Here is a 144,179-nt window from a genome sequence, read left to right on the forward strand (position 1 = left end):
CGAATGTTGGCAATTTGATCTCTGGTTCCTTCTCCTTTTCCAAACCCAGCTTGGACATCTGGAAGTTATAGGTTTGCCTAATGCTGCAGCCTAGCATGCAAGATTTTAGGCATGACCTTACTAGCAGGGGAGATGAGTGCAATTGCCCAATGGTTGGCACATTCTTTAGTACTACCCTTCCTGGGAATTGGGATAAAGATTGACCTTTTCCAGTACCGTGGCCGCTACTGGGTCTTTCAGATTTGCTGACATATGGAATGCAATACCTTGATGGCATCGTTCTTTAGAGTTTTGAATAGTTCTACTGAAATTCCATCACATCCACTAGCTTTATTAACAGCAATGCTTCCTAAGGTCCACTTGCCCTCACACTCCAGAATGTCTGGGTCTGGGTGACTGACAACACCATCATAGTAATCCAGTTCATTAAGATCTTTTTGCACAGTTCTGTGTATTCTTTCCGTCTCTTCTTGATCTCTTCAGCATCTCCTAGGCTTTCACAGTTTCTGTACTTTACTGTGCCAATCTTTTGGTGAAATATTCCCTTGACATCTCCAATTTTCCTGAAGAGATCTCTAGTTTTTCCCCTTCAGGTTTTTCTTCTAGTTTTATGCACTGTTCATTGAAGAAGCCCTGCTTGTCTCTCTATGCTGTTGTTTGGAACTCTGCATTTAGCTGTATATGCCTTTTCCTTTCTCCCTTGCTTTTCACTTCTTTCTTTAGTTATTTGTAAAGGCTCCTCAGCTAGCCCCTTTGCCTTCTTGCTTTACATTTACTTTTACTTTGTTTGCTGTCTCCTGCACAGTAATACAGACCTCTGTCCATAGTTCAGGAACTCTGTTTACTAGATTTAATCCCTTGAATCTATGCATTGCCTCCAGTGCATATTCATAGGGGATTTGATTTAAGTCATATCCAGCTGGCCCAGTGGTTTTCCCTGCTTTCTTTGGTTTAAGACTGCATTTTGCTTCAAGAAGCTGATGATCTGAGCCACAGTCATCTCTGGGTCTTGTTTTTGCTGACTGTATACAGCTTCTCCATCTTCAACTACAAAGAATGCAATTAATTTGATTTCAGTGTTGACCATTGGGTGATGTTCATGTGTAAAGTTGTCTCTTGTGTTGTTGAAAAAGGGTATTTTCTATGACCAGAGTATTGTCTATGCATTCTCTTGGAAGAATTTAGTTAGGCTTTGCCCTGCTTCATTTTGTTCTCCAAGGCCAAACTTGCCTGTTACTCCAGGTATCTCTTGACTTCCTACTTTTACATTCCAACCTCCAGTGATAAATAGAACATCTTTTTGGTGTTAGTTCTAGCTCTTTGAGGTCTTCTAGGTCTTCACAGAACTCATCAACTTCAGCTTCTTTGGCATTGGTGATAGGGACATAGACTTGAATAACTATGATATTGAACGGTTTGCCTTGGAAATGATCATTCTGTCATTTTGAGGTTGCACTCATGCCGGGAGCCAGCACACGAGATCCCACCCATGACAAGGTCATGAGGAGAAGGCCTGACAAGCAAGGCAGATCAGGACTTCAGGAATTTCGAAAAGCTGCCCCTGCGCTCACCTTAAAGATGATCTCTGTCTTTCTGATGCTTGCTATATTAGACTACTCCCTAATTTCTGTGACACAGGTAGAAGGCCTTCCCCGATTTCTCTCCAAACAGAATCAACTTAGAACTTTAATCAACATGTCCCCCGGACGGCGGTGTCCTATAAGATTATCCAGGATGAAAGGAGTGTTTCAATTTAGACCCCTTTGCTAGCCTGCTTGGCAAATGTGTATTAATGTAACACAAAAATATTATTTTTAAAGTGGTTAGAATTTTTCATTTTAACCAGGAATGTTAAACAGGGGCTGCCTCACCGGAGCTGCAGAGTCTTTGTGTTGTAAACTTTTTAGATAAATTCAACTAATAACTTCTGCAAAAGGACTAACCTTTGTGTTCATTAAAGAATAGATTACAGGAAAACAGCTTTGCATTCAGCTAGATCATAAAATGTCAATAGGCCCAGAGGCCAGAAGACAATGTATAAGACACTCACAAAGAAGTTACTGTAAACACCCTGGTTTCCTGAGGGACAAGATGATGTAATGTTAAACTTTCTTCCCCTAAAAATGTACTAACTTAGAATATAAAAGCTACAGTAAAAAATAAAGATTGGCCAGACTCTGCCAGACCCTGCAAGCACCCCCGTGTCATTCTCTCTCTCTCTCTCTCTCTCTCTCTCTCTCTCTCTCTCTCTCTCTCTCTCTCTCCCCCTCGCAGACTTGGCCCTATCAAGGCTGGTCTTATGTGTCTTCTCTCTCTCTCTCACCGACGCCGTTCATCCTGAGGGTACCCCTGGATCCTGCTGAGGCTGGACCCCGACACACTCAAGTACTGTATTTTGGACTCTTTTGTTGATTATAAGGGCTACTCCAATTCTAAGGGATTCTTGCTCACAGTAGTAGATATAAGGGTCATCTGAATTAAATTCACCAATTCCTGTCCATTTTAGTTCACTGATTCCTAAGATGTCAATGTTTACTCTTATCATTTCCTGCTTGACCATGTCCAATTTCCTTTGATTCATGGGTCTAACATTCAAGGTTCCTATGCAATGCTGTTTTTTTGCAGCATCAGATTTTACTTTCATTACCAGACATATCCACAATAATAATTGATAATAATCCATAATAATGACTGACTCATGATCATGTGTTCAATGATTTCTAAAACTGACTTTGTGAATTTAATTATGTGCCTAGCAATAATGTCCCCATATGCTCTAATCCACTAAAAGTTGCTAATACTATCACATAGAATATTTGAATTCTTGAGTTGGTGCCGGACTAGCCAGAAGATTTCAGTGAGCAACATGACGCGTTCCTTTAGGCTAAGAAATAAAGACACAGAACAGATGGGGTCGAGAGGATCGCTGCAGTCAGCGATGATTCTTTATTTCTCCGGGTTACATTTATACTAAACCAAGAAGAGAATCTTAAGAAGAGAAAATATTTTTCCTTAAACATCACTTTGAGATAACAATCACCAGAACTCTCTGATAACACCAAAGGCATCCCGTTTATCTTAAGGGTGGTCGTGAAAGGCTTATCCATCTGCGTCATGTGTGCATTCAAGGCTTACAAATGTTCTTTAAGATTAACTTAGATAATAAATTCCAGAGAGGGGTGGCGGGACAGAGAGCTATGTCCGAGAACAGACCCTTGAGGATCAAGGCAGCTCCCAGAGCCAGCCTTTTGGTTCAGGCCGCTCCCCGCAAGTTGGAGAATACAAGAGTTTTAATATACTTTGTAACATAGATAATTCAGTGGCTTCCTGATCCCATTCTCCTGCTCATGGCTGTCTTCTGTGTATGTAAATTTGCCTTCCTCCTTTTCTTTTATTTTGGGATCTTTTCTTTTTCTTCTTTCTTTTTCTACCATTCTTGCTTTTTTGCATCTTCTTTTCTCTTCATTTTCACAGTACTTGCTAACCTTACTACTTAGACTAATACTCAATTAATAGGCAACAGTTATTGGCCATCAGCTATGTTCCAGGTATTTTGTATATATTATTCCACATAATTATTGCAAACTTCCTATAAAATAATGGTGTGACTAGAATTCCTCAGATGAAGAAAACCATTTCAGGGACACTAAATGGTTTCCTTAAAATTCTCTTGTCTAGTAGAAGAATCAGGAATCACATTCATGGTTCCATTATTCAAAATTTTCTTTTCTCCATCCTTTGATACACAGATCTCTAAAGTACCTTAAAGTCAATGTCAACTGTTAGTTCTAATATTCTAGCTATGAAGGGGAAAACAAACAAAAAAATTCTCACACAAGATGGTATGGAAGACTAGAGATAGGGTAATAGATTGCCAAAAGTTATTCAGCGCAGACCCATAAAACTTTCTTCCCTGTTCCATGTCCCCAAACACCCCACAAACCAGGGAAAGAGCCTGTTAAACACTTGGAAAATACAGCAAGAGATGTAACATTTGAGTAAAAACCCTGTAGTAGATTGTTAGTGTCTGCAGGCAAGAGAGTTATCTATCAGCGGAAGCTAACAGTGAGAAACAGTTTTGAAAATAAAGTTGATCTAAATTTAGAAAAGAAAAAGATGGCATTTTCTTTTCATTGCAGCCTAAAACCTCTATTAACGTAGCTGAACTTCAGCATGTCTTACAGGACAACACCTGAAGTCTGAGCTCTTCATTAAATTGGACCCAATTCCAAAACTAGAGAGATGATCAAAGGACACATTGAAATGGAAGAAAACTATCTAAGCAGAATATTTCATTTTTAAAGATCTTAGAGAGTCAGCTGGCACCTTGGCTATTAAATCTAAAAAGTGGCTTATCTCAGAACTGCTGCATGTTTTGAGTAGGCTGCCATTGAAGCTACACTCATTTATTTATCCAAGTGTAATTATGAGAGCAGCTTCTACTCATCAGGGACTATTCTAGGTGTTGTGGATATGCAGTAGAGCTTATACTCTACAGGGAAAAAATAGTCAGAAATAAATTAGTACATAATATAAGACATTGATTGGCTTCCCAGGTGGCACTAGTGGTAAAGAACCTGCCTACCAATTTGAGAGATGTAAGAGATGTTGGTTCGATCCCTGGGTGGACAAGACCCCTTGGAGAAGGAAAAGGCAGCCCACTCCAGTATTCTTGCCTGGAGATTCCCATGAACAGAGGAGTCACAAATCAGACTCCTTAGCAGGCATGCATGTGACATTGATAGGATAACAAAATCAAACCAAGAGATATAAAGTGAGAGACATAAAGTGCCCCTTGACATATGGTTGTAGGTGAAACCTTTAATAACAAGGTGATATTTGATGATCAACTGGGATTACACAGTGGAGTAAGTTATGAACATAAGTGGCTGAATACTGTTCTCACCAGACAACAAAGATGAAAACACTATAAGGTGAAAGTGTGATATCCAAGAGCACCAAGAAAGCCAGGCTGACTGGAGAGAGAGAAGGTGGGAGAGGAAGTTGGAGGGATGGATGGAGCCAGAATAAGTAGGGGGGTGACCCCTATAGTCAGGAGACAATGATGCTATTGGAGAAAATCCCACCAAAGAGTTGAGACATCCATATTTCTCTTGTTACCCAGTCTCAATCTTCCACCTTCTAGACCCTAAAATGACCCATCAAAATGGATGTATTTCCCTCCTTTCCTGTTATCAGTAGTTCCAACATACAAAATTTGTAATGTGTTTCATATATATTCGTAGGTATGTTACTATTTTTAATTTCAAACATGAGATTTTAAAAAAAAAAGTTTGGTGCACTTTATCATGAAACAGCTGTTATTAATAATGGAATTCCTAGAGATAAAAATTTTTAAGTACAAAAGATTAGCAAATTTAGTTCCCTTCCACTATAGAAACAAAAAACTTAAGTCTGAATCATCTAAAATTAATATCAAATCATATTTCAATAGCAGTTGATAGCCCCTGTAATGATGGGAGAATGCAGCATATAGTAGTTTCCTTTTATGTTTATTTCACTAAATTTCAATATAAGGCAGCATTATTTCACTATGTGAGTTTTGTCATAATCAATGCCTAATTTGAGAGAGCTCAACAATCAGAAAACAAAGATCATGGCATCCGATCCCATCATTTCATGGCAAATAGGTGGAAAAACAGTGAAAACAGTGGCAGGCTTTATTTTCTTGGGCTCCAAAATCACTGCAGGTGGTGACTGCAGCCATGAAATTAAAAGACGCTTACTCCTTGGAAGGAAAGTTATGACCAACCTAGCCAGCATATTAAAAAGCAGAGATGTTACTTTGCCAACAGAAGTCCCTATAGTCAAGGCTATGGTTTTTCCAGTAATCATGTACAGATGTGAGAGTTGGACTATAAAGAAAGCTGAGCACCAAAGAATTGATGCTTTAGAACTGTGGTGTTGGAGAAGACTTTTGAGAGTCCCTTGAACTGCAAAGAGATCCAATCCAACCAGTCCATCCTAAAGGAAATCAGTCCTGAATATTCATTGGAAAGACTGATGTTGAAGCTGAAACTCCAATACTTTGGTCACATGATGTGAAGAGCTGACTCATTTGAAAAGACCCTGATGCTGGGCAAGATTGAAGGCAGGAGGAGAAGGGGACAAGAGAGGATGAGATTGATGGATAGCATCACTGACTCGATGGACATGAGTTTGGGTAGACTCCAGGAGTTAGTGATGGACAGGGAGGCCGGGCATGCTGCAGTCCATGGGGTCACAAAGAGTTGGACACGACTGAGTGACTGAACTGAACTGAATTTGAGAGAAAGCCTTGCAATCTGTATCTTACTTCTCTGCCCTTTTTGCTCACTGTAGTGGCAAAACTGTATTGCATCTCAGCAATATACCTTCATTATGTTTACTTCCTTCCTGATGAATTATCAGCAGCCAGCAGCCTGACAGCAATGCTGCCCCTCCTTTGACAGACACTGGGAAGCCTGATCCAGGTCTTCCTCATACGCTCCTATTCACGCTCATGTGTCTGTGCTGAATCCTTGATGTGTGAAAATGATAGTGTGACTCTCTCGGTCATACTTGACTCTTAGCAACCCCATGGACTGTAGCCCACCAGGCTCCTCTGTCCATGGGATTCTCCATTCAAGAATACTGGGGTGGGTTGCCATGCCCACCTCCAGGAGATCTTCCCAATCCAGGGATCAAACTCATGTCTCTTATGTCTCCTGAATTGGCAGTCAGGCTCTTTACTACTAGGGCCACTTGTCTGTGAAAACTTAGCAAAAGAAGAAAGTACAATTCATGCATTTAATATTTATGCATCTTAAAATTTGTTATGACACTGAATTCATGCCAAGTCATGGTAACTTGAGCAAAAATCAGAAAACATATTTGATGTATTCTTAAAACGTGTATTTTATGTTTCATAGGAAGATAGACTTTCTACTTAGCAATATAAATGGGTTGTTAGTTTTTAAATTTTGAAATTATCTACTCTAAATACAGCCAGTTTTCTTCTAAAGAGGCAATGCTAAGAACTAAGCCATTTTATTAAGTTCAATTAAAACACTATTTATTGAGGGTCTACTCTGTGCCAGTGTCCTAGGGGTTTAAGGAGAGAGAAAAAGAGATGGATCCACTTGCCCTTTGAAGTACACTTTTCAGCAAGGAAATTGCCCCCTCATAAGGTAATGGCATGAATGTTCTAGAATGGTATACAGATAGAAAGGCAACTTCTAGAGTGATTCAGAGCCTTTGCTTTATAAAATGTTTCTAATTATATTTTCTCAGTTCTGCTTCAATTTGGCAAATACTGCCCCATCAATCTTCCGCTCTCACCAACAAAGACATTTCTCCAGGTCAGTCTGACCATGTACTAGAAATAAATGTAGCAAATAGAGTCTAATCTGCCGGGAATAGTTTAGAAAATCATCAATAAAAGACAGCAGGTGTCATTAGAGAGTGTTACAATAGCTTTCTAATTTGGCGAATAAAGCGTATTAAATATCTGACCCACAGCCTTCACACTGTGTTTTGTGGGGCAAAGGGGTAGCCTTAATCATCTAATCTAAAGTTGGCAGTGCATGTGTGCTAAGTCACTTCAGTCCTGTCTGACTCTGTTTGACCATATGGACTGTAGCCTGCCAAGCTCCTCTGTTCATAGGATTCTCCAGGAAAGAATACTGGAGTGGGTTGCCTGGAAAATTCCATGTTGGATTACAGTCCCTGGGGTCACAAAGAGTTAAACTGAGTGACTGAGCACACAAGTGATTACACTTTGTAACAGACATCACTTTCCCGACAAAGGTCCATATAGTCAAAGCCATGGATTCTCCAGTGCTCGGGTTCTTAGTCTCTCAGTTGTGTCCAACTCTTTCTGACCCCACGGACTGCAGCCCACCAGTCTCTTCTGTCCTTGGGGATTCTCCAAGCAAGAATACTAGAGTGGGTTGCCATGTCTTCCTCCAAGGGATCTTTCCAACTCAGAGATTGAACTCAGGTCTCCTGCATTGCAGGCAGATTCTTTATTCATATACAGATATGAGAGTTGGACAATAAAGAAGGCTGAGTGCCAAAGAACTGATGCTTTTGAACTGTGGGATTGGAGAAGACTGTTGAGAATCCTTTGGACGGCAAGGGGATCCAATCTGTCAATCATAAAGGAAATCAACCTTGAATATTCACTGGAAGGACTGATGCTGAAGGTGAAGCTCCAAAACTTTGGCCTCTTGATGTAGAGAGCCACAGAGAGCTGACTCATTAGAAAAGATCCTGGTGCTAGGAAACATTGAAGGCAAAAGGAGAAGAGGATGGCAGAGGATGAGATGGTTAGATAGCATCACTGATTCAGTGGACATGAATTTGAGCAAACTCCAGGAGACAGTGGAGGACAGAGGAGCCTGCTGTACTGTTGTCCATGGAGTTGAAAAGAGTCAGACACAACTTAGGCAACTAAGCAGCAATAGAGAACCCAAATAACAACACCTTGATCAGGTGAGGGCCTGTTATTTTCACGTAACCAGGGAGTTCAGAAATAGGAAATCTAGTGGCAATCTCATCAGTGTTTTAGATTCAATCTATATTTCTTCCCAACCTTTCCTAGCATGTGGTTTAGTCCTCATAATTATCACCTAATGATTACAATTTGGTTGTTCCATTGCCAGCAGTGAACACTCATTTCAGGCAAAATAAAGTAGAAAATAAAGGGCAAAACTGATCCTACCCTGTCTAAAAGAGACTTCTTAGGAGTTCTGTCTTGACTTTATGTTCTGTTCTTGACTTTATCACTTGAGCATCTTCATCCACAAAAGTCGTTGGAAATAACTTTTTCACAGGCTGTTTTGTTTAGGAGTATGTAAATATCTCTAGTGATGTGCTGTTGCTAAAGAGAATGATTTATATTTTCATACCTTATGGAATATTTTCAATGGGCTACACTTTTAGTGACAGGTTAATAAATAAATGAAACATACATCACTGTCATGTATGACAATTGGAACAAATTTAAAACATAGGAAAAATAAAGAGGATAATTGAGAAATAAAGTTGCAATTTAAAATAGACTCATAGTAATTGTGAGGGAACACCTCATTGGAAAGTATGTGAAGGAGTGACCCCAGAAAACCTTTGGGGAGGACAATTCTGTGTAAATTCAGCAAGTGCTACAGTGCACCATAGTTGAGGATTTCAGATGACCAAGGGAAGAACAGAAAATTAAATTTTCTGTTTTATTAAAGCAAAACATAATTTGCTGTACCATAATATGATATATTTATTTCTTAAAAAGTCATCTAATTAAATTATAATTATATATTATAAAATACACATTTTAAAATGTATCTTTAGTGGAGAAAAGGAATGATGGATAAAATTTTATACATGTAAAAACATTTTATTTCCTTCACAAGGAATTTCAATAATAATTTGTGGCACAAACAATTTGGAGAGTGAAATTGGATTATAGAACACTGCTAAGGTAAGTATAATAGGTACAAACTAAAACAATTAGTACTATTAAAGCCATTTGCTGTATTTTGATTAAAATGGAAAATAATATTTGTGAGGTCATTTAAGAGAGAAGTTTTAATCTAGATCAATGTACTCATGCAAATCTGATCAGTCTGGTACTCTGAAGACTACAGGGAAGTAAACACTTGTGAAAAATGTCAGGCATTTGCTTGAAGGGCAAGTCGACTGGCACAGGAAATATAATTGTGATTCATGAACAGCTGATAGAAGTGACTGAAATGTTTTAGTTAATCCTAGAGTTTAGAATCCTTTATATTTCTGGAATGCAAAAGTAGGAGGTCAAGAAACACCTGGAGTAACAGGCAAATTTGGCCTTGGAGTATGGAATGAAGCAGAGCAAAGGCTAATAGAGTTTTGCCAAGAGAACGCACTGGTCATAGCAAACACCCTCTTCCAACAACACAAGACAAGACTCTACATATGGACATCACCAGATGGTCAACACCAAAATGACATTGATTATATTCTTTGCAGCCAAAGATGGAGACCTCTATACAGTCAGCAAAAACAAGACCGGGAGCTGACTGTGGCTCAGATCATGAACTCCTCATTGCCAAATTCAGACTTAAACTGAAGAGAGTAGGGATAACCACTAGACCATTCAGGTATGACCTAAATCAAATCCCTTATGAATATACAGTGGAATTGAAAAATAGATTTAAGGGGCTAGATCTGATAGAGAGCCTGATGAACTATGGACAGAAGTTCATGACATTGTACAGGAGACAGGGATCAAGACCATCCCCATGGAGAAGAAATGCAAAAAGGCAAAATGGTTATCTGAGGAGGCCTTACAAATAGCTGTGAAAAGAAGAGAAGCGAAAAGCAAAGGAGAAAAGGAAAGATATTCCCATTTGAATGCAGAGTTCCAAAGAATAGCAAGGAGAGATAAGAAAGCCTTCCTCAGTGATCAATGCAAAGAAATAGAGGAAAACAACAGAATGGGAAAGACTAGAGATTTCTTCAAGAAAATTAGAGATACCAAGGGAACATTTCATGCAAAGATGGGCTCAATAAAGGACAGAAATTGTATGGACTTAACAGAAGCAGAAGATATTAGGAAGAGGTGGCAAAAATACACAGAAGAACTATACAAAAAAGATCTTCACGACCCAGACAATCACAATGGTGTGATCACTCACATAGAGCCAGACATCCTGGAATGTGAAGTCAAGTGGGCCTTAGAAAGCATCACTACGAACAAAGCTAGTGGATGTGATGGAATTCCAGTTGAGCTATTTCAAATCCTAAAAGATGATGCTGTTAAAGTGCAGCATTCAATATGCCAGCAAATTTGGAAAACTCAGCAGTGGCCACAGGACTGGAAAAGGTCCATTTTCATTCCAATCCCTAAGAAAGACAATCCCAAAGAATGCTCAAACTACCGCACAATTGCACTCATCTCACATACTAGTAAAGTGATGCTTAAAATTCTCCAAGCCAGGCTTCAGCAATACGTGAACCGAGAACTTCCAGATGTTCAAGCTGGTTTTAGAAAAGGCAGAGGAACCAGGGATCAAATTGCCAATATCCGTTGGGTCATCGAAAAAGCAAGAGATTTCCAGAAAAACATCTATTTCTGCTTTATTGACTACGCCAAAGCCTTCGACAGTGTGGATCAAAATAAACTGTGGAAAATTCTGAAAGAGATGGGAATACCAGACCACCTGACCTGCCTCTTGAGAAACCTGTATGCAGGTCAGGAAGCAACAGTTAGAACTGGACATGGAAGAACAGACTGGTTCCAAATAGGAAAAGGAGTATGTCAAGGCTGTATATTGTCACCCTGCTTATTTAACTTATATGCAGAGTACATCATGAGCAACGGTGGATTGGAGGAAGCACAAGCTGAAATCAAGATTGGCAGGGAAAATATCAATAACCTCAGATATGCAGATGACACCACCTTTATGGCAGAAAGTGAAGATGAACTAAAGAGCCTCTTAATGAAAGTGAAAGAGGAGAGTGAAAAACTTGGCTTCAAGCTTAACATTCAGAAAACTAAGATCATGGCTTCTGGTCCCATCACCTCATGGGAAATAGATGGGGAGACAGTGGAAACAGTGTCAGACTTTATTTTGGGGGGCTCCAAAATCACTGAAGATAGTGACTGCAGCCATGAAATTAAAAGACGCTTACTCCTTGGAAGGAAAGTTATGACCAACCTAGATAGCATATTAAGAAGCAGAGACTTTACTTTGCCCACAAAGGTCCATCTGGTCAAGGTTATGGTTTTTCAAGGGGTCATGTATGGATGTGAGAGTTGGATGGTGAAGAAAGCTGAGCACCAAAAAATTGATGCTTTTGAACTGTGGTGTTGGAGAAGACTCTTGAGAGTCTCTTGGACTACAAGGAGATCCAACCAGTCCATCCTGAAGGAGATCAGTCCTGGGTGTTCATTGGAAGGACTGATGCTGAAACTGAAACTCCAATACTTTGACCACCTGATGCGAAGAGCTGACTCATTGGAAAATACCCTGATGCTGGGAAGGATCGGGGGCAGGAAGAGAAGGAGATGACAGAGGATGAGATGGCTGGATGGCATCACCGACTCGATGGACATGAGTTTAAATAAACTCCGGGAATTTGTGATGGACAGGGAGGCCTGGCATGCTGCGATTCATGGGGTCACAAAGAGTCAGACATGACTGATCGACTGAACTGAACTGAGGGCTTAGAATAGACTTCCCTGGTGGCTCAGACGGTAAAGTGTCTGCCTACAGTGCAGGCAACATGGGTTCGATCCCTGGGTGGGGAAGATCCTCTGGAGAAGGAAATGGCAAACCACTTCAGTATTCATTCTTGCCTGGAAAATCCCATTGGATGCAGGTCTGAATTAACTAGTGGAAGAAGGAAATGCTCTTGGGTTAATGCGTAGACTTGTACATTTCACATAGACAAAAACATTCTGTCAGGATCCCAGGAAAGATCAGTTCACAATTTGACTGTACAGAGGGCAAAAATCATAAGGCTAGAATTAAAAAAAAAAGCAGTTGGATATCACTTAGGAGACACTTAATTTACAGATTAAGGCAGACAGAGACCTACTTCTGAAGCATATTTGTACAAAGCACATTTAAAATGAGGGCTTCCCAGGTGGCACAGTGGTAAAGATTTGGCCTGCCAATGCAGAAGATGCAAGAGACACAGGTTCAATTTCTGGGTAAGGAAGATCCCCTGACATAGGAAATGGAAACTGAGTCCTGTATTCTTGCCTAGAAAATCCCATGGACAGAGGAGCCTGGCTGGCTACACAAAATTATTGGACACAAATGAGCACACACACACACATTTAAAACCAAATCAGACCTTTCTGAGCTATGCTTGGCACAAGCTTGCATCTCTCTGGTGTAGAATCTCTTGTAGAAGCAGGAAGAGGCCAGCTTGGACCCAGAATCACAGTCACAGCTGCATGAGGATGCACAGTATCCTGAGTTAGTTAATAACAACATCACTAGAGTCTTCTGGAAGACTCAATAGGGAGGAACAACCCTCCAAAAATATGGGGCAGGGAGACGTGCTTCACTCCCCTGAGATGAGTTTTCCTTTTGTTAAAAAAAAAAAAAAAAAAAGGTAATCAGTTTATGTAAGAAAGAAATAGAAAATGTTATTCAAGTCAAATTTGAGGTCTATGACCTGGGAACAGCATCTCAGAAAGCTCCAAGAATGGTTTTTGCCTCTTAGGATTCAAGTCACAGTTACATATGTTTTTTGAGACAGAGGGTTGTATATTTGTGTAACTGACAATTTACAAAAACTGGATCTATTAAGATGTAATGTTATCTTTAAAGAATTGTCTTGTTGGTGCTAGAATTTTGCTCTTTATGGTTGAGCAGGTATTTCTACTGATGTGGAAGTTTTGGTCAATGTATAATGCAGAAACATAATGCACAGTAAAGGGAGAGAAGAGGCTAAATGTCAGAGAAAATTTTATGGGTTTTTTTTTTTTTGTCTTACCATAGAATATGAATTTTACTTCACACTTTATTGACAAGCAAACTCATATTCAGGAACGTTGTTCTGGAGTTGTTGCTGTAGTTAACCAAGGGATTCACACTCACTAAAGAACTCTCATCCAAGAGAGAGTGTTTCTGGGGCCGCAGGGGATCCTGACACTTTAGGGACAGCGTCTCTCCCCTTCCCCAGCCCCAAGAGATAAAGGAGAGTTAGTTACAACTTTCAGTACAGGCATTTGGTAACAGAATGCCAAAAATATATATTTCAGTTTACTTGAATAAAGGGACAAACCAAGTATAAAAGTGATGAACAAGTTAAAATTGACACAAACCCAGAAGAATTCTGAGTTCTTAGAATCTAAAAGATGCTTCTTTTGGCACCGACTGGTTTCTGCCATTTCCAGCTCTCTGTGATCCTGTTTGGTGTACCAGCGGGGTGATATCTGGAGACAAGATCTGCGGGGCCTTTCGGTTTCCATCAGTGATTCTCAATGCACCCACATAGTCACACATGTCACAGGCCTGAAACCAGGCGATTTTGTGAACACCTTGGAAGATGTCACATACCTAACTACTGGAATTTCAGCTTTAGTGAAAAAATTAAATGATTTTTTTCCAGTTTAAAATCCTTCAAAAAGTTGAGATGATTGAAAGACTTTTCAGATGGTAATTTAGGGAGTAAAGACTATAATCTCTATCTTGTCTATTAAAATGGGAATGACTATCTTTCTTTAAAGGATTTCTATCTCAAAGAAATTATATGTAATTTTGGTAGGACTGATGCCCAGCCAAAAAAAAAATTTTCGTGCCAAAAAAGAAAATGTAAACAGACCCGAGATATTATCTCATACTATTCATACTTAGGAATAGGTTCCATCCAGTGGTTTGCAGCAGGATGCATAGCAAATAATACCAATTCTTCTGGCAATTAAAAGCCTGAACATGATTAACTCATTGAGGATGTACAAAAATGCTGAAATTATGAATAAGGATGAGACACAAAGGTTATATACTTTTACTAAAACTGTGTATGTACATGTATTTTAAACCTGTCTCTTTTTGAAGAAATTCCTTGGATTCTAATAGTTATGTAAATCATTCTGCCGAACAAGAGCAGAGCTCAATAATACAATTAATCTGTAGATATATGCACACACATACATATAAAAGTGTGGGTATGGAAAATTAAAATTAGTCTATGCATTTAGAGTGCAGTTATTCATTTGAATCTGCATTGTGTATTGCAAATAAACAGCAGCAGAAACTAGAATTTAAATGTTATTTATGAGACTATCGTTTTTCAACATTATAGGATTACAATGTAATTACACATTATCCCTAAGTGATCAATGAAATGGAGGAAATGGAGGAAAATGAAAGAATGTGAACGACTAGAGATCTCTTCCAGAAAATTAGAGATACCAAGGGAATGTTTCATGCAAAGATGGTCACAATAAAGGAAATGTCAATAACCTCAGATATGCAGATAATACCACCCTTATGGCTGAAAGCAAAGAAGAACTAAAGAGCCTCTTGATGAAAGTGAAAGAGGAGAGTGAAATGGTATGGACCTAGTAGAATCAGAAGATATTAAGAAGAGGTGGCAAGAATACACAGAAGAGCTATACAAAAAGGATCTTCATGACCCAGATAATCACAATGGTGTGATCACTCACCTAGAGCCAGATATCCTGGAATGTGAAGTCACATGGGCCTTAGGAAGCATCACTATGAACTAGGCTAGAGGAGGGGATGGAATTCCAGCTGAGCTATTTCAAATCCTAAAAGATGATGCTGTGAAAGTGCTTCACTCAATATGCCAGCAAATTTGGAAAATTCAGCAGTGGCCATGGGACTGGAAAAGGTGAGTTTTCATTCCAGTCCCAAAGAATGTTCAAACTACCATACAATGCACTCATCTCACATGCACTCATCTCACATGCTAGCAAAGTAATGCTAAAAATTCTCCAAGCTAGGCTTCAACAGTACGTGAACCGTGAACTTCCAGATGTTCAAGTTGGATTTAGAAAAGGCAGAGGAACCAGAGATCAAATTGCCAACATCCATTGATCATTGTAAAAACAAGAGAATTCCAGAGAAACATCTACTTCTGTTTCATTGACTATGCCAAAGCCTTTGACTGTGTGGATCATAATAAACTGTGGAAAGTTCAAGAGATGGGAACACCAGACCACCTGACCTGCCTACTGAAAAAAACTGTATGCAGGTCAAGAAGCATCAGTTAGAACTGGACACGGAACAACAGACTGGTTCCAAATTGGAAAAGGAGTACATCAAGACTGTATGTTGTCACCCTGCTTATTTAACTTATATGCAGAGTACATCATGTGAAATGCCGGGGTGGATGAAGCAGCAGCTGGAATCAAGATTGCTGGGAGAAATATCAATAACCTCGGATATGCAGATGACACCACCCTTATGGCAGAAAGTGAAGAACTAAAGAGCCACTTGATGTAAGTGAAAGAGGAGAGTAGAAAAGCTGGCTTAAAACTCAACATTCAAAAAAATGAAGATCATGGCATCACGTCATGACAAATGGATGGGGAAACAATGGAAACAGTGACAGACTTTATTTTCTTGGGCTCCAAAATCACTGCAGATGGTGACTTCAGCCATGAAATTAAAGACACTTGCTCCTTGGAAGAAAAGTTATGATCAACCGAGACAGCTTATTAAAACACATTAAAACACATAGACATTACTTTGCTGACAAATTTGCAAATAGTCAAAGCTATGGTTTTTCCAGTGGTCATGTATGGATGTAAGAGTTGAACCATAAAGAAAGCTGAGCACTGAAGAATTGATGCTTTTGAACTGTGGTGTTGGAGAAGACTCTTGAAAGCCCCTTGGACTGAAAGGAGATCCAATCAGTCAATCCTAAAGGAAATCAGTCCTGAATATTCATTGGAAGAACTGATGCTGAAGCCGAGACTCCAGTACTTTGGCCACCTGATATGAAAACCTGACTCATTGGAAAGGACCCTGATGCTGGGAAAGACTGAAGCCAGGAGGAGAAGGGGACGACAGAGGATGAGATGGTCGAATGGCTTTACTGACTCGATGGACATGAGTTTGAGCAAGCTTCAGGGGTTGGTGATGGACAGGGAAGCCTGGCATGCTGTAGTCCATAGGGTGGCAAAGAGTCGGACACTATTGAATGAACTGACCAAATGCAATTATTATAATTTGAATTTATACAAGTTATACAAATTCTAATTTGTAAAAATTATAATTATTATAAGTTTGGCAGAATGATCTATATAACTCTTACTATTCAAGGACCTTCAAAAAGAGGCAGATTTAAAATACTTGTACATACACAGTTTTAGTAAAAGTATATCGTTTTTGTGTCTCTTATCCTTATTCACAATTTCAGCATTTTTGTACATCCTCAATAACTTAATTATGTTCAAGGTTTTTAATTGCCAGAAGAATTGCTGCTATTTGCTATGTATCCTGCTGCAATGTAATCCTAGAAAGACTATGGGCTTCCCTGTTGACCCAGTTGGTAAAAAATCTGCCTGCAACGCAGGAGACCCCGGTTCCATCCCTGGTTCAGGAAGGTCCCCTGAAGAAGGTAATGACTACCCACTCCAGTATTCTTGCCTGAAAAATTCCATGGACAGAGAAGCCTGGCGGGCTACAGTCCATGGGGTCACAAAGAGTCGGACACGACTGAGCAACTAACACTTTCACTTTCAGAATGATTATAAAAGTAATAATAAATTAAAAAGTAGCTTATTTTTATTTTGGTCCTAGAGCTGTATCAGTGGAACTTGCACTGTCGCTTTTAGTTCAAAGCCCTGGAGACTTGGACATGTTCCTTTTTCCACTATCTTCCCACACCACACAGCTTTCTGGGCTTCCGGTAAAGGTGGTGATGGTACCTTCTCTTCATAGATCCAGGATGGGTCAACCAGTCCTGCCAAGGATCCACTCGCTGGGGTTGCTGCCAGGTCTGTTCACCACCGGGGGCACTGTTGCCCTTTGCCCTCAGGTGTCCCTGGCTGAGATCGTTGATGGAAACTGAGTGACTTCCTGATTGACTCTGTCCACTATGCTTCACATACAAATTACAGTTTTGACTTCATTTTTGTTTTATTTGTTGCTAATTTCTCTCAATAAGATTTCAGCACCTTCCTGAAGTGAGCAAATTCAGAAGCTTTTTTGGGTTCTTCTCAACCAGTTCAGTTCAGTCGCTCAGCCGTGTCTGACTCTGCGACCCCATGAACCACAGCATGCCAGGCCTCCCTGTCCATCACCAACTCCCGGAGTTCACCCAAACCCATGTCCATTGAGTCGGTGATGCCATCCAACCATGTCATCCTCTGTCGTCCCCTTCTCCTCCTGCCCTCAATCTTTCCCAGCATCAGGGTCTTTTCTAATGAGTCAGCTCTTTGCATCAGGTGGCCCAGAGTACTGGAGTTAGTCCTCAATATTTGCATTTCCATCCCATATCCCCTTACCTGGTACATTTCTTTCCCCACACAACTGTGCACCCTATGCTTTCTTTAAGAGCAAGTATCTATTTCAATTGCTTTATTACAATCATGGCAGTATAAAATTAATACATTACTTCTAATTGCCCATGATCACGCTTCTATATAAGGTCTATATACATATATCTACAGACTAATGGTATTATTCAGTTCTTATCAAGAAGGTTAAAATTTCTGCCTTTCATGAAAAGGTGCTGGAGATATAAAATATGCCATAATAACCATGGTTAACACTGCTCTATGGTACATTTGAAAGTTGCTAAGAGAGTTAAGTCCTAGAAGTTCTCATCACATGGAAAAAACACATTTCTCCTTTTTTTTTCCTGCTTATTATCTCTATAAGACTATGGGTGTTGACTAACATTACTATGGTTATCATTTTGCAATATATATAAGTCAAATCATTTTCTGTACACTTTAAATTTATATAGTGTGTGTGTGTGTGTGTGCTCTGCCTTGTCCAACTTTTTGCATCCAACCCCATGGACTGAAGCCCACCAGACTCCTGTCCAAGGAATTTTCCAGGCTAGAATATGGGGGTAGTGGCCATTTCCTTCTCCAAAATGTATGCAATGTTTTTTGTCAATTGTATCTCAGTGAAATTGAAAGAAAAGAATATCCCCATTTCCCCCAATAACTGAAGGGTTTATTCTATGTGTTGGCCTTTACAAAATCCCAAATTGCCTAAAATGACCCAAAGGGGCCAAGTGAGAGCCCTTATACTTAAGTATAAAGACTCTGTGTCAGATATTACAGATACTTTCACAGCTGGTCTCTATCTCTTACCATATACTCTATCTTAGAGCAGATGATAATGGTATGAAAAAAATTATGGAGTGGTAATTATTTCATCAGCACAAAAATGACTGCCTAAACTGAAATTTAACTTTTTTCTAATAGCTTTACTTACTGGTCAATTTGAATCTCAGGTGAATTTTCCTCATCTAGATTGCATATTCTTGAATTGAAGTCATATTAGATGAGCTGAAGGGCAGTTGGATGATTATCATCAAATGGTCCCTTTCTTGGAATAACATGAATATCTAAGTAAAAACTTTACTAATGCTCTTATTTAAAGTTTGTAGTTACAATAGTGTGTGAAAGTGAAAGTGACAATAGCTTAACTAAAAAAACAACTGTGTCATCTTGTAAAAAAAGAAGTTTTAAGAAATGATAATACATTTAGATCTCAGTGCAAAATAGAAATATGTAAGATATATAAATCACATATTATAGAAGGCAATAAAAGTGATTCTACAGGCTTATAACATAATTGTTTAATGGGTCCTTGAACATAATACTATGCTAGTAGCATAAGCCACTTTTTGTAAAAAGCACATATTTAATTTTTTTGATGTTTTATCTATAGAGTATTGCTATAAAAGTTTGCATTGTTTTGAAATTTTGAGAAACCTTGAAAGAAATGACAGTTTCAATAGCTACTCTCAACTGCTCTTAAATTGTGGGATTGGTTAAATCAAGCGAAGTGAACACCATTGAAATGAAGTGAAATGAAATGAATCATCTTTCCTCAAATAGAGTAGCTGTTCTATGCAAGGTCACTTTTACAAATCTCTGAAAATAGTTGTGTCTCTGACAACAGAGTTTAGGTTTCTTTCTTTTATTGCTATCAGGAAGTTTGGGCCAATATGCATGAAATAAGGAAGGAGATATTTCAGAATTTCTTTTTCCTTCTGTTTGGACTAGCCATTTAGTATAGGTCTGAGAGAGACTGAAGAATTTAACTGGATCCAGCAGCGAATAGTCTGTCCATCCATCCCTTCATGCTTTTAACACTCACACTGTTCTTTGGAATGATTCGTTACCATGTTTTGCAAATATACTTTTGTATATATCTTGTGTTTGATGGAAAGATGATACTAATACACATAAGGAATTAAAAATAAAGCATAATTTTAAGTATTAGTTCACAGGGTGCAGTCATCCATATTTGTAGTGAAATATTATAACTATCAAGAGAAACTCAAGGCTGTTCCTTTCCACTTATGTTTTCCAAAATAGAGAATGCTGATACAATATACAGAAGCGTACTAGATACAGACTCATCAGTGATAGTGTGGAGTCAGCACAGTGTTTTCAGCTCTGAAAGAAAGCACTAAAAATAAATGTGCCTAGGAAAACTGCCTCACCTCTTTGTGTTCTTCCTATTTTATTAATGTGATAAGATTCGGCCTAAGAATCTGACTCTGGTTTGTAAGAACAAATAAGAACAAGAAAGGAGATCAAAAGTGTCTGACTCAAATAGAATCTCTTTATTTTAAATAGTCAAAATGAGCTTGTGCCCAATAGATGAGAGAAACTATGTGAATTTTGAGCCAAAATATGTAATATATACAAAGATGAAGGATCTAAAAAAAGAGTGGATATATGTATACATATAACTGATTCTCTTGTCTGTACAGCAGAAACTAACAAAACTTTTAAATCAACTATACTCCAATAAAAAGTTTTATAAGATGATGTTTCAATATTGATTTGTTCATTGTAACAGATAATAGAGAAAACTGGGTGAAGGATATATAGGAACTCTGAACCATATTCACATCTCTGTAAAACTAAAATTCTTCTGTATTTTAAAAATTTCTTAAAAAGAAATTTGGATCACCATGCTAAAAGAAAGACTGAACTGTCCATTCCCTAAAAAATGTCATAAATTACATTTAATAATCATATTCTTACATAGTTCAAAATGAAATGGCAATTATAATGTGAAGACTGTCAGGCAAATAAGTAAGTTATTATGAATATTTCTAGGTTTTGTGATGTTTATGGTACTTATCAGCTTTTTAAATGTTTAATTTCTTGTGATTTTTTTTTCTCTCACTTTGAATATTTTGTACCTATATAAGGCCCAGTGGTAAAGAATCCACCTTCAATGCAGGAGATGAGGGTTCAATCCCTGGGTTAGGAAAATCTCCTGGAGAAGGAAACAACAGCCCACTCCAGTATTCTCGCCTCGGTAATCCCATGAGCAGAGGACCCTGGAAGGTTACAGTCCATGGGTCGCAGTCAGATACCACTTAATGAGTAAACCACTACTTCTCTTTCTCTATATGTATGTGTATATATATGTATATATATACACACACATATATTTGTGAAAATGTCTTCTGTGTAAATGCATAACTCCATGGTGCTTTTATTTGTGAACACATGGAATTAAGGAGTGGTGTCACCAGTAACCAGCTATTTGGATTAAACATAATTCTCAATTCAAAATTGTTTTGAATTTGAATACTGCTTTCATTTTTAATATACTAAAATTTTATGTCTTATAGACATTGTATACATTCTAGTGAGTAGAGAAATGATAGATAGCTTTTTTTGGGGGGGGGGGGGCAGGGCAGGGGGTTAGGGCCAGACAGAAGGCCAGCCTGGGAGCAGGGCCAGGGAGGGAGGGGGTCCAGACGAGAAGAGAGAGCTCAGCCCACCACTGTGAAGGCCTGGGGAGTCCCGGCAGGGACCCAGGAGGAGAGGAAAAAGTGAAGCTGCTCAGTCATGTCTGACTCTATTGCAACCCCATGGACTGTAGCCTACCAGGCTCCTCAGTCCATGGAATTTTCCAGGCAAGAATACTGGAGTGGGTTGCCATTTCCTCCTGATAGATAGCTTTTGATCCTTACCTAGGAATCATCATGAATAAATATATGTAACAGTGAATTAATTGTTGCCAAGGTTAAACACAAAACCACAATATATATTATCATAATTTAGATAAAGCCTTTCCACTACTGTATAAAGCTTTCATTTAAATTAGATTTATGTAGACAATGATGAATCTATTTCTTTTCTGTAATCAATTTGGAACTTTTTTTCAGAATCTACTGTTTAAATTAAGACTGTAAGGAAATGTTGCCATAGTTACCCTGCATCATGTTAGCATAAAATGAAAGAATTTTTGAAAATTTCCTTTCCTACTGCTATTATCACTGCATTATGTGGAAGTCAATTATATCCTTTGGGGTTAATATGCATTTTACTATATCTGTATGGTGCTCATTTATAACCCACTTGTGATGGAACTCAGTATACATTTTATCCTGATGGGAGATGGGATAGGAAAAGAGTGCTACAGAAACTCAGAGGAGAATTTGAACTTGGCCTTCTCTTGTAAAATGGGTATGCACTGCTCATGATTCCCTCTCTGTTGTCTTTAGTTATTTCTGTCCTACCTAGGATTTTCTGTTACTCTAAAGACATGCATCCAAGAACATTAAATGTACATGCTTCCTGACCAACCCAAAGAGTTCTGTCCTCTCAATTATGTGTAAGTCTTTAATCAATGTTTCAACCCCAGGGATAGATAATATCTGAAAGATCACTTATACAGCAAATCGCCACGGGTGTTTTATGGCTAATACCCACAAATAAAGATGATGACTGGTAGATTCTGTTTTGCTGAGCTTCAGGATAAATAAATTCTGGTCATTTGTGTATTTTGAATACTTACTCTGAAATCACTGAATTTTCATACTTTTTTAACCATATTTATCCATATACTAAAATGGAGAGTTGTAATGAAACCATTGTGCTTTATCTAAACTAAAAACATGATACTTCCCACAAGAGACTAATGTTATAGATTCGCTTGTGCTTGCTTTTGCAAACTCATGACCAGTCTCCCACTTTTTACGTGTCGCCCTAACTAGACGGAGTGGTTCTCAGAGGTGTGACCCAGAGGTGGAGGTTGGCTTCTGGGAGGAACAGTCCCCTGCAGCCAGAATTGCCATCAAGGGCAGTTCTGACCAGGGCCCTGCTGGTGACATGTACCCTGTGTTTCTCTATTTTCTCCTCCATGAGAACACTGTTCCTACATCTCTGTGGCATCAGCTTTTGTGGAGACATGAAGGAACTCACTCAGTCCTCTGTGTATGTGTTGTTGCGTCCAACTCTTTGCAACCTCATACACTGTAGCTCGCCAGGCTCCTCTGTCCATGGAATTTCCCAGGCAAGAATACTGGAGTGGGTTGCCATTTCCTTCTCCAGGGGATCTTCCTGACCCAAGGATCGAACCCATGTCTCCTGCATTGCACGCAGATGCTTTACTGTTTGAACTAGGAGGGAAGCCACATGCAATCCCAGAGCAATGATAATATAATGTTAACTTGCATGGCAATTTGTAAATAATTTCCACGTGCCTGAACACACTGTCCCACTTTACCCTGGAAGCATAGGGAACACATGTTTTCATTATTTCCACTTTTCATGTAGGGGAAACAAAGAATTAGAGGTAGAAGTGAATGACCTGAGGGTATAGAGTTGGTAAGTATCTGACCCCAAGGTGATGAAAGGTAAAGTCCAAGCTTCCTCTGTAATACATTATGATTCTTGTCCTCAGTCTTCACAGTCAAGTCTAGAAAAATAAATGCTTGTACTATAGGATTCAAAGTAGAATCAAAAAAGTCAGGTCTGTTTTCCTTCTTTCCCCCTCCCTCTCTGACTTTAACTGTTTTTCCCCCATTTAAAAAGGACTATACTTTTATCAGTTATTTTTCTGGGTGAATATTAAGATGCAATATGTATATTCATTCTAGTTTTCTATTTTTGTTTGTTTCAATTCTTAATCTAACCCTTTGTTATTTAACGGAAAAAACCTGTTTGATATTTTAGTTAAAACATCATTTTTTCTTTAAGACAAAAATCTGCTTGCTGACTTCACCTAATATAGGAAAAAGCCAGATTGCCCCCAGAACAGTAGATGTTCAGAAGTCTGACAGGCAATTTCCTGGAATGGCCATCTCTGAGCGGGTGAGCACATGGGATCTGCCAGAGGAAAGCAGCTGAACGGTGACAGGGAGCAACTAAATACTGCATTAGAGCAAGCGGCTGAGTTAGTCACCGCCAACGGAAGTTCCCAGAAAATAGGTCTAGGCTTTTAGTGAGTGTTTGTGGTCCATTAATAATTCTACTCAACGCAAACAATTCATTTTCCAGAAACTAATTTGAAGTTTCTCCACCCAAAACTCACCCACAAAATTATTTACTCTAAGCATTTTGGTGAATTTTTAAATCAGTCTAACTATGATCTGAGTTGCCTTAATATAGCATAATAGTGCAGTTTTTCAGTGTGTGTGTTACCACTAAAACACACCACTGAATTAGTGGTTCTTATCTACCTGTTTATCCATCTTTTTTTTCCCAGTAACATATAACAGAATTTCACTTTCATTAGTATTATTACAAAATTTGCTTCATGGTGTTCCTGTGTCTTATGTGCTTTTTTTACTCAATGGTGTATCAAACCTGAATTGAGGATTATATATGCTCTCATCAACTGTGCAAGAACTCATATTTTTCCATATCCTCCCTAAAATGGGATGATTTGACATTTTAGATTTTTTGAAATACGGTGCATGATCTTCATTATTTAATGTGCATTTCTGAATTCAAGAGGCAGGGAGATTGGGATTGTGATAGTTTGGAAAATTAGGGAAGATGTTCCAAGAAAGACTAACTGAGCTGACCTCTGAAGGAAGAAAGGGGCTGATTTTTAAAGAGTGAGAATCCTAAGAGTGCATTACAGAGTACACAGTAAAGCCAAGAAGAGTCACTTTGTTAAGATGAGGCTGACAAGGTAGGTAGAGACTGGGCAATATTTCTATTTAGACTTGTACTCTTTATCCAAGAGCAATGAGAAACAAGGACGAGTTGTAAGCTGAGGGTGTATGTAAGCTGAGCAGTTTGTTGAATGCCTCATTCTCCTTGTGACGACTAATTAGAACTAGTTTTAGAGGGAGAGGGTAACGGGTATAAAGCACATCTTAAAGTCATTTTTTAAAACTTTTAATTTTATATTGGAGCATAGCCAATTATTAATGTTGTGATAGCTTTGGGTGGACAGCAAAGGGACTCGGCTACATGTATACATGTATCAATTCTCCCCCAGACCCCCCCTTTCCTCCAGGCTGCCACATAATACTCAGCAGAGGTCCCTGCGCTGTGCAGCAGGTCCACGTTGGCTATCCATTCTAAATACAGCGGTGTGTCCTGTTCATCCCAAAGTCCCTAACTATCCCTTCCCCTCATCCTTCTCCCCTGGCAACCACAAGTTCTTTCTCTAAGTCTGAGTCTGTTTCTGTTCTATAAATAAGTTCATGTCATTTTTTTTAGATTCCACATATAAGGAATATCATATGATATTTCTCCTTCTCCATCTGACTTATTGAAACCATTCCTGTGATGAATCAGCACGGCCCTCTCCAGGTTCCACTCACTGTCACCAAAGCTGCTACAGCTGTGTACTGACACATTCATATCCCAGACACTGACACGATCTTACACCTTGATCCATGATCACAATTCCATGAATTCCAATCATATTGCTTCCTATTCTACTTACACTTTTGACCCCAATCCAAAGCTCTTTGATCTCATTAAGACTCTCAATTCAATGAATACACTGTTTTTCCCTATATTTCAAAACTTTTTATCTCCCGAAGGACTTCATATCCCCCACCCAGTGAAGATTCCATGGCCCAGCTCTTTAACAGTTCATTGCAAATAGCCTTACTTCCCTCATTGCTCTTTCCCTCTCTCATTCAAATCTGGCAACACTAAACTTTGTTAAACCCAACCATCTACATTGTAATTCAGTTAAAGCAGTCCAGCATTGACAGAAACATACCACAAAACTCATTAGACTCACTTAAAATGTATAAGCAAAAATTAAAAGTGGATGTTCAGTAAGCAGAATAATTTACTTTCCTTGTAAATTCATTTTCCTTTCCCTAAAATGATTATTTCACACCATGTCTTAGTTCTTTGCAGTCACTATAGCAAAGCATTGCATACTGTATGACTTATAAACAACAGGAATGTATTTCTCACAATCCTGGGGGCTGGGAGTTCAAGATGAGCATGGTCAAGTGACAGCCTTCTTGTAGATTTCTGGCTGTAGACTCCTTGCTGAAACTCATATGTGGAAGGGGCCAGATTCCCCCTCCCACCTCAGTCTAACTGAAGCCTCAGTACTCATGAGGACACCAGCTTGCTGTCATCTCAATTGTGTGTTCTCTCCCTTGACAGGAAACCTTAGTAAATACATATAATCCTTGTCACTTCAAGACTAGCAAAAACGTGGTTGCTTAGGACCTGAGTTGGGAGGCAAATAGAAAGAGTTGAAGATTGTTACCGATTACAAAGAGTTCTAAAGGATCAAGAGAAAGAGAAGTGAAGAGGAATGCTCAAAAAAATTCAGATGCTCCTGGGATGTTGGTATGATGGAAGATCAGCAGAAAGGAGAGCTTTATGGGAGAAGAGACTTGTGAAGGTACTTTAGAAATCTCTTTAAGAAATGTGGGCACATTGCCTAATATCCTAATTGGCTGAAGGGGTGGCTGACTCAGAAGCTGCAGGATCTACAGCCTACAGGTGCCTCCTACTCTGACCACGTGGAAATGTCAAGATCTATTATCTTACACTAATTTTAGCCACACCACCTTTAAAGTAAAATTAAGTAAACAGTATGATACGAAAAAGGCTGCATTTTATTTGGTACTATAGTATTCTAAGAATATTATTTTAGGTAAAGCAATGTATAAACACATCTCAAAGTATTTTTCTAATAGTTTATATCTGTGACATCGGCAAATTGTTTCAACATAATTGATCTGTTGATCTTTTTTTTTTTTTTTGAAATAAAATGATTTGGATGGCATGTGATTTGCTGGGTAGGGAAGGGAAAGTAATATACAGATTCTCAGCCCAAAAAAAGAGAAAAAATTGACACAGCTCTTTGAAATCTGACAGATATTCTAAACTATACTTGAAATGACCAAGTAAGCCAGTTTTCATGGTCTCTATTATATAGTTGAAGGAATTAGGCTTACAATAGTTAAGGATGAATCAAACTCATAATTACTAAGTGATGAAGACCAATTTTAAGCTCATTTTTTATGAGTTTTTTCTCAATGTTCTTTTCTTCAATAATACATTGCTTCTTCATTGAGGCTTATATTATGAACTTGATTATAACCTTTGCTAAGGACCAAATTGCAGCCATCTGAACATCTGATACTTCTTTTCTCTGGCACTATGGTCTCCCTAAAAAGTTGGTAGCTGGAATACTAATTTCAACTCTGACAATAATTAACCACCAGCAGTGATTTTCATAGTCACATTTTATGAGAGGTTGCTACCAAAATAAAGATATTTGGATTTAAGATTAGTCAGAGCAGCCATTTCACTGTGATATACAAAAAAAGTAAAATAATTTTATAAGAATAAAAATTTTATTTTCAATTTACTTTTCTTTTTGTGTCTAAAATCATGTTGACATGTATTTGACCTTTTTTTTTTTTTGAGGTACTTTAGATCAGGATAAGAAATAGATTGTATACTCTATAAGTATTTTAGAAACATTAGATAATATAAAAATGTAAAAGAAAACTTTTTTTTCAAAAATTATCTATCACCTATTTTTCCACTACCCAAAGTCAACATGAATGTGTACAGCATTTTAGTATATTTCTTTGAGTCTCAATGTGTTAATCTTTGCATGCATAAATTCTTTTGACAAATAGATATCAATGTGTCCTCTGTGCCAGACTTTGACCCAGGCCCAAGCATTGAGCCTACAAAATACACCAGATAAAGGAGGTTTCTGTTTTCATCAGGACAGTCTCCTGCTACCTCTCTTTGTCTCTGCCTCTCTCTCTTCAGTACACACTGACATGAATATGAGCATAGTAATATACCAAAGTATCTTTTTATTTCCTAGAATTATACTTTGGGTATTTCCCTATTTGAGGGCTTGTCTGGTGACTCAGTGATAAAGAATTTGCCTGCCAGTGCAGACGTGAGTTCAATCCCTGGGTCAGGAATATCCTTTGGAGAAGGAAATGGTGAACTACTCTAGTATTCTTGTCTGGGAAATCTCATGGACAGAAGAGACCTATGGGCTTTGTTCTATGGGTTGCAAAGAGTTGGACAGAGCTTAGTGACTAAATGACATTTTCCTATTTTTAAATAATTCTTATGATGTAATACTAACAGTGGACTGTTCAAACCATAATGGACCACTCCCCTATCATCACAACTCATAATATTATATTATCAATGTAATGACTAAATTTTTATATCTTTTATTAATTACTTTCTGATCATTAAAAATGCTAACTTTATAAAATCTGAAAAATTCAAAAACTGAAACAAGTCACCCATTCTACCATCTTTAAATAATCATTGCTTATAATTCAATAAGATTCTATATCTACTGTTAACAGATTTGTCATAGAGCTTTGTGCTATGTTTTTAACCTATGTACATTGTGCTATGTTTTTAGTTTTAATTGAAATTGTACCAACACTTTTCAAATTTATTCCCTATATTAAAATTCTTTTTAAAAATTCCAGTGGTTTTGAATGCACTTCTTAATAATGCCTGAAACTGTGAGTTAAATTTTGCCTATTGACTCATTTTTGCATTTTGTTTATTTACAATCTTTTAGCTATTATGACATGAATTTTTTTTCATGATTTTATTAACCAAGGCCAGTTTCTTTTCTCTTCATGTGTATATGCAAATAATATATGTATAATATCTTTTAGAGCTAAATATTTCAAAAGTTGTATAGACTTCTTAAATGTTGAGCTATGATGCAATACTGAATATTTTCATTGATGCTTTATTTTCTAATTAACTTTTATTGCAATATAGTCATTTTCCAGTGCTGCACTAGTTTACACTGTACAGCTTCATGCACACACACCTCCTCGTTTTTGGGTTTCCTTCACATTCAGGTCACCACAGAGCCCTGAGGGGGGAATCCTTGAGTGCTGACAGCTTACAAATTGCAGCTGTAAACTCACACATGCAAGCAGAGGTATTGTATAACTTCATTGTCAGCATAAAATATAATTTAGATTTATTTTTAGGTATCTTTATGAAATGAAATTAGTACTATGTGTATAAAATCCTTCATTTAATGTGTTCACATAGACCATAAGCAACATCAACAACTTACTGTACCAACTTCTGTTCTGCCTTAATGGCTGTTATGTGAATTTGTGTTGGTGCTCCCCTGTTGCCAACCACAAATAATAATGCACTTGATCCAACTGCTTCTCAATTTTCAAAGGTCTTCCTCCATAAATACCCCATTTTTCTCTTGCATGATCATAGTACTATATTATTTCCATCAACAAATATAAACTAAATTATTTTTCTTTAAAAATAATCAACCTACCTCACATGTCTACTTCTCTTTATAACAAAACTTTGTTGAAGAGTTGCTAATGCAAACTGTACTCATTTTGTATATTTTTGTTTTTTCTTGGGCCCTGTTCAAACAGGCAATTTATTTTCCCTATTGTCCTATTAGTACAACTGATGATATCCAAGTTGCCAAATCAACTGTAGTTTCTCCAAGTCTCTATAACTGAGTTATCAGCTGCGTTAGATGTAGTTGGTTACCTTATTTTTTATTGAAACAATATCTTCACTACTTCTAAGGGCCATACTCTCTTTTGGTGTTTCACTTTACATATTTGGAAACTCTTTCAGCTGGTTTCTTCTCATTTTCTAGACCTTTGGCCTGTTTCAGATCTCAGGCCAAGAAATAATCTTTTTTATAACTGCCTTTATTACCTAAGTTTTTTCATTTAAATCTTTAGTCTAAGATTATGTACACGTGATAATTAACACCAGATGTGTATCTCCCAAGTCAAATTTCTTTCATGAACCACAAATCTGTGTATTCAACTGGCCACCCATCTTCTCCACTTGATGAATAATGGGTAACTCAATACTGAATTTCTAAAATCAAACTCCCTTAGCTTCTCATCTGGCTCTCTTTTGGTTATGCTAATCATCAAATGCATTTGCCTAGATAAAAAGCTTTGACTCTTTCTCTTACAACAACCAATTCAGTGGCAGATTATGTAATCTCTACCTTGAACACCTGTACTGTGAACTAGTAAGCAAATATATCAAAATCACAAGACAAAGGTCCATAATATTGTACAGGAGGCAGCTAATAAATCCATCCCAAAGAAAAAGAGGAGCAAGAAGGTTAAGTGATTAGCTGAGGAGGCTTTACAAATAGCTGAAGAAAGAAGAGAAGCGAAAAGCAAGGAAGAAAGAGAAAGTACACCTAACTAAATTCAGAGTTCCAAAGAACAGTAAGGAGAGACAAGAAGGCCTCCTTCAATGAAATATGCAAAGAAACAGAGGAAAATAATAGAAGCAGAAAGAATACAGATCTCATCAAAAAAAACTGGAAATATTGATGGAATATTCATCCAAACATGGGCACAATAAAGGACAGAAACCTTAAAGACCTAATAGAAGCAGAAGAGATCAAGAAGAAATGGAAAAAATACACAGATGAACTGTACAAAAGAGATCTTAATGACCCAGGTAATCACGATGGTGTGATCATTCACCCAGAGCCAGACATTCTGGAGTGTGAAGTCAAGTGGGCCTTAGGAAGTACTGCTATCAATAAAGCTCATGGAGCTTATGGAATTCCAGTAGAGCTATTTAAGATCCTAAAAGATGATGCTGTCAAAGTACTGTACTCAATATGCCAGATGATCTGGAAAACTCAGCAGTGACCAGAGGACAGGAAAACGTCAATTCTCAAGGTCAGTTCCCAAGAAGCGCAGTGCAAAGAAGGTTCAAACCCCCGGAAAACTGTACTCATCTCTCATGCTTATAAGGTTATGCTCAAAATCCTGCATGCTGGCTTCAACATTGTAAATATCTTTGTTACAATTAAAATTTTTTTTAAAAAAACAGAATCTTGGACATGGAGTTGTTAAACCTTCACTGAGAAGCGTAGACTAGGACTTGTTCACTAGGTTGGCAGCAGAGGGAAGAAAGAAGTATAAAGCGAGAGCTGTATGTGGATGTGTTCACCTTCATACTTTGATGATAATCGTGGATGTGTGTGCATCTCTTGGCTGTGCTATAGGGGTGCATTGTTAAGTAATTCAGTGGAAACATACCTCTTTGCTAATACTTTAATAGTTTAGATCAAATAATGAATCCTCTTAGAAGCACTATTTTTTGTACTCTGATGCTTTATGTCTCATTTTTAATTGAACATTAAGGGAATATAATATTTTAATCATAACTCTGCCAGTATCTTTATCTAGAGGACTATGGCCATTTTTGTGCTTTTCTGAAATTTTTGTTGCCAAGAAAGACAGTATTACATATTTTCCCTTCCAGATTTAATTGGTGTAGTGTATTCTTGGTTATCAAAATATTCGTAATTTTGGGACTTTGAAATGGTAAATAGTCATGATGTGTGAAACAGCATGATACATAACTGTGTGATCTGACTTACATAAAAATGGATGCTTAGTTGTCAAAATACACAAATGAGACATAGAAAGATACATCAATGGTAAACTGCTTGTGATTATGAATGGCTGTTTTTTGCCTCTTGTGCTTTTTGGTTTCCTCTTATACACGTTAACTTTTAAGAAATAAATGTTATTTAAAAACTCTTAAAAAAGAAGATGTGGTATATATATAATATTTCATTCGTTTCATGAAGTATTTCCCTTTGCAGTGACATGAATAGACCTAGACAATAAACTTAGTGTAGTAAGTCAGATAGAGAAAGACAAATGCTACATGATATAACTTCTCTGTAGAACTTGCTTCCCTGGCAGTTCAGCTTGTAAAGAATCTGCCTGCAATGCAAGAGATCCTGGTTCTATTCCGAGGTTGGGAAGATCTGCTGGAGAATGGACACCCACTCCAGTATTCTTGGGCTTCCCTGGTGCCTCAACTGGTAAAGAATCCGCTTGCAATGCGGGAGACCTGGGTTCAATTCCTGGGTTGGGAAGTTCCCCTGGAGAAGGGAAAGGCTACCCATTCCAGTATTCTGACCTGGAGAATTCCATGGACTGTACAGTCCAGGGGGTTGCAAAGAGTCAGACACAACTGAGCAACTTTCACTTTCACTTTTCATACATAGAACTTAAAACATAAAACAAACACACACACACAAACATATAAACATAAAACAAACTCACAGACAGAAAACAAGCTGATGATTACCAAAGAGGAAAAGTAGGAGGATAAATTAGTGGTATATGATTAACAGATTCAAACTACTATACATACAATAGATAAGTAACAAGGATTTATTGTATAGAAAAGTAAATTATATTTGATGTGTTGTATTGACCTATAATGAAATCCAATCAAGAAAAAAAAATAACTGAATCACTATGCTATGCACCTGAAACTAATACTGTAAATCAGCTATTCTTCAATTAAAAAAAACTCAGATACATGGATTTCAATAGTTAATGTCTTGTAAAACACCTATAATCTACATCATTTTATGCTATAGGACTATTTTTAATTAGAAGCTTGTTTTACAGAACTTTTTAGTGGTTTCAAGTTTTCCTTTACATAGAGTGCAGTGGCTCTATGCAAGTGCTCTTATCCTTTGCTGCCACCTGGTGGTTACAGAAAAAATGAAGTGAAGTGAAGTCGCTCAGTCGTGTCCACTCTTTGCGACCCCATGAACTGTAGCCTACCAAGATCCTCCGTCCATGGGATTTTCCAGGAAGAGTACTGGAGTGGGTTGCCATTTCCTTCTCCAGGGGATCTTCCCGACCCAGGGATCGAACCCCGGGATTCCTGAATTGTAGGCAGACGCTTTACTGTCTGAGCCACCAGGGAAGTCCATAGAAAAAACAACGTAGACAATTTCACTTCCCTAATGTTTTTTAGGTTAACCATCTAGGGGAATTTAGAAAATCAGACTTCTTTTTAAAATTAAATATTAGATCACAATCTTAAGAAATAATTTTTAGAGCAAATAAAATAGTGAAACATACTTTCTTGTGCTAAAATATACATACACACAGATATGTATACATATATATGGTGGACACATTCACAAATAATATAGCTCTGTCTATATATAATATAAATGGAATCCATATATATGTTATATGATATAACTTATATGTAGAACTTACTACATACAATACACAAACTATCCAAAGCTATACATATCTATGAGGTACATATAAAATCTATATATTTATTTGTAATAGAAAATAGATGTGATATATGGATATATAATATCTTTTTATACATAGCTGTATATATAGGGGCTTCCCGGATGACTCAGCAGGTAAAGAATCCACCTGCAATGCAGGAGATGCAGGAGACACAGGAATATTCCCTGGAGGAGGGCGTGGCAACCTGCTCCAGTATTCTTGCAGGAAAAATCCCATGGACAGAGGATCCTGGTGGGCTAGGGTGTATGGCGTCACAAAGAGTTGGACACGACTATAGCAACTGAGCACACCTATATAGAGAGAGACAAAAATATTTGCTATTCACAATTTACCGAAATTTTCAGTCTCTCTCAGTTTATGAGAAAAAAATTTAGGAGCAGGAAAATGAAGAGAGCATTACAGTCTTTACAGTGGGATCATTGATGCTCCTGTTCCCATCCTCCAGAGTGAGCTATGGCTGTAACCCAGGAGTTCTTCTGACGCTCTGCTCCCTCTCTTCCTTCTCAGCTGTATTCCTATATATAAGACTCATTGAGAGAGCAAAAAGTTCTTACCATTCTGTATTGTTATTGATTACTGGCTATGTCGTGTCTGACTCTTTTGAGGCCCCATGGGCTGCAGCCCGCCATGCTCTTCTGTCCATGGGATTTTCCCTGTAAGAATACTGGAGTGTGTTACCATTTCCTTCTCAGGGGATCCTCCCAACCCAGGGATCAAACCTGTGTCTCCTGCATTGGCAGGCAAATTCTTTTCCACTGAGCCACCTGGGAAGTCCATTATTCTGTATAAGAATATACAGGATACTGATGAACCATTAATATCAATATTGGTTATTTTAAAAATTATAAACCAATTTTTCAAGAGAGTGTTGGCTTTAGCCAACTTATAATCAGAGTGACTACAGAATTTAGAATCTAAATTGGACAGCTTTGAGTCCAATTGAAGTGTAAATTGGAAAAGTTGAAGTGTAAATAATCACACAAAAACAACCAGTTTACTTTGGGGTGTCCAGCTAACCTAAATATACCAACATGCTACCTAACAATATGCTAACTTAAATTGTTACATGCAAAGTAGGCTTCCTGGGCATGTAATCTGTAGTCTCACAGGTCACCATACTCAGGAGGAGCATATGTTTTTTTAATTATTTTCTGTTGCTGTTTTGAAATTCTTAATAACTTTTGAACATAGGGCCCAAACTTTCATTTTGTACTGCATCTTGCCAATTATGAAGACAATCTTGGATACAGAATTTTAAAATTATCTCACTTTATTTAATAAGAAAATTTGGCTATCTATATCATATTTCCTCCCTCATCAAAAAAGTCACACCATTCCAAAATAAAACTTCAACAGACACTTTGTCTAATTCATAAACACACATTAAAAACAAGTTGTGATTTCCTCCACAAGTAAATTACATAGAATAAATATTCCCTTCTTTTGTTCTATGTAGTTTTGTTCTATGTACTATGTTTTTTACTCTATATTTCCCCATTATTAACTTAAAACAAATTTTAAAAATATTCTTTAAGTTTAAAAACTTTTAATATACTAGCACTTCTCATGCTGTATCATTCTGATAAGCACAGATTTTAGTTACTGTGGTTTAGTTAAATAATGCCAGTTCCCCAATAATGCTGTTCAAATTTAACTTACCATGCTCTGTTCACTGTGAAAAGTAACACAGATTCCTATGCAAAGATCAGATATGCCTAGGCAGGATCAAGATGGTGGAGGAGGAAAACCCTTAGCTCATTACCTTTCATGAACACACCAAAACTACACATAGAATAGTTCCCTTTAAGAATGACCTGAAAACTAGCAGAGGACTCTTCCACAACCAAAGATATAAAGCAAAAGACACATTGACCGTAGCAAAAGGGGAAGAGACTGATCTAATCAGGACCCACACATGCCCCATCCCCCTCAGGAAGCCACTCAGAGGAAGGAGTACTGCAAGCTCAGGGATTTTCCCTAAGGAGCAAAGATTCAAGCCCCACATTGGGTACCCCAGCCCTGGAGCCTGGCACCAGGAAGGTGACCCCATTACCTGGCTTGTAAGTGAGCAGAGCTTACAGAAGGGCTGCGGGAAACCGAGACCCTTCTCTTAAAGCATGCATGCTCAGACTTGCTCCCCAGTCCCAGTGCGAAGGCAGCAGACTATAACGCACCAGCTGTTCTGGCCAGCCTGCAGAGAGACCAGCTGAGTGCACTCCCCGGGCTACACCAGGCTATGGCTCCTGCCTTCTGCTACTGCCGTAACTGGCAGCACCCGGGAGACACTGCAGCTGGAGTCATGCTCTCTCTACCCTTCCTGGGCCCAGTCCACTTCTACCAAGGCAGTGGCCCCACAAACACCCTGGAAGAAATCCTGGCCCGTGCAGGGCTCCAGTTCCTATTCCCACCCCCAACCCTGCCAGCTCTTTCCAAAACAAAAAAGCCCCAGCCTGCACTTACTTCAGAGCCAACCCTCTCACCGTGGCCCTACACGCAGGTAAACAGCTCTCACATAAGGCTATGCCTTCAGGACCAAGATAGATCATTGTTTTGCTTCATTTCATAGAGACAGGTAAATATTCAAACATAATAAGACAAGAAATAAGTTCTAAATGAAATAACAAGATTAAATTTCAGAAAATAAAAACCTTAATAAAGCAAACATAAACCGTTGACCTGAAAAAAGGTTCAAAGAAATGGCCATAAAAACATTAAGTGAATTTGGGAAAAGCATAAAGGAACACAGAGCTGTAATAAAGAATTTTAAAATATATAGATATAGATAGAAAAGCAATCAGAGCTGAAAATAGAATAAACAAAGTGAAAATGCACTAGAAGGAATCAACAGAAGTTTAGTGATACAGAAGAAAAATAAACAACCTTGAAGACAGAAGGGGAAAAGTCACCCTATAAAAACAACAAAAACAAACAAAAAAGCTAACAGTATAGTTAAAGGGACCTGTGGAACATCAGACATACTAACACTCACATTATAGTGGGCCTAAATGCAGGAGAGAGAGAGAAAGGGCCAGAAAACATATTTGGTGGAAATAATGGCAGAAAACTCCCCTAACTTAAAGAAGGAAACAGGTATCCTGGTCAGGAAGCACAGAGTCCCAAACAAGAAGAACCCAACGATACCTGCACCAATATATATCATAATTTAAATGGTGAAAGTTAAAGATATGGAATTTTAAAGATAGCAAGATGAAAAATGAAAACAGAGAGTCACATACAACAGAATCCTCATAAGACAGGATTCTTAAGCTGATATTTCAGCAGAAGCTTTTCAGACCCAAAGGGAGTGGCATGATATATTAGCAGTACTGAAAGTTAAAGGAAAAAAAAAAACACACAACTCAGCAGGGAATTATTCACAATTGAAGGAGAGATGAAGACTTTTTCAGACAAACAGAAACTAAGATTTCATCACCACTGAACTAGCCTACAAGATATATTAAAATGTCTTTAAAGAAATTTTTTAAAAGGCCATAAAAATAAGAAAATATGTTAAAGAAAAAATTTCACAGGTAAAGGCAGATACATAGTATAGGTAGTGGACAAACTACTGCAAAAAGCTAGTATAAAGGATGAAACACAAAAATTATAAAAGTAAACTATTACTACAATAAATAGTTAAGAGTTACAGATAAAGATTTAATACATTATATCAAAAACATAAAAGTGGGATGGTTTATATTATGACAAACATGTAGAGCTCTTAGAATGTGTTTGAACTGAATTTCAATCACTGTAAAACAGATATAGTTAAAGATTAGATGTATCTGTATGGAGCTTCCCAGGTGGCTCAAATGGTAAAGAGTCTGCCTGCAAGGCAGAAGACACAGGTTCCATCCCTGGGTCAGGAAGATTCCCTGGAGAAGGAAATGGAGCCCACTCCAGTGTTCTTCCCTGGAGAATCCCAGGGACAGAGGAGCCTGGCAGGCTACAGTCCATGCGGGTCACAAAGAGTCAGACAGGACTAAGTGACTAATACACACACACACACACACACACACACACACACACACATGCAAACACAATGATAACTTTAAAAAAAAATGATGTACTATAGAACCAAATAAAAAAAAAAAAATAGGAGCACAAATATAACACCAAAAAGTCATCAAGCCACAGTGGAAGAGACTCAAAGGATAAGAAAAATAATAGAAAACAAACTATAGTAAAAAGCAGAAAGCAAGTAGCAAAATAGCAATAAGTGCATAACTATCAATAATCACTTTAAATGTAGATGAACTAAATACTCAAGTCAAAAGACCTATAGCGGCTGATTGGATAAAGATCAAGACCCAGCCATATGCTGCCTATGAGAGACCCACCTAACTAAAGAAACACACAAGCTGAAAATGAGGGGGTACAGAAAGATATTCTGTGCAAATGGAAAGAAAGTTGGGGTAGCAATGTTCATATCAGATAAGGTGGACTTTAAGGCAAAGTCCACACCAAAAGACAAGAAGGGCATTATATAATGAAAATAGGTTCAATCCCAGAGGAATGGGTTCAATTCAATTGGAATGGAAGCGGAGCACGAGGATGGAGAGATAGGGAAGCAAGAAAAAGTAGGCGGACCCTCACACAGCCCTGGGACACGGCTACCTCCTATGGGTGAGGCGTAAATGAAGTGGTATGGGGACCCAGGTAAACGCCGAGGAGGTGAAAGCTGATCAAGTAGAAGAAACAGCAAACCTGCTCTCTGTTTCTCCAAAGAACAAAACTTGGACCAGTAGCCAAGAAAGTACAGTGAAGCAGACTTTGGGCTCAATACAAAGGGAGTTTTTAACAGCTATGGTTGTCCCAAAATAGTAGCAGGTTCTGAATCACAGACCCTGTGATTTATTCAGAGGCTGCACAATGGAGATCTGCCAGAATAAGTCACAATAAGTGGCATGAAAAATGAAAAATACATGATCTCCAAGGTCTCTTCCCTCCCCCAAATTCTTCTCTCCACTTCTAAGTTCTTTGTGCTTGTCCAACTCTGTCTTGTTACTTCATATTCATACTTTATAGATGGCTAAAATTCTGATGTCGATACAGGTTGGCTTCTCTGTAGAAGTAAATGAGAAGATGAATGTGAAAATGTCTGATAGAGCACTCAGCAATTGCTGGTTGAGTTTTGCAGTGCTCATTTATTTACTTGGCTGCATCAGGTCAGTCTCAGCATGCAGGCTCTTTCGCTGCAGCGCACGGACTCTCTTGCTGCTTTGCCCAGGCTCAGGAGCCATGGCTCGTGGACTTAGTTGCTCTGAGGCTGGGGCCTGTGGGATCTTAGTAGTTCCCCAACCAGGGATCAGACCCATGTCCCGGTACTGCAAGGTGAATTCTTAAAACACTGGACCAACAGGGAAGCCCCACCAATTGTTCACTGAACTCGAATCAGTAAAAAACAAGCAAGTTTTAAAAAAAAGCTCCGATGCCTTTTGGAAAGGCAGGGCATAGCAAATATCCAACCATCCAAATCTCATTCCTGTTTCCAGTCTTAATGGAGGGCTGAGAAATGAACTTAAATTTGTTTGCAAGAGATGATGTTTGAGGTAACTACCACCAAGCTTTTCCATACCCGGAACAGAGAAAATCCATAATCCATTCAATAAAGTTACAATGTCTCCCTTAAATTTAAGAGTGATCACAAATGTGGGTAATTCAAGGAGGCCTGTGGAATGTGGAAGTTAATTTATAGTCTTCCCTTGAATTAGTTTGACCCAGAGGGAAAGAAGATGATTTTGTTATTGACCAATTTAGTTTTTCATACTGGCTTTGATTAAAGAATTCACTGGAAATCTAGGTAGAGATATTATTTTAAATGATACTTTTACTTATTACTTAGAAGTTTCATGATCCTTGCCTGCAGTCCCAGCATTATTTATTGGTTAATAAAGACTTTGCTTTATAAAAGAAGCATAAGTGCTAATAAGAATAAAACTAAGGAATAATAGTTATATTAATTAAGCATCTTCTATGTAATTTACTAATATTGTCTTTTACAAGATAGATTCTAACATTTCCACTACACAGATTATCACTAAGTTTCCATAACTTGTAAATAACTCAAAGCACATTTAAATCCAGGCAAGTTGGTAGGTTCAGAACTGGTCTAGAGATTCCCAGAGAGCTCTGATGGGAGGTGGCTGGCTCCGACTACAGGCGGCAACATGGTCTTAGACCATGGGGGTAGTTTTCATCCTTTGTCATCAGTTTTGGGTTTATCAACAATTCTAGGACAAAAGGAAAAATCTTGTTTGACATAAGATTACATGTTGTCTGGCATCCTTCCTTATATGAAAGTTTTAAACTGTCTTAATATGGTTAGCGTCATCAACCTTTTCCTTATGGCTTATCCTTTCAGCTTCCGTGTAAGGATGATCCATTGTCCCAGAGCTATTTGTTGAGTAGTCTTTTCTTTCCCACTGATTTGTATTACTGCCTTTCAAGCTGCTTTTAACTGATAAACATTTGCTTTTTCTTTTTATAAGAATATGCCTACATTGTCCCCTAAACTTAATTACATACCTGATACATGGACGTGTCATAGTGAATTGTTCTGGTGAAGTTTCACCGGAGCAGTGATTGTCTTCAGTGTTGCATCCGCAGTGTCTAGTATGGTACCTGGCACAGAGCTAAATATTCGGTGAATGAATGAATGAGTCCTGTTAAGATCTACCCAGCTGTGAGTCTGTCCTAAGGTTCCGATTCCACACAACTCAACACATTTTTTATATATTTTATTATGACTGATAATATGGCCTTTTCTTTCTTGATAGCTTGGGCTCCCTCTCAACTTATCTGAGACAGACATTTCGAATTCTCCCGAATCTCTCCTTTTTACTTGACCTTGACATCTAGTGGGTCACTTCAGTTCATAAATTTTATTTTCTTAAAACTGAGGTATATTTTCCACCCTCACTATATCTGCATTTCAGTTCAGATTTTTTTACTTCATTATCGTTTTAATGTGATGTATGGTATATGCACAAGAATATGTACAACACATGATCAATTATGACATGATCAATGACACACACACCTAGGAATCCCCCACCTCCCCATGAGAGAAAATCGAGTCTGTCTTTTGCCTCTGCTTGGCTGCGGCTCCCAAGGCCACACCCTTGCCGCCACCTAAGGGGTAATCACTGTCCTGAAATTTGGGCTTCTCACCCTCTTGCTTTGGTTTTCTTTTCAAATATAGGCTTATTACATATATGTTGTTTAGTTACTAAGTTGTGTCTGACTCTTTGCGGCCCCATGGACTGTAGCCTTCCAGGCTCCTCTGTCCTTGGGATTCTCCAGGCAAGAACACTGGCGTGGGTCGCTGGTGATTGCAGCCTTGAAATTAAAAGGCACTTACTCCTTGGAAGGAAAGTTATAACCAACCTGGACAGCATGTTAAAAAGCAGAGACATTACTTTGTCAACAAATATCAGTCTAGTCAAGGCTATGGTTTTTCCAGTAGTCATGTATGGATGTGAGAGTTGGATGGTGAAGAAAGCTGAGTGCCAAAGAATTAATGCTTTTGAAGTGTGGTGTTGGAGAAGACTCTTGAGAGTCCCTTGGACTGCAAGGAGATCCAACCAGTCCATCCTAAAGGAGATCAGTCCTGGGTGTTCATTGGAAGGACTGATGCTGAAGCTGAAACTTCAATACTTTGGCCACCTCATGCAAAGAGCTGACTTATTTGAAAAGACCCTGATGCTGGGAAAGATTGAGAGCAGGAGCAGAAGGGAACGACAGAGGATGAGGTGGCTGAATGGCATCTTGGGCTCAATGGACATGAGTTGGGGTAAACTCCAGGAGTTGGTGATGGACAGGAAGGCCTGGTGCGCTGCAGTCCATGGGGTCGCAAAGAGTCAGACACGACTGAGCACTGAACTGAACTGAACTGAAAAATGACAACTGCAAGGGAATCCCTGTCAGTTCAGTGGTTGGGACTTCTTGCTTCCACTGCAGGGGGCAAGGGTTCCAATCCTAGTTGAGAAACTAAAATTCTGCATGACTTGCAGCACAACCAAAAATTTTTTTAAATTGTTTTCAATGAAAACTACAGCTTTCAACACTGATGAGTTGCTATTAGATCTATCTACACAGATAAGAAAGGGCTAAACTGAACTGCTGATGAGCTCTGAACCATTACTTGATTAATGCATGGAATCCCAAGTCTGAGTCACAACAAAGGTATGTGTTTGTAGCACTGAAATCTAACAATGTGTGTTTGGGAACCAGCAAAAACATCCAGTCATAGTGATTTAGAAACAGTCTCAGAGACAGGACTGTAATTAAGTTTTAGTTTAGAAAGTAGAAACCTTATCAGTTGTGCCATAACCTCCCTGAAAACAAAAAAATTAAGTGAAGTGGGGAACTAGGCCACCATGACAGCTTCAGAAAAAAAGGGGTTGTCTTCTAAGTCCTTTTACACAAAAGAGGAAAATGAATTAATGAGAATTAATGAATTAAAGAGAATTTACAGTTTTGGACAAAGTTCTAACTAAAAGAGTGTATCATATAATGTAACCCCCTCATTTAATAAATATGTTTCCCATATTGATAAATACAACACTTGGTGTGGAGGCTTTCCATAACTCAGAAACAAGGAAGAAGGATATGGTAGTAGGGACGCAAGAGGAAGCTCACTGGCTTATAGAAGGTCCAAATATGATACTAAATGGTGTGAGAATCCATTTCTTCCACGGACGCCTTGTGATTTATAATTTGATCAGTTTATTTCCTATTGCCATATGTGAAAGGAAAATCACCTTCACTTTTTTGCATGAAAAGATGAAAAGAATCAATAAGTGTTTTGTATGTATTCTTGAAGAAGAGTTAGGATTCCTTAAAATAAAAGGTTCTGTCTTTTATATAATAAAAGAGCATGGATTATATTTTAAAACATCATAAAGATACCAGGAAGTATCATAAAAGATATGTTTTACATGTGATTTTATTACAAAATGCTGTTAAAGTGCCAGTGATTTGAAGAATCATTTCTTGGATTCAAGATAAGTTCATACCCCAAAAGTTACCTTTCAAGGTCAGTGACATCTACATTTCAGTTCTTTGCAAGAGAATCCAGTTTTGAATTGAAATCTACACATTCTCAAAATTAAATTCTCAAGCTAAATTATGGGAATAGCTGCATTTTAATAGCCAGAAGTTTCCTATAGCCTTCTGTGTGTGTAAATCTTGCATGGTATCACATCTAAGCTTCTTAATTTCACCATTGCTTGTTGTCCCCTTCTATTAAATGCATCATTGCCTGTGCCCCACAAACTGATTTGTTTGTTCCCTGACTCCATTGTCATCACCATTGGCTTCCCTAAGAAAAACCTTTACTCTTTTTCCTTCCTTTTCCTTCCTTCAACCTTAACCTCAAATATACTGCTTCCATGTGAGCATTTGCCTATTAAATAGATTGATTCCTTTTTAGTAATATTTCCCTTGACTAGGATTCCCTTCTAGCCTAGCAATGGGAGATGATCTATATAGGTGTCTAACCCTTATGGCTTAAGGAGCCAGAAGAACTCCCTGAAAACAGAAAGGAGATACCCTGATTATAGATTACATCCTGATTATAGATTACTAGTTAAATCTGCCACCGGGGAAGCCCCAAGAGATAAATCACCCAGTGTTAAAAATTGGCTGAGCCAGGACAATAGTTGACGTTTACTTTTAAAACACAGCTGGCCTACTGTTATAGCTGTTTCCAAAGTCAGTGCATTTTTAAAACCTAAGCATTTCTTAAGCATTTTAAATGAAAAAATCCAAAATTACTATGTTGGAGACATTATGCTGCTGCTGCTAAGTCATGTCAGTCGTGTCCGACTCTGTGCGATCCCTTAGATGGCAGCCCACCAGGCTCCCCATCCCTGGGATTCTCCAGGCAAGAATACTGGAGTGGGTTGCCATTTCCTTCTCCAATGCATGAAAGTGAAAATTGAAAGTGAAGTCATTCAGTCATGTCCGACTCTTTGCGGCCCCCATGGACTGCAGCCTACCAGGCTCCTCCATCCATGGGATTTTCCAGGCAAGGGTACTGGAGTGGGTCGCCAGTGCCTTTTCCGGAGACATTATGAGATGAATGTATTCATGTTGTATGAATTTTATTCTTTGTTTCTTTTTTTTTTTTTTAATCCAAAGAGCAAATTACCAACTATATGTTTTTAATACAAACACTACAGGTGAATTAAAAAAAATCAGGCAAGATATCTCCAGCCTTCGTTATGAACTTTTGGAGGACAAGAGACAGGCAACTGAGGAATTAGCCATTCTAATTCATATGCTCAGTGGGAAACTGAACCCCAGCATGCTGAGATGTGAATGACTCAGTAACCTGGAATTACGGCTTTGACTATAGCACAACTGTGGGCAATAATATTTCTAAGTATAAAGTACTTGAAAAACTATGGTGTAAATTTTTAGTATTAACTACCTTTATCATATGAATCTTTAAAAGTTGGGTTTTAATTATCTTACTATTTTATCACACGCAATGGTCTTCATTTTAATGGCTTGCTTTGACACTACAAATAATGACATACCATTGCATTTAAAGGCCCAATATTAGCTACATTACTGACAATTTTTGTCCATTTTAGAATAAACACTATGTCTTTGCACTACCTGTTTGCCTACAAGTGACTGTAAGCTCCCTAGGGACAGGAACCATGTCATATTCATCTTTATGTCTCCAGGATGTAGTACAGTGCCTGGCACACAATAGGTGCTCAATAAATGTTGTCAAAACCAACCAAACTGCCAACAAAATACAAATAAAAATTCAAAGGCCATCGCTATGTAGCATACCTTCCCTTGTGCAAATGCTGAATAGGTGCCTTTGTTTTTTTTTTTTTAATAGAAACTGAAAAAATTTATAAACAGCAATGACTTGGTCAGATTTTCTTAGATTTTTGGCATCACCGATACTCTTAGAACCTTTGAAACCTGAATGAAGAATTTCACAATGAAATGGGTTAACAGAAAATATAATTACATTACATATTTGTTTCATAGAATTGTTCAAAGCAACACATTAAAGGTTTTTCTAAAGTATATGCTGTTTGCTTACTGTTTTAGATTTTCATTTCTTGTTTTTTAGTAATGTGAATTTAGTCAGCAGGGTGGTGAATTTTCTTTTAAGTTGGGGGGTATGCAGGGTTGTTAGTTATAACCTCCTAATTTCTGCATCTGATGATTTAATGCTAATAAGTCATCAACAACTGATTTCTTATCTTGGCTGTGAGCGCCACTCCGAGTTTTGGAGCAAAGGCCGAGTACCTGGAGAGGCTCGGCCAAGCATCACCAGGGGTGCTTCACTTCCTTTTGAGGCATCTCTTGTCATCATTGCTTATGCTGAGTAACATCTTCTTTTTTTTTTTTAATCAAGGCATTTCAGTTACACTTGTTACACAGAATAGATTGTGATATGTCTGTATCTGACTTACTATGTAAGTGGGCTGAGCACTGATAATATTGAGGCTTCTTGACTACTAGGAAAGGGGATACAGGCTGGTAAGCTCCCTCATCTCTTCATAGACAATAAAATATGCAAAGCATTTTTTTTAACCAGCTAGGTTTAAATCTTTCATTACCATCCTGATTCTCTTCCATCTGTTCCTATCAAATCTATGCCAGAATACAAATTATGGTTGTAGCTCAAAGATCATTTTATAGGTTCTAAAAGTCAATTAAATATATAATATTTTAACAGTCACTACATCACATAGAAAGGCTTTCTAGACATGAAGACAAAAATGAACATTAAAGGAACTACATAAAAATCTTTAAAGATTATTTCTTAATTTCTACTTTTGGAGACTTAATTAAATTAAGAAAAGAACTTTATACATTTTTGCTACCATTGTAGGATATTTCATTAACTTTTGTGCTATGCTAATAGTATTTTGTCTTAAACATTTTTAAAACTTTATGTATTTTATGTTATGCCTCAGAACTGAATAAAATACTGAATTTATTCATTGCTATATGTTACCATATCTTATATGAAAACAGTAAAGATACGAAGTTTCCATGATAGACAACACTTTGTCTTACATATGGTATTGTTTAGGATTCCAAGTGTGAATATTTTTATTACAGTTATGGAGCAGAATATTAAGTAATAGTTTGGAGTGTAAAGATGTTGAATGTAAAAGTGCCAAATTCAGCTAGTTTAGGATTCTTAGAGTCTTGAGTGAAGATAAAATTCATGTGAGTCCATACATCTTATATTTTAGTCCTTTTGCAATTCTAGAACTCTCAACATAGGTTGTTTTTCCATTATGTTTGTGTAAAATTAGCATTTTTTCAGTGTTTATGAATTATTCAATCAATATTTATTGCATGTTAATAGGTGTTTAATAATGATCAAGGGAAAAAATCAGTGTAAATAGCAGACAAAAATCCCCAGTCTCCTGGAGCTTATATTGTAGATTAATCACAGTCTAACATGAAAATAATATATAACAAACATTTACGTCACACAGAAGCAAAAGTTTCCTGCTAGTGGACTGTTACCTTTGAGTCTCTTCTTGGGTCATCTCCTCAGGGGCTCCAATCTCAGCATCGTGTGTAAAATTAGTATGTTACTGATACTTCACATTTTTCCTCTCTTTATACTTTCTGGGTGAGCTTCAAGAGAAGGATGTGATGCCAAGTCGTGGTAGACGCTATTGCTACTACGGATACCCCCCTGCCCAAATTGCTTTTAACGGACCAGTGCACGTGTCTCTGAGATCCCGAGTCTTTGCTCCTTAATAGTTCCCAACTATCCTGTTTCCCAGGGAATTGCCATCAGCTGAAAGAAAGCAGCCTCATCCTGGTCTGGTAGTAAACAACCAATTTCCGTGAAAGCATGAAGCGCTGTTTTCTTGTGTCAAGGTAGGGCCAACTCTTTTGGTCCGAGTCATGCTTCAGAACTCTGCAAAGGAGTTGCAGATTCGGCTAGATTCCAGCTGGGCTTCCCTGGTGGCTCAGGTGGTCAAGAATCCACCTGCAATGCGGGAGACCTGGGTTTGATCCCTGGATTGGGGAGATCCTCTGAAGGAGAGGCATGGCACCCCACTCCAGTTTTCTTGCCTGGAGAATCACATGGACGGAGGAGCCTGGCGGGCTACAGTCCATGGGGTCGCAAAGAACGCAGCACCCAGCACAGCAGAGACTGCAGCTGAGACCAGGTCTGTTTAGCTTCTTCCCTGTCACCACTTTCAAGGGCTGCATAACGGCCCACAGAGTGGATGCACTATTTCCATACTTAGTAGATAGTTAGGTCTCTGTTCTAAATAATGTCTTGAGTATGGCTTCTAACCTTTTTTTTGTGGTTTTCATAGACTAAATATCCAAAATTGGGATTATGAGTTAAAACTATAGCCACATAATTTGTAGATTTGGATGCATATTACAAAGTTGCTTTTGAAAATGGTTTTATTAGTAGTTTAAAGCATCATGGTTGAGCTCATGTTCTCTCTACAGCATATATAGTGGTATCATTTAAACGCTTTTCTCATTCGGAAGGCAAAAAAAGTGTATCTCACTTTAGTATTATTGATTACAAGTGAAGGTAACATGCACGGTTGTATAGCAGCCATCTTTTTTGTGAATTGTCTGTTCATGTTTTTCTTATTGGAATAATTGTATTTCTTTATAAAATATTTGTAAGAATTGTTTATACAGGATGGCTGCTATCCAAAAGTCTACAAGCAATAAATGCTGGAGAGGGTGTGGAGAAAAGGGAACCCTCTTACACTGTTGGTGGGAATGCAAACTAGTACAGCCACTATGGAAAACAGTGTGGAGATTTCTTAAAAAACTGGAAATAGAACTACCATATGACCCAGCAATCCCACTTCTGGGCATACACACTGAGGAATCCAGATCTGAAAGAGACACGTGCACCCCAATGTTCATCGCAGCACTGTTTATAATAGCCAGGACATGGAAGCAACCTAGATGCCCATCAGCAGATGAATGGATAAGGACACTGTGGTACATATACACCATGGAATATTACTCAGCCGTTAAAAAGAATCCATTTGAATCAGTTCTAATGAGATGGATGAAACTGGATCCCATTATACAGAGTGAAGTAAGCCAGAAAGATAAAGAACATTACAGTATACTAACACATACATATGGAATTTAGAAAGATGGAAAGATGGCCCTATATGCAGGGCAGAAGAAGAGACGCAGAAATACAGAACAGACTTTTGAACTCTGTGGGAGAAGGTGAGGGTGGGATGTTTTGAAAGAACAGCATGTATATTATCTGTGGTGAAACAGACCACCAGCCCAGGTGGGATGCATGAGTCAAGTGCTCGGGCCTGGTGCACTGGGAAGACCCAGAGGAATCGGGTGGAGAGGGAGGTGGGATGGGGGATCGGGATGGGAAATACGTGTAACTCTATGGCTGATTCATATCAATGTATGACAAAACCCACTGAAAAATGAAAAAATTAAAAAATTTTAAAAATTAAAAAAAATTAAAAAAAGAATTGTTTATAAGGATACTAATTACACACATTTATCCCATTTATTTTTATATTTTCAAATTTTGTGATATATGAAATGTCTAATCTTTATTTTTCATATCTGTTTTCTCCTTTGTGGCTTCTTCTATTCCTTTTGTTGTTGTTGTTATAAACTTTTTTCTTTGACATCCAGTGGTCGCCCTCCAGCTGCCAGAGTCCCTGCTTCCCTCCCAACCCCTTCTGACACATGTCCTCTGAGAAACAGCCATCGAACTCCCACAGACCAACCCCCCGCCCCACTCCTCTCCTCATCTCCAAATTCATCTGTTGAAGTCCTAACCCCTAGTTCTTCAGAATGTGACTGTTTTTGGAGAAAGGACCTTTAAAGAGATAATTAAGTTAAAATTAGGTCACTAGGGTAATCCTTTATCCTTCACGACTGGTGTCCTTACTAGAGGAGATTAGAACACAGAGGGAAGACCGCGTGATGACACAGAGAAGGTGCAGTGTATGCACCAAGAAGAAAAGTGCCTTCAAGGACTGGTTTGGCTCCCTGCTGACACCTTGAGTTTGTACTCCTAGCCTGTGAGGTTGTACAGGAAAATAAGTTTCTGTTCTGTAAGCCACTCAGTTTGTGGTACTTTATTATGGTGGCCCTATTTAAGTAATGTACCTTCCAACCCCCTACATTCCATAAAATTCTATAAATTTTCTATTTCATTTTCTTCATGGCTTTATTTTTCTATTTACTTCTACAATGTATATGTATTTTTATTGAGTCTAAATTGATATTTTCTCCAAATTGCCACACAGCTAAACCATCTTCAAGCATTGTCATATATTTCCAAACAGAGTTATTTTAGCCTCAGAAAAAAATTGTCCACAATACCCTGGGACCAAGGTAGAACCATCTCTGATCTCTCTGTAGGAAATCATTTTTTTTTTTTTTTTAAGAAACTCTTCTCAAGGGATTAATTCTTGTTTCACAAACATTTCTGAACTCTCCCTTAGTAGACCACAGAAATCATTTGTGAACCCTCTCCTCATAGACCATAGAGACCACTTATTCATTTGCAGTATTTCTGCAGGCAGAGTATGATAGGCACAAAGGATGGACTGATGAAAGTCAGTCAAGGAATGTCAGTACTCAGACCTGGGTCACCACTACAGGCCAGCAGTAGTGTGAGGATCCCTTAGGCCTTTTTGGAGATCTGTGATTTTGAAGGTATTCATCTTGTCCTTCTTTCCTTTGTTACCAACAGGAAACAAATGCTTCATGTATTAATAAAAATGTCCTTTATGAAGCAGTGGAAATAGTTAATTTTAAGTCTCTATGCTGGATTATCTTTTTTAGTATTCTGTGGGGTGGCATGTGAAGTATGCACAAAGAATTTCTAGTGAATACAGAAGTACATTAGTTGTTTCAAGGAAAAGCACTTGGAAGATTATTTGAGTTGCTGGCTGAATTCACTGATTTTTTTCATGGTACATTTTTTTTAAAGCATGACTGACAGGCAAATTATGATTATTTAGACTTGGCTACTTGGCATACACTTCCTTGTTAATTCAAGAAGGGAAACTATCATTTAAAGGAAAATAATTGACATTTGTTGCCAATGCTTAAAATTCAAACTTTTAAGCACAAATTAGAATTTGTGTCCATCATCTGAGGCTGAAAACTTTCCAACACTTCAAAATTTTTCTGATGGAATCTTTGATGACATATACAACATCCTCAAAAGTCTGTTTGTTAAATGAAGCCACATTCCACACTGCAACTAACTTTTCAAAAACTACCAGTTGTTGAGTTTGAACCTCATTTTCTTCATATACTTACAGTAACAACAACAAAAACTACATATACCAACAAATGGTATGCAGAAGTAGATCTGGGACTCCCTTGCTTACTCTTCAGGTGGGCAGTCAATAGATTTGCAAACAAAGCCAGTCTTTTTACTTTTATTTTAGAAAAGAATGATTTTTCATTAAAATATATACATAATGAGTTCATTATTTTTTCAATATTATTTTTAGAAATTTAGTTCTACTTGGTATCAACAGATAATTCATATAAACAAACGTCTTTGGAGTCCTCAACAGTTTATAAGAGCTTTGTAAAGGGGTCCTAGAGCCAAAAGTTCGAGAACTGTTGCTTGTAAACTAACTCCTACGGCGGTGAAACATATTTCTGTGAGGGATCCTTTCCAGGGGCGGTGAAAGAGTTCAGAATTTACCCTTGCTTCAAGTCAGGGCTCCACATACAAAGACTAAAACGGGTCTCAGGGCAGCAGCGGCGGTGTAGCTCGTCAGCGTCTCGGTCTCCCTGGAAACCACTCTTCTGAGGCCTCCTGAACCCCGCCCTCCTTTCCTCTCCGCCTCTCATTGGAGCGGGTTCAGTCAGTGGGCGGTCTGTCGGGAGGTGGGCGGGGCTTAATCCCTCCAGAGCCCACTCGCAGGAACGTCCTGACGTCACGCAGGACGCCGCTGCCCCGACGCTCCGCCTTTGCATCCCACAGAATCCGCTGTAGCTGGCGTTACCCCTCAACGGAGTCGCGAGCATTTTCCCCTGAGGCCTGGGATACCGCGCTCTTTGACCCACCTTGCCTGGCCCGGCGCTGTCCGCCGCGTCCGTGCCGCCGTCATGGATCTGAATCTAAATCGAGCGGATTATTTGCAGGTAATCCTGAGAGGTTGGGGCCGACTCTGCGCGAGGTGAGCCCCGCTCTAAGAGAGGATTCCATCCTTCCACTGCCGTTTGTTGCGGTCTGTGGGAGCCGAGCGGTGAAGGAGCGGGTGTGAGTGGAGCCCTCCAGACGCCGTCCACACAGACTTGTCCGCAGGGCCGGTCCACCGGCACTTGGGAAGAAGGAGAACCGCCGCCCCGCCCCGTGTGCCGGTGTCCTGCAGATGCTCCGAGTGTCCTGACGCGATCCCGGATTCCTCCCCAAGGCCCTTCTCCGCCCTTCTGTCTGTGGGGTTCAAACTCCTGACTCTCCTTCTTTACCCAGTCTCTTGTCCCCAGGGCCAGACACGTATTTCTTACTGTGAGCTGGACCTGGCGACCCGGATCGTAATAAAAGCAATGGTAGCCGTTTTCGAGGGTCTAGTTTATTCTCAGAGCTTACCTTTTGTACATATATTTTATTGTTGTTCGTCGCTCAGTCGTGTCAGACGTTTTGGGACCCCGTGCACTGCATGCAACACGCCAGGCTTCCCTGTCCTTCACTGTCTCCTGGAGCTTGCTCAAACCCATGTCTGTTGAGTAGGTGATGCCATCCAACCATCTCATCCTCAGTCATCCCCTTCTCCTGCCCTCAGTTTTTCCCAGCATCAGGGTCTTTTCCAGTGAGTAAGCTCTTAGCATCAGGTGGCCAAAGTATTGGAACTTCAGATATATTTTCCTTCACAAAAATTCTCAAAGTCGGTACGTGACGATCGAAGGGATTCAGAGAAGGTAATTTGCATAATAGCCCAACGGATGCGGTTCCTCTGTGAAACAAAGTCTCTGATACACCACCCTGCCTCTCAGTATTTCAGCCCTAGACTTTCCCTCTTCTCCATCCACTTTCCCAGTAATCCTCTTTTGGCTAATGGTACAAATGTTTGTCCTGCCACTTGAGACTTATGCCGGATACTTCCCACCTTAATATCTTCCATATACATCTGGTCAGCACATTTTGCTGTTTCTATCTCGAAAGTGTCTGCTGAATCTGTCACGTTTTCTCCCTCCATCTCTGTTATCCCCAGTTCAGTCCTCATCTCTTGGATAATGGAAATAGCCTCCATCGTCACCTCCCTCCAACCCATCCTTCACAACACTGGCTAGACTGATGTTTCAAAAATACAAATCTAAGTAGACGAGTTTAAACTTTAACACTATTCCATAGAATACAGAATAACAGGATAGATCTGTATGTACAATATGTAAATTCTTTCATGGTCTATTGTCTCAATTTCTCTCCCTTTGGTCCCATTCTCCTCCCCTAACCATGTCCAACTAGTGACATTTCTCTGCTGAGCAAGCCATGCTGTTTTCATCTTCTGTACCTTTTGTAAAATGATCTTCATCATCAGTTAGATTGGATGTCATTGTCATCAGCATGTTGGTGTCTTAGCAAAAATCTTCTCTGTTCCATTTTCAATAATCTATTTCTAAAGATTTTTCATTACAAACTCTTCTTTAACAGCTGTATGAAGTTGTAAAAAAAGGCTTCTAGATGTAATTTTTGTGTGTGAAGTACCTTACCAGTAATGTCACATAATTATGTTTGACTTGACAACTTTATAGCATGAATTTTACTGCTTTTGATTGTTTCCTATATTCTGACTTTTGTGGCATATTTCATTAGAAAATAAGTTCACTGCTGATAATAGTTATTTCATATCACTAATTGCAATTAAAAAACTAAGGCTTACTATGATTAGAATCTGCTGGTCCTTTTACTCTTTGAGGTATAACTTTAAATTAGTGTATCAGAAAGCATTCACTAGGCAACTGATGTGTTTCCTTAGGTGGGGGTGACCTCTCAGAAGACTATGAAGCTACTTCCTGCCTCAAAACATGCAGCCACACAAAAGGTAATGTAGAGACACTGATTCCGCCATATCTCTCTAGCTGTTACAGAGGAGAGGTTTATATGCCGTTCTTTATTGGTAAGTTTTTTTTTAATTTCAAAGCTAAAGTGGAAATGGATTTCTGTTAATTTGAACAGAGGTTGGAATACCAAGGGACACTTATATACAGTAATTTTCTTGTACATTATAAGTATCATGTACAATCAGCAAGTAGTATTAGCAAACTAGTTGAAAACTATGTTCCATTTTTCTGGGAATAATTTTCCCTGAGTGTACTTGTGCATACCAGATTGTATATGTGAAAAAAGAAATATAAAATACAATATGCTATAGAGAAAATACTTTTAAAAAACTTTGTCATATTTTTAAGAGTAATTTTTTTAACTTTATATTTAACTAACAATATTGATTATTTTTATAGAAATATTAATCCTGTAATTTCTGTAAGACAATATAATTTCTTAGTAGACTAATGGGATTCTTTAATAACTTCAAAATAAATGCAGTATTACCATATAATACATTTTATCAAGATAAATCAACAGATTTTTGATTATCATTTCTTGTATTCAACCTACTACAGAAACACTTTTCAAACTTTTTGGTCTTAGGACTCATTTATAGTATTTTTAAGATCACTTTATTAAGATCACTTTATTTATCAGTTTATTTTTTATTGAAATATAGTTGGTGTACAATATTACGTAAGTCACAGGTGTGCAATAAAGTGATTCATAATTTTTAAACATTATATTCCATCTATAGTTATTATAAAATATTGGCTCTGTTTTCTGTGTTACACTGTATATCCTTGTACCTAATTTTATACATACTGGTTTGTGTCTCTCAATCCCGACTCCTGTGTTGCCCTTCCTCCTTTCCTGTCCCCACTGGTAACCCCTGGTAGTTTGTTTTCTATATTTGTGACTCTGCTACTTTTTGTTATATTCACTAATTTGCTGAGTTTTCCAAATTCCACACACAAATGATATATGGTTTGTTTTTCTCTGTCTGACTTATTTCACTTAGCATAATGCCCTTTAAGTCCATCCATGTTGTTGCAAATGGGAAAATTTCATTCTTTTTTATGACTGAGTAGTATTCTTTATCCATTCATCTGTTAATGGACACTTATGTTGTTTCTATATCTTGGCAATGATAAACAGTGCCATGAACATTAGGGTGCATATATCTTTTTGAATTCATGTTTTTGGTTTTTTTTCAGATATATGCCTAGGAGTGGCATTTCTGGGTCATATAGTAGTTCTGTTTTTAGTTTTTTGAGAAAATTCAATATTGTTTTCTACAGTGACTGCACCAATTTATATTCCCACCAACAGAGTACAAGAGTTCCTTTTCTCCACATTTTTGTCAGCATTTGTTATTTATGTTATTTTTCATGATAGCCATTCTGACAGGTGTGAGGTGATATCTCGTTGTGGTTTTGATTTGTATTTCTCTGATAATTAGTGATGTTAAGCATCTTTTCATGTCCCTGTTGACTATTTGCATTTCCTCTTTGGAAAAATGTTTATTCAGGTCTTCTGCCCATTTTTTAATCAGGTTGTGTTTCTAATATTAAGTTGTATGAGCTGTTTATATATTTTGGATATTAACCCCTTATTACTCATATTATTTGCAAATACTTTCTCCCTTTCAATAGATGATTTTCTTTTCTTTTTTTCTATGGTTCCCTTTGCTGTGCAAAGCTTTTATTTAGGTAAATCAACTATATTCAATAAAAATTAAAAAAACTAAAAAAGCTTTTAAAAATATCAAATAGGTCTGTCACAAACTTATTTTGATAATGTTTTAAAAATTAATCTTACAACATTCTTATGCCCTGGTGATGGGGGAAAAGTCACCTCCTTGCCAAATCCATCTGTATTCTCTCGTTCTCTTTACCTTGTAGGAAACCAGCTACTTCTGTAACAACTCCCACGGGCTTCTCTTTGGCCCTTTCTTATAATTCTTTAGTGAATATTTTTTTGTAGGGCTGTCGTTACTAGGTTTTCTTATCTCTATTTTTTAAAATTATAATTTATATATTGTGGATCTTGTTTTCCCCATATAAGTTAATAAGGCATAATAACAGTAATTTTAGATTCTCTTCAATCTGTTACAGGTGGTTGTTGGGGATCATGATGGAGTAGTTATGTGCTTTGGCATGAAGAAGGGAGAAGCAGTGGTATGTGTATGTTTTGAATACTCCCAGGTTGAGCTTTTTCTAAAGCACAATGAAAAATGGGTTAAAGGAAGTAGTGATATGAAGTATGAGACTTCAGGCAGCATAAGAGTCATTTGCTAGCTGTTTGTAAAACATCTTTGACATTCTAAGGTGATATATTAGTTTTTTTCTGCTGTGTAACAAATTACCTCAAATTTAGGGGCTAACAATGAAACACATTTATCATCTCTCAGAGACAGGAATCCAGTCTCGAGGCCTCATGTGGCTGCAACATAGATGTTAGCCAGGCTCAATTTCTTTCTGCAGCTCAGGGTCCTATTCCATGCCCACATGGTTGTTTAAAGAATTCAGTTGTTTATTTTTATTGAACTGAGATCCCCACTTTATTGCTGTCTATAGGCCCAGGCCTGCTTTCATCATGTGAGGCCACCACACTTCCTGGCCGTGTGATCTTCTCACAGGCTCTGTCACAACATGATAACCTGCTTCTTCAGGCCAATGGGAAAGTCTGTCCAGTCTGCTAAGATAGAGTCTTACATAACACAGCGCAACCTGGATGTGACCATCGCATCATCTTTACCACTTAATACAGCCTCGTCAAGGAGTGATTATTACATTATCATGTATACAGACTGTAGTTTTAAAGTGATAGGTCTGAGATGTGAACACATATCTTCATTATACCTTATATGGAATTTGCAAAAAGATGAAGCTGGTAAAAACTATCAGAAACTCAGTGTTTCCATTATCCATATATTCTTCCAGATACTTTATTCTCTGTGTATAAAGGCATTGAGGGTGAAGGAAGAAACCAATGCCAATAATAAAATAGAAATTAATAATGCAAGTACTTCCAATTAGATATGAAGTTATACACTTGGGTTTTCAGTAAATTCTGTTTTCCTTTGTTTATACTACTAAAATTTGTAAAATTTGTAAAATTGTAAGGGAACCATGAGAAATTAGTTTTAAAAAGATGATTAAAATACTGGAGGAGGGAGCCGTTTCCTTCTCCAAGGGATCTTCCCAACCCAGGAATCAAACCCAGGTCTCCTGCGTTGCAGACAGATTCTTAGCCAGCTGAATCACCAGGGAAGCCCATAAAAAGATGATTAAAGTGTAAAAACATGTCTATTGGAACCAGATGGGGAGTCTCAGTAAAATGCAGATTCTCATTCAGCAGATCTGCAGTTGAGCCTGAGAGTCTGAATTTCTAATAAGGAAAGTGATGCTGTGCTGCTCTTAGTGAGCCCTACTTTGAGTTGTAAGAATTTAGATTTTAATGATGTTATTGAAATATGTGTGGGAATAAACATTATAATGTGTGAAGATATTTAGCAAAAAAATCCACAAGTTGATTGAAGTAAGCACATTTGTATCTACAAGTTTTCCTATATAGTAAAACTATAAACTTTTGTAAGTTTAAAATCACCACATTTTTTATGGTAAAGGAAAATATTTGCAATAAGTTTGTTTACTTAATTTTTTCCTTAACAATTTTTGCAGACAGTGTTCAAGACTTTACCTGGGCAGAAGATTGCAAGATTGGAACTAGGAGGGGTTCTTAACACACCCCAGGAGAAAATTTTTATTGCTGCAGGATCTGAAATTAGAGGCTTCACAAAGAGAGGAAAACAGTTCCTCTCTTTTGAAACAAACCTCACTGAAAGCATTAAAGCTATGTATGTTTATTCTCTCTTTATTTTTACATGTCCATTTACAATATTTTGGATAGGTGACAAACATCTGATTAAGTATCATATCTTAATAGGTTATCTAGGAAATAACTAAAAATACTTTTATGAGTCAGAAACTGAATTTGACCTGGAATCAATATATAATCAATTGGTTATTGAAATCTTTTCAGGACATATATAGTATTTATATTCAGTTATGATTCATAATCAAAGTATAAAAGAAGTGAAAAAACTCTCCAGATATTTACATTCAAATAAATATCCTTTTTATGATCACAGGTGATGATAGCTATCTAATGAAAATAATATACTAGTATATAATTTTTGTCAAATATTTTACCTCCCCCAATGAAAACTTGATTCATTCTGAGAATTAGAATACAGTTATGATTATATAAATTTTATTAAATATAATTTTAAATGAACTTATTTCTTTTTTCAAGTTAAAATTCTAATGAAATCATTTTTTTCCACTGTTTATTATTTAGTTTCACGTAGATTCAGTTTAGATAGCCTTATTCTATTTAGTGTGGTAGTAAGAAAGATATGGAGTAGGAAATGGCAACTCACTCACTCATTCCAGTATTTTTGCATGGAAAGTTCCATGGACAGAATAGCCTAGTGGGATTGCACAGAGTCAGACACAACTGAATGACTGATCATGCAAGAAAGGTAACTGTAGAGTTAAAGCTACCTGAGTTGCAGTCCAATCTACTATCTACTGTGCGTTTAGGCAAGTTACTTCACATTTTATTAATATTATTCCTCTTAAAAAGGGATAATTGTATAAACTAGGAATCTTTGTTCCTAGTTTATAGAGTTATGAGGATTGAGCTAATATATTTAAGTCACTTAGGACAGTGCTTGGCACATGGCACACATTAAAAAGAAACCTACTTTTTGATATATTGATTGTCTTCAGGTATAGACAGGTAAATTACCGTTATCACGTCTTTGTTTACAGTTTTTCTGAACTCAATTTTTGAGAAGCTCGAGGCCTTAAGAGCCTCATTTTCAGCTTTCAAAATCATGGCTATACCAAAAGGCTAGAAATTAAGTATGGGAAATGAAAACAAACTGTGTTCTCTGAGTCTATGATAAAATGATAGTAAACTGTAAATAAATAAACTTTTGTTTTCATCTCTGAGAATAATTCAGGAGTTTCTTATGCTTATTTTTTAAAATGTGGATGTCTTAAATTACTTTTCATACTCTCAGGCACATATCTGGCTCAGACCTTTTTCTCAGTGCAAGTTACATCTATAACCATTATTGTGACTGCAAAGACCAACATTATTACCTTTCTGGGGACAAAATCAATGATGTCATCTGCCTTCCAGTGGAAAGACTCCTTCGTGAAGTGCCGGTGTTGGCCTGCCAGGACAGAGTACTCCGGGTTTTACAGGTTACTATTGTTTGCTTTTTTATAGTTTTTCATAATTTAGGCTTGTAAATATTGATGAACAATGTATAATTGAGATAAATTACTTTAGTGACCACTACCACTTTAAATATCTTAAAATTATATCTGAAAATTTTTTTAATGTTTTACTTGACTGTTTTTTTTTTACTTGAGGCAAGTGTGTTGAAATCTTTAGCAAGTTTTTAGAGAGGCATATATGGAAAAAAGGACACTTTGGTCCCCTTCACCCCATACATGATATCTGAGTTAGTTCAATTAGAATGTAGTACCTTTGCTACATTTACTTCCCCGCTTTTTTTTTTTTTTTTTTTTTTTCCGTCTATCACCCTCAGTTCAGGTCAGTCTCTCAGTCGTGTATGATTCTTTGTGATCCCATGGACTGCAGCACACCAGGCTTCCCTGTCCATCACCAACTCCCGGAGCTTGCTCAAACTCATGTCCATCAAATCTGATGCCATCCAACCATCTCATCTTCTGTCGTCCCCTTCTTCTCCTGCCTTCAATCTTGCCCAGTGTCAGGGTTTTGTCTAATGAATCAGTTCTTTACATCAGGTGGTCAAAGTATTGGAGTTTCAGTTTCAGCAGCAGTCCTTCCAATGAATATTCAGTACTGATTTCCTTTAGGATGGACTGGTTGGATCTCCTTGCAGTCCAAGGGACTCTCAAGCGTCTTCTCCAACACCACAGTTCGAAAGCATCAGTTCTTTAGCACTCAGCTTTCTTTATAGTCCGACTCTCACATCCATACATGACCCCTGGAAAACCATAGCTTTGACTAGATGGACCTTTGTCGACAAAGTAATGTCTTTGCTTTTTATATGCTGTCTAGGTTGGTCATAGCTGCAGTCACCATCTGCAGTGATTTTGGAGCCCAAAAAATTAAAGTCAGCCACTGTTTCCACTGTTTCCCCATCTGTTTGCCGTGAAGTGATGGGACCGGATGCCACGATCTTAGTTTTCTGAATGTTTCTATCACCCTCTCCTCTCCCCGAAAATCAAACTAAAAAAGGAAGTTGGGTTGGGGAGAAGGTGTTAGGCTTTAACAAGGGAGAGTTGAGATCAAGATTGTATCATCTGAGTTTATCCAGCATTTATGACAGTATGTTGAACAGAATAAGCCCTCAGTAAATATTTGAAAAGTCATTTATTATCTTTATATTCCTATTAAAAACTGTGATTGGCTAAAGCAACTGTTTAAGGCCATTGTTATTAATAACACTAGTTACAACTGTCTTCTTGAAAGTGACTTTTTTTTTTGACCCTGCTGTGCAGCTTGTGGGGTGTTAGTTCCCTAATCAAGGATTGAACTCAGACCCTTGGCAGTGAAATGTGCAATGTGCTAACCACTGGACCACCAAAGAATTCTGAAAGTGACTTTCAATAAAATAGACACACTCTCTCTCACACACATACATACACACACCCAGGACCCATAAAACAAAGTTTAAATGTAAATGACAAAAATGTAATGAAAGTTTAAACATAAATATAATGGATGAATTAATTGGATCAAAATTTAGGATGATGATAGTGCAATTGAACAAAAAGTCTAGCTATTTATTCTGTACTACCAGATGGCCATTTCTCAGCATCAGCCCCTCTTTTTTAAAATTAACTTTTATTGATGTTTATTTGCTTTACGACGTTGTACTAGTTTCTGCTGTACAGAAATGAATCAGCTCTATGTTTAGACATCAGTTCTTTTTTTTTTTTCCCTATGGGTAATTAAAGTAATGTTCAAGGTTCTCTCTAGGAGCATGAATGATTGGTCTTTCCCCTAGCCTATGCTCCCAAATATGAGTTGTTTGAGTAAGGCTTTTAATAGGAGCTGACTCACATCCATTTAGAAATTGATGACTGAATTCTAGGATTCTGCTTTGTTTAACCAGTGATCCATGTGCTTACTGTGGAAAGTAAAAAGCTGAAGTCTTTCCTTCAACCTGCACACTTTTTCCCTACTCCCCCTCTGCCTCTGTATGCAATCCATTACCCCAAAGGTAGCCTTTTTAAAACAGTTTGTGTTTATATAGTTAGATACAGATATCTGTGAATAGTTAATGTTATTTTAAATAAAGTATAAAGCATATGACTCATATATTCTATATGTATTTAAAATATTTAAACAAAATGGTGTGTCAGATTTACTGTAATTTTGCAAATGTTTCTTCATTGAGAGATTTGTCGTATTTTTTCTATGTGGATTTAATACTTCTACCTCATTCTTTAACAGCTTCACAAATACTATGCACCAAATTAAAGCATTAATAAGTGACAAAATTGAAAAAAAGACAGAATTTAACTTGTTTTCTTATCTAAATAGCAGGGCATTCTGCCTTTTCCTAGAGTGGGTTTTGGAGATACACAAAGGCAAGGCCAGAATTTTCCTTAGGAAGTAACTTTGAGTCTGTTTGAATGTGCCCCAAGTTAGAGCAGAAGAGAAAGCTTGTTCCTAGAAAGTTTTGATAGGGAAATTTACCAGTGTCAAGTTTTCATGCAAAGTACATAAAGTGAAAATTATTCAAAGTGGAGAATACTTGAAATACTTATTTCCTTGCTCTCTTTATATATTTATATAAAACGAGTCAACATGTAAAGTCGCTAACAAGTAAAAGTTAATATTCACAATCTAGTTTTTTTCAATAGTTTTATTCTAGAGTTCTTTATGTGAATATTGATGTTATCTATGAATCCTTTTATTATCAATATTTTCAATTTGTATTCTGTTTTAGTTTTAAAATACTTGTTCTCCTTCAGGGATCTGATGTGATGTATGAAATTGAAGTTCCTGGCCCACCTACTGTTTTAGCCCTACACAATGGAAATGGCGGTAATCAGGGTTTGATTTTTGACAATCAAATGAGGGAGTGAGTTATGTTATTTAAGTTTAGATGTTTCAGGGTTTTAATCATTTAACTATATATTAAGTGAAAACGGGAAACTGTAAAAAGAACTTGAACTGAAATAGAGAAAGTTGTCTTCTAACTTACCAGTAGCTAACCGTAATGAGTCACTGAACTTTACTTTTCAGTTTCCTCATCTTAAAATTAGTTAATGAGGAAACCATCTCTTATGGTTATAAAATTCTGTGAATGTATAACCATCTTTCTAAAATAAATAAATTAATTAAAATCTGTCTTTTCATAATATTTTAAATGAGATTTTTATATGGAATCCAATATATATGAAAGTATTTTAATTTTAAAGGAATAGTGTGAGCTGTGAGATAACCGTAATATGTTGACTTTAATTGTAACTAGGTGACTCTGGAGAAGACCTTTTGTTTGGAACGTCAGATGGAAAACTTGGGCTTATTCAGATTACTACAACCAAACCAATCCACAAGTGGGAAATTCGAAATGAGAAAAAGCGGGGAGGTATGTTTTTTATGTAACTCAGATTCTGAATTTTAGTGATTATTGAATAGAATATCCTGGGAATTCCCTGGCAGTCCAGTGGTTAGGACTTCACACTTTCACTTCCAAGAGCACGAGTTTGATCCCGGTCGGAGAACTAAGACCTTGCCTGTTGCGTGGTGCTTGGCCCCAAACAGATAGATAAATAGATCAACCTGCATTGCATAGTTCATCCTGCTTTCTTTATTCGTAAGGTAGAGCAGACCTAGCAATTTACAGAGCCACCACATGTTTATTTACTTTTGTATATTTAGCAGGTCTATCAGTTCTGCTGTAATTTTTTAAAGTAAGATGTACTAATGGGGCTTCCCAGGTGGCTCAGTGGTAAAGGATCCACCTGCCAGTGCAGGAAACATAAGAGATACCGATTCACTCTGTGGATCAGGATGATCCCCTGGAGTAGGATGTGGCAACCCACTCGAGTATTCTTGCCTGGACAGTCCCATGGACAGAGGAGCCCGGTGGGCTACAGTCCAAGGGGTTGGAAAGAGTCAGGCATAAGTCAACTACTGAGCACACACAGGATATACTAACAGTAATTTGGGATGGGTAGGCTTTTATGGGCTGTTTATCTATAACATTAATCTCTGCTCAAATCCAGTTTTCATTGTTTGCTGTAGGGAATTAATTGGAATTTGGGAGTACTTGGTATGAGTCAAAGAAGTACAATGAGATCAGAGAATATTCCTTTTTTTCTAAGGAATTTATACCTTTCTAAGGGAATTTTTATCTGACTTGGTAAATTTGGATGGCTATTTATAAATACAGCATGAAATCTGATTGATGAGAAAATGTTAACAATGTTAACAATGCAAAACATTTAAGGGAAAAGAATGTCTGGGAAGAGGAAAAAATAAAGGCAGAGAACTTGAGGCAGAGGTAAATTCAATTCATTTGAGGAGCAGAAGGAAGACCAGTGTGGCTAAATATGGCATGAAATGAAGTCAGAGGTAGGCTAAGGCCAAGTCATATAGGTCCTTGGGAGCCTTGTTAAAGAGTTTGAATTTTAGTCTAGGTGCAGTGGGGAAAACTGTAAGTGGGAATATGATGTGATCTAATTTACCAAAACTCAAACAAAAACACTCCATAGAGAGTGGATTTGCCTGGAAGCAGGTCAAAATTAGACATAGGGAATTGAATTAGGAAGTTATTGCTATAGTTGTAATTTACTGGGTTTTTTTTCCCCCTACTCTGATAGATAGATTTTTTTCATTCATAGTTAGTATATTTGACAGCAATATCAGTATTACTGCTAATTTATCACTTACCTTTTTTTAAAGGTATTTTGTGTGTTGACAGCTTTGACATTGTGGGTGATGGGGTTAAAGATTTACTTGTTGGAAGAGATGATGGAATGGTGGAAGTATATAGTTTTGATAATGCCAATGAGCCTGTTCTACGATTTGATCATGTAAGTTCATTTTTAAGAAGACTATCTATGTTTATCATTCATCAAACAATTATAGAAATGGCTAACAGTTTGTGTTTTATTAAATGATTATGTTAAAGTCTTGTGTTTGGCTTAAAATATTGCTGCTTTGATATTATCAAAATCTTGTCTAGACTGCTCTTATGTTTGAATAATAGATATTGCCCTCAAGCTGAACAATGAATTACTTTTTCATTTGATTTCTAAATATTCTATATCTAAAGTATTAAATATTTTACCTTAGTTTCTTTCATGCATAATGTATTATAGGAGTAACATTTATATGTTTGGGTAACATAAATGAGATTGTGTTGTTTTAAAGTAATAAGGTTTGGAGAAAAAACTTTATATTGTTCAGATGATATAAAAAATATCCTTAAACAGAGAGGGCAATTTCACTTTTAGTCACCCAAGACCCACTGTATAAGAAGAAATACTAGATAAGAGTAATTTTTAGCTTACAAATTTTAAGCATAATTAGGCTTCTTTATCCCAAGGTATGGAGTCACATGGAGATGCATTCTTGCATAAACTGAATCTTTCATTGTTCATAAAGTGGTATTCTTCTGTCTGTTCTCCTGTCCAGGATTTCCCTCTTCTGCCTCACGTGTGATGTGTTGTTTAAGAACAACAAAAAGCCACAACTCAGTATCAACTTTTCTTTCTTTGTCTAGTTTCTCTAATTGTGATAGAAGTTCTCCCAGTACCTCCTTTCATTGCTTGTCAGTAAATATAGATGTTTTGGTGCACAGATAAAGTATAGTATTATATAGATAACATGGGGATAAAAACATTATACAACATATTTTCTAGATATATTTCATATTCATCTTACTTTGGTATAAAAAGTCACCTTGATAATGATGCAAATAATAGTTTAGGCTTAAAAGTACATAATAATCCTGTGTTGGGGATCTCTTGGTTTTCTCATTAACCCCTGGGAAACTTTCCTATTTAGACCCCAAGTCTCCTCTTTGACTTCTTTTCCAAATGCCAGTAATGACATAGCATGTGTCCCCTCTGCCAGGTGTGGCACTAAAAGACAAGAATGTCTTTCAAGTCTTTCTTCTGTTTGATGATAGAGGTACTGCTTTCACATTATGTTAAGGCTGCAAATTTGTTGTCTCATCTTCATTCATGATGTCACTCACTTTGTTGTCTTTCTAATCAGAAGTCCTCTTTTCTGACACAGTCTGGATTGACAGTTGGTTAATCAAAAAAGTTAAGGAGCAGATCATAAAAAGATAATATACGCATACCTTAAACACTGCATTTAAAAATATATTTTTTAATTAATTTATTTTTGGCTGCACTGGGTCTTCGTCGCCATATGCAGGCTTTCTCCAGTTGCAGTGAGTAGGGCTGCTCTCTAGTTGGGGCGCGTGGGCTTCTCCCTGTGGTGGCTTCCCTGGTTGCAAAGCATGGGCTCTAAGTGTGTAGGCTTCAGTAGTTGTGGCGTGTGGGCTCGGGGATTGTGGCTCAAGGGCTTAGTTGCGCCACACCATGTGGAGTCCTCCTGGGGCAGGGATCGAACCTGTGTCCCCTGCATTGGCAGGTAGACTCACAGCCACCGGACCACCTGGGGAATCCTAAACATCACATTTTAACTTAAACTTATAAATATATATTTACTCACCAATATTTTGCACCGTGACCATGGTCTTTTTTTGTGAATTCCCCTAATTAGCATTCTGTGTTGTTACTTAGATAAGCCATGTCTATACTATGTTGCCTAGGATCTCTTGTTTTATGATGTGTGACTGGTTTTACAAAATATAAGTTGAATTAACTAATTCTGCAACTCTAGTACTTTTATAAAAAGATGCTTGAAGTACATAAAGTAAATGAATTTCATTAAAATGTTGTATTGGCAAAAAAATGTAGAAATTACAGTTTTTTTTTTAATTTTTTAACTTTTACTGAGTACATTAGGTTAAATAAGGTACTTCTAAGTGAGGAGAGAGTAAGTTATAATTACTAGTCACTTGAGGGGGTTTCCCTGTTGATCCAATGGTTAAGAACCCGCCTGCTAATGCAGGGGACATGTGTTCAATCCCTGCTCCCGGAAGATGTCACATGCCTTGGAGCAGCTAAGCCCATGAGCCGCAGCAGCTGAAGCCCATGTACCTCCAGCCTGTGCTCCACAACAAGGGGAGCCACCGCAGGGAGAAGCCCCCGCACGCCTGCAAAGGGTGGCCCCCACTCTCCGCAATTAGAGACAGCCCACAAACAGCAATAAAGACCCAGCGCAACCAAAAATAAATAGATAAAAGAAGAGAAGAAAGGGAGGGAGGGAGGGTGGGAGGCAGAGAAGAAAGGAAGATGGCTAAAAACAGTAACATAATGAAATAATAAGAACATAGTTCTTATAATATTGGTGATAAGAGAATTTCCTGAACAAGATTAAAAAAAACTTCAGAAGTCAGAAAGCAAAGACTAAAAGTTAAGTAATTTAAATATAGTAGTGATTAAAATCTGAAAGTTAAAAAATGTACACAGGAATGGATGCAGTTTTGTTTTTTTCAGAATTAACTTCAGCAGGAACATGAACAAACAAGTTCAAAGAATTCTAGTGTATATTAGGTACACTGGGACGCTCATTAAAAATCCACTTATACCAAAGACTTCCCTGGCAGTCCAGTAGTTAGGACTCTATGCTTCTGTTGTAGGGGGCATGGGTTCAATCTCTGGTAGGGGAACTAAGGTCCTGCAAGCCATGCAGCATGGCCAAAGGAAAAAAATGCACTTATGAACCTAACTTTATGCAAATATTTAATCAAACCTCTGTTACTTGAATCCCTCAGGTAGTTAGCTCAGGAACAGCTAAGATAGTCTGATTTGCGGAATAGCTCAGTGGTTTGCCTTCTACATTTTTGTTGCTAGTGTCCATTCCCTCTACCTTCTCCTTTAGAACAATGGTTTTGGGCTTTGCCTAGTAAGAGTTACCTAGCAGAGCTGCTGGTCAAACCCATTAGAGGGTTGCCAGCCCATTTTTTTTCTTAATGAAAGAGACTAGATTAGAATATATCAGAGTACAATACAGAGTACAATACTTAAGCCTTGTAAGTTATTTCTGTTGTTGTGCAGTATAAAACTTATTGATTACTTTTCAAATAACTTGGAAGCCACTGACCTAGAGTGTTTGTTAAAAACATAGATTCCTGGTTGACTCATCCAAGTAATTATTGTCAGACAAGTTTGGGAAGTATTGCTTTAAAGAGATATAAACTCCTGAAAAACATGGTTTCTCTCCATAATAGCAAATTCCCTAAAGGTCCCATGTTAGCTATCATTTTCTTTATTCTAAAAAGCTACTTGGAGAAAACACATGAGAGGTGGTCTGTAGAATTCAGATAATAAACTAAATGTGTTAAGAGTTTTGCTTCTGTAATGTGTTTTAAAAAAGAACTTCCTCTTATAAATATATGATCTTTGCTTATTGATGACACACACAGGAGTGGGGTGGCACACACAGGAGTCATTCTTAGTCTCCTTTCCTCATATTAGAAACACTGGAGTTTCTGGCCACCTTTCCAATCTCAGTGTCTTAATAAGTATTCAGTAAAATTATATTGAATGTTGGGAGATAGGAAAATAAGTTTTGTAGCTTATTTAACTTTGTGAAATTTTATTGATGACGTGCTTGATCTTAAATTCATTGTAGACGTTGTCTGAGAGTGTCACATCAATCCAGGGTGGTTGTGTAGGGAAAGATGGCTATGACGAAATCGTGGTATCCACATACTCAGGTAAAGCAAATGGAAATGGTAATAGCTCATTGAAAGAATCAATAAAAAAAAATATAAATTTGATAAATTGCTTTTGAAAAAAACATAAATTTGATAAATTTCTTTTGATTATTTTTTTAAAAGTTTTTTAGTAAGTAACTCTTACCTCTAGCATTAAAAGTTTTATTGGTTAAAAATAAGAAAGAAAGGAGTATTATTGATTTATAAAATAATTTCTTTATTAATGCTTTTTAAAAGTGTTGAGTATATCTCTAGTATCTTTGAAAATTGAATGATATCCTTTGACTTAAAAATTATTATTTACTGAAATTTAGTTTGTTTTGTTACTATGTACATTTCTTATAAAACTTACTGTCTTCTGAGTTGGTCATTTTTGTATTTTCACAATAGTTATATGAGATTTTAACTTTCCATGAAAGTAATTTTTGAAAGGCAACTCATACTCATCAGCTCCTTTTTGCATCTGCTAGACTATGTTGACTTATATCATCCTTGAAAACTAAAGTTATAAATTAAGAAGTAAAGGATTTCTTTAATCGCAGTATTGCAGCATTTCAAGCAAAGCAAAAATGGTATCTGAAATAATTTCTTTATACTTTGAATATCTTCCAGCTTGATTTCTTTTGTATTTTGTTTTGTTTTGTGTATGCTTTTTCGAAAAAGAATAAGTCCAAAACTAAATGAGGTTGATGTTGGTGGACAAAGGGGCATGTATTTTGGGTTTAACACCGGCAGCACTTAATGGTACATGATTTAATTCATCTCTGCAGGCTGGGTTACAGGTCTGACAACACAGCCCGTTCATAAGGAAAGTGGACCAGGAGAAGAATTAAAAATTAATCAGGAGATGCAGAATAAAATTTCTTCTTTACGGTAATTTTGGATTTTGGTTTGCCTTTTTTTTTTCATTTCATGAAGTATGTGATTATTGTTTTTTTCTTACTTATTGGTACCATATATTTTACTGGAAGAAATTATATAATTAATTAGTTTATCACCTTTTTAAGTGAAAGTTTATCAGTTTGAGAACATTAGCAGTAAGTGCTGACTAATATTTGGAGTTAGAAATACACTTTTTATGTGTTTTTTTCTATGTTGATTTTTTCTTAGATTCTTGATCTTAGAGAAAACAAAACAAAATACAATCTAGATTCTTAGATCAAGAATCTAAGAAAAATCTAAGAATATGTTTTTGCATTTGTCTACTATAGAGTGTTTTTTTTATAGACATTAGAAAGTAGCCAATATAGATGGATCTATTCCTCATTAATTCTAATATTCACTGCTATTGTGGACCTTTCTAAATCTATAGCTTTGGCTTATAAGTTTTCTTGCTGGAAATGAGTAATGTTGACTCCTTTAGACATAAGGATTGCTTTCACGGCCTGTTCAGTTTGACAAGTCCTATGAAAAGGGGCTCAAAGAAAATTGCTTCATTCAGTGAAGAAGTAGGAGTTGCTGAAACTTTTAATGATTATTCTCCTTACTTCAACCCTTGCCAACTTCTTGAGGGAGTGAACGCCAATCTTTTTTTGGTGGTAGTTGCTACAGAAGTTTTTGAGGCAACAAAATGCCACAAGTACTAGTTCACTAAAGCTACACCACCAGTTCACCACAAACCTGTTCACCAGAGTCACTAGGAGAGAAAGCTCTAATGTTCTGCAGTAAGGATACCAAGTAGAGTTAATGAATTGCTATCTTATGCCCTCAGTACTATACCTTATATTTATAACAGAGTCAACCCCTTCCTGATTTCACTGGAATGTATGCTTATGAGAAGGTTATGTCTGTTTTGTTCATAGAGTCACTCAGTAAATATCTCTTCCAAGATCCTTCCCAGACTTTCCCCCTAAACTTGGGGTAGCTAAACCTCATGTTGTTCTCTCCCAGTTACTATTTGCTTCGTTTGCATTTGGCCTTTCCGTTTAACTGGAGCAACTCAAAGCAGTCACAGTTCAGTCTCCAACACTTGTAGAACTTCAGCTGGCTCATGATTATCATTGATACTCTGCAGTCTATGTTGTCTGTCTACTCTAATGTTTTTCTGAAAGGTACATGTTTATTGATTTCACACATTTTGTTTCTTCTCATTAAATCTAAGATATTCTACCCCTGAACAATCAGTTTGTCTTCTGATTAGTACTACATGTAACTGAAACCAGACTCATGTGTATTTACAGCTTGCCTTGATTCTTACAACTCTTTATTAATATTGCTGGTATGGGGCTGAGAAGATATTTTAGTTTTTAGATTATAGATAAATAATATGGAACCAGTTGGTCAGTGATAGGCAAAAATTTTGTTTCTATTTGTGTTATAGTTCAAATGCAACCAATTAAAAAATCCATTCTGCAGAAGTAAATGTCTGTCAAATTTTTGTGAACATTCTGAAGACCTCAAATAGTATATAGGTGACAAAGTTCTATATTTTCCTCTAGGACTGAATTGGAACAACTGCAGTATAAAGTGCTACAGGAGAGAGAGAAATATCAACAGTCTTCTCAGTCAAGCGAAGCAAAATCAGCAGTACCTTCATTTAGTGTAAATGACAAGTTTACATTAAATAAAGATGATGCCAGCTACAGCCTTATCTTAGAGGTGCAGACAGCGATAGATAATGTCTTAATACAGGTAAGTAAAATGCATAATTACTTTGTTTTATGACTGGATCTATTTTAGTGTCCACTAATTATTTTGGACACTTTTAGTTTTAGACAGTGATTTTAAACATTTATCTTAATCTTCCATTAGATAATCAGTTTTCTTATAGATTATTTAAATTATATCTTTACTTTCACCCTATACATATTAAACAAAAGGCCAGTGAACTTAAGTTTCAGAAAGATTCAGGAAGGACATTTAGGATTTTTTTCTTTGGATAGCCTTTAGGAAAATTTTAACAAAGATGTGATTTGTAAAACTTCAGTATTTAATATCCTGAATAGGATCTTTAAGTTCCAAATACTAAAATAAGAGTTTACAGTACAGACTGCTCATTAACTTTCAGTTTCCAGATGGATCAATAGGCAAAGCAGATGATTTCGAAGGGTGAAACCTAGAGATAATAATCTATAGCACCATTTTTCAATATATTTAATTATTCTTTTCTTAAACTAGAAGATAGAGAGTGGAAAGGGATGATAGTAGGATGAAGGGAAAATAAGAGTAAAGAGGAAGAAGAAGACAAAGTTTGAAAAGATATGGGGTAGAGGGAGGATTATTAATTAAAACTTATAGGCAGAAATTTCTCTTAAGTAATGTTAGCTCAGGGACTGCTACACTGAGCAACTCTAGGTGCCTCATTTATACAGAGCACAGTGCAGACTCATTGTCCTGGAAGCTACCTCTCCAGAGTAGATTAAAAATCACCTTCTTTCTGTGTTACAGGTGAAATAAAAAATTATAAAAATGGACTGGTATAAATAAGCATTGGCTTCCCAGGTGGCACTAGTGGTAAAGAACCCGCCTGCCGGTGCAAGAGATATAAGAGACTCGGGTTCAATCCCTGGGTCGGGAAGATCCTCTGTAGAAGGGCATGGCAACCCACTCCAGGATTCTTGCCTGGAGAATCCCAGGGACAGAGGAGCCTGGCGGGATACAGTCCATGGGGTCGCAAAGAGTCAGACATGACTGAAGCGACTTATCATGCAAGCATGCATAATAAACATGACCATATGTAGCCCATGGTAGCATTTTTAGCACTGACAGAAAGGTCTAAGAAGACTATACTTGAAAAAGAGCAGTGAGAGATTAAATTCTGTAATCTCTGATTAGTCCAAATTAAAAAAATAAGTCATAATATGACCTTTATTCATATTATATTTATTTTCTAGAAGTACATATTATCAAATATAAGTTAAGAGAGTTCATACTTTCATATTTAGAGATTAACATAAACTAGAACCAAAGAGAACTGTAAGAGAAAATATGCATTGGAAAATTTCTAGTTTTCTGCCTGAACCTTTCTTTTTCTTTTAATATTGATTGTAGAGTGACGTTCCAATAGATTTACTTGATGTGGATAAAAATTCTGCTGTTGTCAGCTTTAGCAGCTGTGATTCTGAGGTGAGTAAAAAATATAAAGAATTCTTTAGATGCTTTCATTTTCATTATGCCATTTTGCATAAAACCTGTAAATGCTATTAGGGTCAATGTTCCTTCAATATTTCCTTCCATAACCTTTCCCTCAAAATCTGTTTGTATTCTCTTTCTCTGTATTCAGATAATCCAGAAACTGGAGTGTTCTTTTAAATTCTTTCCTTTTTCTGATCTGTTTAATCCAAGTATAGTGGATCCCTCCCTCTTTTCTGCTGGAGATAGTGTGCATTCTAAAAGCCCCAGTGGATGCCTGAAATTACAAATATATGGAACCCTTGAATGCTGCCACTGCTGCTGCTGCTGCTAAGTCGCTTCAGTCGTGTCCGACTCTGTGCGACCCCACAGATGGCAGCCTACCAGGCTCCTCTGTCCCTGGGATTCTCCAGGCAAGAATACTGGAGTGGGGTGCCATTGCCTTCTCCGACCCTTGAATAATACTGTGTTTCTTTCAGTATCACTACTTTTGTACTTTGGAGCTATTAAGTAAAACATGGGTTACATGAACACAACATGTCATCTGATAACAGAGATGGTTACTAAGTGACTAAGGGGCAGGTAGCATATACAACATGAATATGCTGGATAAAGGACTGATTCATGTCCCAGATGAGATGGAGTGGGATATTACAAGTTCTCATCACACTACTCAGAATGGTGTGTGATTCTGTAAGCAAAACTTATGAGTTGCTTATTTCTGGCATTTTCTGTTTAATATCTTCAGACTGCAGTTGACCATGGGTAGCTGAAGCCCCAAAAAGCAAAACCACAGATAAGGGGGAGACTACTGTAGTCACTGATTTCCGTCAGTTCCCCCTCCTGCTCTTCGCTGTCTGCTTTGCTCCATTTCCCCTTCTGTTAACCTTCCAGCTCTCACCACGCTTGCTTGAACTACTCATCTCCAGTTTCTCTGCCTTTAGTACTGCCTCTCAATCACAGGAGGTGCTGTGCACTGCCATCTGAAAGGCCTTCCTAAAGCACAAACATCACTGTGTCATTTCTTTTCTCAAAACCTTTTAAAACCTTTCCTGAGCTGCATGTAAGTCTAGATCTCTCACTGCAGCATAAAAAACTTTCCATAATTCAGCTCTTGATTACAACTCCAACTTAATCTCTCACCAGCTGCTACCTTCCCTCCCATGCACATGATTTCTGCCAAACTGAAGTTCCTAAAATTTCTTCAAAATGCTATATAGTTTCACACATTCCTATAGTTAAACACGATCTGTTCCATCTGCCTGCCTTTCTGCACTTTTTCTTGCTGACTCTTGCTTACCCTTCATTCTGCAGACATTTATTGAACACTGACTCTGTGCAGAGTGCCTGGGATGAGCCCATATCCAAGCTTTTGGATGCATTTGCTGCATCATTCCCTCTGTGTGGTACTAGCCAACTAGCCATCTCTGTGCTAGGTGTAGCTCCTGAGGAGTTAGGGTACAGAGAAGGTCTGGAGAAGGCAAGCCAGAGAAGAAAGTGAGACTGGAACTGGCATTAAAAAGAGAAGGGTAAAAAGAATAAAGAACAAAGTTGATAGTTATATTAGGGAATAATTTTCAAAATAATGTCAGAGTAAAACTTTTTTTTGACAAGAGATTTAATAGCAGTTGTCTTGTTATCATATATGCTTTGCCATCCCTGTTTGAGAATAAAATACAAAAGATTAAGACCTACGTTTTTATGATCATTTAAAAAATCAAGTTAGTATGAGCTTCAGATCTTTAATTCCTAAGTTACAGTGAAAGATTAGCCTGTTTATATCAATGCAGGATTCTTTGAGTATTTTATATTAATTTAAAACCTGTTTTCTAGAATGGTGACTTAAAAAACAAATCTTATAGAGATTTCCAACATGTATAAAAGGAGAAAGAATAGCACAACCTCCATGAACTCATTGCTAACTTTAACTTATGGCCAGTCTTGTTTTGTGCTCTTTACCCTCTCTCTCCCCTTCCCAAACCTAACTCTAGACATTTTATCTCTTTTAATTAGTCATTTTATCTGTAAACACTGAAATATGTAACATTTGTTTTTAATTACACAAGAGTATATTTATTTTTAAGTTGACTTATCCTCTGTGCTTGCTGAGTTTAAAACATTTGAGTTTTCTTTTAATATTAGCATTCTTTTTATTTCTTCAGGTATTTATTAAAAATAGGGAAATAGTACATGAAAATTGCATACCAAATAGTTCATGTTGTTTTGTCTGATTTTGCAATTCATGCACCCAGATATACTTTTTTTTGTTTGTTTTTAGTAGTTTATTATTCTATTTCAAGAAGTTATATTACATGGGGTAACCTCTCCAATTTTATTCAACAAACATATATTGAATGCCTATGGTCTACTTGACACTGTGCTATTTGCTGGAAATACATAGATGAGATATTTCTAAGTTGTCTGTAAGTATGTGTGAAAATCAAATATGTTCAACACTGAACATTTATGTTTTTTGCCTTTATAGCATAAACATTAGGAATTTGCATTATCAGTTAAGTTTTTGGAAGGACAATTAATATTTTAAAATGCTGTGGGAGAGACTCAAGATGGAGAGAGCACTGAGCTATAGATTTGAGTTTGAAGTCCAGTTATTACTCGCTGGCTTCAGGAAAGTTACCTAACCCTTCATGCCCGGTTTTCTTCATCTGTTAAAACTTTGCACACAGGGTTGTTGATAGGAATAAGCGTAAAACTCACAGCACAGTGCCACCCAAATGATAGGTGCTCAGTAACATGGTAACAGTCATTGTTGTTGATGCTGTTGTTATTCTCAGAGGCATGGATTCATTCTTCTCCTCACCTTTTGAATTATTCCTAGTCAAATGACAATTTTCTCCTCGCCACTTACCGGTGCCAGGCAAACACCACAAGGCTAGAGCTCAAGGTAAAAATGTTTGAAATTCTCTTTACTTGAAAGTTCGAACTCTCTTTTCCCTTGGTAAATCTTGCAGCATGTGACATGTCTTTGCTTGAATTCCCCCTGAAACAAGCACTCTGAATAACGTCTTTGAATGACCTGTTCTGGAGAAACTGCAGCTGCTGTGCTCTGCTCTGCTGTGCTTATTTGCTCAGATGTACCCAGCTCCTTGCAACCCCATGATCGCCCGCCACGCTCCTCTGAGCATGGAACTCTCCAGGCAAGAATCTCGGAGTGGGTTGCCATTCCCTTCTCCAGGGGAATCTTTCCAACCCAGGGACTGAATCCAGGTCTCCTGCATTGCAGGTGGATTCTTTACCTATTTGATTTTAATTCAGCCCAAACCACTGTCTCGTCTATTAACACTCAACTAATCACATTCAATAAAATTTTTACCAATCCTAAATTTCCTCTAGTTGGAAATATTTTTTCTGATTTTCTATTATGGAAAGTTTCACACATACATAAGAGTAATGATTCCTGCTTAAGCAATGATCAGTTCATAACAATCTTATTTATGCTGTCACTATCTGTTCCAAATTATTTTGAAGCAGATACAGGATGTAATTTTTTGGTAAGTATTTCAGTATATAGGTATGAAAGATAAGAACTCTTTTTAAACATAATCACAACAGTGTTATCACACCAAAGAAAAATTAATAATTCCTTAGTATCATCAAATGTTAAGTGTAGTGGTTTTTGCTTTTAATTTAACGTTTGATTCAGTCATAGTCCAAATAAGGTAAGTTGGTTACTGAAATATCTGAGCATTTGCCCTGTATTTTCCTATTTGGATTTTTCTGGTTGCATTCTAGTGATGGCATTACTATCTATCTATTCCAGGTAAAATCTTTGAAGTTTCCTTTTGCAATGTACTAGGATAATCACTTTTATAATTAAATACTGTTTGTAGCACACAAATATATTTTATTTATTTAATTTTTAGTGTGAGATTAAAAAAAAATTTTTGGTACATTTGTGATCCAAAAATTAAGGACTATATAACTTTTTCCTGGTATTGCTGATGTTCTGAGACTCAAAATAAGATTTTCTTCAAGAGAGATGCTAGTACACAATAACTCTTTCACATCTGGTTAAGGAACTTCCAGTTTCTGCTTGTCTAACAGATTGACACAAATTTAGAGAAAGCAGTATCATTAGTGACAGGATGAGGAAAAGGATACTGTCAGTCATAGCTGAGAGAAATAATTGTTATAGCCACTTTGGTAAAACAGGCTATAGTCCTACTTGTTGGAATCTATTTCATAGCAATAAAGTCATAGTATTGTATCCACAGATATGTGTATAATTAACTGAAGCATTGCTTGTAGAAGCAGAAAGGTGGAACCAAAGTGAACACTCAGTATTTAATGTTTGAATAAGTAGCTGTTTATCCATTCCATAGAATATTGCACAGCTGCAATAAAGAATGAGTTGATCTATTCCTTTTGTGAGTGATAGTTGCTCAGTCATGCCTGACTTTGCAACCCCATGGACTGTAGCCTGCCAGGCTCCTCTGTTCATGGAATTCTCCAGACAAGATTACTGGAGTGGGTTGCCATTTCCTTCTCCAATTCCTTTTAACATAGAGCAAATTCCATGAAAAACACAAAATACAGATAGAAGTTCTCTCTATATATATATACATATTATCTAAATATGAAGAAATATATAAAAAGAAACATAGCTGTCTGATATGGTAGGTCATACAACAGGGGGAAGGTTTGGGTGGGATGGGAGAGGTAGGGAGTATTAGGAGAGGCAGAGACAATGGAAGATGTAGTTATTAGAAATAAAAAAGATGTCTATGATATAAATAGAATTTATTCATGTGAAATTATGCATTTATTTTTGTACATCTTCATAGATATATGAAAAGTTGACTATCAAAATAGCAATAATGATCATCTCTAGGTGGTAGGATTTCAGATGACTCATATGTTAATCCTAATTTTTCTTCATTGTTTGGATTTTTAAAATAATGAATATGAAGTATATAATCAGAGAAAACATGACTTTTTAAAAATATTATGAACAATTGTGTTCTTTTTTAAAAATTATACTCTGTTTATAGTTATTATAAAATATTGGCTATATTCCCTGTGTTATACTAATTACAACATTCAGAAAACTAAGATCATGGCATGCGGTTCTGTCACTTCATGGCAAATAGATGGGGAAACAGTGGAAACAGTGGCTGACTTTATTTTTGGGGGCTCCAAAATCACTGTAGATGGTGAGTGCGGCCATGAAATTAAAAGGCACTTACTCCTTGGAAGGAAAGTTATGACCAACCTAGACAGCATATTAAAAAGCAGAGACGTTACTTTGCCAACAAAGGTCCGTCTAGTCAAGACTGTGGTTTCTCTATTAGTCATGTGTGGATGTGAGAGTTGGACTATAAAGAAAGCTGAGCACAGAAGAATTGATGCTTTTGAACTGTGGTGTTGAAGGAGACTCTTGAGAGTCCCTTGGACTGCAAGGAGATCCAACCAGTCCATCCTAAAGGAGATCAGTCCTGGGTGTTCACTGGAAGGATTGATGTTGAAGTTGAAATTCCAATACTTTGGCCACCTGATGCAAAGAGCTGACTCATTGGAAAAGACCCTGATGCTGGGAAAGATTGAGGGCAGGAGGAGAAGGGGACGACAAAGGATGAGTTGGTTGGATGGCATCACCAACTCAGTGGACATGAGTTTGGGTAAACTCCGGGAGTTGGTGATGGACAGGGAAGCCTGGCGTGCTGCGGTTCACGGGGTTGCAAAGAGTCAGACACGACTGAGCCACTGAACTGAACTGAATTGAACTGATACTAATTATGAATTTATTGTGGAAAAATTTATGTGCCAGTGTAAGCTTACCCCTTAAAAAGAAGCTCTAAAGATATAGCTTTATCGGATGGGTTTTTTATTTTCCTCCTGTATTTTTCTTATTTAGCCTTTCCTTATGTTTTCTCTCTTTGCATTCAGAGAAATATTTTCAGTGTAACATTTGCAAAAAATTCTTGTTTTAAACTTTTGTTTATGTTTTCCATTTAGGTAAAACATTGATTATTTTTTCCCCCTCACACGCCAGGGAAAGCATGAGTTGATATGTCAATTTGATTAGAGAAGCTGCCTTTGTAATATAACAGGTTCTGCAGTCCGTTTCATGACTGGAGCAGGGAGGAGCTGAAAGGGGGGGCAGGAGAGAGAAGCTGGACTGCTTTCTAATTCCTCTAAAATTAGGTCTTCACAGTTATATGAATTAGAGTTTTCTATAAGTGTTTTAAATTTTCAGGATATCCAACTAAAAAGGTACAAAGAATTTCCTAATCCAAATATGTCATAATTAGGTTATGAGTATGCTTCTTTGTTTTCATAGAAAGTCAAGAATTAAGTTATTGGAAACTTTTTTTTTTTTTCTGGCAGTAGATTTTTTTAAAAAAATTTTGGCTGCACAGGCTCCTTATTGCAGCTTGGTTTCTCTAGTTGCAGAGTGAGGATTTCTCTTGTTGTGGCACACAGGCTCTAGAGAGCTTGGACTCAGTAGCTGCAGCTCACAGGCTTAGGTCCTCTGTGGCAGGTGGTAGCTTAGTTCCCTGACTAGGGATTGAACCCGTATCTCCTTCATTGGAAGGCAGCTTCTTAACCACTGGACCACCAGGGAAGGTCCCTTTCAATAGATTTTTACAAGAATAGCCATACGCTGTAATACCCCCATTTCTAAGAGAATGAAGTGTTAGTCATTGACTCACCCTTTCAACAAAAATGTCTAAATTTTTACCATTTTTTAATGTGAATCTTAGACAGTGTACTATACACCTATGTTTTTAGATGTGATAAGGTGGTGTATGAGAATGTTTATCTTTCAGAATGACAAATCTATAAATACTGTGGTAGGGATGACTTCAGCTCCATTCAGTTCAGTGGCTCAGTCATGTCTGACTCTGTGACCCCATGGACTGCAGCACACCAGGCCTCCCTGTCCATCACCAACTCCCAGAGCTTACTCAAACACATCCATCTAGTCGGTGATGCCATCCAACCATCTCATCCTCTGTTGTCCCCCTCTCCTCCCGCCTTTGGTCTTTCCCAGCATCAGGGTCTTTTCTAAGGAGTCAGCTCTTTGCATCAGGTGGCCAAAGTATTGGAGTTTCAGCTTCAGCGTCAGTCCTTCCAATAAACACCCAGGACTGGTCTCCTTTAGGATGGACTGGTTGGATCTCCTTGCAGTCCAAGGGACTCTCAAGAGTCTTCTCCAACACCACCATTCAAAAGCATCAATTCTTCGGCACTCAGCTTTCTTTATAGACCAACTCTCACATCTCCATACATGACTACTGGAAAAACAACAGCTTTGGCTATATGAACCTTTGTTGGCAAAGTAATGTCTCTGCTTTTTAATACTCTGTCTAGGTTGGCCATAGCTTTTCTTCCAAGGAGCAAGCATACCTCCTTTGAGTGTTTGAGTGTCTCCTGTGGAGGTCCGGGTCAGAGGGATGACTTACAGATGGATTAATTTTGCTTTGGATTGCTAAAATTAAAATTTTCTTTTACTATAGTGGTAAAAAGTTCCTGTTGAATAGAATGTCATTATTTCCATCAGCGTGTTACAGAAGAGATTAAGACCTAAGTACTTGATTACTTGTGTTGAACATTTTAAAGATAGCCATTATGTTTCTAGATTGTTCTTATTTTCTTTCCTCTTTTTGTTGAATCAGATTCGCTCAATTGAAGGCCAGTATGGCACACTTCAAGCATATGTGACTCCAAGAATTCAACCCAAAACATGTCAGGTCCGCCAGTACCATATCAAACCCCTTTCACTCCATCAAAGAACTCACTTTATTGATCATGACAGGTAGGACAAAGGGAGAGTTTATTTTCAGGATATTACATGATGCATATAAACTTTCTTGTTATTTTAGTAGTATAAATTCTGGTAGCAAATTTGTACTTAAAAAAAAAAATTAAATGCTATGTACAGGTTTCCCCCGCTATCTGAAAGTAGGGCATTTTAATGAAACCCTTCATAAGCCAAAATAGCATAAAGCAGAGAAGCCGTTACCTTAGGACAAATCTTGCTAATGGATGCTCCAAATCAATTGCGATAAAGCACAGATGCTCACAGAGTTCAGAGCTGTGCCGCCTGGTGCTCAGAGGCTGAGTGTAGCTCCTGGAGGAGGGGCTTGGTGGGGCCTTTCTTGGTGCTGCTGGGGTGCAGGCTACTTCTTTAACAGCTTGCTGCAGAGCAGACACTGAGGCTATTTTTGCTTTGTACCTTTTTTTGTAAAAGCAAAAATCCTCTTTGGATTTTTTTTTGGTTACTGAAAATAGGTACTCATGTAGGCCTTTCATAAAATCAAAGTGGCAGAATGTGAGCTTTCAAAAAGTGGGGGATACCTATATTAATATTTCTAATAGAGATGAGTCTTTGTCTTTTAGTGGCTGATTTGAGCTGGGCTCTCCTTGGATTATAGTCTTATATATGTTCCTACATGACATTATGGAAATAATTTAACTGTCTGGGTTTTGGTTTTTTTATATCTGAAAATAAAGTTGGTGTGGAGATCTCAAGAGTTTCTTCTATTCTGTATTCTCTTAAAATTCTTTCTGTACCTTTAATTCGATAAACTTGTGTTTTCTTAACTATCCATTTGATTCATTTTACATTTATTTAATTTACTTTACAACCTTTTATGTGTATGTGTGATTTGCAAGATTAATTCCATATCCTTTCAAAATAGAAGGTGTCATTCCTTAACTTTTCTAGTGGCATGCAGGTAGTGTTTCAAACCCACGTCTATCTGTCTTGAAAAAGCCCAGTCCTTTGCTTTCACATTATGCTGATTTTTTTTCCTTAAATGTGTATGTTTGTAGTTTGTATAATAAAAATACTAGATGAACTTATGAAAAATGGAATTGACCTAAGTAAACTGAATTTTTATTTGGAAAGGCATGTTATAATGAAAACAAGCTATTTATGTCATTTAATTGTTAAAGTACAGGTATAGCAATATGTTTATCTGATAGGTAAGATTAACCTGAGAAAAATTAAATGGCTGCTTTTATGTTTGTAACTACTATTGCAAAATTCTGTTTTTTAATGTATTAAGTATATATAATACCTCCATGTATTCCCACACAAATATGTTTACTTCTGTTTAATTGCAGACCCATGAATACGCTGACTTTGACAGGCCAGTTCAGTTTTTCTGAACTTCACTCCTGGGTGGTTTTTTGCATGCCTGAAGTTCCTGAAAAACCTCCAGCAGGAGAATGTGTGACATTTTATTTTCAGAACACCTTCCTGGATACACAACTTGAAAGTACCTACAGGTGAATAAAACTTATTTGTGGTTCACATGTGTTTTTACATAAATGGAACTTCTAAATTTTCATATGTTTTAAGACAGTAATTTGCAAATAATGTAATTTGAAAACTATACTGTTCAAGAGAATCTATTGAAAAGCAAGTGGGATTAATGATTGACTAGCAATAAATATGAAAGATCAATATGTTTCCCATTCTCAACCATAACCAGTTAGAAAATAAATTATTTTTAAAAAATGTTTCAGAGCAACAATAACAAAATATTCATAAAAATCTGTGGGAATGCTCTTTTTTAGAAATATGTAGAACTTCATGAAGAAAATGTTAACATTTTATTGACATAAAAGACCTGATTAAATGGAGTAATATATTCCATGGTTATTAATGTGAAGACATTGTAAACATTCAAGTCCTTCCCAAATTGAACATTTATCCTAATTCCATTTTGAATTACAAGAAGAATGACCATTGAGTTTCTTTATGCAAAAATAAGAAATGGCTCAGAATTTGAAATCTTAGAACATGCAGATTTTTGAAGCTACCACATTATGAGATGAAGGCCATTATCCTCTCATACTCTTCCTCAAACTCACAGTTGCCCTCCTGCCCTCTTCACTGTCCCTCCCTCACATAGGCTTCCCTACTTTCTGTGTCTGGATATAATGGAGGCCAAAGTTTTCTTCAGTGTTCTTTTTCTGAATGTGTTGGGTAAGGCTGGTTTCTCTGTAATCTGATTTGACCTTGTACCCTTAGACTTTTTCTTATTCTCTCCCAGCTGTAGGTTGGTATTGTCTGTTTGATCTTTTGTTTTATTTTAATTTTGTTGTTTGGAACGAAGAGGGCTTCTTATCTTCCCTCTGTCTCTGTCTCTTAAGATTGTTTCCCTGAGCAGTTTACTGAGGTATTATACTTCCTGCTTTCTAGCTGAGATTTTACCATGCTAAGTTTAGCAAACAGCAGTGAACATGTAATTTTACCTTTGAATATAGCCTTTGGGACCAAGAACTCTCCAGAAATCTAATTGGTTTCTTTTTTTTATATATTTATTTCCCCAAATCTTGCTTATATAATTGGTTTTAGCATCAGTTCTGAGGGGCTATTTCACATACCCTCCAGGGGATCTTATCTGTGTCTAAGCCTGAAATCATGGCTTGTGTTTTGGAGTATGACAGCAAACCTCACACTTTAATCATAGTAGACAATTTGACAGCCCCTGGCATGTTATATATTTTTATAGTAGCACATCTTTGCTTTTTATCATTCATCATTCTGTAGCCTTAAATATTCTTAACAGTCAAAACTCTGCTTTTCTTTGAAGGTCCAACTCAGTAGCTACATTTTTGAAGTTTTTCTGGATGCTCTTCTCTGTTCCCATAGCATTTTATTCTTACCTGTCTTAGATTTTTATTGTTACTTGTTTGAAGTATGTAATAATTTTTATGCAAGCTAGTCTCTAAACCAGATTGTAAGCTTCTGGGCAGAGTTTATTTCTTTATTATTTTTGTTCGTATCCTTACGCGTCTAACACGTGGCTTTGAACATAGTGTTGTTTAGTCGCTAAGTCATGTTCAATTCCTTTGCAACCCCATGGACTGCACCTGGTCAGTCTCCTCTGTCCATGGGGATTCTCCAGGCAAGAATACTGGAGTGGGTAGCCGTATCCTCCAGGGAATCTTCCCACCCCAAGGATCTAACCCAGGTCCTCTGCATCACGGGTGAATTCTTTACCACTGAGCTAGCTGGGAAGCCCCTTGGACATAGTGGTACACTCAGTAAGTGTTTTTTGGCTACCTGATTAAGAAATATATATTGAAGAAGTATAGGAGTATACACTTTGGAGACAGACATGCTTAGGTTTGCATCTAGTCTGTGACTCACCAGCTATTTGACCTCAGCTAGGTTACTTTCTGAGTTTCAGTTTCTTTTCTGAGGAATGGAAATAATAGCACTTACTTCACTGAATTGTAACGCTTAAAGGAAGATAAACTGTGTAAGTCGTTCTACAGTACCAGGTACTGTATATGTATTTAATGTGAAATTTCATTAAAGTTGAAGACTAGTGGGAAAAATCTCATGATATCTAAAATGTAATTGGGATCAAAATAAGTGTGTATTATTAATCTTTCTAGAAAAAAAGAACTAGCATTTGTCTACAGCTAGCCAGGGGCGACGGAGCCTGGTGGGCTGCCACCTATGGGGTTGCACAGTCAGAGACGACTAAAGTGACTTAGCAGCAGCAGCAGTCAGTATAAAAAGGCCACATTGAATATGTAAAGATAGTATATATTAATTAGGTCATCATAAAAAGGAACCAAATGTAAGCAGGCTTACCCAAACAAAAGGAATTTATCAGCTTGTATAACTAAGTAGTCTGCTTCAGACACAACTGGATCAGAAGCTTAACTGATCCCTTTACCCCTCTCCATCCTAAGACTTCATCACTTGTCATTGCTCAACTCTGATTCTGTCTGCTCTTGGTTTTCCTGTGTGGTGCCACGGGGGCCACCAACAACTCCATCCAGCTTTATGTCTTTTCAGCTACCATAACCTTGCTTTTCCACTAGTTCCAATAAAAGCCCCATGATTATCATCATTGTTAAACCATGAACCACTGTGGTCATGAAGCACACGTAAAAGCTTCTTCCTGAAGTCCCAGAAATAGGGTTGAAACTATAAGGACTGAGAAGGAGGGGAGAGGACAAAGGAGTTCCCTAAAGAAAAAGAAGGGTCCTGTGATTATAGATGTTACTCTTGGGTTTGATATTTAAGGATGAAGCATGGGATCATGCTGGTAATCTATGTGTTACATAAGAACTGATATGAAAGTAAGCAATTCTAAATGTATCTTATATATATAAAGTATTAGCTATTGGAAATTTTATTAGTGAAAATGAATTAAAAGGTTTTAAATGAAGACTTAAATTGTCGTATCTTTAGGAGGCATATGTCTAACATCTTTTACTCAGTTTTACAACTATTTTTAGAACTTGAATTACTACAACAGTAATAGGTTACCTGTTTAAATATGCTTTACATTAATAGTGAGATGTGTATATAAAGAAATTTAAAATTAAATGAAGTCTAAACACAAGGTTCTAGTCACAAAATATGTGTTTACGGGACATATTTATTGGATGTACTTCTTTCTAAAACTATTTCTTTAAAAATATTAATTTTATAGAAAAGGCGAAGGAGTTTTTAAATCTGACAACATTTCTACTATATCCATCCTAAAAGATGTGCTCTCTAAAGAAGCTACAAAAAGGAAAATTAACCTCAACATATCTTATGGTAAAAGAAAAGCATAAAAAGAATCATTCTTTCTGTTTTGGGGGGGTTGTTGTTACAATAAGAATGTTCCTGATCAAAGTGACTTATCTAATTGTGCCTGCCTCAACTTCTTCTAGAGATAAATGAAGTATCAGTCAAACACACATTAAAGCTAATCCACCCAAAGCTGGAGTACCAGTTGCTTTTGGCTAAGAAAGTGCAGTTAATTGATGCTTTAAAAGTAAGTATGCCTGCCATGGATTCATGATTATTATTTTATTATGATTGGATTTCTAAAATGGTAAAGAACTGAAATTTTTATACTTTAAGTCCACTTTACACTGGACTGAATTTTGAAATTAAGGTGCTTTTATTTTTAATTTTAAATAAGGAATTGCAGGTTCATGAGGGAAACACAAACTTTCTGATACCAGAATATCGCTGCATTCTAGAAGAGGCAGATCACCTCCAGGAAGAATACAAAAAGCAACCTGCACATCTTGAAAGACTCTATGGTTAGTTGAGTATTCCATCATATCTTGTCATATTCTTTTCTATTGGCTGTTTGCAAAGGATCATATGAGGGAAGCTGGCCGAAGGAGACAGGGGAAGAGCACAGCAGTCATGACTGAGACAGGAACAGCAGTGTACTGCAAAGTGTATTTTGTCAAGCTGGTTTTAATGTTTAATATTTTTACTTGAGAATATACAAGTAAACATTAACAAATGAAGTAAATGTAATGCAATTATTTATATATATAAAGAAACCTGGTATGATACTTTATGAAACATAATTTAGGCTATATTTCATACAAATAACATTCAGTTTTCATTGCTATTTTGAAATATCAAAATACAGCATTTAATATTTTTATGCAAAACTGAATAAGGGCTATATATGTGTTGTGTCAGTTTATAGTTTAGAACTCATTTTGCTTTGGTGGAAAGAAGTTGAGTGTTTCACAGTATATTGAAAAAGCAAGAGCAAGAGGGAGATGTGAGGAGGCAGAGAGAGAGGAAGGAAAGTACAGCTTAAGGAAATTTTTTTTTTCAATCTTTACATAAGACCTGATATGCACAGTATACCTATTTATTTATGCATCTTTATAATCAGGTGGGATATTTAATCCTTATAACAGCGCTGCAAGATAGATGGTATTGTCTCTGTTTTTTCATGTTTTTTAAAACTGAAATCTGAACTTAAGAATTTGCCATATAAGTAGTTAGTGGCAAAGCCTTCATTAGGACCGCCTTGCCCCAAGATGCATGCTTTTTGCACTGTGCCAAGTCATCTATGGAGTCACTTGGTATCATCTGTCCATACTGATCCTTAAGATCTTCCTAATAATTTATTTTATGCCCAAAGACTTGCTCACAAGCTATAACAATAATATCTGATATATTAATATTTGCCACATGGCAAGCACATGATCTTTTATCCTCAAAATAACCTAGAAGATGGGTGGTACAGAGCTGCCATCTCTTATCACCAATTTTGCAGTTCAGAAAGCTTTAAAATCAAAAGCATGTAACGAGTTGTTAGGAGAGTTATTAGCCAAATGATTTATATTTTGAAATTTGCCATAAAATCCCCCCCCAAATAAATATTTTTTAATGCACCAATCCTTTTAGGTGTGTATGTTAATACAAATTACAGGTGTTAAGAAATTCTCAAGCAATCACTTTCATTAAATAATGTGTGGTTAATCAATTCAATCAATGACAGAAAATTATTCTTTTTTCTTTGTAGGCATGATCACTGATCTTTTCATAGATAAGTTCAAGTTTAAAGGCACTAATGTAAAAACCAAAGTGCCTCTTTTACTGGAAATTCTGGACAGTTATGACCAAAATGTACTGATTGCTTTCTTTGATGCTGCATGAAATATAAACAAGGTAAAGTTCCAAAGAATTTGTCTGTTTAAATGAAAATTGTTAAAATAGAATTACCGGCTAACTGTACGTACTTTTATTTCAAGTGCTTTTTAATACCATCTAAATATAAATGAAGTATAACTTGTTTTTTGTAGTGCTTTTTTTTTGACAAATGTAATTTTTTTAAAGAGAATTTTTATTTTTTTTTTAAATGGAATGATTATAACAGATTTTAATGAATTTTTTTTCAAGTGGCTCTTTTAACTTTCAAATCAAAAAATATTGTTTGGAAAATAGACACATTTAAATTTTTAACAAGCTAACACATATGTATAAACTGCTTTACAGTTTTCAAAATGTATATACATATGTGACCTCAATTGATCTTCACAGTATGTTGGTTATTTTGTCAAATCATATAAGAAAACTGATTCTCAGTGAGACTGTGTTTAAGAGGACATGCTGTTATTTCATAAATGTGGGACCCAAGTTCTGGTGCCTCAATTATGTTTTGGTTACTATGTCTGTTGTCAACTAGGTGATATAACCTATAAATTTTTTTTCTAGGAATTGAGATTGATTTACAACTGATTTTGCTGTTGCTTAGTAATGTTTTGTGACTCGTATTCAGTTTGTTAAATACTTGGGTTGGCTCATTGCTTTAAATTGTGGCCAGGGAAATCAGACCTTGCACAGACTGGGGGGATTTTAATTTGATGTGCTGTAACCAGTAGGGCTATACAAATGTACTACATATGAATAGTACAGAAATAGTGATGGCTTCTTAGATTTTCCTGCACTAATAAATACTAATTTCCTTTTTTATCATATATAGAGGGAAATATAACTTGAGGACTATGGAAGTCATCAATCTTAATTCCTATTGATTCATATTCAGGTGAATATTATAGTTAAGATTGTGCTATTTTAAAGTGGCATAAGGATTATAATAGAAAATAAACTATTCTGTGTTTTCAAGAAGGGCACACTTATGAATTTGTTGGAAAACAACAATGCTCCTCAATTATATACCATTATATTTATTAGTTATGTGTAAGCCTTGTATATTAAATGTGAAAATTTGTTAAAGGCACATATTTCTATCAGTTTTATTTTAATAAGGCCATATTGTTTTTCTATATTTAAACAACCTTCATTTCTAAATGGAACACAATTATATCTAGGTCACTGGACTTTCACTCTGTGCTTTTTTTGTTGACTGCCATACCTTGGGGGGAAAAAAAAGAAATAAAAATTAATGGCTGTCTAGTTGAATTTCTTGTTTATTAGTTTGTCACGTATATCAACAGTAATTCAAGGTGGCAGTTTAATTGAATCTTCATGAAGAAAAATAAAAAGGATAAGACTGTGAAGAAGCACGAAAATGGTAAGATAACACTATAGTCATCCACTTGAGTGTGAATTACATAAGCAGCGTGTGAAATGATTTATGCATGTTATTTAATACTAATGATAAGTTTTAACATGTAGATATTATCACCCCAGTTAACAGATAGGAAAACTGAGAATCAGAACATTGAGTAACTTGAACAAGACCACCAGGCCAGTATGGCCGGATCCGATTTTATACCTTGAGAAATTAGTCAAGCTAACTGGAGGTCCTAAGGCTAAAGGCCGGGTGGTGGTGGTGTGGTCTTTAAAGTCATGTTTGACTCTGCGACCCCATGGACTAACCCGTCAGGCTCCATGCAAGGCCCACTAATAATCGCTAAACGTACCCCACTTTGTACTAGCGGCAGCCCCCACCCTAAGACAGGAACCACTTAGCTCCGGTATTTAAAGCCACCATAAGCATAGGCCCCGCCTCTCCGCCCTGCGCAGGCGTCCTTCCTTCTGCCGCCGTTCGCTGTTTCTTCGCCCCGCTCCGCCCCTGCTCGGCTGCCTTCGCAGCCGCCTTCATTCGCCTGCGACCGCGGCGCCCCGAGTGACGTCATAGGGACCGGCACCTTTCATTGGTCCATTTCAATAGTCGCGGGATACTTGAACTGCAGGAACAGCCGCAGCTCCGGCGGGCTGCTCGATTCATTTCGGGGGCGTCCTCGTCCCTCCACGCCCGGCAGTTCCTGCGTCCGCCTTTCTGTCTCCTCGGTCCTACAAGGTCCCGAGCGGACGGGCAGGCTGGCTTGGGCTGCGGCGGGCGGGTACGGCTGGAGTGTTCTTCGGCTGGCCGGCGGGACGCAGTGCACGCTGCTTGGCGCCGGGCTGATCCCGCCTCGCCCCCGGGAGCAGTGATGTTGGGTAACTCCGCGCACGGGCCTGGGGCCCGCGAGGCGGGTTCGGCGCTAACATTGCAGCAGACGGCGTTCCAGGAGGACCAGGAGAACGTCAACCCCGAGAAGGCGGCGCCCGCCCAGCCCCCCCGGACCCGGGCTGGGCTGGCGGTACTGAAGGCGGGGAACTCGCGGGGTCCAGCGCCCCAAAGGCCTAAGACGCGACGGGTAAAGCAATGAGCGATATCCTCAGGAGGGAGGGCCGAGCGGGGTTTTGCACGGGTCTAGTCGGCAGAGGAGTGTGGCGAGAAAGCATTCCCTGGGATTTTCGCGGGAGGCCAGGATCTGGAGTCCTTTGATCCCTGGGTTTCTGTAGTGTAGGACGCCACATTACTCCCATTAGTTACTCTCCCATACTGTCCCTGACAGCGCTATGCGTTCATGCTGCCTCTCACCTCTCCATTGGGAGTATTTTTCCATCGATAATGGGATCAAACCAAGCCCCACAACGTTGCGTGTGGTCTTTGCCCGCCTCCGCGCCTTTCTCCTTTAAACCCCAGGCACTTTTCCGACCTTCTTCATCCTCCCCATATGGGTAAAGAAACTACCTCTACTTTGGGCAAAGATATAAAAAATACTTTGCTTTTGGTCAATTCCGCCATCTTACTGAATTTGCTCTGTTGCTCCACCCTGGGGTGAAAGAGGAAAACCACTTTTGTTTTTTGCCATCTCTGTTAAATTTGGCGTCTTTCGGCCTGCCACTCCAGCCATCTCGTGGCCTAGTTTTCCGTAATTCCATTTGGTGTGACTCTGAAATCTTTGGTGTCACAGGAATGCCTATGACAAATTGAAGCATCTCTTTGTCCAGCTACTCAAATTTCCTTGCCTGAACTTTGCCCCCAAAAGTTTTAATTTTCCTGATAGAGGATTTGGAACTAAACTCAGCAGTATAAGGGGGTGAAAGTAAAATTCCACTTAAGAGGCTCAAAGCAGTTAATTATTTCGTTTTAGGTTGCACCTCTTAAGGATCTTCCTATAAATGATGAGCATGTCACTGTTCCTCCCTGGAAAGCAAACAGTAAACAGCCTGCATTTACCATTCATGTGGATGAAGCAGAAGAGACTCAAAAGAGGCCAACTGAATCTAAAAAATCAGAAAGTGAAGATGTCTTGGCTTTTAATTCAGCTGTTACTTTACCAGGACCAAGAAAGCCACTGGCACCTCTTGATTACCCAATGGATGGTAGTTTTGGTAAGTTTTAAAGAAAACTTGAATAAATGTAATTATTAAATAGGTTGGATTAATATTTTCCTTTTAAGATGTTTTACCTGAGCCTTACTACATTATGAGTTAGGCGTAATGTAACGAGTTTGGAAAGGGTGTGACTTACCCCAGGCATCACAGCTAATCCGTGACCTGGTGACCTCCAAGAAGATTCCAATCCTGCGCTCCTTCTGATACACTGCTAGTCACATCAATTTCGTTAGATCCCAAAGACTTAACTGACCCTCGAAACATTTGCTTGGTTGGGAGAATATATTTCAGTTAACTTTTTTCGTACCATTTCAGAGAATGCCATCTGAGGATGCAGCTTTAAATACTGAGATAGCCAACATCCCTTCCAGCTCTAAAACTTTTGTTTCTGTAAAACCCGTCTGAGTGATTGTCTGATATCAGAGAAGGATAATTGTCTTCCTGTGAGTCAGAGTAACTGCTATGGACAGCTCTGTCTACAGTTTGTGCTGCTTTACCATCAGGCTATGGGTTCACTGGACAGCTCACTGAATTATCAGTTTTAGTTGTATAAATGAGAGGTATAGCAGAGAACTTTGGAAATACAGTAATTTGTGTATTCTTATTTAAAATTTGCAGCAAATTTTAACCTCAAAGTAAACTTTGAGCTGAAATAATAATGGACGACATTCGTTGCCTCCAAAGATGAATTTACCAATCACCCATAAATTGTACCGTTAATATGTTTGAACTGCCCATGACAAATCTGATTTCCTCTTTAGCACACTTGTTAGCCCTGCTTCCAGTTGTTGCCTGGATTATGCTTTGCAATGTTAGACTTTGGGGTCTGCAAACTCTCTTATGACAAATCCTAGATATTATCTCAAAGTTTGGATTTTAACCTGGTTCTAACAGAACCACTGCCCTATCATGTGAGATGAATGATGGATGGTTTAACTTAACCTGCTCCCCGAATTCATTTTCCTGTTAATGGTCTATCGATATTTTAATTAAAATCATTCCAAAACTAAGTGGACAGAGGTACTAAAATGAGAGTTAAATCTTATATGTATTTTGTCATAAAAAGCTCTTTTAGTTGGATGAAATAAGCTTATTGGTAGTATGGGACTCCTTACAAGGACAATCATTTTTAGCTCTTAAGTCAAAAAACTAAGTGAACTTAACTGTATTTTTGAACTGTCCCAGAGTCTCCACATACTATGGAAATGTCAGTTGTATTGGAAGATGAAAAGCCAGTGAGTGTTAATGAAGTACCAGACTACCATGAGGACATTCACACATACCTTAGGGAAATGGAGGTAACTGCTCCCTGAATCTACTCTTGATACTGCTGTTTATTTACTGTGGGGAAATGAAATTAAGATGATGTTTTTAAATTTTTTAACTGCCAGTTAATTACTCTAATACTATATTTAAGTTTCTGGCATGTAGCTAGTATCTGTTAATGACAGAATATCTAACTGCAATTTTAACACTCAACAGGTTAAATGTAAGCCTAAAGTGGGTTACATGAAGAAACAGCCAGACATTACTAACAGTATGAGGGCTATCCTCGTGGATTGGTTAGTTGAAGTAGGAGAAGAATATAAACTGCAGAACGAGACCCTGCACTTGGCTGTGAACTACATTGATAGGTTTCTTTCATCCATGTCTGTGTTGAGAGGAAAACTTCAACTTGTGGGCACTGCTGCTATGCTTTTAGCCTCGTAAGTCCAACTTGGTTCATTGGGTTAAAAGTGGTAAGTAATATTTGTCTGTGTAGGGAAGAAATGGTGATTTAAAATACATGTATTTGGCAAGTGTGATCTTTTAACATAAAACACAAAGCAGGACTCAAAACCACTTGAGGGGTGGTAGTGTAGATGAAACCACAAATTTAGGACATTAATTTTCCTAGATCTGTCTTTCAGGGCACTTGAACCTACAGACTGGCAAGATTTTAATACACTAGGACCAGGTTACAAAGTGTGGTTCCTTCCACAGAAAAGTACCTTCTGTTAAATAAGCAAAATCTTACCTTTTCCCCATTAAGACATGAAAACTAAAATATAAAGCATTTCTTTTTCTAAGGAAATTTCCTACATTTTCAGTTACTTGATGACCTTGCTCCAATCTTGGGAAGTCAGTCTCTCATTTCCTTGGACTTCAGTAGAAGATTATATATCTGGGGCTTTTAATTAGCATTTACCCAATTTCAGCTAAAAATGGTCAAGTATCAGTGGAAACAGCCAATTGGTTTCAGATTCATTCCATTTATTCTGCTTAAGAGATTTCAAGTTGGGATAAACAAGCTTGCTTTTCTTTTAGAAGGACTAATTACTTCTTTCATTGTAGAAAGTTTGAAGAAATATACCCGCCAGAAGTAGCAGAGTTTGTATACATTACAGATGACACTTATACCAAGAAACAAGTTCTGAGGATGGAGCACCTAGTCTTGAAAGTTCTTGCTTTTGACTTAGCTGCACCAACAATAAATCAGTTTCTTACCCAGTACTTTCTGCATCAGCAGCCTGCAAACTGCAAAGTTGAAAGTTTAGCAATGGTAAGTTCTTTTCATTCTGTTGAATGAAGATTCTAAGGTCACAATTGGGCAAGCTCTAGTTTCATTATACAGCCTTGGTCAAGGAATGGAGTGTTATAGGACAGATTAGTGCTGCCGCACAGGAAAGAAAGCCTATCACTCGCAAAAGATAATATAAATTGAGAAAGCACTGGGAATATGAGAATGGAAAATGAATGGTAGCCAGAAGGGTTGTTCTTAAGGCCAGAGGGAAAACACAGGATGAGAATGAAGCAAAACAATGCAGTAGTGGATATATTTACAGATGTGACTGTGAAAATGTTTTATATAGTTGCTATATAGCCAGTCTTAAAAGACAGGAGAAAATTAGGTCAGAAAGGGAGGATTTGAGGTTTGAATTCCAGAGCTCTTATTATCATAAAGTTATTTACTTTTTCATTCCAGTTTTTGGGAGAGTTAAGTTTGATAGATGCTGACCCATATCTAAAGTATTTGCCATCAGTTATTGCTGCAGCGGCCTTTCATTTAGCACTCTACACAGTCACAGGACAAAGCTGGGTATGTATTACAACATCTTCACACATCTACCTTGTGATTTTAAATGCCTGTGCCAGATAAGTAACTGTACTAGACAATTGATAGTTGTCTAAATGTACTGAACGGGAAGAGTTGTTCAATCATCTACCCTGTTTAAAGCGTCCTATCTTACCTTTGTTAGGTAGAAAGCTTAGTTACTACTTGGATTTGAAAGATTACTTAAAGAATTTGGGTGACAAGGCCTGCCACTGGCAGGGAAAATCGTTAAAATTGAAGTCAGCAAAAAGGAGCCTAAGAAAACTGGAAAATGTTCAGTTCAGTTGCTCAGTCATGTCCAACTCCTTGTGACCCCATGGACTGCAGCATGCCAGGCTTCCCTGTCCACCATTGGAGGTGTTAAATACTAAAGTTTAACAAAACTCAAGCTTAATGCCAACTACTAACTTGTGTTTTATGTCTGTTACAAAAACAAAGTAAAATGGTTTTCTCCTCCCTCCTGCAGCCTGAATCATTAGTACAAAAGACTGGATATACTCTGGAAACTCTAAAGCCTTGTCTCCTGGACCTTCACCAGACCTACCTCAGAGCACCACAGCACGCACAACAGTCAATAAGAGAGAAGTACAAAAATTCAAAGTAAGAATTAACAGCAGTAGATATTACACAAGTTTGCTTTTCCAGGCTATCCTATAGTTCAGAGCTCCTTAATATTTTAACTTTATTATTTAAACAACTGCTCTCTTAGCAGCCATGTGTTCTGAGCTTTCTGTCCTATATTTGAGGGAGAAGAGGGGAGAGGAAGAGGGCATGCATGCACGTTTGGGGGACCAGACTGGCTTTGTAAATATTAAATCAAGTAGGCGGAAATTTGTGAGTTCCTGGTATGTGTATAATCCCATGATCTGCTTCACCCAATGAATGATTACTAAAAATGGATTTTTTTTTCCCTACTTACAGGTATCATGGTGTTTCTCTCCTCAATCCACCAGAGACACTAAATGTGTATCAGTGAAAAGACTGCCTTTGTTTTCTAAGATGTAAATCACTCAAAGTATATGGTGTACAGATTTTATCTTAGGTTTTAATTTTACAATCATTTCTGAATACAGAAGTTATGGTCCAGTACAAATTATGGTATCTATTACTTTTTAAATGGTTTTAATTTGTATATCTTTTGTACATGTAACTATCTTAGATATTTGGCTAATTTTAAGTGGTTTCTGTTAAAGTATTAATGATGTCAGCTGTCAGGATAATAATTAATAAATTGATTTGGAAAATTTGGTTTGTAAGTCAAATTTAATTTGAAGTAAAAATCTGATTTCAGGATTTCACTCATAAAAATTCGTATCGGGACTGGGAAGGCTTCTCCTTCCGACACACAGGTGCTGACATTCACTTCCTTAAGGAACTGGGCCAGCTGTGACTTGGGAATAATCTGAGACTCTTTTAGGCCTGTGTACACACTATGAAAATACTTTTTCATTCGTACACTTGACCTACCAAAATGTTATTTAAAACCTGTAGAGTTCTCCAAACATTTATTTTAAAGCGTAATGTAAAAAACTGTATAAAGTAGATTTTATGATGGATTTGTGAATAAAATACTCAAGGTTGTTAGCACTGAATAAATACCTTTTTAATAGTTATATACACAAATATACAACTATGTGAGCTTTAATTGGCCGCTCTCTTCTTCTTTCTCTTCTTCACTGGCCTTTTACTTGCTGCTTTTACTTGTGTTGCACTGATGGTCTGTGTTCTGTGAACAAAGTAAAGTAACGTCTCAACAGCATTAGTACTATGAGCTGACTGCACAAATGGTTTGCCAACTTTACTTCCTTTACACTGCCCCCTACTTTGGTGATCCAAACTTTACTTTTTCCAGTAGGTTGGATGTTTGCCAACTATGGCAGAATACTGTAACCTTGAAAGGCACCCATGCAGTTGTACAGAGAAACCATAGAAAGAACATCTGAATTGCTAATGAAAAAGGTGTCTGTTTAGAGGAGGGTAAGATGACAATAAAGCCTCTAAAGAGTCTTGAGTACATATTTGAAATAAATCAGAAAATTGTTACCTTATTTTCTTTGGATTCTTATCTGGTTCTAAAATGATCATTTCTTCTTCTTCACTGTCCGAGAGCACTATAGGGGCATCTTTAAGAAAATGTTAGAAGAATCAGATTTCAGATAGAAGAGGCCCAGGTGGCATCTGGCTGAAGGCTCACAGATCTGTTTGGTTCTTCCCTTCCCTGAGTCCCTTCCTTGGAGCTCTGAAAAACCATGTGTGCTGCTTTCACAGAAAAGTTAGGGGGGTAAATCTATATATTTTATAGATATAGTCCATCTTTTATAGAACTAATCTGGAAGCAAGTTAATATGCCAACTGAAGTCCTTGTGCTTTCTAAAAGATTTTTGCCAAACTCCTCCAGAAACTGTCAATTTAAAAATTCCAAAAAACAGCCAGGACATGGAAGCAACCCTAGATGCCCATCAGCAGACGAATGGATAAGGAAGCTGTGGTACATATACACAATATACACCATGGAATATTAGTCAGCCATTAAAAAGAATTCATTTGAATCAGTTCTAATGAGATGGATGAAACTGGAGCCCATTATACAGAGTGAAGTAAGCCAGAAAGATAAACACCAATACAGTATACTAACGCATATATACAGAATTTAGAAAGATGGTAATGATAACCCTATATGCAAAACAGAAAAAGAGACACAGATGTACAGAACAGACTCTTGGACTCTGGGAGAAGGCAAGGGTGGGATGATCTGAGAGAACAGCATCAAAACATGTATATTATCAAGTGTGAAACAGATCTCCAGCCCAGGTTGGATGCATCAGACAAGTGCTTGGGGCTGGTGCACTGGGAAGACCCATAGGGATGGGGTGGGGAAGGAGGCGGGAGGAGGGGTCAGGATGCAGGACACATGTGGATCCATGGCTGATTCATGTAAATGTATGGCAAAAACCACTATAATACTGTAAAGTAATTAGCCTCCAACTAATAAAAATAAATGGGAAAAAAAAAATTAAAAAACAAATAAATTCCAAAAAACAGTATATGAAGAATCCATTTCCTATAAATCCATTTCCGATCCACATAAGCGTTTTCCATTCCTTCCTTTGTTTGTATGTGTGTGCAAAGTTGTGTTAGTCGTGTCGGACTCGGACTCTTTGCGACCCTACAGACTTGTAGGCTCCTCTGCCCGTGGGATTCTCCAAGCAAGAAAACGAGTGGGTTGCCACTTCCTCCAGTGGATCTTCCCCACCCAGGGATCAAACCCACGTCTCTTAGGTCTCCTGCTTTGGCAGGCAGGCCACCTATATATATAGAGAGGCATATATAGTTTACAAAAAAAAAAGGTATCAAGCTGAGTAAGGGTCCCAATCAATGGGGAATTTTTTTTTTTTTTGCCTTACAAAAAAAAACCCAGTAGGTTCTCAGTAATATTTATAGGCAATAATCTTCCTTAAAGGCAGGCAGGTATGTGCAACTGTTTTCTTAGTCAGTAACTGAGATTTAGTAACTATCCTTTAGTTTTCTATCAACCTACTTTATGTCTACATAAATAATTCATGATAGAACTTAACTGTCCTTAAAATATCCACAAGTGAGAACCATTTCTATAGTTGTGTTGCTTTCAGGATGTCAGGAACATCTAGGACTACTACTATTCATGCACATTTAGGATGCTGTGGGTTCTCATACAGCTTGACTGAGCTGTATGCGGCTACTTAACTACATCAACTAAAATCCAGCGTTCAGTTACACAAGCCGCATTTCACTGCTCAACACTGGCCTGGGGGCGGCTGTGCTGGACAGTGTAGACAGAACATTTCTAACACTGCAGAAGGCTGTATGGACAGCACTATTCTCATACATGTTATGATACTTCCTTTTTATATTTGAGGCTTCCCAAGTGGCTCAGTGGTGTAAAGACTCTGCCTGCCAATGCAGGAGACGGGTTTGATCCCTGGGATGGGAAGACTGCCTGAAAGAGGAAATGGCAACCCGCTGCAGTATCCTTTCCTGGGAAATCCCACAGACAGAGCCCGGCGGGCTATCGTCCAGGGGGTCATTAAGAGTCAGAGACAACTTGGCGACTGAGCACGCACTAAAAACTACACAAAGGAAAAACAGCATGCACGAATGAGGTTTAAGAAATTTATCCTTTTAAAACTGGCCTGGATATATAATAATAATAAAAAAAACTTCTGCCACTCTCCTCACATATCAAAGAATACCACCATTCTACAAAGATAAGTATATTCTTAGAAAAGAACTGGGAGTTAACATTGCAGTTAGCCTCAACAGTTTAGTTTAACATTTAATCCCTCTAAATAAGTAACTGCTGATGTAAGATTCCTAAGAGAGAGAGAAATAAATATATATACACACACATTACATATAGCCATAAAGTGTCACATACCTTGGCTTCCAATATTAGAGACTTCTACACCTGGGTCCATTTTTACACCATCAAGAATGACAGCTTCATCACTGCCACCTTCATCCTCGTCTTCCTTCTCAGAGTCTTCAAGATGACCCCAGGAGTTTTCTATTCCCTCTCCAATTTGGGCGGTTCCAGGAGTCCACAGCACAGGCTGAGAAACACTTAGCAAGTTAAGAAAACTGAATAACAAATATACTGCTATTTGATGCAGTTTTGAAAACAATTAGAATGAAAGTTCTCTTCTGTTAAGTCTGAGGTTCACCTCAAATTCTTAGAAAAAAAAATTATTAACAACTACACTATGGATGGCTGAACAATGAAGAAAAAGATGTGTGACTCAGGTGAAGATTTTATGGATAGAATGGGTGACAAATATCAAGACACACTGGCTTGGAACATTTCAGTTGTAGTAATAAATTTGGTGAATGAGTCAATTTTAAGAACAATGTAAAATGTCTGACTATGTCACTGAGATTCAAGAATTTTTCTGAAGGAAAATGAAACACTGTAAGTTGTTAAAATATAAAATTTTCTGATTTCTGAGGATAGTTGAAGAGAAGGCAGATGTTACACCATCAATTTACCTCATTACTATCTTGTTTTGTGAATGGTTTTTTCTGTTTTCAGAAAACAAATTTCAGTATGCATGCACTTCACACAGCCCTAATCATGCCACAAGTATTATAAATCGTTTTTACTGGAAAAAAAAAAAAAAATCACCCAGTAAAGATACACTTCTGATGGAGGTTCAGCTTCAGAAATGATTTCTTCTGCTTTCTCTTCTACATCAGAGGTATCAATAGGGGCTTTTTCCATTTTAAATGCTGTAATCCTTTGATTTGCCATAGACTCTGCAAAGCCAAACTTTCCACCTTCTTTCCTATGTGGATTTTTTTAGGGAGTGGGGAGGGAAAGGGAGAAGGAGATGGAGAGAAGACAGGAAGGAAAAAAAAGTTAACTATTTTATCCTTTTGATAGATGAGACATTGGATGAGAAATTATTTGACTAACTTAATCTCACCAATTTATTTGGCCTATCAAGTGAGATAACAGAAAGCTACTATAATTAACCATTTATTAAACCACGTGCCAAGCATGTGCTATGTGCTTGAGGTATACTATTCTCCAATCCTCAAACCAGTCCCACCAGGTAGGCAGTAACCTCCCAGGCCACAGCAGACACTGAAGTGCCAAGACACAGCTATCACTTAATGTCACAGAGTAAGAAGAGATGGGGATCAACCCCAGCTTGTGTTCTGTTAATATAAGTTACCAGATTCTCTTTTTTCTAAGAAAATGTTAATTTTTTTTAAAAGAAAATCATTGTGTGGCTTTTCAGTACAGATTACGCTTAAATGGAATGCAATACAATAAACAGTTTGATCAACTTTCAAAAACATTAAGTAGTATATTCAACTGCGACTATTACATAAGGAAAGATTTGAGTGTAAAAATTGCATGGTTATGCTTGTGCGAGAAAAGTCATTAATAGAAAAATTTATAACAAGACCATTCAATTCTAAAAAAATTAAACTTACCTAACTTTCTGGTCGTTCTCCAAAGCTTTTTGTATTAGCTCTGTAATTTCCACTACTTTCACACCAGCTATTTTACTACATCTCAAAACCTCAAAAAAAAAGACAACAAATCAAAGAGTTTTCTTTAGCAAAACTAAAAACATAAGATTAGTGTTTCTACCTTTGCAATTTAAGCCTTACTTTTTTTAAATTAGAAAATAATGCAATATAAAAACACAAATTAAGACAAGATGTAAGAGACTTTTAATTAAGGGAACTGACCCGAAAATTTTTTATGACAAGGTAGGATACCGCTGAAAAGGCCACAGATACACTCACTTCCTTTCTGTGAGTGATCACTATCTCTGCTCAAGACAGAGCTGCAAAGTGTCCCCTCAGAAGTTTTTATAAAGCAGATTCCCAGGCCTCAGAAACCAGTGGATCAGGATCTCTGGAAATAACACTTACTGTATACTTAATTTATGCCATATAGTCCAAAGTATCCATATTGATCCTTACATTCTTCTAACAAGAAGGTGCTGACATTAAGATTACTTCCTATTTTACAGATAGAGACTGAAGCACAAAAAAATGAAACAATCTGCTGAAAGTCAGTTAGTATAAGGCAGAGCTGGAATTCCAACCAAGTAGCCTTTGTTCTCCTAACCAGCTGCACCATGCTCTATATGGCAATCTATTTTCTAAAAGCCCTGACATGAACCTTATATGCAGCTGGATTTGAGAATTTCTGCCCACTGTACCCAAATCTCAAAAGTAAAGTTTTTACCTAAATCTACTTTACAGCACTTTATAAAAATATAAACCCCTTTCCTCACTGGGAAGAATATTCCTCTAGGTAGAGGGATTAGACTGTGGAGTGCCACCCAGGGGAGGGAGGGAGGAAGAACCCCTTGTAGCCACACGTCAACAGAGCATCAGGACAGTCATGAAACCAGAGTCTAACAGAGTCTAGAATCAATCACAGAAAATACCTGTTGGATTTTAGGCAAAAATCAAGAAAAAGCTTCTAAAAATAATAGACCTATTCTTAATGGAACATTAATCAAAATACTGACTTGATCTTTTAGCAGCATTATCCCACCACTGGACTGGATGGTACAAATCTCTCGATGCTTATTCATGGCAATCACCAGCAAGCCATCCATTACACGTTCTTCTCGTTCACTGGGATCCACCAATAAATATGTTCTGAAATGAATGTTAAGTGTACCTGAACAAATGTGATACTGAGTGCTTGTCAATTTTTTTAAATTGGATAACTGCTTTATAATACTGTGTTGGTTTCTACCATATATCACCATGTATCAGTCATCAGTTCAGTTCAGTTCAGTTGCTCAGTTGTGTCTGACTCTTTGTGACCCCATGAATTGCAGCACGCCAGGCCTCCCTGTCCATCACCAACTCCCAGAGTCTACCCAAACCCACGCCCACAGAGTCAGTGATGCCATCCAGCCATCTCATCCTCTGTCGTCCCCTTCTCCTCCTGCCCCCAATCCCTCATAGCATCAGGGTCTTTCCCAATGAGTCAACTCTTCAAATGAGGTAGCCAAAGTACTGGAGTTTTAGCTTCAGCATCAGTCCTTCCAATGAACACCCAGGACTGATCTCCTTTAGGATGGACTGCTTGGGTCTCCTTGCAGTCCAAGGGACTCTCAAGAGTCTTCTCCAACACCACAGTTCAAAAGCATCAATTCTTCGGCCACAGGTATACCTCTGTCCCCTCCCTCCCACCTCCCACCCCACCCCGCCCCTCAAGACTGTCACAGAGCACCAGGTCTGAGCTCCCAGGTCCTACAGCAAGTGCCCACTGGCATTCTAGTTTTACATGTGGTTACGTGTGTGTTTCAAAGCCACTTTCAACTTGTTCCCTCCCTCCTTCCCTGTGTCCACAAGCCTGCTCTCTGCGTCTGCATCTCCACTGCTGCCCTGCAGACAGGTTCATCAGTGCCACCTTTCTAGATTCCATATGTATGTGTTAGTATATGACATTTGTCTTTCTCTTTCTGACTTAGGCTCTAGGTTCACCCATCTCTTTAGAACTGAGTTAGATGCTTTTCCTTCTTATGACTAATATTCCATTGTGTGTATGTACTACAGCCTCTCTATCCGTTCACCTGTCAATAACCACCCACGCTGCTTCCCTGTCCCGGCGACTGCAAACAGTGCTCTGGTGACCCAGGAGTATATACCGTCTTTTTCAGTTAGAGTTTTCTTAGGGTATACATATATATACACGCCCAGTAGTGGGACTGCTGGGTTATGTGGTGGTTTTAGTCCTCATTTTTTAAGGAAATTCCATACTGCAGTAGTTGTATCAATTTGCATTCCCACCAACAGTGCAGAAGGGTTCCCTTTTCTCCATACCTTTTCCAGTATTTATTATCTTTAGATTTTTTGATGATGGGCATTCTGACTGGTGTGAGGTGATACCTCATTGTAGTTCTGACTTGCATTTCTCTAGTAATGAGCGATGCTGAGCATCCTTCCGTGGGTTTATACACTGTGTGTACAATAATGAGCAATGCTGAGCATCTTTTTATGTGTTTATATGCCATGTGTATGTCTTCTTTGGAGAAACGTCTGGTTAGATTTTCTGCTGATTTTTTGATTGGGCTGTTTGTTTTTCTGGTATTGAGCTGAATGCTGCTGCTGCTGCTGCTGCTAAGTCACTTCAGTCGTGTCTGACTCTGTGTGACCCCATAGACGGCAGCCCACCAGGCTCCCCCGTCCCCGGGATTCTCCAGGCAAGAACACTGGAGTGGGTTGCCATTTCCTTCTCCAATGCATGAAAGTGAAAAGTGAAAGTGAAGTCGCTCAGTCGTGTCTGACTCTTCGCGACCCCATGGACTGCAGCCCACCAGGCTCCTCCGTCCATGGGATTTTCCAGGCAAGAGTACTGGAGTAGGGAGACACTCACTGCCTTCTCCATTGAGCTGAATGAGCCACTTGTATATTCTGGAAATTAATCATTTGTCAGGTTTGCTACTATTTCTCCCATTCTGTGTCGATTTTAAGATAATGGACATTTTAAAAAGAATTTTTATTGTTCACCCAAGTCATGTCTGACATGAGCTGTAGCCCACCCACCTCCTCTGTTCATGGGATTTCCCAGGCAAGAGTACTGGAGTGGGTTGCCGTTTCCTATTTCAGGGGAATCTTCTCAACCCAGGGACTGAACCCTCATCTCCTGCACTGCAGGCACATTCTTTACCACTAATCCACTCCGCCTGCCAATGCAGGGGGCACGGGTTCAACCCCTGGGTCAGGAAGATCACCTGGAGAAGGAAATGGCAACTCACTTCAGTATTGATGCCTGGAAAATCCGATGGACAGAGAAGTACCAATCTAATCACACCATTTTTAAAAGACAGCATTATAATAAAGTCAAGAGAGTGTATGCAGGTCTGAGCCTATGAATTTGGGTCACTTTAACGTGAAGAGACAACAGAATTATTAAAACATTGATTTGGTTAATTTTAAAGCTTCCTTAATATTCTGTACTTTGAAATTCTTCCAGGTTCTGCTTATGGCTCATTAAAAAAATGCAAAATATCTCAGGAATAATTTTTAAGATACTGATTATATATTAAAATAATATTTTAGATATACTATGTAAAATAAACTATATCAAAATTAATTTTACCTGTTTCTTTTTACCCTTTTAATGTGGCTACTAAAATTACACATATGGTTTAGGTAGTAATTCTACTGGACAGTGCTATTTCCCTCTAATAAAATTCAATGACTGAAAGATGAAAGCTTTTCTCCAATTCTCAGTTATAAAATTGCTAAAATATTTATACTTTTGTTTCTAAAGTAAGTTTTCATTTAAAGGCACCTAAGCACCATTTAAAGGACCTAAGATTTCAGGTTTTCTGTTGTAGGAGGAATTAGCAGTGAGTTGTGAAGAAACTGCTGGAGAGCTGAAGGAACCTAGATTTTTATCCATCTGTGAACCATTCCCCCTTGTGACCTGTTCTTATCCTATAACTATTCCATCTAATATGCTCCTCAAATATACTCCAAAGCCTTCTTCCATTAATCCACAATAAGTCTCACTCACGCTCCAAAATTAGAGCCTAATATCTGTATCTAGGGAAGATACACTAATATAGTGTAGTAAACTCATAAATTTCTAATTATGCCATGAAAAGAAAAATGTGAAGTCTCTTCGTTAGAGGAGAGTTTATCACTTCTATTGAGGAAACTCTCAGTAATGAGCATTCGTCAACTAATGCTCTTACAAAGAAAGAAAAGAACTATAAAGTACTTTAGTATTAAAGGAAGGATTTGTTCATTTGTCTATGGTACATCTGAGTGGAACAAAAAATTTCTAGCTTCATTAATAATTTTGGCCATGATGAGGATGAGACTTACCCTTGCTGGAAGAAGGCAAAACTGACACAAATGGGCATGTGATGGATGCTCAATGGTACAGGATCACGTTCTTCAAGTGTATACTGTTTGAAAATAAGTTTCAATAATTACAGTCACTAAGTTATATACATACCAAAAAATCATCTTGTACATCAAATATTAAGGTAAAAGATGAAATCCCTTTAATCCTGAGTATCTAAATAACTTCTTTTGCAATTACCTGTTTGACTTTGCCATTCACCTTCCTTATAACTTTATGTATTTGTCCAAAAGGTTTATTGAGGTATAATTTACACACCATAAAGTCCACTAATTGTTTCTAAATAATCCACTTTCTAGTAAATATATCAGTTCAGTTGCTCAGTTGTGTCCGACTCTTTGTGACCCCAGAGACTGCAGCATGCCAGGCCTCCCTGTCCATCACCAACTCACAGAGTTTACCCAAACTCATGTCCATTGAGTCGGCGATGCCATTCAACCATCTCATCCTCTGTCAGTCCCTTCCCCTCTCGCCTTCAATCTTTCCCAGCATCAGGGTCTTTTCCAATGAGTCAGTTCTAGCATCAGGTGGCCAAAGTATTGGAACTTCAGCTTCGACATCATGGTTGTGTAATTATCACCACAATCCAGTGTTTTTTTTTAAACATTCTCATTACTCACCTCAAATCCCTTTAACATGTCTGAGGTTGATCACTCTCATTCCCAGCTCAAAGCAACCACTGATTTACTTGTCTCTAGAAATCTGCCTTTTCTGTGCATTTCATGTAAGTGGAATCAATTTTCCATCTCCAGCATCTACCTCCTTTCAACTGAACCTGTTTCATCTACCTTGAAGTATACATGACATCAGCAGCTTGGTCCTTTTTGCTGTGAGATAATATTCCACTGTGTAGATATACCACACTTTGCTTTTCCATTCACTAGTTGATGAACATTTGGATAGTTTCCAGTTTTTGGCACAGCAAACAATGCTGCTATGAACATTCACATAGAAGTCTTGAGTGAATGTATACTTTCATTCTCTTTGAGTACACGCTTAGGGATAGAACTGGTGGACTGTATTAAGTTTACACTTAACTTTTTAAGAAACTGCCAAAGTCTTCCAACATGGCTGTACCACATCAATATCTGCTGAGTATCTTTTTTTAATGAATAATTAATTCACTTAGTTGTGGCTGTGCTGGGTCTTTGGTGCTGCGTGGGCTTTTCAGGGGTTACTCTCTAGTTGCACAGGCTTCTCGCCATGGCAGCTTCTCTTGCTGCACAGCACAGGTTCTAGGCAAAGCAAGCTTCAGCAGCTGGAGCACGTGGGCGCAATAGCTGCAGCTTATCAGCTCCAGAGTGCTAGCTCAGTATTTGTGGCATGGTGGCTCAGGTGCTCCATGGCCTGTTGAGCTCTTCCTGGATCAGGGATCAAACCCTGTGTCTCCTGCATTACCACCCAGCCACCAGGGAAGTCCTGTACAGTATTTTTTAATCAGTGTCTTTTTTGCCTACTAATCATACTATACTTTCTTTTTTTACTTCCTTATACCAACTCCCTTCCCTAAAGGAACATCTCCATTGTTAACAAAACTTTGTCTACATCTCTGTCCTTCAAGAGTATGTTCCAACTTGATTCCTAAAAATAGCATCATGAATGACAGCTTAGAGAATCTGGGCATCTGATGTTTCGTTTTGTAACTTCAAAAATCAAACTATCACCACAGTGCACTTTCAGTAACCTAGCACATAATTTATATAAACTGAAATTGAGATACTCTGTACACACAAAAAAGGACAATGTAAATAGTCAAAGTCCATGGTTTTCGAAATGTGATCCTTATACCACCACTATCAGTATCACCTGGGAACGCTGTTAGAAATATAAAGTCATACATCCTATCCCCATCCTACTCTGAGGATGGAGATTAGCAATATGTTTCAACAATCTTTCCAGGCTTTTCTAATGGTTTTTGCCACAGAATAAGAAAAAACATCTCCCTGTGAAAATACTGAGAACTGTCTATTTTTCACACATCCCCTAAGAATAAGCCAGCCACTCTATCAAATGCTCAATACAATCTAGTTCTATTCTAGAACATCAAGATAGCGTGTACTTCCATTGACAAAACTTCTGCATAAGAGATTTAAGAGATTTCAAGGGCGATTATGAGCACATGTAGTTTTTGCCTTGTGAGCAAATAGAACATACCTAATTGCCATTTACAACAAAACTTCATTAAAAACAAGTTGTCCTGCATGTCATTCATTCTTAAGAAGGAAACTGGCTCATACCATGGGAGCTTACCAATGTGACTTCATCTCCTTGGACAGAGACATCAGGCCTTCGGAAGTGACATAAGGCTACAATTGCAGCAATGCTGGCAGCATCGATAATATTTCCATCATGATTTAATAAATGCAGGTCCACACGTATTTGCCAAACCTGAATGTGAATTTAAAACAAAAATAAATCCTAAATGGTCACAAGCACAGATTTACAAAGAAAGATAACATTGTGTGCAGATTTTTCTCTTGCTGTTAAAACATGCCTTTATTCGTTCCAGTATAACAGTAAAAATATATTTAGAAAAATATTAATCCAGACCAACACCTGAAATACCAATACTTCACCTTTCTATGAGTCATTTGACAACAGTAAAATATATACTCCAACTGAACAGAACCACTCTTATGTTTAGTACTAAGATTTCCCTAACTCCCAAGACTAACGTATTATTCTCTCCTAACAAAAAACTCCAACACTTAGGTTCCTGGACAATATTTATGATAACCTTACAAGTAAAGGAAATATAATATTCAAGTGTGAAATGTGGAAAGATTAAGTGACTTCTCTGAAGCCAAAAAAAAGGTTAAAATACCCTAATCAAGAATAAAAATACTATTAAGCAGCACAGTATGTTGACAGTAATATTTCCAATGTCAGACTACCAGTGACTCACTATGAAGCCCGTGTAGGTCAATGAACTTATCCAAATGAAGGACTTAATCAATTCTTTAGTTCTTCATCCATACAGACGGATAGCCTTAACTGCTTCCATCAACTCATAAGAAAGAGATATAAGAATATGTAAAAACCACAAGTTCTTTGAATAAGGAATCTGTATACAAATCTGTTATTTTCACCAATGTTTTTTGTCCCTCCAAAGAGAGATTCTATAGAAAGTTCTATAGACAGCACTCCGTTAACATCTGAAGTGAACCAGAATAAAACTGAATTAACTGAAGCGCTGAGAATGATACAGAGATTCACGAATCAACAGTACTTATCCCAAGATTAAGAATCTGGGGTATATGCCCCACCTTTTCACCAGCAACAACACAGAGAGATTCAGTGTCTATACACTTCGAGTTTCTTAGACATCTTTCCAAGAGGCGATTCAACTTCACCAAGAGATCTGACTGCCTGTGAAAACAGGAGAATGGGCTAATGTCATGAAATGTAACACCAGGCATTAAATCAATAGCTCATCCCTGTTAGGCTTTCCTCTGGTTAAAGCAGTTTTTAAAAAAAAGATTTAAATACCTGCCAGGTTCAAAAGCTGGGGCAGCCATCTGAGAGAGTTCAAGGTTAAAAAAAAGAATACCTTCTGTTGCCCTATTGAGTTTTGGAGAAACAAGTTCACAGGAAACCTGTCCAAGAACTCTGCAAAAATAAAGTACAAATCTGTTAATTAAAATGTTCAGTATGATATATCCCTATGGTTGAAGTTACATACAAAGTACAGTAGTAGAATATATACAGAAATAAAACATATATTGGCATACCCCAAAACATCTCTTATTACAATATTTACTATTCCACAGATTTTTAAGCATCAAGGACCATTACTCCTCTTTTCACAAATATTTAGTGATACAATCGGACATGCAACCTTGGGACACCTTAAGTTTTCATATGACATAGTTCACCAACATTATCTGACCAACATCTCCACAACTTCCAAATGAACATTAAAAATCAAATTCTCATGTCACTCAGTAAAAGGAGGAAAGTAGGTCCTTCTCAATGACAACAAATGTAAGGAACAAATTCAGTGCAATCACTGCTGGCTGTATATATGATTCACAGAGCTCAGAAACAACTGTGTGTGGCTCGTGTTGACAGAAAATATATTCATGATTAAAAATGTAAACTGTAGTTATAAAACTAAAGTCCTACATTAAAGAAAATATACTTGTTTGGGGCAGCTAAACAAAGTACTGTTCAGACTTCTTATCTGCTTTGTAAACTGAGTCAATAAAGTTCTTTTAAATTTCTCCCTATTGAGCTTATGCCTAATTTGAATTCAGTTACCTTGTTTTCCCAAGCTCCACAATGCAGCACCCATAATCTGTTCCAAATGAAATCTTGATGTTCCTATAATCATAGGTTTGTCTGCCATCCAGCCGCTGTAAGCAGAACATTCATTCGTTTACTCCTAATACAAATATCTATTACTCATTGCTAGGCAGGCCCCGCGGAGAAGGCAATGGCAACCCACTCCAGTAGTCTTGCCTGGGAAATTCCATGGACGGAGAAGCCTGGTAGGCTGCAGTCATGGGGTCGCACAGAGTCAGACACGACTGAAGCGACTTAGCAGCAGCAGCAGCAGCGGGCAGGCCCCGGGCTAAGGACTTAAAGGTAAGTGTGATACTAACTACTCCACATGGGAGAGTGGAAACTAGGTGCCCGGGCACTGACAGTCGCTGGCATGACCCGAGCCTTGAAAAGACCCCACCTGAGCCAAATAAATACTGGGGGTTTGGGGGGAGCACCAGCGGCTCCTCCTGGGGTTCCCCGGGCCTACGAGAGCTAAGTCCAAGCATCCAGGCCGGAAGGCTGCGAGCTGCCTGCACCCCAACCGCTGACGCAGCGCTAAATTCCCAGTTTACCTTTTTCTCTTCAATGGCTCGGAGTAGAAAGCGGCGCTCGCAGTTTGATAGCGGCGTCTCCTTCATGCTGTCGAATCAGGAGACCAACAAGTACTGGAATCCGCGGGGAAAACGGAACTCAAACCTCTTCACGCGCGCCCAGCTCGCACCGCGGCGCAGAGGATTGACGTCATCAAAGCGCGGTGCCTGAAGCTGGGAAAGCCGAGGCTTGCGGGGCGTCGCTAGTGCGCAGGCTCAAAGCAAAGTTATGCCATCCTGACTGAACTCTTCCTGCTAACTGGAGAAGCAAAAGGAGGCGAAATTCAGAGAAAAACGGAAAGATCTGGTTCTTTTTATTACAAAGTAAGCGAGAAAAGGCCCCTGACAAAACCATCAGTGATAGAAATTAATATCAGTAGAGCACTCTCACACTTTTACACTTCGGTCTTCAGTTCTAGCGGAGTCTTCTAGAAGGTATTATTGCTACTTTACAGATGAGGAGGTTGAGATTTGGCTACTAAAAAGCTGCAGAGGCAGAGTTTGCCGCACATTCATTGGAGAAACACTGGAATTGGAGAAACGCCGTAAATGAAGAGTAGGGGAAGGAAGAAAGTTGAGATGGTGAATTAGGGTATTCCCGACTAACGGTGTAACCTCGCAAGCCTTGAAAAGCTGACAAGAATTGAGAATATTCGCAGTTTGTAACTAATCGTGTTGTACCTACCACTGACTGAAACAAAATTTGCTGTTTGTTTTCTTACAGTCTCCCCAGTTATTTTAAGGTCTTAACCTCCTTTTGTAGCAGGCGTAGAGGACTCTTAGTGTGTCTGTCTGCCAACCACTTGCCTTTCGGGGAGAGACAGAATCAAGAAGTACAGATCTTCCTCCACTTAGAGTAGAGTTATGTGCATATAAAGCCATGTTAACTCGAAAATATTTTAATACACCTAACCTAAGAATGTCATGGCTTAGCCCAGCCTAACTTAAACTTGCTCAGAACACCTACATTAGCCTACAGTTGTGCAAAGTCATCCAACACAAAGACTACTTTATAATAAGGTGTTAAATATTACGTGCAATTTACTGAATATTGTCCTGAATATGAAAAGCAGAATAGATGTGTGGGTACAGAACGGTTGTATCAGTTGTTTGGTGGTGGTGTAGTCACTAAGTCCTGTCCATCTTGTGACCCCATGGATAGTAGCCAGCCAAACTCCTCTGTCTGTGGAATTTCCCAGGCAGGAATACTGGAGTGGGTTGCCATTTCCTTTTCCAGGGGATTTTCCTGACCCAGGAATCAAACCCAGGTTTTCCTGCATTGCAGGTGGACTCCTCAATGGCTAACAGAGGTGTGGTTGCTACCAGTGTCCAACATGACCGTAGAGTATCTGACTGCATATCCATTGCTTGGGAAAAGATCAAAACTCAAAACTCGGAAGTATGGTTTCTACATATTGCTTTCAAACCATGGAAAAATTGAAAGTGGAACCATTGTAGTCCAGGACTGTCTGTAGTTAAAAGCAGGAATTAATTCCACACTGAACCCAGATTTTACCTCTGCCTTTTAATCGTTCTGTGACCTTCGCCAATGTAGCCTATATATTTCACTTTTACTCATCTGCAAAATAGCAATGATAAACTTATTGATTATGAGAAAAACAGGTTAGCACATGTCAAATGCTTAGAACAGGGCCTGGCTTGGTGTTGGGCACTAGTATTCACATATTGTTGTTTTATTTGCTTTAGTAATAGGCAATGTAACTCCTACACAGGCTCCATTCTACTTTTGTCTCCTCTCAAGTGTGTTTTCCTAACAGTGATACATTATAGTCTCAATTTATACCTCTTGTAATAGGTGTACTCAATAATTACTTCTATTACTTGTGAGAGCTTCTTATGTCCTAAGAATGATTCAAGAGCTGGTATAAACAGGGTGGACAAACTCATGACCCTTAAAAAATTGTATATTCTCTTTGGAGGAGATAAACAAGTAAAGCATACACAAATAAAACAGTTTCACATACTAAATGTTATCTGAGAAGTGTATTTAATAGGGCTAGCTGCTGGAAGAGATCGCTATGTAGAGGTGACATCTGAGTTAAGTAAATCATTCATGATGAGAAGGATCAGCCAGAATATCATCTGCAGGAGAGGAAAAGTCTTTCAAGAAGAAGGACCCATGTGAACCAAGACTGAGGTAAGCAAGATCTTGACACTGTCTGGAGACAGAAATTGTGAAGAAGGGAATTGAACAGATCTTATATCTACACATTCAGACAGCTGACTGATTTTTTAAAGGGGGCAAGGCAATTGCAGGATATAGGTCATTTAAGTTCTTTAACAACACAATTCATGTTTATAGCTTTGCAACAGAACTCCTAGCTACTAAGTTTATCATTTAAATCTTTGGGTTATTTTAGTGGGCATTTGGTAATTTCTCTTTCCTGTCAGAAAGGATATAGGCCTTTATTGAAATAGTCTGTCTTTTCCTGGAAAACAACTTGGTGGTAGAAAAAGAATGGACTTTGACTTCAGATAAACTTCAGATCAAAGGGACTCTAGGTGAATTAAATAATACTTCTCAGCTTCAGCTTCTGTGTCTTTAGGTTGGAAATAATTGCTCTGTGTTAAGTGGTCTGAATAAAAGCCTCTGACATGTTTTTTGATGTAATAGCTATTCAAATTGTTAGTTTTCTTCTTTTTTTGATTTGGCAAGGCTTTGCATGAACCTGCCCCAATGCACCATGTCTGATTGCTATTCTGAGATTGCTGCTTGATTGCTTTGCCTGTGCTCGCCTACCTCTCCCCTTTGCACCTTCCACTTTTATATCATTTCCATCATTCCTTCCTTCTTTACTATCTCAGGATTGTAATTTTAGCACTTCAGCATTTGCCTTTTATTGGAGTTAATCCAAAGGTGCATAATCCATTTCCACTCCCATCTACATACCATCATAAAATATATTTACTTCATAACCTTGTTTTTAGTAAGAAATTTTTGAACTGCCCAGGGAATATTTGTTTGCTTTCAGGGGGGAAATTGTTTTGTAATTTGAGAAGAGATTCAGATAATGTTGTACATTCTGCTCCTTAAAAAGAATCAGTTTGAGTCAGTATTTTGACCTAGATGATCCATCTAAATATAACCTGGTTTTCAACAAAATCTTTCAGTATAGATCTTCTCTCCTCTTTATTGGACATCTGTTGCTTTGTCTGATCAGCATTCTTCTGTTTCTTGGTAAAATGTCTTTTCCTAACCCTACATGATTCTGGTGTTATTGTTAATAGCAGGCATGGGTGTGGTCAGGCCCTGCTAATTGTGGAACCCCATCCCTCTCTCCTCATTGACTGTACACCCAGGCCGGGCCAAAAAAGTTCCTCCATCAGTCTTGAACATGTGAACTCTGCGAGAGAGTACGTCTTTCCTTCTCTAGGATTATAAACACTAAGGATCATGAAAGTCTAGAACTATGAAGGGCCATCTTGCCACCCCATGGAGAGAACCTGTTTGAAGATGTTCTCTAGAAGAGAGAGAGATCCTTTACGTAGAAGTAGCTTGTACCAGTTTTTGGACTTCCCAGTTGGTGAGTCAATACATTTGAGTTGGTCTTTTGTTAAATGTGTCCAAAAGAATACTGACCATATATACTTCTATTAGAAGTGTATAAAGATAGCCATGTTGTATTAACCTTTATAGCACCCACTGAGACTGGTGGAGTACCTTGTGAAGAAGTGAACAAAAGGCCTATTTCATAGCACATCTGGTGAAAGAAATCAATGGGCAGATCACAAAATAAACAAATGAAAACTTACACTTTATTTACTGTATAATACAATACATCTGCTATGCAATTTGTCTATATAGAAATTGGTTTTCTATAACTTATCATGGAAAGAAATAATGCAAAATTTTAAGATGATTATTTCTACATAGTGGGATTTGGGGAAAATTTTTTGTTTCCTTTTGAATTTTTTTCTTTATGAATATCCCACATCTTCTGTAAGGCATGTGAGCAGCTTTTATGATCAGAAAGAGTTAAAAGCAATATCTTTTCTTGTTCTGACACATTTTACTATTTCTTTATTTAAAGAAATTTTGGTGTTCAAACATTTTATCAGAGATACTTGTTTTGCTGTTTTTCAAGATTCAAACAGGAAGCTACATGATCAATATCTGAAAAGATTTTATGCCTTGTCAACTCCTAGTGTGAATGTTTGTGTCTTGCCAAATTCATATGTTGAAATCCTAATCCCCAAAGTTGATGGTGGTTGAAGGTGGGGCCTTTGGGAGATGAGGTGAGGGTGGAGCCCTCCTGAATGAAGTTAGTGCCTTCATTAGAGAGGCCCCACAAAGCTCCACCATGTGAGGACACTACAAGAAGTCTGCAACTTGAAGGAGATGGTGGCACAACCATCAGGGCGGCACACTGATCTCAGGCTCCCAGTCTCCTGAACTGTTAGAAATAAATTCCTGTCGTTTATAAGGCACCCATGGATTAAGCTTGAATGGATTAAGACAACAGCAGTTGAACACTAATAAGTCAGATGTAGTATATACTTTCCTTCCATATTTTTTTACTTCATGTAATAAATAAAAACCTTGAGCTTATCAAGTTTGGTTCTGGTTTCTATTGAATAATTGAAAGAGTTTCTGCTTTCATTCTTATCATTCACAATGCTAGGAATCTATCTCTCCTGTCATTATTAAGCTCTTCTGTATGTTCGGAGGAATTAAGTCTTCAGCTTGTCATAAATACAACAAAATGAGGGGGAAGAGATGCAGGGGACCTTTTGATTTTCAGTGCACTCAGACTACTGTAGTACGTAGGTGATCCTAGGCCAAGAAAATTAGGCATATGGCTCTGTCTCAGGCATGTGACTGAAGTCCTTTGACTTATTCTCTTCTACAAAAAGAAGATTCATACTCATTGATAAAAATCTGTAAGAAAATACTTCTGTCTTTAAAGATTGAGGAGGGTGTGCAAACCAAGGAATGTGGGTAAGCCAGTAGAAACTGGAATAGGCAAGAAAATGGATTTTCTTCTAGAGCCTCCTTTCCAAAATGAAAGTGGCCTTGGGGACATATTTTAGATTTCTTACCTCCAAAACTGTAAGATAATAAATTTTATGTTGCTTTGAGCCATTAAGTTTGTAATATTTGTTAACAGCAGCAATAAAAAACTAACATAGATTGCCATAGATAAAATACAGAATGGTAAGTTACAATTGAATTTCAAATAAACAGTAGTTTTTTGGTTTTTGTTTGTTTAGTATGAAAAGGGAAAAGTGAAAGTTTAGTTTCTCAGTCATGTCTGACTCTTTGCAACCCCATAGACTGTATAGCCTGCCAGGCTCCTCTGTCCATGGAATTCTCCAGACAAAAATACTGGAGTGGGTGGCCATTCCATTCTCCATGGGATCATCCCGACCCAGGGATCGAACCTGAATTTTCCACACTACAGGCAGATTTTTTACCATCTGAACCACCAGGGAAGCCCATGTCCAATTTGTTTTCCAAATATTTGCATAGGTCATTCTTATACTGAAAAATAAAAATTCTTTGTTGTGTATCTGAAATTCAAATGTAACTGGGCATCTTATATTTTTAAACAAAATCTAGCCACCCTAAACTATTATACTTTGCCTTACTTATTCACATATGTATTAATTTCTGTCTCTAGTTTTATATACCAAGTTTTCTTAAAGGAAGATGCTTATGTTCATCATAAGCTATATTGTTATGGGGAGTCATAGTATTCACAGAGCAGTTTTTACCTGAAAATTTCTCATTGCAATGCGGAGATACATAGTTGAAAGTTGCTGTTGTTCAGCCTCCAAGTCGTGTCCAACTCTTTGCAGTCCCATGGACTACAGCACGCCAGGCTCCTCTGTCCTCTACTGTCTCCTGGAGTTTGCTCAAATTCATGTTCATTGAGTCAATGATGCTATCTAACGATCTCATCCAAGCATATAGTTAAAAGTATTGGATGGCAAAGGCTCTTTTTGTATGTTTGTAGGAACTTCTTCTCTGGGTACAGGAGGAAAGCCTACAGATAATATCTCATAATTTTAAAACTATAATGGGTCTGATAGATCATTAAGTATAGGACCTGGAAAGTCAAATGATTTGCAGGTTATAAATGAGTGAAGCAGGTCAGTTTGGGACTTAGGAAGTGATGAGGGCTGTAGTGACCTACATAGCACATGCCTTGTCTTAACGGATCAAAAAATCATTGAAACTTTTTGAGAGCAAAACAAAACAGGGGCTTTCAGTTTGCTTAGTCTCCCTCTCGTAGTCTCCATCACTCCAGTCCATCCAAACAAGCTCTTATTCTAAGTAAATGTAGTGTATTTGCCAAGTAGATGCAGCCTTCTAAGCAGTTCTTTGTTCCCTTTTAGCCAGATTGCTGGTCCCAAGCTCATCCTATATAAATTCCAGAACGTCTACTGAGGAGATTTCATCTTTAAAAGCCATCAAGATTCTTGTAATTTCTGAATGTGACCCACTGACCACTAGCATCAGTATCACCAGTGTGCCAGTTGACAATCCAGATTCTCAGGCCCCACTGAAGACTTATTGAATCAGAATTTTTGCAGAAGAGGCCCTGCAATCTGTTTTAACAACTTCTCTAAGTGATTCCTACACGCACTAAAGTCAGAGAAGTCCTGATCTAAATGTCTTAGGGAAAAAAGGTACATCCGATTCTGGCGCATAGCCCTGGGATTCCCAGTCTGTTTTGTGCAAAATGTGCCTGCAGGCATCATCCACTCCGCTCTTCCCAGAAGACACTGCTAATGGAGGGTTTACAGATTTCTGGAGTGAGGTAGAGACAGCGAAGGTTTTTTGGACCTTGTACTATTGGTGCCAGCAAAGCTGTGACTTCCTTAGGATAATTTCCAACTTGCTCTTTACTCAGGAGAACTTTAAACCACAATCTAAACCTGAGCTATGTTTTAGCATCATGAATTTTTAAAAACTTAATAGACAGTGTTAAGAGCACAGCAAGACTGAGTGGAAAATACAGAGTTCCAATATACCTCCCCTCCGAGTATACATACAACATCCCCCACTGTCAACATCCCCTATCAGTGTGCTATATTTATTACAGATGAAGAATCTACATCAGTATCACCAAAAGTTCATAGTTTATTTTACAGTTCACTTTTAATGTGCATTTTGTGGATTTTGACAAATGTATAATGCCATGTTTGGGCTTCCCTGGTAGCTCAGCTGTCAAAGAATCTGCCTGCAATGCAGGAGACCCCGGTTCAATTCCTGGGTCAGAAAGATCCTCTGGAGAAAGGATAGGCTACCCACTCCAGTATTCTTGGGCTTCCCTGGTGGCTCAGCTGGTAAAGAATTCACCTGCAATGCAGGAGACCTGGGTTTGATCCCTGGGTTGGGAAGATCCCCTGGAGAAGGGAACAGCTACCCACTCCAGTATTCTGGCCTGGAGAATTCCATGGAATATAGTCCATGGGGTCACAAAGAGTCAGATAATGACATGTATCCACTATTACCATATCATGCAAAATAATTTTATTGCCCTAAAAGTTATTTGTGCTCTGCTAGTCATCTAGTCATCCTTCCTTCTCCCCTAACCCCTGGCAACAACTGATCTTCTTACTGACTCTTTTTTGCCTTTTCCAGAATGTCACGTGATTGGAATTACACAGAGTTTAGCCTTTCCAGGTTGGCTTCTTTCACTTTGCAATATGCATTTCAGGTTCTTCCATGTCTTTTTGTGGCTTGATAGTTCATTTCTTTTCATTACTGATTAATCTGTTGTAAGGATTATCCACATCTTGTCTATCCATCCACCTATTGAAGGACATCTGCATTGCTTATACTTCCTTATTGTTGAGTTCTTTGCATATTTTGGATAACAGAACTTCAGCAGATTTGTCTTTTGCATTATTTTCTCTCAGTCTATGGCTTGTCTTCTCATTGACAATGTCTTTCACAGAGAAATTTTTAATTCTAACAAAATGCAATTTATCAGAATTTACTTTGTGGATTGTTTCTATAGTGTTGTAGCTAAAAATTCACCTCCAATCCCAAGATTATCTAGATTGTCTCCTGTGTTCTGTGTGTTGTGTACTTTTTCTACTCGAGCCCTAGAGTACAAATGATAGTTATTTTAAATTCCTATATTGATCATTTCTGATATCCTTGCTATAATTGAGACCAGTTTGCTCTGTCTCTTCAAACTGTACTTTTTGTCTTTCAGTATGCCTTGTAATTTTTTGTTGAAAGTTAGACATCATGTGTAAGATAAAAGGAATTGAGGAATATAAGTGCTTTGTGATGTGTTGGTAAGGTGTGTGGGAGAGGAGCATTCTATAATCTCACATTTTGGTCTCAGATTTTTAGTGAGCCAGCGTGACCTTTGCAAGTGGTCCTTAGGTGATACCATAAGGTTGGGAGGGATGAAGTTGGGTCCTTCTCTTTCCCCAGATTAGTGAGGCTATGGTAAAATCCCAATCTGTTGGGCTCTGCTTGCATGCTTGCTTGGTTGCATCAGTCGTATCTGACTCTTTGTGACCCTATGGACTATAGCCCACCAGGCTCCTCTGTCCATGGGATTCTCCAGACAAGAATACTGGAGTGGGTTGGCATTTCCTTCTGCAGGTGATCTACCCAACTCAGGAATCGAACCCATGTCTCCTGTAGTTTCAATTAATTTGTGTGAATTTCTGCTCTAGTAAATTGTGGTTTTCTGTATCTGCCTGTCTGCCTGGCCAAATTCTGTGGCAGTGGCTTATCCTGTGACCTCACTTTTATGATAAATCTAAGAAAAGTTATTGACTTAGTTTGTTCAGCTTTCTTCTCATTGTGTGAGCAGGGATGACATTTCTAAGCTGACTTTGTGTTGGACCAGAAACTGGAAGTTGTATAACATAAAAACTTAAAATAGATTTTTTTAATTTGAGAAACAACACTTACTCTATTCCAGGCCCTGGTTTAATGTGTTATAAATATTAATTCTAATAATTAACCTATGTTGTTGTTCAGTCACGTCCAACTCTTTGCGACCCCAAGGACTGCAGCACGCCAGGCTTCCCTGTCCCTCACCATGTCCCGGAGCTTGCTCAAACTCATGTCCATGGAGTTGGTGATGCCATCCAACCATCTCTTCCTTTGTCATCCCCTTCTCCTCCTGCCTTCCGTCTTTCCCAGCATCAGAGTCTTTTCTAATGAGTCAGCTTTTCACATCAGGTGGCCAAAGTATTGGAGTTTCAGCTTCAGCATCAGTCCCTTCAGCGAATATTCAGGATTGATTTCCTTTAGGATGGACTGGTTGGATCTCCTTGCAGTCCAAGAGACTCTCAAGTGTCTTCAACTCCACAGTTCAGAAGCATCAATTCTTTGGCACTCAGCCTTCTTTATGGTCCAACTCTCACATTCATACATGACTGCTGGTAAAACCACAGCTTTGACTATATGGATCTTTGTCGGCAAAGTAATGTTTCTGTTTTTTAATATGCTGTCTAGGTTGGTCATAGCTTTTCTTCCAAGGACTAAGTGTCTTTTAATTTCATGGCTGCAGTCACCATCTGCAGTGATTTTGAAGCCCCCCAAAATAAAGTCAGCCACTGTTTCCACTGTTACCCCAACTATTTGTCATGAAGTGATGGGATTGGATGCCGTGATCTTGGTTTTTTGAATGTTGAGTTTTAAGCCAGCTTTCTCACGCTTTCCTCTTTCACCTTTATCAAGATGCTCTTTAGTTCCTCTTGGCTTTCTACCATAAGGGTGGTGTCATCTGCATATCTGAAATTATTGATATTTCTCCCAGCAATCTTGATTCCAGCTTGTGCTTCATCCAACCTGACATTTCATATGATGTACTCTGCATAAAAGTTAAATAAGCAGGGTGACAATATATAACCTTGACATACTTCTTTCCCAGTTTTAACCAGTTCATTGTTCCATGTCTGGTTCTAACTGTTGCTTCTTGACCTGCATAAACATTTCTCAGAAGGCTGGTAATGTGGTCTGGTATTCTCACCTCTTTATGAATTTTCCACAGTTTGTTGTGATCCACACAAAGGCTTTAATGTAGTCAATGAAGCAGAAGTAGGTGTTTTTCTGGAATTCTGTTGCTTGTTCTGTGATCCAATGCATGTTGGCAATTTGGTCTCTGATCCCTCTGCCTTTTCTAAAACCAACTTGAACATCTGGAAGTTCTTGGTTCACATACTGTCGAAGCCTGGCGTGAAGCATTTTGAGCATTACTTTGCTAGCATATGAGATGAATGCAATTTTGTGGTAGTTTGAACATTCTTTGGCAGTGCCTTTCTTTGGGAATGGAATGAAAACTGACGTTTTCCAGTCCTGTGGCCACTGCTGAATTTTCCAAATTTGCTGGCATATTGAGTGCAGCACTTTAACATGAGGTAGGTAAAATTATCTGTTTTACAACTGGGAAAATCCAGGGCACAGAGAAACTGAGTGATTTTCTCTTAAGGTCACACAGCTAGCAAATCATACAACCAGCATTCATACCCAAACAGTCTGTCTCAGGAGACTGTGTTCATAACTACTTTACCATTGTGCTTCTTGTAAATGGGAATCCATGTCTATGCTAAGTGTGTGAGCTTCACCTTAACACTGAACCTGCTTATTTTTTCTCTCTGTGAGGATCTTAAATTTCCTCACTTTATTACTTTGCCTTTGACATCTGTATAGATAAGAAAGCTACTACCATGGGCAGAGGAGCCTGGTGAGCTACAGTCCATGAGGTCTCAAAAGAGTCCAATGCGAATGAGTGACTAAATACCAACAAAATTATTAGATTATCAAACTCAATTTTTTATGCTTAGATTTGACACATAGTTAGAAGTACAACCAAGAAGTAGGGCTTATTAACGCAAAGAGACGTGCATTCCAGCTGTAATCCCAAAGCGTGTATACAGGCAAGAGTGAGATGGGTATTGAGTGTTTATTAACAAGCAGTAGAAGAAGCTGCATGACTTGACTGAGAGCCTCTTACAGATTATATCATTTGTATGACATTCCCCTCTCTCCTTTAGCCCAAAGCTCAAGGATGCTACATCTGCATCATGACCAATTCTTCATTCAAATTTATAACTTCAAGGGAAAAGTTTCTACCTTTTCTTGTTTTCACCCTGTCTTCCTCTTTTTAAAGTTGCCTAGGAAGAAAGGCTTAGGTTGTTTCAGAAGCAGCAGTGTCAGCAGAAGTGGGAATATACCAGATGATGCCAACTCTCCAGTGAGGTAGCAGTGGACAACCAAAGCCAAAAGGTGGTATCGGGTGGCCTCGTGTCTTTCACAAGAAATATGGTTTTATCTTGAGATAGTACTTCAGTGGTAGACAGCCTTTAAGATGACCCCCAGTGATCCCCACCTGCTTGCATTCAGGGCCTGTGTAATCCTCTCCCTTTGAGTGACTTGCATCTGGCCAACAGAAAATCTCCACACCAAGGGCATGACGCTTCTGTGATTAGATGGACTGCAATTTCCATCCTGCAAGTAGGTTCTCTCCCATGTTGGTTTTGATGATGCAAATTTCTATGATAATGCAAAGTTCCATGTGGCAAGGAACTAAAGGTGTCCTCCAGCCAAGAGCCTAGTAGATATTGAGACCCAAAATCCACAGCACAAGTGGAATTGAATGCTGCCAACAATCACCTAAATGATCGTGGAAACATGCATCTCAGATTCAGCTTTCAGATGAGATCCCAGCCCTGGATGACTTTTTTTTTTTTTTTTTGGCCACACTGAGTCTTTGTTGCTGCACTTAGGCTTTCTCTAGTTGCAGCAAGTGCAACCTGCTCTCTAGCTGTGGTGTGCAGGCTTCTCTTCTTATCACAGAGCACAGGCTCTGAGGTGTGCGGGCTTCACTAGCTTTGGCATGCAGCTTAGCTGCCCTGTGGCATGTGAGATCTTATCAGACCAGGGGTTGAACCGATGGCCTCTGCATTGCAAGGTTGATTCTTAACCACTGGACCACCAGGGAATTGCTTTGGCCAATATCTTGACTGCAGCCTTCAGCGAGAATTGTAAGCAGGCCCAGCTAAGCTCTGTCTGTATTCTTGACTTCACAGAAACTGTGAGATAATAAATGTGTGTTGTTTAAGCTGCCAAGAAAGAATAAACAGCTAGTGCCATTTCTACCACAAATTCTTCTCAGTAAGCTTTACTTTTGGATTTCAAATTCCATTGGCCTAGTCTCATCTTTTAGAAAGAAATGCAGAGAAAACTCTATTTGATATTTTTTTGCAACCTTCAAATCCATCAAAATATTGCTAGAATATTTTATGAAGAAGTTTGTAAAACATAAAATGTCAGATCTATATCATTGAAATGTGCTTTCTTTAGTGATTAGGAAAATTTTTAATGATCTCTAAGAGGTGGCCTGAAAAGAAAGTATAGTAAGCATTTCAGGAATCTTGTTTTAGCTAAATACTATTGGATTAGAACTATAATTCCTACCTCTGAAAATATAAAAGGCAGGGAAAAGTGACTTCTAATGTGCAAATGGAAAATCTTTGACCAACTTTGCTTTTACTTAAGAAAACAAAAGTAAAACAAAACTGAGCCTAAAAGGGTAATTTATTGAAGGTCACTGACTGACAGTCCATTCAGAATTGACTTTTTTATTTGATCTGGTAATGTTATCTGAAAAAGTAAATTCATATTGGAAGCTCTGTTATGAGACTGTGCGCATGTATGTGTGTGTGCACACTCAAGTCGTGCCTGACTCTTTGTGACCCCATGAACAGTAGCCCACCAGGCTCCTGTGTCCGTGGGATTTCCAAGGCAAGAATACTGGAGTGGGTTGTGAAAGAAATAGCATCTGCTTATAAATAGGGTCTGGAAGGAAGGACTGAAATTAGTAGAGGTTATATATTATAGCTGATCATGGTACTTTTTTTATTCAATCTTTGTTTCTGATACTACTGATAAGTTAGATTGTATAACAAACATATGTAAGAATTCAATCATTTATAGAAATATTTTTTGTCAGCATACGATGTACCAGTGTTTATTCTAAATACTGGGATAATGTAGTAAAACAAAATGCACAAAGTCCCTTGGAGCGTTTGTTATAGAGACTGGTAGACACTAAAGATATCAACAAATAAGAAAATGTTTAAAACTGCCTGGCAGGGGTGAGTGATTGAAAGAAAAGTAAAGCCAAGCCAGGCATGCATGAGGGAGAGTGGCTAGGAGGTTACTGTGAAGTCAGCATCATCAGGAAGTTGGCCTCCCCAGTGATGAGGCATTTGAGGACACCTGGAATGGGGGCGATGAATGATTAAGTCAGTGGACTTTAGCGATCAAAATAACCAAATGGCTATGAAAAGACTTGCTGGAAACAAGCAGGGCGACCTCCTGGAGTTTGTTCAGCAAGTACTTAGTACCCTTGGATGTGGTTTCTTGAGGTAGAGTTTAATGGATAAAGAGCTCCAACTACCTGCTTTGAATTCCAGATCTTCAACTTGCTTGCTGGGTGACAATGGGCAGGTTGTAAACCTCTCTGAAAACAAAAATGGGGCTCATAATACCCTAATAAAGTGGTTATGAGGACTGACTAATATGTGAAAAGCATTTAGGACAGGCTTCAGTTCATGTTTAACAGTAATAAACATTGCCTACAGCTCTTACTAAACTTCCTCTGTGACAGTATTCTTTTTTTTAACTTTATTGAAGTGTCATTGATTTACAATGTTGTGTTAATTTCTGCTGTACAGTAAAGTAAATCAATTGTATATATTATTTTTCATTTTCACAGGCTATTGAATATAGTTCCCTGAGCTATAGTGTAGGAGCTTGTTTTTTTATCAATCTTATGTATAATAGTTTACATCTTCTAACCCCAAACTCTCAGTCCTTCTTTCCCCCACCCCTCCTTTGCAACCACAAGTATGTTCTCTATATCCATGAGTCTGTTTCTGTTTCATAGATATTTTCATTTTTGTCATATTTTAGATTCAACATATAAATGATAACATATGGCATTTGTCTCTTTCTGACTTGCCTCTCTTAGTATGATAATCTCTAGTTCTATCTATGAAAGTGGCATTATTTCATTCTTTTTAATGTCCAAGTAATATTCCATACTGGAATAGGAAATGGCAACTCACTCCAGTATTCTTGCCTGGAGAATTCCATGGACAGAGGAGCCTAGAAGGCTAAAATGCACGAGGTCAAAAGAGTCGGACATGACTGAGCACACACACAATTTTCCATACAGTATTTATTTTTTATTAAATTAGGTCAACACATGTGACTCTCCAGACGTATTACCATATGCCTTTGATATATGACGGCTGTAGCCTTCAAATTTTCGAACCTGATTTCCTCAATAGCTTTTCTGGCATCTAGGAAAGTTTTGGCACAAGATCCCAGAAATAGCTTCCCAAACAACTTAGGCATAAAGTACGTTGTTAGAACAAAGGTATAAAGAAGTGTGTGGATATCAAGGGTTCTTCAAAATCATTTGAGAATCCCACACATTTTTTAAAATGTAAATTTTATGGTGGCTCAGGGCATGGGCTTTGATCTCAGTGTTGGATTTAGATCCTGGCTAGAGGAACTATAGCATTTTGGATATGTCATCTTACTTCTCCAAAGTGGAGTTGTGACAGCTGACATTCATAGAATTTATTATGCACCACATACTTTTTAAAGACGTGTACATACATTAGCTCATTTAATCTTCACAGCCCCTTTTGAAGGGAGTTATTATTATTATCATCATGTTACAGATGTTCAACACAAGGCAGAGATCAAGTGACTTTTCAAGGTCACACAGCCATTTAAGTGATAGAGTCCGGATTTGAAAGGATGCTATCTGGCTTCAAGTCTGTGCACTTAAGCCATACACTCCACTGCCTCTTGGTAACAAGAGTTTCTACCTCATAGGTTCAGTTCAGTTCAGTCGCTCAGTCATATCTGACTCTTTGTGACACCATTGACTGCAGCACACCAGGCTTCCCTGCCCATCACAAACTCCAGAGCTTGCTCAAACTCATGTCCATCAAGTTGGTGATGCCATCCAACCACCTCATCCTCTTTCACCTCCTTCTCCTCCTGCCTTCAATCTTTCCTAGTCTTTTCCAATGAGAGCTTTCCTAGGTCTTTTCTAATGAGTCAGTTCTTTGCATCAGGTGGCCAAAGGATTGGAGTTTCAGTTTCAGCATCAGGTGAGTGAGTGAGTGAGTGAGTGAGTGAATAAGTCATTCAGTTGTGTCCAACTCTTTGCAACTCCAGGGACTGTAGCCTACCATACTCCTCTGTCCATGGGATTTTCCTGGCAAGAGTACTAGCGTGGGTTGCCATTTCCTTCTCCAGAGGATCTTCCTGATCCAGGGATCGAATTGTTTTAAAACATGTGATGTATAAGCACCTAGCATGGTGCAAGACATGGAGTAAATATTTGTTACAAGTCATAGTAAATTATATCATAGCAGGTAGAATACCTGCATGCTCTGTTATAGGTGGCTTCCCAGGTGGCTCTAGTGGTAAAGAACCCACCTGCCAATGTAGGAGATGTAAGAGACTTGAGTTCGATCCCTGGGTTGGGAACGTCCCCTGGAGAGGGAATGGCAACCCACTGCAGTATGTTTGCCTGGAGAATCCCGTGGACAGAGGAGGCTGGCAGGCTACAGTCCACAGGGTTGCAAAAAGTCAGACAGGACTGAAGTGACTTAGCAGGCACACATGCTCTATTATGGCTGAATAGTTAAATTATTTTTACTTTTTAAGGTTCCTTTGTGTGTGTTCCATCAGCTTTGCAAATCCATTAGTCTAGTAACCCTATTTTGTTAGAACATTGACTTAGCTAGTGAAATTTGTTTGTACTGAGCCCATGGTGGTTCCTGATAATCACCTCTTATATTTCTAAATGCTCACAGACCATCTGTTTGAGACTCTATTTTAGAATTTTGCTTGCAATCAATGTCAAGCTCATAGTTTACATATCTGCCTTTTTGCATTCTTTTATAATCTGGGGGACCTCTAGCTCTCTTCAGGGTAAAAACCTGGTTTATCTTATTGGTATACTTCATTAGTGATGAAAACTGTTAGAAATTTTCTACATAATTTCAGTTTTTTTGTTAAAGTAATGAGATATCTGTGTTGTTCTCAAAGAGCATTTGAATCATACAACTAGCAGCTCTCCTATTTCAAACCCGTGGCTGTATCAAACTGTGGGGCTGATCCAGCATAAAATAAGATTACTCATCTGTTAGAGGAAAATTTCCAGCAGGAACAGAAAAATTTAGGTAGGATATGAGTCATATGATCTGACATTCATCTGCTATCTAAATAAATCCTATTTCTTTTGACTAAACCATATGCTTTAAAGGAGTAAAAAAAAAGAAAGAAAATGTAAAATTTTTATACATTGAATCCTTTGACCAATTAGAACTTTTAGACATTTGAATTTCTAAGTTATAGTTGGACTTTAAAAATGCGTCATTTGTTTTCTTTGTAGTAAACATTTTCAGCTGCATGTTTTCCTTAATTTCTGATCATCTAATTATGGCAAAGAAATTAAGGTATGCATGTTTGTGTTTGTGTCTATAAATGGTATTGTTTAGATCAAAAGCTAGCAGTAAAAGTTCTTAAATGTTAAAATGTATACTCCAGGGTCTCCCTTCTTAAATTTTCCAAAGGTCAATTGAGTTATTAGAGGCAAAAATGAAAAGTCCTAACTTCAGTTGGTCAGGCCAGCATTTTATTAACACAATGTACATTTAAAATGATAAGTGGCATCCATTTCCATACCATAGCTGGAATCCAGGTACCACTGAAATAGATTTTGCCTTGGTCACCAAACTTTAAGTTGCCCACCACCCCTGTTTTATCTTTTGGTCAGATAAAGGCTATAGGTAAGCTGCAGTGCAACTACAAAGGATAGGGGTGGGAAGAGAAAAAAAACAAGACAGACCAGAGATGGTGGATCATAGAAGAACCCTAACATATTATTTGAGGATTTAAAGTCTGTGTGAGTATATGTATATGCATGTAAGTGTGTGTGTGAAATTTAGATTGACTTACACCTCCTTGCTGTTAAAACCAATGAAATCTGAAGCCTCTTACTCGGTTTTTCAATAGCATTTGATGTCATTTGTCTTCTTGAGATAATTCTTTCCCATGACTTTTGTGACCTTCTTGAGATACTTTTTCCTCTTTGTTGTTGTTTGAGTTGCCCAGTCATGTCCTACCCTGTGACCCCATAGTCTGCAGCATTCCAGGCCTCCCTGTCCCTCACCGTCTCCCGAAGTTTGCCCAAGTTCATGACCATTGCATTGGTGATACCATCCAGCCGTCTCATCCTCTGATGCCCTCTTCTCCTTCTGTGCTCGTTATTTCCCAGCATCAGGGACTTTTCCAATGAGTCAGCTGTTGTCATAATACTGGAGTTCCAGCTTTAGCATCAGTCCATCCGATGAGTATTCAGGGTTTATTTTCCTCAAGATTGACTGGTTGAATCTCCTTGCAGTCCAAGGGACTCTCAGGAGTCTTCTCCAACACCACAGTTCAAAGGCATCAGTTCTTTGGTGCTCTGCCTTCTTTACAGTCGAGCTGTCACAACCATAGTGACTTCTAATTCATCTGATGTTTCTACCTGTTTGGCCATTCCTTTTCAATCCCTTGTGGGAATTCCTCTTCCTCAGTTTATTTGTTAAGTGTCTATGTGTCTTGGGATTCTGTCCCAGAGAATGTCTCCATTTTTATACTCTCAGTTTTCCACTTCCATGGTTTCATTGACCAGTTATCTGTTGATTACTCCCAAATATACTATGCTACTTCTAACCTCTTCTGGATTCTGAAGGTCTCTAAATGTTCTGTGGACATTTGAAATTTTTTTTTTGTCCACAACTGAACTCATTATCCTTCTTCCCAACCTTGTTCTTCCTTATAGTCTCTCTAGCAAGTGCCAACACCCCAGTTGCTGATAAGCCAGAGTGGTGTTCTCATATCCATTCTCACTACACCCACCTCTCTCATAAATCACCAATTCCAGTTGATGACATCTACTTGAACACCTAACACCTAACTAGCATTTTCTCTGATGCTATCATCATGACCAAAGTTCAGGTTGCTGTTTTCTTTTGCATAAATTATTGTACCAGCCACAAACATGGCCTCCTGGTCTCCAGTCTTTCTTCTTCAAGTTCATTTTCCACATTATGATGCTTCCCAAACACAAAGCTAACCATGCTGTCTTACATAACAACCAATGACTTCCCATTGGTTTAAAGATAAATTCCAAACTCTACACCGTGGTTTACAGTGCCTTTTATCATTTTTGTTTGTTTGTTCAGTCGCTCAGTCACATCTGACTCTTTGCAACCCCAAGGACTGCAGCACGCCAGGCTTCTCTGTCCCTCACTATCTCCTGGAGCTTGCTCAAACTCATGTCCATTGGGTCAGTGATGCCATCCAACCATCTCATCCTCTGCTGTCCCCTTCTCCTCTTGCCTTCAATCTTCCCAGCATCAGGGTTCTTTTCCAGTAAGTTGACTCTTTGCATCATGTAGCCAAAGTATTGGAGCTTCAACCTCAGCATCAGTCCCTCCAATGAATATTCAGGATTGATTTCCTTTAGGATGGACTGGTTTGATCTCCTTGCAGTCCAGGGGATGCTCAAGAGTCTTCTCCAACACCACAGTTCAAAAGCATCAATTCTTCAACCCTCAGCCTTCTTTATGGTCCAACTTTCACATCCATACATGACTACTGGAAAAACCAGAGCTTTGAGTATACAGACCTTTGTCAACAAAGTAATGTCTCTGCTTTTTAATATGCTGTCTATGTTGGTCATAGCTTTTCTTCCAATGAGCAAGCATCTTTTAATTTCATGGTTGCAGTCACCATCTGCAGTGATTTTGGAGCCCCAGAAGATAAAGTCTGTCACTGTTTTGTTTCCACATCTATGTGCCATGAAATGATGGGACCAAATGCCATGATCTTTATTTTTTGAATGTTGAGTTTTAAGCCAGCTTTTTCACTCTCCTCTTTTACCTTTATCAAGAGGCTTTTCAGTTCCTCTTAGCTTTCTGTCATAAGGGTAGTCATCTGCATGTCTGAGGTTATATTTCTCCCCACAGTCTTGATTCCAACTTGTGCTTCATCCAGCCTTTCATTTTGCATGATGTACTGTGCATATAAGTTAAATAAGCAGAGTGACAATATACAGCCTTTTATAATTTGGTTCCTATTTATTGCCCCAGTTTCTTCTGTGAACTCTTCTGTCTTTATCTAGTCCTCAGCTATATTGAATTATTTTCAGTTACTCAAAGGCACCAAATTCTCTCTCACCTCTAAGCAGTTGCATTGGAGTTCTCTCTGCATAAATTCTTTACCTCACTTTTTTTTGTTTTCTGGTCAACTTATAACCATTCTTCTCTTCTCAACTCAGAGATAAGGAAATATTATTTCATGAAAACCCAGACTGGATAACCCCTTCTCTGTGTTCCTAGAGCATTCAAGGCATACATTTTAAGCCGTCTGTTTGTCTGGCTGTGTCTCTCACTTATCATCATCTGGAGGGCCTGTTTCATTCACTTTTCTATCATTAGCACCTGAGCCTGACACATGGCAGGTACTTAGTAAATACTGAGTAAGTGAGAGAAGAGCAAGAATAGGATGGAGATGGGAACATATTTACTGGGATCCACAAGTCCTGCACTGCGCTACCAGCAAAAGCAATCTTCAGTTACTTTTGCCTTTCTACTGTGGTGCAGGCACTATTCAGAGCAACTGCCTTACATTTAATTTTCCCAATGACCCTGAGTAGAAGAGGATTTTGATGCTTAGGTAAATAAGGTAGCTTACCAAAAGTCAGACATCTTTAATTTGAGGCTTTCTCTTTGGTAGAGGAGCTGTGTGTTCGCCAAGTCTAACAAGGCAGATTACTAACAGTATTTTGCTTGAAAGTACCACCAACATCATTATGATAGACTTAATAAATACATATATTCTTCAAATTAGAAAATATCATTTCATTTTAAATAGCCATACATCCTTGTTATGAGAAAATTGTTAAGACTATTATTAAGAACCTTTGCCAACACTGTATAAATTAAGTACAATTTCAATGAAACTACCCTCTTTCAAAATAGTTTTGAAACCTTCTCAAGAAGGATGGATGGTGTTTTCATCATAAGCAATAGTATGGACTATACCAAAGCCAGTGAGGTGAGCCAAAGCATACCTTTCAACCAGCCTATCGATTTAAGATGCATAAATAAATTGGTTCAGTATTGGGAAACTTTACAGAATTAAAAAAAAAAACACCACATATTTAGCCATCTAAAATGTATTTCACCAGCTGCTTAGTGCATTCCATTTTCCTGTAAGAGATTAGTCAATATTTTGGTAATCAAGACTTGGAAGGCAGTTTGAAATTCTGCTTTTCACAGAGAAAGTGATCAGTATATATTTTCCTGAAGTGATTTTAAACGGCAATACTCTCAATTTTATCACGAAGGAACTACAAGCTAGTTGATTAACTTTGTGTGAAAATAAATCCATAGCAATAAGCACTGGAAAGAATTATAGAAGACTTAAACTAGTGAATGTGTTAGAATGGTGGGATGTTTTCTCCCATAATTTGACAGATGCTGTGTTTGCCATTGGTAAAAGTCAGGGACAAGTACAAGGTCTGCCAGCAGTGTGTGCCTGGGCAGCCTCTAGTATCTGGCCCACATCTACCTAAACTCTTGTTAAGCAGCCCTGTGGACTGGAAGTAGGTGGCTTCAACCTGCAATCACTCTGCTCAGGCTATGTTGTCTATTTTGGCTCAAGATTTATGACACTAAGTAACAAGATTCATTCTGTTCCAAAGTGCAAAGCAAATTGTGCTGATTAGCCCAAACTCTGTAAACGCCCTATGCTCAGTAACTCACGGTTGTGTCGGGTACTTAAGAGCTTTCAATGGAGCCGAAGGATAGAAACAAGGATGCTGGGGGTTGGCTTCTCCCCTGATCCTCACTGTAGGCGTCACATGGGTGGCTGGGGAAAAAATAGGGGAACAGCTGGAGTGAAGCAGGGCCCTTGGCAGCAGAGCAGGGTGTCAGAACCCAATTTGGCTAAGCAGAGTGCCGTTGGTAGTTGTATCAGGAGTGCCAAATCCTTTCAGGCTGCCAAGAGAGAGCAACTGTTGGTGAGTGGGTAGAACAAAGAGGCAAAGGGAAGAACGTGAGCCTGTTTCCAAGGAGGGGTGGGAAATAAGCAATGGAGAAGATGTCTTCAGAGATGCAACATGTTAGAGGCTATTTTCTGTGTGTATGTCAGGAGGTCAGGGGTCATAATCTATGTTAATTGAATTACATATAAGGTAAGGTCAGTGTGTGTAAGGAGATGATACATAGTGAGGAACTTCCAGTGAAGCCAAGATGGGTTTTGTTCATGGGCTCACTCTGACTCTACACAAGAGGTTTAGAGACAAGTACAGGGCTCTGAGCATCTCTATGACAGGGTGGGCTTGGCACAAGAAGTAACCCATTAGAACTGTGAAGCTCTCGTGTGACTCCTGGTCCAGGAGAGGGCTTCTTGCATTTCAAGAAGACCTGATATTAGAACCCCAGGAATCCACCAGGCTTGCCAAAGCAGACTAAGTAGTCCAGTTTACCAGGTATGATCCCTTGAAAATAATGTGTCTAACTATGGATGAGTGACCTCCGGGTAAGATTAATGAAATATTAATATTCAGCCTATTGATTGCTTATCTGTAGTTCATTTAATACAAATTTTGACCTTCTACGAAGAAACACATCCCATCTTTGCGGGCATCTACCCCATTGCTAATTACCCACCACTCCTTGATAATTTGACCTATCTGCCTTTTTGTTCTGCACCCTCCCCTTCTTTCTTGGCAGCTCAATAAGTAAGCAATGGGTCCAAAGGAAATCAACTAGAAAATCTTGAAATAAATGTTTATCTCAGTTTTATCTTACTATTTCCACCTCAGTCTGCTTGTTTTTATCACTTTGATACAAACTATATTAAATTATAATGCTCTTTTCCATATTCTGCCCTGTAATTGTTTTCTACTTTTTAAAATCTCTGAATATAGTTTCTTCTTATGCAGAAAATAACAATTCCTGAAAGTTGGGGATGCATTTTTGTTGTTTGGTGTTCTATCTAATGCATAAGGATTGAAGTGTGGATGAAGCAGATATAATGTTAATACCAAGTGTTTTTAATTCTTTACTTAGTACCTGAAACAGGACATGTGCAATTAGACCTTTAAAACCCATTTGTCAATTAACTCGATGGCTCTTATGTATTTTTAACTGTAATTCTCTTTTGGATAAGCTGTTTGACCACTTTCAGCATAGTTTTATTAATATGCTTCCCAGATCTACATTTTTATGGTATAATAATAAAACCAACCCACTCCAAATTCACTATTTATTATGTTTTTTTCTAAAATGTTCTGAAATATAACAACGAAGTATATTTGGCTAGAGAATATTGACATTATTAAATTTGAAGATAATTGTAAATGACTCTCTGGACTTAAAGTATGTTCATCTTTGAAAATAATTCAGGAAACTCTTCTCATCTCTTCACATTGTTGGAATTAAATTTGCACACTTTGAAGAAAGTACTTTGTTCTAAATTGGAGAAGGTAGTTGGGATCAAATTAGATAATGTATATAAAAGTGCCCTGTTAATTCCTCGGTAGATATGTCATTAGTATCATTAATGATGATGATAGTTATGGAACAGCCGAGAATACATTTAGGCACATTTGGAACTAGAATCTCACTGGGTGGGGCTGTCACCCATGAGACAATTAGGGGCCGCCAAGCTAATGCTTCTCAAATTGAATGTGCCTAGGGATCATTTGGTGATATTGCTGAACTACTGTTTCTGATTCAAAATCTGGAGTCTGGCCTGGGTGTCTTCATTTCCAAAAAGCTTCCAGGTGATGCCAACACTGCTGATCCAAAGAAAACACTTCATTCAGCAAGGGTGTAAGCCTTCATAAAGTTTGCCGAATAGGGAAAAAGAGAATATTTGGCAGAATGAAGCCAAGCCTATGTTCTCTGGAGTGCAGACCATGTGTAATCCATTCTCACAGCAAATTTATGAAAACAGGCAGAGAAAGAATCTTTATATCCTATTTTGCCTTTGTTTTAAATTGTAAATATTTTATTTTCAATTCAGTTGATCTCAAAAACATCTACTGAGCAACTATTGGGAGAGTGGGCTCAAATTACATAACTTTTGTACCGGGCACCCTTAAACACAAACACAAACACACACACCCTCAAAGTGCCTGAATAATTCCAGCTGAGTATGAGAATGGAGGAGGTGGTGGTGGTGGCGTAAAAAAATTGCATTCTAGGATTCTTTTATTTCCTTTTTTGGTCACACCACACACCAAAAAAGAAAACAGGAAACATGTGAGATCTCAGTTCCCTGACCAGGGGTTGAACCTATGTTCCCTTTAGTAAAAGCATGGGTTCTTAACCATTAGACTGCCAGGGAAGTCCCTGATGGTCCTAAGATTCTTTTTAGGATATTTTTGATCACAGTCCCTCTAAAAGCTACTTGAAAAACACTCTTTCCCAAAAACATTTAAAATTGACATCTAAAAGATTTCATTATAAGTGTATATTACTAAAGTTCATGTTGTTTATGACACACTGGAAATATCTATTTTTTTTTAAGCAAACTATCACTCTTCAGTAGAAATAAAAGTACCACAGTGATTTGAACTTGACACCATCCATTTAAAACACTAAAACGAGCTCCTCTCAGTCAAAAATTTCATATTGCCTCTTTTTCTCCCTCAACTTCCATTTCTATTACATTTCTCCCATAGATTTTAATCCTAATGTAATAGGCTTTTACATGCCATGTAGGGCCACCCAAGACGGACGGATCATGGTGGAGATTTCTGACAAAACGTGGTCCACTGAAGAAGGGAATGGCAAGCCACTTCAGTATTCTTGCCCTGAGAACCCCATGAACAGTATGAAAAGGCAAAGAGATATAACACTGAAACATGAACTGCTCAGGTTGGTAGGATTCCAGTATGCTACTGGAGAAAATTGGAGAAATAACTCCAGAAAGAATGAAGAGATGGAGCCAAAGCTAAAACAACGCCCAGTTGTGAATGTGACTGGTGATGGAAGTAAAGTCCAATGCTGTAAAGAGCAATATTGCATAGGAACCTGGAATGTTAAGTCCATAAATCAAGGTAAATTAGACGTAGTAAAACAAGAGATGGGAAGAGTGAACATCAACATTTTAGGAATCAGTGAACTAGAATGGACTGGAATGGGTGAATTTAAATAACCAGTATATATACTACTGTGGGCAAGAATACTTTAGAAGAAATGGAGTATCCCTCATAGTCTACAAAAGAGCCCAAAATGCAATACTTGGGTGCAATCTCAAAAATGACAGAATGATCTCTATTTGTTTCCAAGGCAAAACATTCAATATCACAGTAATTCAAGTCTATGCCCCAACCAGTAATGCTGAAGAAGCCAAAGTTGAGCAATTCTATGAAGACCTACAAGACCTTCTAGAACTAACACACAAAAAAGATGTCCTTTTCATCACAGGAGACTGGAATAAAAAGTAGGAAGCCAAGTAATACCTGGAGTAACAGGCATATTTGACCTTGGGGTACAGAATGAAGCAGGGAAAAAGCTAACAGTTTTGCCAAGAGAATGCACTGGTCATAGCAAACACCCTCTTCCAATAACACAAGAGAAAGCTCTATACATGGACATCACTAGTTGGTCAATACCAGAATCAGATTGATTATATTCTTTGCAGCCAAAGATGGAGAAACTCTATACAATCAGCAAAAATGAGACCAGGAGATAACTGTGGCTCAGATCGTGAACTCCTTATTGTCAAATTCAGACTTAAATTGAAGAAAGTAAGGAAAACCACTAGACCATTCAGGTATGACCTAAATCAAATCCCTTATGACTATACAGTGGAAGTGAGAAATAGGTTCAAGGGATTAGATTTGATAGACAGAGTGCCTGAAGAACTATGGATGGGGGTTCGTGACACTATACAGGAGGCAATAATCAGGACCATTCTCAAGGAAAAAAAAATGCAAAAAGGCAAAATGGTTGCCTGAGGAGGCCTTAGAAATATCTGAGAAAAAAAGATAAGCTAAAAGCAAAGGGGAAAAGGAAAGATATAGCCATTTGAATGCAGAGTTCCAAGGAATAGCAGGGAGAGATGAGAAGGCCTTCTTCAGTGATCAGTACAAAGAAATAGAGGAAAACAATAGAATGGGAAAGATTAGAGATCTCTTAAAAAAAAAATTAGAGAAACCAAGGGAACAGTTCATGCAAGGATGGGCACAATAAAGGACAGAAATGGCATGGACCTAACAGAAGCAGAAGATATTAAGAAGAGGTGGCAAGAATACACAGAACTATACAAAAAAGATCTTCATGACGCAGATAACCATGATGGTGTGATCACTCACCTAGAGCCAGACATCCTGGAATGCGAAGTCAAGTGGGCCTTAGGAAGCATCACTGAGAACAAAGCTAGTGGAGGTGATGGAATTCCAGTTGAGCTATTTCAAATCCCAAAAGATGATGCTGTGAAAGTGCTACACTCAATATGCCAGAAAATTTGGAAAATTTAGCAGTGGCCACAGGACTGGAAAAGGTCAATTTTCATTCCAATCCCAAAGAATGTTCAAACTACCGCACAATTGCACTCATCTCTCATGCTAGCAAAGTAATTCTCAAAATTCTCCAAGCGAGGCTTCAACAGAACATGAACCATGAACTTCCAGATGTTCAAGCTGGGTTTAGAAAAGGCAGAGGAACCAGAGATCAAATTGCCAACATCTGTTGCATCATTGAAAAAGCAAGAGGATTCCAGAAACACATCTACTTCTGCCTTGTTGACTATGCCAAAGCCTTTGACTGTGTAGATCACAACAAACTGGAAAATTCTTCAAGAGATAACAATACCAGACCACCTTACATGCCTCTTGAGAAATCTGTATGCAGGTCAAGAAGCAACAGTTAGTACCAGACATGAAACAACAGACTGGTTCCAAATTGGGAAAGAGTATGTCAAGGCTGCATATTGTCACCCTGCTTATTTAACTTATATGCAGGGTACATATGCGAAATGCTGGGCTTGATGAAGCACAAGCTGGGATCAGGATTGCTGGGAGAAGTATCAATAACCTCAGATATGCAGATAACACCACCCTTTTGTCAGCAAGTGAAGAACTCAAGAACCTCTTGATGAAAGTGAAAGGAGAATGAAAAAGTTGACTTAAAGCTCATCATTCAGAAAACTAAGATCATGGCATCTGGTCCTATCACTTCATGGCAAATAGATGGGGTTGGAACAATGAGATACTTTATTTTCTTAGGCTCCAAAACCACTGCAGATGATAAGTGCAGCCATGAAGTTAAAAGACACTTGCTCCTTAGAAGAAAACCTATGACCAACCTAGACAGCATAATAAAAAGCAGAGACAGAAGCAGGTGCCACCTTCACCCTGAACCCTCACTGAGGCAGAGCTGCCACAGACAAAAAAAAAAAAAAATCTTGCTTCTATGCACTCAGGGTCGCTTCTGTTGTGTCCAGTTCTTTGCGACCCTTTGGACTGGCTTGCCAGTCCTCTCTGTCAGGGGGGTTCTCCAGGCAAAAATACTGGAGTGTATTGGCCAATAGGTTGCCATACCCTTCTAGAGCACTATATTTCATGCTGCCCTAGCCACCAACTCCCCTGAGTACCTGGTGGCTGCCAGAACCCTGTGACCCAAGCAGCTACACCACCTCCACACCTCGCCCTCACTTGGGCAGACCAAAACCCTCCAGGCAACCTCAGGAGCAAACCCAAGTATATGGGAGTATATGGGAGTATTTTCACCTCACATTCAGAGGTGGAAATAAAACCACAATTGAAACCTAGGGGCAGTGTGGCTAAGGAAGACCCAAAACCTTCCCACCAGCTGCACAAGCTGCAGATTATATCCACATGATCAACTAGGCAGACTCTATTTCTATGGAATATATGAAAGGACATTGACAGTTCCCTCATAAGAAAACGTACTAGTTCTGATAGCTGCGGACATTGGAAGCAAGAACACACAGGGGCAGGACCAGTTTAGTATTTGAGCTGCCCCCACAGCAGTTTCAGGGACCAGCACCGTGTTGGAGGGCATCCTAGGGAGAGATCAATTTCTGAGCCTTTGGAGTTGGATCACTAACTCCAAGACCCTAGACTACCAGAGAACTAACTCTAGGAAGTATCAGATAGTGAGGACTCACACAAAGGAAACAACTTGAATACAAGACCCAGCATCACCCAACCATCAGTAGCAGCCTGTGCAGGACACCTCATCTAAATAACAAACAAAACAAAAATACAAACCCAATCATCAGCAGACAGGAGTACCACCTCATTTAACCTTGCCCATCAGAGGAAAAACAACAACAACAAAAAACTCAGCACAAATCTCAGCCTATATGTAGTTTACACAAACCACTGTACCAAATTTCAGAGGACAGAAACCAAAAGGAAGAAAGAATTCAACCCTGAAGCCTGGGGAAAGGAGACCTCAAACACAATAAGTTTAAATATATATATAATGAAAAGGCAGAGAAATACTACACAAATGAAAGAACAAACTAGAAGCACAGAAGTTCAAATAAATGAAGAGGAAATAGGGAAACTATCTGAAAAATAATTCAGAATAGTGATAGTAAAGATGATCAAAAATCTTGAAAACAGAATGGAGAAAATGCAAGAATTATTTAACAAAGACCTACAAGAATTAAAGAGTAAAGCATACACAAACAGCACAATTACTGAAATTAAAAATACTCTAGAAGGACTCAATAGCAGAATATCTGAAGCAGAAGAACTAATCAGTGAGCTGGAAGATAAAATGATGGAAATAACGTCTGAAGAACAGAAAAAGGGAAATAGAATGAAAAGAACTGAGGATAGTCTCAGAGACCTCTGGGACAATAGCAAATGCACCAACATTCGAATTATAGGGGTCCCAGAAGAAGAGAAAAGGAAAGGACACAAGAACATTTTTGAAGAGATGAAAATTTCCCCAACGTGGAAAAGGAAATAGTCAATCAAATCCAAGAGGTGCAAAGAGTCCCACACAGGATAAACCCAAGGAGAAACACACCAAGACACATACTAGTCAAACTAACAAAGATTAGACACAGAGAAAGAATATTACAAGCAGCAAGGGAGAAGCAACAAGTAACATACAAGGGAAACTCCATACATTTAACAGCTGATCTTTCAGCCAGAAACTCTGCAGGCCAGAAGGAGTTGACAGGATATAAAGTATTGAAAGCAAAAAAAAATAAACAATCAAGATTACTATACCCAGCAATGGTCTCATTCAAAATTAATAGAGAAACCAAAAGCTTTTCAGACAAGCAAAAGTTAAGAGAATTAAGTACCACTAAACCAGCTTTACAACAAATGTTAAAGGGACTTACATAGTCAAGAAATACAAAAGAAAAAAAAGATCTCCAAAATCAAACCCCAAGCAGTTAAGAAAATGCCAATAGGAACATACATATCAATAATTATTTTAAATATAGACAGATTAAAGGCTCCAACCAAAAGACACAGACTGGCTGAATGAATACAAAAACAAATGCACAAACATTTCTAAATAACCAACAGGTTACTGAAGGAATCAAGTGCAATACAAAAAAAAAAATGCACTTCAGACCTAAAGACACATATAGACTTAAAGTGAGAGGATGGAAAAATATATTCCATGCAAATGGGAAGCAAAAGGAAGCTGGAGTAGCAATCTTCATATCAGACAAAATAGACCTTAAAATATAGAATATTGCAAGAGATAAGGAAGGACACTACATAATGATCAAAGGATCAATCCAAGAGGAAGACACAACAATTGTAAGTATCTATGCACCCAGATAGGAGCACCTCGATACATAAGACAAACACTAACAGACATAAAAGGAGAAACTGACAGTAACACAGTAATAGGAGGAGACTTTAACACCCCCCTTACACCTACAGACACATCATCAAAACAGCAAATTAATAAGGAAACACAAGTCTTAAATAATACATTAAATGAGATGGATCTCATTGATATCTTCAGGACATTCCATCCAAATGCAGAAGAAAACACCTTCTCCTCGAGTTCACATGAAACATTCTCCAGGATAGACCACATCTTGGGTCACAAATTAAACCTCATTAAACTTAAGAAAATTGAAATCATATCAAGTATCTTCTCCAACCACAACGCTATGAGACTAGATATCAATTACAAGACAAAAAGCTGTAAGAAACACAAGCACATGGAGATTAAGTAATACATTTCTAAATAACCAACAGGTTACTGAAGAAATCAAAAGGTAAATCAAAAAATTTCTATAAACAAATGACAGTGAAAACATGACAACACAAGACCTATGGGATGCAGCAAAAGCAGTTCTAAGAGGGAAGTTTATAGAAATACAATCCTACCTCAAGAAATGAGAAAAACATCGATTAGACAAGCTAACTTTACACTTAAAACAACTGGAAAAAGAAGAACAAAAATACCCCAAAATCAGTAGAAGGAAAGAAATCATAAATATCTGAGCAGAAATAAGTGTAAAAGAAATGATAGAAACAATAGTAAAGGTTAATAAAACCAAAAGTTGGTTTTTGGAGAAGATAAAACAAAATGGACCAACCCTTAGCCAAACTCATCAAGAAAAAGAGAGAAGGATCAAATCAACAAAATGAGAAATGAAAAAGGAGAGGTTACAACAGACAATGCAGAAATACAAGGGATTGTGAGACTATTCTGAACAACTATATGGCAGTAAAATGGATAACCTGGAATAAATGGACAGATTCTTAGTAAAGTTCAGTCTTACAAGACTGAACCAGGAAGTAATAGAAATTTGAACAACCCAATTACAAGCACTGAAATTGAAGCTGTGATCAAAACTTTCCCCAAAAAACAAAAGGCCAGGGCCAGATGGCTTCACAGGAGAATTCTATCAAGCATTTAGAGAAGAGCTAATGTCTATCCTTCTAAAACTCTTTCAGAAAATTGCAGAGGAAGGAACACTTCCAAACTCATTCTACAAGGCCACCATCACCGTGATACCAAAACCAGACAAAGACAACACACAAAAAGAAAACTACAGGCCAATATCACTGATGAACATACATTCAAAAATCCTCAAAAATTTTTAGCAAAGAGAATTCAGCAACACATCAAAAAGCTCATACACCATGATCAAGTTAGGTTTATTCCAGGAATGCAAGGATGTTTCAATATATGCAAATCAGTTAGTGTGATACACCATATTAACAAATTAAAAAATAATGATCATACAGTCATCTCAGTAGATGCAGAAAAAACCTTTGACAAAATTCAGCACCCATTTATGATTAAAGCTTTTCCAAAAATGGGCATAGAAGGAACCTACCTCAATGTGGTAAAGGCCATATATGATAAGCCTACAGCAAACATTATTCTCAATGGTGAAAAATTGAAAGCATCAAAGATGGTAACGATAACCCTATATGTGAGACAGAAAAAGAGACACAGATGTATAGAACAGTCTTTTGGACTCTGCGGGAGAAGGCGAGGGTTGGATGATCTGAGAGAATAGCATTGAAACATGTATATTATCATATGTGAAACAGATCGCCAGACCAGGTTTGATGCATGAGACAAGGTGCCCAGGGCTAGTGCACTGGGATGACCCAGAGGGATGGGATGGGGAGGGAGGTGGGAGTGGGGTTCAGGATGGGGAACACATGTAAACCCATGGCTGATTCATATCAATGTATGGCAAAAACCACCACAATATTATAAAGTAATTAGCCTCCAACTAAAATAAATAAAAGAAAATTTAAAAAGGAGAGATATTCCCATTTGAATGCAGAGTTCCAAAGAATAGCCAGGACAGATAAGAAAACCTTTCTCAGCAATCAATGCAAAGAAATAGAGGAAAACAACAGAATGGGAAAGGCTAGAGATCTCCTGAAGAAAATTAGAGATCTCAAGGGAACATTTCAGGCAAAGGTGGGTTCGATAAAGGACAGAAATGGTATGGACCTAACAGAAGCAGAAGATATTAAGAAGAGGTGGCAAAAATACACAGAAGACCTGTACAAAAAAGATCTTCACAAGCCAGATAATCACAATGGTGTGATCACTCACCTAGAGCCAGACATCCTGGAATGTGAAGTCAAGTGGGCCTTAGAAAGCATCACTATGAACAAAGCTAGTGGAGGTGATGGAATTTCAGTTGAACTATTTCAAATACTGAAAGATGATGCTGTGAAAGTGCTGCACTCAATGTGCCAGCAAATTTGGAAAATTCAGCAGTGGCCACAGGACTAGAAAAGGTCAGTTTTCATTCCAATCCCTAAGAAAAGTAATCCCAAAGAATGCTCAAACTACCACACAATTGCACTCATCTCACATGCTAGTAAAGTAATGCTCAAAATTCTCCAAGTCAGGCTTCAGCAATACGTGAACTAAGAACTTCCAGACGTTCAAGCTAGTTTTAGAAAAGGCAGAGGAACCAGAGATCAAATTGCCAATATCTGCTGGGTCGTCAAAAAAGCAAGAGAGTTCCAGAAAAACATCTATTTCTGCTTTATTGACTGTGCCAAAGCCTTCAACTGTGTGGATCACAATAAACTGGAAAATTCTGAAAGAGATGGGAATACCAGACCACCTGACCTGCCTCTTAAGAACCTGTATGCAGGTCAGGAAGCAACAGTTAGAACTGGACATGGAACAACAGACTGGTTCCAAACAGGAAAAGGAGTACGTCAAGGCTGTATATTGTTACCCTGCTTATATAACTTCTATGCAGAGTACATCATGAGACATGCTGGGCTGGAAGAAGCACACGCTGGAATCCAGATTGCCGGGAGAAATATCAATACCCTCAGATGTGCAGATGACACCACCCTTAAGGCAGAGAGTGAAGAGGAACTGAAAAGCCTCTTGATGAAAGTGAAAGAGGAGAGTGAAAAAGTTGGCTTAAAGCTTACCATTCAGAAAACTAAGATCATGGCATCTGGTCCCATCACTTCATGGGAAATAGATGGGAGACAGTAGAAACAGTGTCAGACTTTGTTTTTTGGGTCTCCAAAATCACTGCAGATGGTGACTGCAACCATGAAATTAAAAGATGCTTACTCCTTGGAAGGAAAGTTATGACCAACCTAGGTAGCATATTAAAAAGCAGAGACATTACTTTGCCAACAAAGGTCCATCTGGTCAAGGCTATGGTTTTTTCAGTGGTCATGTATGGATGTGAGAGTTGGATGGTGAAGAAAGCTGAGCACCGAAAAGTTGATGCATTTGAACTATGGTGTTGGAGAAGACTCTTGAGAGTCCCTTGAACTGCAAGAAGATCCAACCAGTCCATCCTAAAGGAGATCAGTCCTGGATGTTCATTGGAAGGACTGATGCTGAAGCTGAAACTCCAATACTTTGGCCACCTCATGTGAAGAGTTGACTCATTGGAAAAGACCCTGATGCTCGGAGGGATTGGGGGAAGGAGGAGAATGGGATGACAGAGGATGAGATGGCTGGATGGCATCATTGACTCTATGGACATGGGTTTGGGTAAACTCCAGAAATTGGTGATGGACAGGGAGAACTGTTGTGCTGCGATTCATGGGGTTGCAAAGAGTCAGACACAACTGAGCGACTGAACTGAACTGAAAATAAATAAATTTAAGAAAGAAAAATGAGTCTTAACAAACTGAAAGCATCACCCCTAAGATCAAGAATAAGACAAGGGTGTCCACTTTCACCACTATCATTCAACATAGTTCTGGAAGTCCTAGCTATAGCAATCAGAGAAGAAAAAGATATAAAAGGAATCCAGATTGGAAAAGAAGAGGTAAAGCTCTCACTCTTTGCAGATGACATGATACTGTACATAGAAAACCCTATCAAATAGATAGTATCAAAGCATTACTAGAGCTAATCAGTGACTTTAAGAAAGTCGCAGGATACAAAATCAATACACAGAGATCACTTGCATTTGTATATACTAACAATGAAAAAGCAGAAAGAGAAATTAAGGAATCAATCCCATTCACCATTGCAACAAAAAGAATAAAATATCTAGGAATAAACTTACCTAAGGAGACTAAAGAACTGTACACAGAAAATTATAAGACACTGATGAAAGAAATCAAAGACGATATAAACAGATGGAGAGATGTTCCATGTTCCTAGGTAGGAAGAAACAATATTGTGAAAATGACTATACTACCAAATGCAATCTACAGATTCAGTGTTATCCATATCAAATTATCAATGTCATTTTTCACAGAACTAGAACAAAAAATTTCATAATTCATATGGAAACACAGAAAACCCCAAATAGCCAAAGCAATCTTGAGAAAGAAGAATGGAGCTGGAGGAATCAACCTTCCTGACTTCAGATTATACTACAAAGCTACAGTCATCAAGACAGTGTGGTACTGGAACAAAAACAGAAATATATACTAATGGAGCAAGATAGAAAGCCCAGAAATAAACCCATGCACCTATGGGTACCTTCTTTTTGACAAAGAAGGCAAGAATATACAATGGGACAAAGGCAGTCTCTTCAATAAATGGTGCTGGGAAAACTGAAAAGTTACATGTAAAAGAATGAAATTAGAACACTTCCTAACACCATACATAAAGATAAACTCAAAATGGATTAAAGGCCTAAGTGTAAGATCAGAAACTATTAAAGTCTTAGAGGAATAGGCAGAACACTCAATGACATAAATCAAAGCAAGATCCTCTATGACCCACCTCCTAGAGTAATGGATATAAAAACAAAAGTAAACAGGTGGGACCTGATTAAGCTTAAAAACTTTCTCACAGCAAAGGAAACTATAAGTGAGGTGAAATGACAACCCGCAGAATGGGAGAAAATAATAGCAAATAAAGCAGCTGAAAAGATTAATTTCTAAAATATATAAGCAGCTCATACAACTCAATACCAGAAAAACAACCCAATCAAAAAGTGGGAAAAAAACCTAAACAGACATTTCTCCAAAGAAGACATACAGATGACTAACAAAAACATGAAAGATGCTCAACATTGCTTATTATTCAGTTCAGTTCAGTCACTCAGTCGTGTCTGACTCTTTGTGACACCATGAACCGCAGGCCTCTCTGTCCATCACCAACTCCTGGAGTTTACCCAAACCCATGTCCATAGAGTCAATGATGCCATCCAGCCATCTCATCCTCTGTCATCCCATTCTCCTCCTCCCCCCAATCCCTCCGAGCATCAGGGTCTTTTCCAATGAGTCAACTCTTCACATGAGGTGGCCAAAGTATTGGAGTTTCAGCTTCAGCATCAGTCCTTCCAATGAACATCCAGGACTGATCTCCTTTAGGATGGACTGGTTGGATCTTCTTGCAGTCCAAGGGACTTCTCAAGTGTCTTCTCCAACACCACAGTTAAAAAACATCAATTCTTCAGTGCTCAGCTTTCTTTACCATCCAACTCTCACATCCATACATGACTACTGGGAAAACCATAGCCTTGACTAGATGGAGCCTTGTTGGCAAAGTAATGTCTCTGCTTTTGACTATGCTATCTAGGTTGGTCATAACTTTCCTTCCAAGGAGTAAGTGTCTTTTAATTTCATGGCTGCAATCACCATCTGCAGTGATTTTGGAGCCCAAAATAATAAAGTCTGACACTCTTTCCACTGTTTCCCCATCTATTTCCCATGAAGTGATGGGACCAGATGCCATGATCTTAGTTTTCTGAATGTTGAGCTTTAAGCCAACTTTTTCACTCTCCTCCTTATTATTAGAGAAATGCAAATCAAAACTACAATGAGATATCACCTTACACCAGTCAGAATTGCCACCATCAAAAAGTCTACAAACAATAAATGCTAGAGAGGGTGTGGAGAAAAGGGAACACTCTTGCAGTGTTGGTGGGAATGTAAATATACATTTACAGCCACTATGGAAGACGGCATGGAGATTCATTAAAAAACTAGGAATAGAACCACACCATATGACCCAGGAACCCCACTCCCAGGCATATACCCTGAGGAAACCAAAATGGAAAAAGACACATGTATCCCATTGTTCATTGCAGCACTATTTACAATAGCTAGAACATGGAAGTAACCTCGATGTCCATCAACAGATGAATGGATAAAGATATTTGTGGTACATATACAGAATGGAATATTACTCAGCCATAAAAGGGAATACATTTGAGTCAGTTCTAATGAGGTGATGAACCTAGAACCTATTATACAGAGTGAAGTAAGTCAGAAAGAGAAAGAGAAATATATTCTAATGCATATATATGGAATCTAGAAAAATGGTACTGAAGAATTTATTTGCAGGGAAGCAATGGAGAAACAAGCATAGAGAATAGACTTATGGACTTGGGGAGAAAGGAGGAGAGGGTGAGGTGTGTGGACAGAGTGACATAGAAACTTACATTACCATGTGTAATATAGATAGCCAACGGGAATTTGCTCTATGTCTCAGGAGACTCAAACAGGGGCTCTGTATCAACCTAGAGGAGTGGGGTGGGGAGGGAGACGGAAGGGAGGTTCAAAAGGTAAGTGATATATGTATACCTATGGCTGATTCATGTTGGTGTTTGACAGAAAACAACAAAATTTTGTAAAGCAAAGTATTACTTTGCCAACAAAGGTGTGTCTCGTCAAAGCTATGGTTTTTCCAGTAGCCATGTGTGGGTGTGAGAGTTGGACTATAAAGAAAGCTGAGCTCCAAAGAATTGATGCTTTTGAACTGTGGAGTTGGAGAAAACTCTTGAGAGCCCCTTGGTCTGAAAGGAGATCAAAGCAGTCAATTCTAAAGGTAATCAGTCCTGAGTATTTATTGGAAGGACTGATGCTGAAGCTGAAACTCCAATACTTTGGCCACCTGATACAAAGAACTGAATCATTGGAAAAGACCCTGATGCTGGGCAAAATTGAAGGTAGGAGGAGAAGGGAACGACAGATGTTTGACATGGTTGGATGGCATCACTGAGCTGACAGAGATGAGTTTGAGCAGACTCTGGGAGTTGTTGATGGAGAGGGAAGCCTGGCATGCTGCGGTCCATAGGGTCTCAAAGAGTCGAACACAAATGAGCGACTGAACTGAACTGAATTGAATAGGCTTTTCTATTGAATTTGCTTTACTGGCATTCATATCATGCTGCTTTCACCTCATATATGTATTCTATGATACACATAGTAATACACATTTGATTAGAACTTCATAAATTATGAATCCTGATAAACAATTATTTGATGACTTTTAGTTGGCATTAATGTCCCCAAACAACACACACAGGAGATATGCAGCAAGGCTTAATGGGAAGTCTTACATCTAAGACACAGCAGAAGAGCACACAGGATTTCTCCATCTCTCATCTTGCCATTAGGGGCATTTAGACCTGGGACTCCATTTATGTAAAATTACGTCACTGAGGATGGACAGAAATCATTTGTTTAACTATGTAGCAACAGGGGCTTCCTAGAGGTGAGATGACTTTCTTAGAAAAGAGAACTAGTTGGAGCTTAGTGAGGTTGACCTCAGCTAGAAGCTACTTCCCAATGTTTTTAACTGAATCATTGCTAGGCTGTCTAGTGGGGCAGGGAGATAGAGCCACTGAAGCCTTTCAGCAGACAAAGGGTATGTTCCTTGTCACCTAAATAGTAAAATTTACTAGAAATGTATTTCTTGATGAGATGTGCAGGGGAGAATGCATTATGGTTTCCTCATTAAAGGAGTTGTTTAAAGGATTATTCATTTGGCAAAGTACAGTATTAAGATTAGGACTAGGTAAGAGATACGGCTTTCTTGTTGAAATGGGAGGAAATTTGGAAAGAGGAATATGAGAAGAGACCCTTGACATTGGTAGGTGAAAGATACCAATCTGAAAAAGTTACATGCTGTATGTTTCCAACTATGACATTCTGGAGAAGACAAAACTGTGGAGACTAAAAAGATCAGTGATTGCCAGGGTAAAGATGGGAGAGAGAGGAGTAAACAGGCAGAAGACAGGATTTTTTAGGGCAGGGAAACTATCCTGTATGATAGTGTCATGGTGAATACATGTCATTATTTTTGTCAAAATCCACTGAATGTCCAATGTGAAGAGTGAACTTTAATGTGAACTGTGGACCACGGGTGGTAGTGCGTCCCTGCGTATTCAGCAGTTGTAACAAAGGGAGCCCTCTGGTGGCGGGCACTGATGGTGGGGCTTGCTGTGCCTGTGTTGGGGTCAGGGGTGTATGGAACTGTACTTTTCTAGTCAGGTTTACTTTGTGTCTGAAACTGCTCTTAAAAACTGTCTATTTTTTAAAAGAGAGAGATCCTTGGTGACTGGCATCTTCCTAGGCAAGCGATTTTAGGAAAATGTAAGTGGAAGTTGAAGATCTGTACATGACCACCAAAACCATCCATGCTCGTGTGCCATTTAGAAAGTCTTCATGTATCCTCAAGCATAACTGAAACCTAGTTTGAAGATTTGGTTTAAGGTTATGGGAGATGAATAGGCACAGAAATGTAGTATGAAAAATGAGTTATTCATTGAACAAATGGTTCGGGGAAAACAAGGTAGTCATATGGAAAAAATAGGGGTGGATCTCTACCTTACACTTCACCAAAAATTAAATTCTGGATGTATCAACAGTTTAAACATCAGGAGAAAAAGCTATAAATGTAATAGCAGAAACATGACCTGGAGACACTGCCAGATGTGATTAGTGAGGTAGGCAGTGAATCACACAGTGGTTTATGTAATCACAGGTCAGCACTGCCCCTGCTGTGTTACCATCCTGACGTGTGAAATAGTACTGAGAATAATAGTTAACTTCTATTGGCACTTACCACTTTTTTGGAAGTGTTCTGAGCTCTTAATAGGTATTAATCTATTTAATCTTGAGGGTATCATTCCTACCTCCATTTTATATACAAGACAGCTAAGTCA

At 38.1% G+C, this 144,179-nt stretch overlaps 3 protein-coding genes across 4 annotated transcripts; 2 read left to right on the plus strand and 1 right to left on the minus strand.

The window, feature by feature from the left end:
* The first annotated feature begins 49,962 nt into the window (after positions 1-49,962).
* BBS7 (Bardet-Biedl syndrome 7) lies at positions 49,963-85,115 on the plus strand. Of its 2 annotated transcripts, XM_065907101.1 has the most exons (20): positions 49,963-50,148; positions 51,984-52,049; positions 54,172-54,234; positions 55,741-55,916; positions 57,150-57,336; positions 60,109-60,181; positions 60,612-60,728; positions 62,048-62,178; positions 65,861-65,945; positions 66,716-66,818; positions 68,384-68,576; positions 69,936-70,010; positions 72,856-72,921; positions 77,657-77,796; positions 79,110-79,274; positions 82,451-82,560; positions 82,677-82,780; positions 82,931-83,054; positions 84,290-84,435; positions 84,982-85,115. In XM_065907101.1, exons 1-19 carry the CDS (start codon positions 50,113-50,115, stop codon positions 84,421-84,423), a joined length of 2,148 nt encoding a protein of 715 aa, XP_065763173.1. In that variant the 5' UTR covers positions 49,963-50,112; the 3' UTR covers positions 84,424-84,435; positions 84,982-85,115. The 2 variants fall into 2 exon arrangements, with proteins under 2 accessions (XP_065763173.1, XP_065763172.1); XM_065907100.1 differs by lacking the exon at positions 84,982-85,115 and having other exon boundaries at positions 84,290-84,555.
* A 1,551-nt stretch (positions 85,116-86,666) lies between these two features.
* On the plus strand, positions 86,667-92,238 carry CCNA2 (cyclin A2). Its single transcript, XM_065907103.1, has 8 exons — positions 86,667-86,873; positions 87,657-87,897; positions 89,086-89,198; positions 89,383-89,606; positions 90,235-90,442; positions 90,866-90,979; positions 91,461-91,594; positions 91,916-92,238. Exons 1-8 carry the CDS (start codon positions 86,667-86,669, stop codon positions 91,968-91,970), a joined length of 1,296 nt encoding a protein of 431 aa, XP_065763175.1. The 3' UTR covers positions 91,971-92,238.
* A 334-nt stretch (positions 92,239-92,572) lies between these two features.
* On the minus strand, positions 92,573-106,387 carry EXOSC9 (exosome component 9). The gene is made up of 12 exons (XM_065907102.1): positions 106,226-106,387; positions 105,648-105,742; positions 104,877-104,996; positions 104,654-104,756; positions 103,638-103,775; positions 101,348-101,430; positions 98,026-98,158; positions 96,971-97,059; positions 96,166-96,312; positions 95,409-95,593; positions 93,039-93,117; positions 92,573-92,720 (listed from the first exon to the last, which is right to left on the minus strand). The coding sequence occupies exons 1-12, from the start codon at positions 106,289-106,291 to the stop codon at positions 92,636-92,638; spliced, it is 1,323 nt and encodes a 440-aa protein (XP_065763174.1). The 5' UTR covers positions 106,292-106,387; the 3' UTR covers positions 92,573-92,635.
* Positions 106,388-144,179: the final 37,792 nt, after the last annotated feature.

This window comes from Muntiacus reevesi, chromosome 16, assembly GCF_963930625.1.
Source record: "Muntiacus reevesi chromosome 16, mMunRee1.1, whole genome shotgun sequence".
Classification (NCBI taxonomy): Eukaryota; Metazoa; Chordata; class Mammalia; order Artiodactyla; family Cervidae; genus Muntiacus; species Muntiacus reevesi.

What these genes read in the sequence shown, in the direction of transcription:
- BBS7 (XM_065907101.1), top strand. Translation starts at nt 50,113, where the DNA reads ATGGATCTGAATCTAAATCGAGCGGATTATTTGCAG. An exon ending in AAATGAGAAAAAGCGGGGAG is followed by an intron (nt 60,729 to 62,047) that starts GTATGTTTTTTA and finishes CTTTTTTTAAAG; the next exon opens with GTATTTTGTGTGTTGACAGC. An exon ending in CGTGGTATCCACATACTCAG is followed by an intron (nt 65,946 to 66,715) that starts GTAAAGCAAATG and finishes TCATCTCTGCAG; the next exon opens with GCTGGGTTACAGGTCTGACA.
- EXOSC9 (XM_065907102.1), bottom strand. Translation starts at nt 106,291, where the DNA reads ATGAAGGAGACGCCGCTATCAAACTGCGAGCGCCGCTTTCTACTCCGA. An exon ending in GAGCCATTGAAGAGAAAAAG is followed by an intron (nt 105,743 to 106,225) that starts GTAAACTGGGAA and finishes TTCTGCTTACAG; the next exon opens with CGGCTGGATGGCAGACAAAC. An exon ending in GTGTTGTTGCTGGTGAAAAG is followed by an intron (nt 103,776 to 104,653) that starts GTGGGGCATATA and finishes ATTCACATTCAG; the next exon opens with GTTTGGCAAATACGTGTGGA.
- CCNA2 (XM_065907103.1), top strand. Translation starts at nt 86,667, where the DNA reads ATGTTGGGTAACTCCGCGCACGGGCCTGGGGCCCGCGAGGCGGGTTCG. An exon ending in AAAGGCCTAAGACGCGACGG is followed by an intron (nt 86,874 to 87,656) that starts GTAAAGCAATGA and finishes ATTTCGTTTTAG; the next exon opens with GTTGCACCTCTTAAGGATCT. An exon ending in CAGTCACAGGACAAAGCTGG is followed by an intron (nt 90,980 to 91,460) that starts GTATGTATTACA and finishes TCCCTCCTGCAG; the next exon opens with CCTGAATCATTAGTACAAAA.